The 141813-nt window shown below is 52.2% G+C and overlaps 3 protein-coding genes and 1 long non-coding RNA gene across 11 annotated transcripts; 2 read left to right on the top strand and 2 right to left on the bottom strand.

Moving 5' to 3' along the window:
* Positions 1 to 35389: 35389 nt before the first annotated feature.
* On the bottom strand, positions 35390 to 46801 carry LOC127672794 (uncharacterized). Of its 2 annotated transcripts, XR_007975018.1 has the most exons (6): positions 46728 to 46801; positions 42214 to 42362; positions 39170 to 40133; positions 38655 to 38784; positions 37503 to 38261; positions 35390 to 37418 (listed from the first exon to the last, which is right to left on the bottom strand). It is a non-coding gene; the product is annotated as an uncharacterized LOC127672794 (long non-coding RNA). The 2 variants fall into 2 exon arrangements; XR_007975017.1 differs by having other exon boundaries at positions 35390 to 38261.
* Positions 46802 to 61880: 15079 nt separating this feature from the next.
* On the bottom strand, positions 61881 to 66832 carry Cryba4 (crystallin beta A4). Its single transcript, XM_052168169.1, has 5 exons — positions 66785 to 66832; positions 66015 to 66133; positions 64473 to 64614; positions 63525 to 63667; positions 61881 to 62161 (listed from the first exon to the last, which is right to left on the bottom strand). Exons 1-5 carry the CDS (start codon positions 66821 to 66823, stop codon positions 62014 to 62016), a joined length of 591 nt encoding a protein of 196 aa, XP_052024129.1. The 5' UTR covers positions 66824 to 66832; the 3' UTR covers positions 61881 to 62013.
* Positions 66833 to 71475: 4643 nt separating this feature from the next.
* Crybb1 (crystallin beta B1) lies at positions 71476 to 86082 on the top strand. The gene is made up of 6 exons (XM_052168758.1): positions 71476 to 71659; positions 73082 to 73266; positions 75315 to 75433; positions 79511 to 79643; positions 83440 to 83582; positions 85837 to 86082. The coding sequence occupies exons 2-6, from the start codon at positions 73093 to 73095 to the stop codon at positions 86018 to 86020; spliced, it is 753 nt and encodes a 250-aa protein (XP_052024718.1). The 5' UTR covers positions 71476 to 71659; positions 73082 to 73092; the 3' UTR covers positions 86021 to 86082.
* A 6914-nt stretch (positions 86083 to 92996) lies between these two features.
* Positions 92997 to 134232, top strand: Tpst2 (tyrosylprotein sulfotransferase 2). Of its 7 annotated transcripts, XM_052167528.1 has the most exons (9): positions 92997 to 93091; positions 122076 to 122147; positions 123801 to 123901; positions 125348 to 125428; positions 125833 to 126744; positions 127859 to 128057; positions 130350 to 130400; positions 132120 to 132168; positions 133775 to 134232. In XM_052167528.1, exons 5-8 carry the CDS (start codon positions 125864 to 125866, stop codon positions 132159 to 132161), a joined length of 1173 nt encoding a protein of 390 aa, XP_052023488.1. In that variant the 5' UTR covers positions 92997 to 93091; positions 122076 to 122147; positions 123801 to 123901; positions 125348 to 125428; positions 125833 to 125863; the 3' UTR covers positions 132162 to 132168; positions 133775 to 134232. The 7 variants fall into 7 exon arrangements, with proteins under 7 accessions (XP_052023488.1, XP_052023487.1, XP_052023486.1 ...); XM_052167527.1 differs by lacking the exon at positions 123801 to 123901; XM_052167526.1 differs by lacking the exons at positions 123801 to 123901; positions 125348 to 125428.
* The last annotated feature ends 7581 nt before the right edge of the window (positions 134233 to 141813 follow it).

The following is a 141813-nucleotide window of genomic DNA, read 5'->3' as shown; positions in this document are numbered from 1 at the left end:
ATCTGCAGATGCCAGCAGCTTCCTTTCCCCCTACCCCTGACAACCAAGCTTGTCTCCAGATGATGACAAACGTCCTGGGGGAGGAGGCGGCAACATCGCCCTCCTTTGAAAATCATTGCTCCATGGGGATTTCTATAAAAGCCACAGCCAACATCCACAAAGACCGGCGCTGACAGTGAGGAGAGAAATCTTACATCCCCATGGCGCCTTCTTGGGAGACAACCGTGCTTGCAGCCCTTAGATCATGGGAGAAATACTGTCTATCTCTTCCTGCTGTCAGCATCCCACAGGGGCGGCGGGGTGGGGGAGGGGACGGGGGAACCGGGGAGGAGGGAGAGAAAGAGAGGTGGGGAAAGGGAAGGAGCGGGCATCCATGCGCATCAGATCTAGAAAGCCTGGTGGAAGTGTAAATCCAGTGGCACCAAGTTGGAAGCTGGCGAGAACTGAATGAAGCCAAGCGGCTTCCTCCAGCCACATTGCCCCTTGCCGACCGCGGTGGGCTGCCTTGCCCTCTGCCTTGTGACTGGGTTCTGTCCTGGAAGGAAGTCGGAGGGACGCTGAGAAGCGCCAGACTTGTATAACCCTCGGCCAAGGGCAGGATGGAGATGGCGCTCCCTGGTGCTTGGACCTAGGAACTGCATGCTCTGTGTTGCTTCCGGCACCCATACTTTGTAACAATTTTTTCCTTAACAGTTTTAGTAAGAAATGTCCCCTGTAGACTCCTGGGTTCAACACTTAGTCTGCTGGGGGCGGGGGCGGTTTGGGAGGCTGTGAAAACTGATCAGTGAGATCTAGCCAGGGAGGAAGCTGCTCCCTGGAGGTGCATCCCTGGTGCATATTATCCTTGGCCACTGCCTGACACTCTCTGCTTCTTGATTGGCCAAGAAGTGTGCACCCGTCCTCGGCATCATGCCTCTGTCATGAGTCCCTGGCCAAGTACATACAGCCACGTGAACTGAACTCTTTAAAACCAAGATGAACCCTTCCTTTTAATTTGTTCTCTGGGAGTCAGGGGTGGGGTTGTTGCAGTGGGCAAGAAAGCGAATGGGTACAGAATTCCTTCTGTAAACCATTCCCAAATTACCCCACGTTAGGACCTGAGGTGTATTTCAGTAGAACACATGCCTCACATGCACAAGGCACAGGGCCCTCATCACAGCCACCAGAGCCATCATTCCTGTGTACACATTCTGCATTGCTGTCACTGCAATGTCCTGCAGGTGAAATGGATCAGAGGAAGTTGTCGTGTCCACCCAGTATTTAGTCAATGAATGCCTACACAGAAAGCAGGGCCTGGAGGCTTAGGATAACGGGAAGTGGGAACCATGAAGTCCTTGCTGGTTGGACTTTATCCCCTTCCAGGAGCAAGTTGAGACCAGTGGCCTGAGCTCCTTGGTTCCCAGCACACACAGCCTCTGTGAGCCCCTGGCGGAACAGAGTGCCAGTGCCCATGGGCTGCTTCCCTCATCTCAACCCCATTTTCCAGATGGGGAAGTTGAGGCCAACGGAAAAGAAAAGAGACACACCCAGGCATCTTCCACACTGAGAGCTGCCCTCTTCTGGTGACAGTTCTAGCATCTGCTGCGGGTGCTGTCATGCCAGACCCTGGGCTGCATCTAAGCCGCCATTTAGTCCCAGCGCCCTCCGGGGTGCAATCAACAGTCACCACTGAGTTATACACAAGACCAGGAGAAGCATATGATCCAGCAACAGAAAACCTGAGCCAAGCTAGGTCTGAGGTCGCTGGCCACGTCTCTGGCCCCTCTCCATCTCCTGTCTGTCATAGAGAAGAAAAGAGTCTGGAGAGCAATGCCCCACCAGAAAACGCCCTGAATGTGCCAGTCGCTGTGACAGAACACCTGGCAGAAGCAACCTGAGAGAAGAAAGAGTCTGTTGGTCTCGTGGCTTCAGGGACAGACTTCAGCCCACTCAATGGGGGGTAGATGGGTGGGGATGGGACAGTTCTCTCCAAGGTGGTGGGAACACACAGTGGTGACATCTTACCTGGTGGGGACCAGGAGGCAAAGGGTGTGGTCCAGAGCCAGATGCAAGAATGACCCTCTGAGGTCAACTTAGAGTGGCCTCCTTGTGCCAGCCTGGCCCCACCCCTAAAGGTTACAGGGCCATAAAAATAATGCCCCAAGCTGGGGCTGTGTGTTCAAAGCCCGAGCCCATGGGAAACAGTCCAGAATCAAAGTTTCTCATTCGCCCCTGGCCCCCAACAGGCACATGGCCATAATACAGACTACACTTAGGTCCCAGCCCAGGAGTCCCCACAGTTTTAAAAGTCTCAATGCCATTCAAAAGGCCAAGGCCTCTGCTGAGCCTTCAGTCTATAAACTCTGAGTCTCTGTAAAACAATATATGGCACCTACAAAAGCTTATTTCCAGCATACACCGGCACAGAATGACCAGCCCCACTCCTAAGAGGGAGCGAGGTAATGAGCAGGCAAGCTTGAAATCTTACCCCTCCACATTTGGCATGTTAGGTATTGTGTGAGCTCCAGCAGGCCTGGAAGCTTTGTCCTTCCGGTCTCACTGGCTGCACTACACACGGGCTTTCTCTTGGGCCAGCTGTACTCTCCGGCAGCTTCCCTCAGCAAACACTCCTCATACCTGGCATCTCCAATATCCTGGGGTTTCCCGTAAAACCGAGGCTTCACAATGACTGAGTCACAAGATGGTTCCTTGAAGCCTCCTGGAAGGAAACCCCACTCTGCTGAATATTTTCCAGCGATCCCAGCGATCGGGCTCTTTCCTAGCAAGCCAGGGCAAGCATTCTTGACCCTGTGACCCCCTCCTCCACTCAAGGTGCCTCCTAGACAACACCAAGATCCCGCTTCAGAAGTAGCGAGATCTCTTTCACAGTGACTACAGTTGCCTTTGAAAGCCTAGAGGCTAGAAAACACTCCTCTGCACATCCTCTAGGAAGAGGGAATGGCTCCAACTCTGTGACCTCAAGTACTCTCACTTTTAAAGGAAAATCTTTCTTTTTTGTTTGTTTGTTTGTTTTTGTTTGTTTGCTTGCTTTGTTTTGTTTTCTTCAAGACAGGGTTTCTCTGTGTAGCCCTGGCTGTCCTGGAACTCTCTCTGTAGACCAGGCCAGCCTCCAACTTAGCAATCCGCCTGCCTCTGCCTCCCAAGTGCTGGGATTTTGTATTCGGTATTTGCCTGCTGAGGTCCTGCTGTCCCAGTATGTGGTGTCTTTGTAACTCTGTAACCCCTTCAACAATCACAGCCACTGTGTTGGAACCCTCCTGGTTTGTAGGCGTGGCTCTAGCTGGTGCTGGTTTCCTTACCACCCACAGTGTTTCCCATACCCTCTACTCTTCACCCTAGTCCCCAGCGTAAGTCTGATTAAAGCAATGAGGCGTAACCACACCACAACCAGATTGTCTGCTGTTGTGAACTTTTATCTACCAGAGACTCTGGTCCTTGGTGTCTTATCTGAGCTTTATTAAAATCGTTCAGGACATGGGCAGAATGCAGCCTGGCTTTTCCCGATTAGCGGCCTCTGGGTCTTCCTGACTGAGTCCTGTCCACAGTCTTTACGACTCACACTTCTCCCTGCATTTCTGTGGGCTCCTGGGCTCCAGCAGAATGCCATGACATTCTCCTAATGGCACTGGCTTCTTTAACCCACATCTCCAAATTCTTCACATTCCTCCTACAAACCAGTCTCAAAGGCCCAAGGACCAGGTCAGCTTCATCTCAGGGATGGGAGAGCTTCTTGGTCCGTGGTTTCACAATTTCAATGGAATCCCCGTCCATCATGGCGGGAGGACCTGGCTAATTTCATGGTGGTGGATGTCTATGGCAGAGGCTCCTCACATGCAGTCCAGCCAGGGAGCAAAAGAACCAGAAGCAGGTGCAATCTTCACAGGCTGCCCCTGGTTACCCGCTTGTGTCAAACGATCCCAGCTTCTGAAGGTTTTCCACGGTTCAAAAACAGCGCCACCTGCTGAGAAGAAATGGAATGAGCACCTAGGAAACAGCTCACGCTGACACTGGGGCTCCGGTGGAGTTTCTTGTGGCCAGTCCTGGCGGAAGACAGGCGTGGGTGCTGGGCCTTCTGAACGGCCAGATACTGGCTCTGATTCAGAACTGTCTCAGCTGAGTGAAGTTGGTGTGAGGGGCAGGATCACGCTCATCCCTGTGGTAGACTCTGAAATGGCATGCGTCCCAGCTTTAGACATCTCCTTCAGCATCTTCGGGTCATGCAGAAGCCCTGAAATGTCACTTTCAGTGTCATTTAGACACACACACCTCAGGGGAACACAGAGAATGGTCCTAAAGCACCTGGTGTAGGAGCCATCTGGAATAGCAACAAAACACACATGTACACGGTCAAGAAGGAGTGGATACAAAAATTAGCGCCCACTACTCCCCCCATCTGATGGTGGGTGGGGCACTCAGAGGGCAGGTGTTCCCCTCAAGGTGAACAGGCCAGAACAAGTGGGTAGGGGAATCTGTTGAATCTGTCGACCAAAAGAATTGTCAGCCCAAGGAGACTAGACAATGTCTACTGCGTCCTTCAAAAGTCCCAGTGAAGCCAGGCTGTGGTGGCACATACCTTTAATCCCAGCACTTGGGAGGCAGAGGCAGGCAGAGTTCTGAGTTTGAGGCCAGCCTGGTCTACCAAGTGAGTTCCAGGACAGCCAGGGCTATACAGAGAAACCCTGTCTTGAAAGAAAAAAAAAAAAAAGTCCCAGTTACAAACCAGTTCATCCTGGGGAACTGTTGTTAAGGCTATTTTACAGAGTGTAGGTGACCCAAAATCTGTGCTCACAAAGATCAGCAACCAACACGAATGATAAATCCCCCATGGCTGTGTAGATGGAGTCTTTACACTCCAGCCCCTCCCAAGACCTGGAGTCCACAGGTAGATATGTCAGAAGTGTACACTAAAGGCTGGGATGTGGGGGGGGGGGGCTGCATACTCAGTTGAGGCTCCCATGATCTCCCCTACCGAACATCAAACTTTGACCAGCCCAGCTGTGATGTTCTTTTGCAAACAGCCAGGCTGGTCTTAGGCAATGACAGTTGTCTTGCTAGAGGACTGTGGGTGCCATCCAACAGACCTCCTGAACTGTGGCTGCGGCCAGCGTCGGCTGGTTTCCATGTTGACTCAGCAACTCCAAGTGATTGTCATTGGGTAAAACTGGGTCTCTAAAAAGAAGGGAGTCAACAACAACAACAACAACAAAAAAAAAGAATGGAGTCCTGACCCTCCTATGCTGCCCAGTCCATACTCAGCAGTTCCCTGACCCTTGTCCCATCCCTGACCCTTGTCCCATCCCTGTGTGTGGAGCCAGACAGTCCAAGACCACAAGAAACATCTCCTGTCTGTGAATAGATAGATCAGTGTTCCTGGGCCTCCCGGGTACTCCGTGGATTTACCTCATCATCTCGTGATTCTTAAAGAGACAGGGTGCAATATCTGTTTCAGCCAGATTGCTCTTCTTGACACAGTGCTAGCCCTGGATGTCTGCTTTGCTTCAAGCTGCCTTTGCCCCAACCATGACAGTGTCAGAATCCAAGCATGGCCACTAACAATCAGTTGTCTCCTTTTCAGAGAGGGCATCATCACAACCAGGTTTGTTGAAGATTCTCAAACACACATAGCCTTAGAGAGAAACATGAAGGTGTCAAAAGTAAATTGATATCTGTCTGGACAGGGGCAGAAGAGAGAAAGCTACACAGAGAAGGGCTTTGGTGTGACAGTGAACCAGGGTGGGACAGGCGACAACAAGCAAATGGTAGGTGGTCACTCTAAGGGATCCTTAAATAGTAACACACACACAACAAAAATATGTGCCAGTCCCTTCTAAACCACACCCCACTGAGAAGACAGCCTCCCTCCCACCCCTCGGGATTGGCTGCAACTCTGTAGATTGTACAAGGGGAAAGCTGGTCACACTTGCATTTGGGAGCTGTAAGGAGATCACATGACCATCCAGAGAACCAATTAACCATTGCTTAGATCATTCATGCTAGACTAGAGCTCCCTTAGTTCAAAGCCCGAGTCTTCTTCCTAGCTGTGCGACTGTGGCTGGTTGGCCCTCTCTGAGCCATGGTTTCTCATTACCTAACAGGCAATCAGTGTTTCTTCAGCACACAGTGGGTAGGAGAGTTGAACATATTTAGGATACATCGATGTGCATCGAGGTTTATATGCTTCCTGTTAAATAAATAAGTGAATGAGAGACAGAGACAGAGAGACAGAGAGACAGATAGAGACACAGAAAGAGAGAGAGAGACAAAGACAGTGTCTTAGTCAGGGTTTCTATTCCTGCACAAACATCATGACCAAGAAGCAAGTTGGGGAGGAAAGGGTTTATTGAGCTTACACTTCCACGTTGCAGTTCATCACTAAAGGAAGTCAGGACTGGAACTCAAGCAGGTCAGGAAGCAGGAGCTGATGCAGAGGCCATGGAGGGATGTTCCTTACTGGCTTGCTTCCCTTAGCTTGCTCAGCCTGCTCTCTTAAAGAACCCAAGAGCACCAGCCCAAAGGTGTACCACCCACAAGGGGCCCTCCCCACTTGATCACTAATTGAGAAAATGCCCCACAGCTGGATCTCATGGAGGCATTTCCTCAACTGAAGCTCCTTTCTCTGTGATAACTCCAGCCTGTGTCAAGTTGACACACAAAACCAACCAGTACAGACAGAGACAGAGAGATAGAAAGAGACAGAGACAGACAGAGAGAGAGAGAGAGAGAGAGAGAGAGAGAGAGAGAGAGAGAGAGAGAGAGAGAAGTAACTGAGGTAGGCTTACATCTGAGTCACCCTTCTTGTCCTGACCTCTTAAGTGACAGAGATGGGGAGGACTCCCAGGGAGCACAGGTAGGCAATCACTCAGATGCAAAGACCCCATGGTTCACAGTGATGGTGCCAAACACGGGGCTGAGCTGAGTCGCAGATGACCAAGAGGCCCAGCAGGCCTCCTGTGTGGGAGCCAGAGCCCCCACCCACGCCCCCAGCACCCTCCACCAAGCTGGGGGCAGGGAACATAAAGGACGGCTGGAACCCAGGAAGGCTGCTGGTTAAGAATTACAGCAGCTCCGGGCTTGTGACTGAGGCACAAGAAAAACCACCACAGCAGGGCAGAAAGCTAATGAGAAACCCAACGGGCCCTGCAGAAGCTTAACAAGAAATACGGCCAGGCGCCCCGGAGGAAGAGTTGCTGGGAACTGCCATCTCTCCCCAGTGGGGATCGATCTGACTGGAAAGTGAAGTGCACAGAAAGCAGACACCTGGAAGATCTACAGCGGGGGTGGGGAAGAGGGCTACGCAGGTCCTGTAAATCAAGGACCAAGTGTGTGAGCACAGGTAGATAAGAGGATTTGTGTTTGCGGTAACGATGGGCTGAGGCAGAGAATGGTAAACACTTGGGGAGGAGGGAGAGGTGCCCGAAGGATCAGCATCAGGAAACAGGAAGTACCCCCAGCGTGCCTGGCCCTCCTGATCTGTTTGGCTGTACCCCGGCCCCACCCCTCCCCTTTGAGCCCTGAAGGCCCTTGGTCTTTCTAGCCACCCTGAGCACTGAGATAAGGAATCCCCATACCTGACCCATTCTCCCCCAGGAGACCTCAAAGTGCCCACGGGGAGACAGCAGAGAACTACCTGCCCCGCCCCCGGCCCAATCCTGAGAACTTGCCTGGCAAGTACTGCAGCTTCCCCCAACTAACTCCAACCATACCACTCTGGGACAAAGGCACCTTAGTGCTCCCATCCTACAAGTGAGGAAACTGAGGCTGGGGAAGGTTGAGGAGTCGCCTCTACACCCTAAGCCAGGGATGAAATCCAAGCCTGGGCCACCTGGCTCTGCCTTGTTCCTGTGCTTGACCTGAGAGCAGTCTCTGGTCTTCTGGGTTCTGATGACTGACAGGAGGCTCTGCCTGGAGCACAGCCTCTTGAGCTCCCTCTATCTGTCAGGGTTTCACACACTGGCAGTGTCTCCTTTGAGACAAAGCTAAGAACTGCTGCAGTCAGCCCAAATCGCAGTCCTCAAATCGCAGATCTGGACTCAAAGCTAGGAAAGCAGATGATCTTGCCCACCAAGGTCATCTCTGCAGGGGACAGTGGCATGGGATGAGCAGGCTGACTTCTCCACGTATCCTGGTTTCTTTAATGTCCCCAACCCCCATTGTGTATGACAGACTTTCCTTGACTCCCAGTTCTGGAGGCTGGAAACTCCATGATCAAGAGGACACATGCTCCCGTCAGGAAGAGAGCAGGAAAGATCACAGCCATCAGTCCACTGACTGGGCTGAAGCCCTTGGAAGCAGCTACCTCCCAAGAGCCTTCTTTCCCCAAAGTACTATCACCCTGGAAACTCTATGCTCAATACATGAGCCCTGGGGACACGTTCAAACTACAGCAAAAGCTCGTTCTGCTGAGAACCTCTTAGGACCTTGCAAAGCTTCAAACCTGTTTCCACTCAGGAAAATAGGATGTGTCTGGGAGTCTGAGGCAAGAGGATTTTGAGTTCCAGGCCAGCCTGAGCTTCATAAGGTGACCCTCCTTCAACAATCATGAAAAGAAAAATGATTTCCCCCAGCTCCAGAGAATTCTAAGACAGCAATCTGTCTCCCCTCCCCTGCCCTCCCATCCCATCCCCCCCCCCACCCCCCCCCCGCTCTGCCCATTCCCCTCACTTCCCCCCTCCCCTCCCGACTACCTCCCCTAACTCCTTCCAACTCTGGCTTTGATCATGGGCAGCCTAAACAAAGTTGCATGCACGCGCGCGCGCGTGCGCGCGCACACGCACACACACACACACAAGTATACACATACTCATATACATACATACATTCACACACATATATACACATACACACATTCACATGCATACATACACAGACACACACATACACACGCAAACACACACATACACACACAGGTATACACACACTCACATACATACATACATTCACATATACACACATACACACATTCATACATGCATATACATACACGCACATATACACACATACATACACATGCATACACACACATACATATGCATACACACACACACACATTACATGGTGGTGAATGCCATGCCCTTCTCCCTCTCGACGCTGTGTCTTCCTCCCTCATTCCTGTTCTGTCCTCCAGACCTTACCCAGGACAGTGACCTTGGTCTTACCCTATCAAGCTCTGGTGATGGCACAGAGAGGAGCTCTTGGTGAAACGTGGCAACCACGTGGGCCCAGTTACAGGTTCCCATCTTCTTAGGCTTCCAGCCAATCCACCAAAGGCTTCAGCTTGGCCATCCTCGTCACAGCTCTCCATGTGAACAACCCATAATTACAAAGTCAGTACCGGGAGTGTGGCCATGTGTGGCCATGTGTGGCTGTGTGTGTCTCAAGGGTCCTTACTCTCCAGCTTCCCTGCTTGGGAGACCTCACCATCTGATTCTGGAAGTCTGAGACACTGGCTAGTGATCTGTGTTTCTAACCAGCTTCCAGAAGCCGGAAGTCACAGCCTATGCAACCATAAGCTGTGGACCATTCTCTTGATCACATTAGCAGAGGGGGGAAATTCTACACCTCACCCCCCCTCCCCCCGTGGGCAGCAGCATTCTCTACACCCGTGAACAGCGGCATTCTCTAGACTTCTCCCAGCGTTGAGAACGTGGGCTAAGCAATAGGCATGTGTAATGACAATTTTAGAATTTTGGTTTCTTTAAGAAACACAGAAATATTACAAGACTATCTTTCATTTTAATCCCAGGTGTGGGATACAGGGCTGCTGCAGATTCCAGTTGTGTATTCAGGGGTTTGCGGGTGGGGCACAGTAGACTTTCATCTCAGGTTAGTTGAGTTCTAATTGATAAGTTGGGAGACAATTTGTTGCAATAAGCCCGTGTAAAGAACACATAACTCAGTTATAATATTTATAAGCTGCATGCCTAGATTGGGCAGATATACTCTATTCTCCAGCTATGAGATCCCTTGCTATTTGTGGCTTCTCCAGGCCATGTGGTTTTGCTCCATCTTCCTTCCCCCTTCCTCTTCCGCTCTCCATCTCTAAAACCTCCAGCCCCACCTTTCCCTTCCACTGCCCAATCGCAGGCTTTAGCCTTTATTTGACCAGTTAAACTGGGGAGAAGATTCACATGAAATCACCTGAGTACAAGATCCACTTCTCGTGGGAGTGGGCAGCCCCTCTTGAGGAAGCAGAATTAGCATCAAAATACAAACAGCACCAGGGCAACCCACAACATTCCACAGAGCTATGATTTGCCTCGTGCTCTGGCTGAGGCATGACTTTGCCGGCTGCAGATAGTTTCTGTGATTGTGTGATGTTTGGAAGTTTGGAAACTTTTTAGAGGGTAAAAAGATGGTAGGGCCCAAGAGGTGTGGTGGATTGCAGTTTATTAAGTAGTTGTACACAAAAGAAAGGAAGGAAGGAAGGGAGGGAGGGAGGGAGGAAGGAAAGAAAGAAAGAAAGAAAGAAAGAAAGAAAGAAAGGAAGGAAGGAAGGAAGGAAGGAAGGAAGGAAGGAAGGAAGGAAGGAAGGAAGAAAGAAAGAAAGAAAGAAAGAAAGAAAGAAAGAAAGAAAGAAAGAAAGAAAGAAAGAAAGAAAGAAAGAAAGAAAGAAAGAAAGAAAGATTTACATATACTGATAGAGAAGATCAAATTTGACCCAAGGGACTTTACTCTCCTAGTCATCAGGAAGTAGTCTAACAGTAACATCACCCCCTTTCTAACACCTGACTTTATCTAGGGATCTCTTCCTTTTCCTCTCTATCCTGTTTTCTCTCTTATCTAGTATTAAGGAGTTGAGAAAGGCAGAAGAAAGAAGAACCCACAAAGTAGCAAAACCTAGCAACAGGCTCCTGTGTCTTCCACGGTAATGAAGTTCAAATAAACTTCTCTTCCATTTTGTTACTTTTTAACACAGCAATAGGAACAAAGCACTAGTGTTCCTTTTCTTCGACAGTAGCCCTAACACAATGGCTGTAAATCAAGCAGCTCAGAAACCGAAGCAGTGAAAACCACTCTGGGCCACCATCCAGGCCACACACCTGCAGAGCAGCGGTAGACAAGCTGCCCAGTTTTCTCTGAGCCTCAGTTTCCCTATGGGGTCTGCCAGGTTAACAATGACCTTGTCTGCTTCAAAGGGCACACCATAGACACCCTGCTTGTTTGGACTCAGTGGGGGTGAGATCCACCATAGTAGTGAAGTTGTGGCAGAAATATGAGGCAGGGGAATGAAGGTAGTGCTCAGTTCACTCTCCTTTCCACTCAAGGACCCAGTCATTGCACCGCCCACATCTGGGTGGGACTTCCTATTTCAATTAGCCTCATCTTGAAACACCCCCACAGATAGACCCACAGGTCAATTTCCATGGTGACTTAAATCCCATCAAGTTGACAATCAAGATCAACCACCAGAAAGTCAAGAGAGAAATTTAAAAGACTAATCAGGTAAGGAGGTGACCTTCACCACCACCCACAAAGCCTGCCTCCTCACTCCCACCCCGGCCAGTGACAGCTGGAGTCTGGTGAGGGCTGCCCAGCTTCATGTGACCTTCCAACCATCAGCACAGGCTCAGGATGGCCTGGTCCACTCAAGTGACAAGATTACTCTGCTTGCTTCATTTCCAATGTCACAGCATTTGTTGTTCTGACTGGGGTTTCAACTGGAACCCCAGACCTTCCAACCTTTCCCCTCGAAAAGTCGCCTGATCCTTTTCAAAACATTTCTGAAGCTGAGGCTTCACTGAGAGAGAAAGCAAAACTGTGAATCCTAGATACTGAGGGAGCCGGGCTCATGCAACAATGGCTTGGCCCAAGTGGTAGCCAGAGACAAAAGAAGGGGGAGCTGGAAATGGTGTGTGTGCAGGTGTGTGTGTGTGTGTGTGTGAGAGAGAGAGAGAGAGAGAGAGTGTGCATATGTCTGCACACATGTCTGTGTGTGAGTGTGCCTGTGTGTTTGTGTGTATATGTGTGTACACAGAGTGTGCCTCTGTGTGTGAGTGTGTGTGAAGTGTATATATGTACACCTGTGTGTGCGGGTGTGCATATATGTGAGTGTGCACACGAGTGTGCTTACACGTGTGTAAATGCTCAAAATCTGAGACCAGTTGTTAAAAACTCAGCAGTACAAGCTGGAGGAAGAGCAGCACACAGACCCTGAGGCGGGAGTGGCACACTTAGCGCTCCAGAGCCTGGTGGGACGCAGGAGGGTAGAGCAGGTATGGGGAAGCTGATAGGCCTTTGCTGCCTTGGGGTGTGTGTGTGTGTGTGTGTGTGTGACTCACAGGTGCCTGTGACAAGCTTGCAGCTGGGCATCAGTTTTCCACACACAGACTAACAACGTCCCGCCTTGCTAGCAGAGCAGCATCACACTGGCGTCTACTGGTGACAGCTTTGCATTCTGCAGTTTGCTTGTTTGAGAGTACAAGGCTTTTCACCCATCAGCACAGCCAGATTTGCTTTCAGACTTCCATGAAATCTCCAGCTCTCCCCAAGTAATCTAATTCTCACGGTCTAACAGAAGTGGAAAGAAAAGAGTCTTCCAGGAGAACGCAAAACAAAACGTTACCAGCTTAGGCCTGAGAGACTTCAAAATGGCATTTGGAGTTCTTGGCAGGAGCCTGTGGGTCGGCTGTCTGCTGCCCGTGTGGGCTGGGACTCGGCGGTGGGTGATATGTTCAGAGCTGGTTCTTTGAAATGGAGGCTCCGTGGAACCTTCAGAATCTGCCCGTCACAAGCAGCTGTAACACTGAGAACAGCCTTCCTCTGAGGGTCTATATTTCCCATCCTTCAAATTCAACTCTGTCAGACACACACACACAGACTGCCATGCCAAGTGCTGACCCTGAGGTATCAGTCTCAGAAGACACTGAGGGAACTGGAGTACTCCAGTTGGTGGACAGGGGAAGAAAATAGCTAACCACTTTGAGATCCAGGTAGCCCTTTCTTGACATATGAAGCATGTTCTTGCCAAGGGGCCCAGCAATTGTGCTCCAAGGAATTGACTAATAGAAATGAACACATATAACCTCAAGAAGCCTTGTGTGGAGATGGCGCAGTTGACGAAGCGCTTGCCTGCAAACATGAGCAGCAGGCAATGATGGTGTGAGTTTGTAATCACGGGGCTGGGGAGGCTGAGACGGAAGGAGGCCTGGGGACTCACTGGCCAGCCGTCTTAGTTAGGATTTACTGCTGTGAACAGACACCATGACCAAGGCAACATTGTAAGGACAACATTTAATTGGGGATGGCTTACAGGTTCAGAGGTTCAGTCCATTATCATCAAGGCAGGAGCATGGCAGCATCCAGGCAGGCACAGTGCAGGAGGAGCTGAGAGTTCTATATCTTCATCTGAAGGCAGCTAGGATGAGAGTCTCAAAGCCCACACCCACAGTGACACACCTCCTCCAACAAGGCCACACCCACTCCAACAGGGCCACACCTACTCCAATAGGGCCATACCTACTCCAACAGGGCCACACCCACTCCAATAGTGCCACACCTACTCCAATAGTGCCACATCTACTCTAACAGGGCCACACCTACTCCAAGTTCACACCTTCTCCAACAAGGCCACACCTTCTCCAAAAAGACCACACCCACTCCAACAGGGCCACACCTATTCCAATAAGGCCACACCCACTCCAACAAGGCCACACCTCCTCCAACAAGATCACTCCCACTCCAACAAGGCTACACCTCTTAACAGTGCCACTCCATTGGCTGAGCGTATAGAAACCATCACAGTCTAATTAGGTTTAGCCTGATTAAGATCCTGGCTAGGTCTACCAGTTGGTTCCAAAGGTGGAATGTTTCTATGGAGGGGGCAGGGTGGCTTCCAGAGTGATGGGGCTATCCTTTCTCCCAGTGACAGCATGGGTTCCCCATGCCAGTCTGGTCTGGGTCAGTGGGATACCTCAGTCCAACATTCCACTGATTGTATTCAGTGTCTTCAAATATACAGATGGCCTCTGCTTAGCTACCTTCACCTTCCTGGTGCAGAACACACATCTCGCAGGCAGTGCCCAGAGGAATGGACTTGGGGTGTTTATATACCTCTGGGAGCTCCATCAAAGCAAGAAGAGCTTAGCTGGCTTTCTTATAGAGCCCAGGGAATGGTGCCTCCCAGAGTGGGTATCACTGAACCATCAAGACAATGTTGACAAAGCTAATTGGGATGCTAGCCTGAAATATTCCAGTCTTCCTATTTATGGATTTGGCGTGTAGTGATGTTTAGTTTGTCATAAGCTACATATATGAGGATTTTTAAAATACTTTTTATTTATATGCCACTCTCAAGTCACAGAAAGGCTGCACAGATCTTGCTGAGCTCCTGGTGACCCTTCACCCCAACATGAGCATGCAGGTTCTGCAGTCCAAGCTGTGAGACCGAGAAGGGACCTGCCCCTCTGCCCCCAGAAACATTGTACCTTTGGAACCAACTGGTAGACTGGCCAGGATCTCAGGCTAAACCTGATTAAACTGTATATGCTCAGGCCCTGGAGTGGCACTATTAGGAGGTATGGTCTTGTTGGAGTAGGTGTGGTCCTGTTGGAGTAGGTGTGGTCCTGTTGAAGTAGATGTGGCCATGTTGGGATAGGTGTGGCCTTGTTGGAGTGGGTGTGGCCTTATTGGAGTAGGTATATCACTGTTGGTGTGGGCTTTGATACCCTCATCATAGCTGGGATTCTTGGTTTTTTTTCTTTTTCTTTTCTTCTTTTTTTTTTTTAAGTTTCATCTATTATATGTAAGTACACTGTAGCTGTTCTCAGACACTCCAGAAGAGGGCGTCAGATCTCATTATGGATGGTTGTGAGCCACCATGTGGTTTCTCGGATTTGAACTCGACCTTTGGAAGAGCAGTCAGTGCTCTTAACTGCTGAGCCGTCTCTCCAGCCCCAGGATTCTTTTTTTCAGTTCATCAATTTCCTTTCTCACCTGCTGTCCCCATCTGTGGCGCCTTCCTAGTTTCTGCACTCCTGACCCTTTGATGGGACCCTGAGCAGTTAGGTTTTAGGTAACAGATCCTGGGAATCCCTATCAGCTCTTCCTGCGGGAACTGCTGGGATAAGGAAGCAGGGGAGTGTTTCACTGATGTCACCCCGACAGTGAGGCTGTGCACACAGGTCTCTACCACGCTGGAAGCCTGTTACCTCTCTACCCGGTGACCCACAGGATTGCATTTCTGTGGGGCCCCAGCTTGATGGGTCTTCAGAAAGAAGTGAACTTCCCAGAGAAGACTGATCAGGAGCTCCGGGAAGGAACTATGGTCAGAAGCCTGAATCCAACTTACCATCCAGTGCTGAGGAGTCAACCCAACCACATCTGCCACACAGTGGTGACCTCCCACTCACAGACAGAAGGCTGGCATCATGTGGCTTTGTTTGTGTTTTTGTTTTTGCACAAGCTAAGCACTACCTCTTTGCTTGTGACACACCAACCCCCCACGGAGCACCCAGACAGGACCACATCTGCCCAGAAGTGGAATCTAATATGGGTATCACCAGAGGGGGAAGCAGAGAGAGAGAAGGGGAGCCAGGCAGGCAGTGGGCAACTCTGGGGAGGCTGGCACCATTTACAGAAACACCAGGAGTGGACTCCAGGGAGAAAGCAGAAAGATTTGGATGCAGAAATGAAAGAAACCTCCCTTTGTGGCTGGGAAGTTGGTTAGCGGTTTAGAGCATGAACTGCTCTTGGAGAGGGCCTGAGTTCAGTTCTCAACATCCAAGTCAGGAAAGCTCACAACCTGTAAAACTCCAGTGCATCTGCCCACACACACAGAGACACACACACACATGCACACGCACATACAGACACATACACACATGCACACAGGTATGCACACACACACGCTTATACACACATGCACACACACATACAGACACATACACACGTGCACACACACATACAGACACATACACACATGCACACATGCAATCATAGACATATGCACACACATATGCACACTCACACACACACATGCGCTTATGCACACAGGCATGTTCACGGGCACACACATGTATGCATGCACGCACACATGCATTTATGCACACAAGTATGTGCGCCTGTACACACACACATACACACACACTTCAAAATTATACAAATATGTCTTTTAAAAGAATATAATGTAAGAATATAAATATGATATACTATGGGTCGCTCCTACACACAGAATATATTAACACTGATAGTCACAGACAATCATATTTACTTGGAGTCCCTGCAGAAATGAGAGATTTTTCTCTGTAACCCTTCAAAGACACTCAGACATATCATATGCAAATATATTAAACATTTTTAACTGTGTGTATGAATAATGAATAAATCACTCTCTCAAAAATTACATAAATACCGACTCGGACAATCATTATCCTCCCTTTTGCTCCGGCTCCCCAGTTACATTGTTACAGAAATAAATGATGTGTCTAAGTGGCACCATTCACATGTTTATTTTTGAGGCAGGAGCTCACGCTGTAGCTCTGGCTGGCCTGAACTACCAAGGTCTGCTGCCCTCGGCTTCCTGGGTTCTGGGATAAAAGTGGTACTGTGCCAAGCTTTTGTATTTGTAGTTTTAGAAAGTGTTGGTGAGAGCTGGAGAGATGGCTCAGTGGTTAAGAGCACCGACTGCTTTTCCAGAGGTCCTGAGTTCAAATCCCAGCAACCACACGGTGGCTCACAACCATCTATAATGAGATCCAATGCCCTCTTCTGGTGTGTCTGAAGACAGCTACAGCGTACTCATACACATAAAATAAATAAGTCTTTTTAAAGGAGAGGGATAGGTCTCAGCCATGCAATGTTCATCCGGCATGTGTGAGACACTGGGTTTTATCACAGAATTTTTTTTGTTAATGTCTATAATGTGTAATGGTTAAAATTTTCAGCTTGAAGGATTGAAGTGGAAAAACAGACCACACCTGGGTTGGGGAGCACCAGTCCATAGCTGGGGTCTCTGACTGCACAAAAGGGAGAAAGCCAGCTAAGCCCCAGAAGTCACCTCTCCACTTCCTGACTGTGGGCACGGCATGACAGCTTCCTCAGGCTCCTGCTGCCATGGTGTCCCCACAGTGACAGCACTTTTCGCTGTGAGTCAGAACAAACCATTTCTGCCTTCATCAGATTTTGCCAGGTACTTTTCAGTAATATGCATGTACATCACACACACACACACACACACACACACACACCATACACACTTGAACACCTCTGTGTACACACATCCCTGAAAGCATCTATCCTGGAAAGTCCCCGGGTCTGCTGCTGCTGGTGGCTTTTCTTCTCCAGGGACCGGGAGACAGACACAAGGGACTGTCCACTGAAATGGACACTGTGTGCATATTTCAATTCTTTAATGTATGAAAGGCATCTGAGATCAAGGGTCACTGTAGTAAGATTTTTGAAGCAGAAAATGTAGAAAGAGCTGAAGTGTTTCCCCTGGGGCGTACATGGCTGCAAGGATTTCAGCCACCAACACTGGGACACACTCTTAAGTATTAAAATACTGAAAAAGGAAAGCACATTTCACAGCACTTACCTGACACACACCCTCAGGACATTACCAGCCAAAAGAAAGTTCCAGAACCCCAAAACACTGTGATCATGTGGGGTCCTCTCTGTGCCCTTGGAGTTTGAGGATTCTGTGCTTTTTTTTCCCCCATGGAATGTTAGCGTTTCCATTTGACATGACCGGGATTAGAGGGGAAAGTGGGCCTCTGGACACACCTGTGGGTCCTTTGTGTCAATCGAGGCATTGTGGGTGGTGCTGTTCCCTGCCTGGGATCCTGACCTGGATGAGGGAAGGGAACTGAGTGCTTCCTGCCAGGGGACATCATGTGACCCACTGCTACAAGTGCCTTTACCTGCCATTACTACGCATCAAAATAAGCCTGTTGTCCGTTGTACTGGCTGGTTCTGTGTGTCAATTTGACACAGGCTGGAGTTATCACAGAGAAAGAAGTGTCAGGTGAGGAAATGCCACCAGGAGATCCACCTGTAAAGCATTTTCTCAATTAGGGATCAATGTGGGAGCGCCCCGCTCATTATGGGTGGAGCCAGGCCATTGTGGGTGGAGCCAGTCCTTTGTGGGAGGGGCCAGCCCTGGGCTGGTAGTCCTAGGTTCTATAAGAAAGCAAGCTGCGCAAGCAAGGGGAAGCAAGCCAGTAAGAAACATCCCTTCCTGGCAAGAAACATGCTTCCTGACCTGCTTGACTTCCTTTGGTGATCAATAGCAATCTGGAAAATGTAAGCTGAATAAACCCTTTCCTCCCCAACTTGCTTCTTAATCACAATGTTTGTGCAGGAATAGAAATCCTGACTAAGATATCTGTTAAGTTGCTTCTGTCGGGGTATTTTATGGAATCTATGAAAAAAGAAACTAAGAGTGTGGTGCTGGGGGTGGAGCCTTGGGTCGCGTGTGTGCACGCTGGGTCCCTGGCTTGAGGAGCATTCGGACTCACAGCTTCTTAGCTTATCAGGTGACCTGGGCCATGCTATGGGGAACATGCCAGGCCTCGCAGCCATTCCACCAGCTGGGGATCACTCATCAAATTCTACTAGCAGCCTCAAGCACAGAGCCTGTCCCCAGCATATGCGTCCAGGGGAACATGACTGTTACGGCTGTTGCTATTGTTCGTCACATCGTAGTGACATTTATGGGTCAGGGAAACAGCCCGTGGTCCTCTGGTCACAGTCTACATGGTGCCCTGGGCTGTTGGGTTTGAGCCCAGCGAGAAAAATCATCACTTCTGCTCCACACGCTTCAAATAAATGTCCCCTCTTCTACAACAAGCAAGAGCTCTTTTATAATTAAGAGAGAAGAGACAAAGAGAAAAAGATACATTTGTTTCCATGGGTAGATGCCGCACAAGTTGTGGGGGGAGGTTTGGGCTTTGGGGATCAGCTCTGACTGGCCTCGGATCACACACCTATAAAACAGGGAGACAGGGCCCGATCGGCAGGCACACAGCCCGCAGCTAAATCTGTCCACTTTCCTCAGCCTGAGAGACACAGGTTCTGGGAGGCAAGAATTACACCCGCCCGTTCAGATTTGCAGTTGCTCGCCCCACTCACTCAGGAAAATCAGCTCAGCGGGACTGGTTATCAAATACCACCAATGCAGGGGACAGGAGGGAGGGAACAGGCTGTGAGTCAGGGCCAACTCCTGTGCAAACAGAGGTGAGCCTCCTACGTTAGTTTGACTTTTGGCCTCCGTGGGAATCAAAGCAAAGACACTGACCTATTCACCTACCCACACCCACACTCCCCCACCCCCTTCTCCTTTCGTAGACAGATTCTCCCTAAGTAGCTCTGGCTGTCCTAGAACTACATAGACCCAGCTGGCCCCAAACTCACAGAGATCCTGCCTCCACCTCCAGTGTGCTGGGATTAAAGGCATACGCCTAATCTTTCCACTTTAAAGTGGCTAAAATGGGGGCTGGGAGAAGGCTCAGGCGGCAACACTGGTCATTGCGAAAGCTTGAGGACCTGAGGGAGGTCCCAGGGTCTCTGGAGGAAGAGGTTTTGTTGCTGCTGGAGCTCTGTGCAGGTGCCATTGGGAATGGCTCGTGGATGCTGAATTTAACTCAAGTCTCCAGCACCCAGCCTGCTCTGGACACCTCTTGGGCTACTTTGGGGTGAAAGGAACAGGCTCAGTCTGGTTCGCTGACACGGGCAAGGTACACAGACCTGTCACAGAACAGGGGAAAGGAGGCGAAGGTCCAGGGAGCCTGGATTCACCCAACTCTCAAGGAAGAACCTGAACTAGGGAGCGGAATGTACCAGAAAACACGTTCCTCCTCTGTGGCTCCATCATCCCCTCCCGGGATCACTAGCATGGGATGGTTACGAGAAGTGTGGAAACAAGGCGCTGGAGAGATGGCTTAGCGGTTAAGAGCACTGACTGCTCTCTCCAGTGTTCCTGAGTTCAAATCCCAGCAACCACATGGTTGGGCTCTGATGCCCTGCTGTGTCTGAAGACAGCTACAGTATATATATATATATAATGTGTGTGTGTGTATATATATATATATGTATATACACATTATATATACTGTATATATACTGTATATATACTGTATATATACTGTATATATACTGTATATATACACACATATACACAGTATATACTGTATACTGTATATATACACCCACATATATTTGTTATATATAATAAATTAATAAATAATATAATGTTAATATAAAATTAATTAAGTTAATATTATATTATTTTTAATTATATATAACATTTATATATGTGATTGATTATATTATATAGTATTAATTATATTATAATTATAGTATTAATATAGTATCAATTATATTATAGTTCATACTATATAATGTTATTAATATAATATAATAAATATTATATCATGTTAATAGTAATAATATAGTATTAATTATATTATAATTAATACTATATAATGTTATTAATATTAATATTGATAGTATATAATATTATATAATATTATTAATATTAACACAATAGTATATAATACTAATAACATTAATTAATTTGTTGATTATTAAATTAATATAATAAATAATTTAATTTTTTAAAAAAAGAGCAGGGAGGAACTCACCGAAGCCCCACTGTTCCAGTGGGATCCATCCTTCCTGCTTTGGTTTCATTCCAACTTCCCCATGAAGCCACTGATTGGCCTACTTTGAGTAAATCTTTCTTCATCCAACCAGTGGACCCACAAAGCTTTCATTGGCCCAGCTTGGAATGGCCTTTGCTTCTGTTCCAATCAACAGCACAGTGTCCAGAGCCAACAATATGGCAGCCCCTGCCCTCATGGTGGGGTGCGTCTCCAGGGAGATGTGACATCACACCAGCCCTTCAGGAGCCCAGAGTCCCAAGAATGGCTTACTCGGGCACAGCCAAACCCAGCCACCTCCCAGAAAAGAGCTGGCAGAGAGGCAGACCAGAGAAGGCACCTCTAGAAACCGCTGTGGCCACCCCCACCCCAAAGCTGTCCCAGGTCCTGGCGAGCCAACACATCAGTACCACTATTGATGTCAGTGCCAATCCACCTGCTCCTGTCACAAGACATTACTTACTGCCAGGGATGATAAATCCCAGGATGTAGAACATGCTAAAAATATTAATCTACAAGTGAAAATCATTTTAATTGGATTTCGCCCTTGGGGTCACATCAGGGGCTGGCTTTCAATCAGACTCGTCCAGTCAGCAAAGCAGGCCCCAGCCTTCCAAATTGAAAGCACGATCGGCTCGCAGAGGTTAATAGAAACTCTGGGAAATAAATAGGTTATCGATCGATCATAACCATCAGCTGCCTCGGCTTTCGTCCATGACCTGGCCCGCCCACTCCCACGGCAAACTCCGTTAGCATCTGATTACAGACGACTCTTGCAGCACTGTGTATTAATGAGCAGATAATGCCTGGGGGGGTGGAGGGAGATGTGTCCTGGGAGCACAGAAATACGGTGAGATCTGGTGTCCCGTGTGGGGACCCTCCACGGGGACCTGGAGCTGTCCCATGTCCCTGCCTAAGCTTGTATTTATTCCTTCAATGCACATCTGCTGGGCATGGGTTTCCAACCTAGCAGCCAGGAATACAGAGCTGCTCTCTCTCTCTCTCTCTCTCTCTCTCTCTCTCTCTCTCTCTCTCTCTCTCGCTCTCTCTCTCTCTCTCTCTGTGTGTGTGTGTCTGTGTGTGTCTGTGTGTGTGTGTGTGTCTGTGTTTCTCTGTGTGTCTCTGTCTCTCTCTCTGTCTGTGTGTCCGTGTGTGTGCCTCTCTGTGTTTCTCTCTGTGTCTCTGTCTCTGTGTTTTCTCTGTGTGTGTGTGTCTGTGTGTGTGTCTTTCTGTATGTGTGTGCCTCTCTCTGTGTTTCTCTCTGTGTCTCTGTCTCTCTGTTTGTGTCTGTGTGTGTGTCTCTGTGTCTCTGTGTGTGTGTGTCTGTCTGTGTGTGCCTCTCTCTGTTTCTCTCTGGGTCTCTGTCTCTGTGTCTATCTCTGTCTCTCTCTTTCTCTCTCTCTCTCTCTCTCTCTCTCTCTCTCAATCTCTCAATCTCTCAGAGTACAGTGGCACAGAACACCTGGCCCCAAGTGTTCTTTCTTTAAGGAGGTGGAGCCTTGCCCACTCTCCACACTGTGTGAGTCTGAGTCACAGGGCAAGTTTTTGGAAGCAAGTTAGCGAGCCCTAATATTTCCGACTTTTTTCACTGCTGTGATCAAATACCTCACAGGGATGGACTCAGGGGTAAGCGGATTTCTTTGGACTCTGGGCTTGCCCAGAAGTTCCTTACCGGAGGGAGGCTCAGAATGAGAGACTCCTTGGGACTCAAAGGTAAACAGACCCACAAGGGTCTGGAAGCTCTGGGTCTATCAGCTTCCCAGGGACCCTCCCCAGGGTTAGAGAAGCAGAAAAAATTGCATGGGGGAGGGGCAGGCTCTGCCACACCCTGGAGCAGCCTGGGGGGCTCTGGGAGGTTACTTTCAGCTCTGGGAGCTAGCTTTTCAATTCCTGTGAGTCATCCACCACAGGCTTCTATATGAGATCCCAATAAACTCACTAGTCCCCTAAGTTGGATCTGCACACAGTGGGCTCTTTGGTCTGTCACTGATGCCCTACCCGAGGGGAGTAGATATTTGTTCACAGCTCCATGTAAAAAGTCAGGGGCTATTATGTAGAGACACAAGATCTAACTAGAGGGGAAGTTAGCCAAGACACGTGACCACTCAATGCTCTTATCCAGGCTCTATTGGAAAAGAGATAAGTAGAGTCTACATTATGTCCAAGGTGACCTGAAGTCTGCCTTATCAAAGCTATTTTTAATGGGTGCTGGCAGTACGCCTGCAGTGCTTCGGGTCCACCAGGATGGCACTGAGGGTCTACCTCTGCCCTGCAAGCCTGCTGGAAACAGATGTATAAATCACCTGGAGAACCCTCCTCAATTCAAACAGCCCCTCACAGCACAAGCAGGCATCCTTCACCGGACCCAGCCTTCTTGATCCGTGAACATAGGGAAACTGAGGCTGTTCACCTGAGCGAGAACATAAACCCCGTGTTCACAATCTGTGATGAGGCTGTGACAACCTCAGGGGTGGATGTCACCTGACAGTGAGTCTGCCGAGACACAAAACTGACAGGCGTGGCAGCACAAGCCCCTAAACTCCACACTCAGGAGACTGACAGAGAACATTGTTAGGTCAAGGTCAGCCTGGACTGCATAGCAAAATCCTGTCTCCAAAAACATGGGGGAGATGGCTCAGCAGTTAAGAGCACTGACTGCTCTTCCAGGGGACTTGGGTTCGATTCCCAGCACCCACAGGGCAGCTCACAACTGTCTATAACTTCAAGAACTGACACCCTCACACAGACATACATGCAGGCAAAACAATAATGCACATTAAAAATAAAATTAAAAAAGACGTGGGGGGGAGGAGATGAAGGAGAGGCCGGCAGGTCCAACTCTGTGACGGCGACCTTGTCCTCCACAAAATTCACACCTGAGAAACCTACAAATGAGTTACCAAAATATCCTAGGAATATCCACATTTTATGTAAGTTTTGGGCTTGGTGTTTGGCTGCCTTCGTAGTTGTCCTGGGGGGCGCGTGGCCTGCAGGCCTCAGGCTGGATGAGTCTGAAGGAGAAACAAAGGTGACCAACCGCCACTGTGGAAGAGACAGAGCCTCAGCCCTGTGATGCCTATGGGGGTGTCTGTCATGTTGTTGTCTCCCATGCCTGTTGAGTCCCGTGCAAGCTTCTCCTGAGTTCACTGCTCCACTCCCATCCTGTGGCCCGGGGCTTGGTGCATGCCTAGGCTGTGTTGTCTGCAAATGTCCTATGGCTTCTCCACACACTTAGAGTCAAACAACCCCCATCAAGCCTGAGCAGGGTCTGTCTGACTTATGCCCACTCACAACGTCTCTTCTGCTCTGGCATTATCAGGGCCCCTCTGTCTCACCAGAGCCATGGCGGGGTTGGCCTGGCTGTCCCCTCTCCTACGTCCTCCACCCTCTAAGGCCTGTCTTCATCAGCTCTCCGTTGCTGTAACACAAGGCCTGAGCTAGCCAGCTTAAAGGGAAGGAAGGTTCACCTGGCTCACAGTCTGGAGGGACTCGGTAAGCCATATCTGTCCTTTCTGCTTTGGGACTGTGGTGAGGAGGTGCCTCAGGGCAGGAGCTTAGTGGAACAGGGAAGAGCGAATAACCCAGACTATGTCCCCAAAGACCTAAAGACTTCTCACAAGACCTGAAGGTTCTCCCACCTCCCCGTGGATTCCCCTCAGCTAAGGACTTGAACCCTTGACGCTCAACCCTTACATCTACTTAACAAGGACAGGCTTACATTATTATTATTCATTTGTTGGGTGTTGGGAGGCACCCACAGCACAGAGTACACGTGGATGTCCAAGGACAGCTTGCTCGAGTTAGTTCCCTCCTTCTGCTGGGGACCAAACCCAGTCCCCCAGGCTTGATAGCAAACACCTTAACCCACCGAGCCTTCATGCCCGCCCAACACTAGTTCTCACCAGAGCCAAGCTACAGAATCACATGGCTGACATCCCTCAACAGTCAAGTGCAGCCTTCTCTGAGAGGCCCCAGTCCACCCCCAGTTCACATGTCAAAACAGCATGGCTGGCTGTCCTTCCACTCATGGGTCACACCAACACTGGCCGGAGCTACATGGAGGGTCTAATGTCCAGAACTCATGATTCCCCACTGGCCCAGGAGTCCCTGAATCAGAGAGGCATATTTTAGTCAGGGTTCCTATTGCTGTGATGAAACACCGTGACCAAATCAACTCGGGGAGGAAAGGGTTTATTCAGCTTATACTCCCACAGCACAGTTCATCATCAAAGGAAGTCAGGACAGGAGCTCACACAGGGCAGGAACCTAGAGGCAGGAGCTGATGGAGAGGTCATGGATGGTCTCTGGCTCATGGGTGCTGCTTACTGGCTTGCTCATCAAGGCTTGCTCAGCCTGCTTTCTTGAGGAACCCAGAACCACCAGCCCAGGGATGTGGGCTCCACCCACAATGGACTGGCCACACCCACAATGATCTGGCCCCGCCCACAATGGGCGGGGCTCTCCCATCAATCACTAATTAAGAAAATGCCCTACAGGCTTGCCTTCAGCCTGATCTTGTAGAGACATTTTCTCAATGGAGGCGCCCTCCTCTCAGATGACTTAAAACCATCCAGCACGGGGATCTTTTCCTCACACTTCAGCGTTTGGGAGGTCTCTGTGCAGCTAGCTCTGACTACAAGGAAAGTGGGGCTTTTGTCTCTAGAAAGCAATGCAGAGATTGGCGGGGCCAATCTGCGGGATGTTGGGCACAGGGATGTTGTCCCTTAGGGGACAAAGAGAACCCTCTTCAGGAGAAGCCCTCCTCGTGAAGGATGAAGGGTCAGAGCTCTTACCAATGAAATCCTTTATGTGCCAGGATTCCAGCCAGTAAGGGCCGCACAGCCGCCCAGGCAGAGGGACCCTGGCTAGGATGTGTCAGGGCATGAAGTGCCACACCACAAAGGTGGCACCGGGCTGAGGCAAGACCCAAACCCAGCAGTCAAAGAAGCTTCCTACAGGCCGTGGTGTCATCTGCCAATGTAAGAGCCAGGAGCTTGCAGCAGCTACAGTATGTATTGTTCGTGGACTTGTAGCTTGGGAGGGACTTGGTGGGGTCAGGTTGCTCAGAGCTGAGGACCCACGGCTCACGTGATTGCCGAGTTGGGGCTGGCCACCAGTTGTGAGTTCTGCTGCACTGCTCTCCTGTCCCTCTTCCTGTAGCCTCTTAGCGCCTGCTTCAACTCCCCACAGCCCACACAGCACAGCAGCCATGCTCTCAGCAAGCACTTTCGTTTTATGACCTCAACTTAGAAGGCACAGAAGTGTCACCTCTGCTGGTCACAGATCTAGGATCTAGGTCATGACCTCTGCTGGTCATGATAGGACACACCTGTAATCCCAGGAATCCTAGACAGGAGGGTTGTGTGTTCCAGACCAGCCTGGGCTAATAGAGTTGAGAGCCTTCCTCAAACACACACACACACACACACACACACATGCACACACACACACAGAGAGAGAGAGAGAGAGAGAGAGAGACAGAGAGACAGAGAGACAGAGAGACAGAGACAGAGAGAGACAGACAGACAGACTCACAGAGAGTCAGAGATAGGCAAACACACATACAGTCAGAGACAGACAGACACACAGAGAGAGAAAGGAAGGGGGGACAGAGGGAGAGAGAGAGAGAGAAACAGAGAGACAAAGAGACAGAGACAGAAAGAGAGACGGACAGAGAGAGACAGACACACACATAAAGATAGAGTTAGACAGAGATAGATAGACAGACACACAGAGAGAGACAGAAAGGGAGGGAGGGAGGGAGATACAGAGACAGACAGACAGGCAGGCAGAGAAACAGACAGACACATACACACAGAAAGAAAGGGAGGGAGGGAGAGAAGGAGAAAGGGAAGGAGGGAAGGGAGAGAGAGAGAGAGAGAAGAAAAGAGAAGAGAAGAGAAGAGAAGAGAAGAGAAAGGGCTCATTGGTTAAATCCATCGAATACCACACACACCTAACAACCCAATCACACATGCACACACATACATAAATAAATAGATAAATGTAATTTTAAAATCAAAGAGAATGTCAAAATCCTGTGAAAAGGGGAAAAAAACTGCTTCAGACGTTCTCTGGAAAGCAGTCTACAATATGAAGAGAATTTCTTATGCATCACACCAGGAGCTCCACCCTTGTGCCCTCCAACCGCACGTGAAGAGACACCATTTTACACATGCGACTCGGAGTCTCAGCCAAGTGAAGTGGCTTGTCCAGGGTGGCACAGCACCTGAGCCCAGGCTAGACCCTACATCTTACAAAGCGTCTTGGGCAGTTTTCTGGACACCTTGGCGCCCAGCCCAGAACTGGCCCCAGCCACCCCCTCCCCCAGGGAGCTGATGCGGGGTTGGAGGTTGGAGGATGAAACCAGAGACTAGAGTGTGAGAGACCAAGAGAGACTGAGAACCTGGGAAAGTTTTGAGGCGCTTGAGACCTGACCCCTGAGCTAGAAGGTGACGTCTGGTATGAGTCAAGCAGCCCGTGTTGCTGGGAAAAAGCCCCGGCTCTCCTGCACATCCAAGGCTTGATATCCTGGGCTTGCTGCTGCCAGTACATTCCTCAGATTCCAAGATCTCTGTGGTGGAGGAGCCTTCCCACGGATGGAGCCTCTTATGCAAAGACGAGGAAACTGGGTCTGTGCTCTGGTCCTCAGAAGTGCTTCTGTCCCCAACACACACACACACACACACACACACACACCGGGCAGGTGAGTTTGCTACTAGGTCGAGTCCTTCGCACAGGTGGGTCTGTTCATCTGCTGACATGAACCAATAGGGACTAGGCCACCAACAAGTCAAGTAACCGTGGCTTCACAGATCACAGTCAGAAAGGCACAGAGATAGACAACCTGGGATGTCATGCCAGCTTACTTGAAGATGTAGCCCTGGCGCCTGTCTGATCCTCAGACCCTCACACCATGCTACTTGGTTCTGCTGCCAAGAAAAATCTACGCAGGTCCAAAAGAGACCACAGTGGGGGTGAAGTAGGCCTGGCAGTTCATTGCCTGCCTGTGAGCTGCAGACACCCTATGACCCTCGTCCTCTGAGAGAGACAAGGCTTTGTTCTCGTAAGTGAAAGACTCCGTCCCACAGTCTGAGATGCACCCCTGCCCCATGCCTGGACCTCTCCTATGTGCAGGGCTGTCCAGTTGCCTTCACCGTGGTTGTTCCATTGCCACCTGGGCACAGCCAGGTGAAATGGCTTGTCCAGGGTGACCCAGAGTCTAAGGGCAGGACAAGCCTCCTGCAGGTCTCTGGGGATCTCAGACAGGGCTCTGCAATCCTTTTCTGCTGCAGGGACCTGTGACTATGGGGTGCTGGCACAGGACACAGCACAAGAGACTGAAATCAAAAGCCCCAAAATAACCAACTTTGATTGGTCCCAGGGCAAAGCACCTTCCCCAAAGAAAGAATACAGGGGTGGCAGGGCAGCCAGGATCATCTTCTGTGGCCATGGGTGTGGCTTGGTGGCAGTGGTGGCGGTAGCAGTGTGTGTGTCTGTGTGTGTGTGTGTGTGTGTGTGTGTGTGTGTGTGTGTGTGTGTGTAAAACATCCCCAGCACATCCTCAGGGTCAATGAGAAGATAGACCCTGCACTTGGGGCGCATTCACCCCAGGTATGTGGAAGCCATCTTGAAGCTGCTTCTCAGTCCTCCTGCCCTGTGTCTCTGGGTAAGTTCCTTGCCTTCTCTGAACATCAGCTGCACTACCCCCTCTCGCCACACACCATAGGCGAGAATAGGGCTGGGGAAAATCCGACAGCAGTTTGCTCTTCGGTCAGGATGTTCCTGCCATTCAACCTGAGCCAGGCATCCAGGAAGCACTAGCCAATAGCATAGCAGTGACCACTTGTCTACCCAGTGGGGAGCTGATATCATCCTGGAGGTGAAGAGGAGAGAGGGTCTTGGCTGTAGGCATGGCCCCAGCATCAGTGGGGTCTTGGGAGACTTTGAGCATCAGCAGAGGAGGGTTGGGGGAACCATGTTACTAAAATAAAATGACCCTTACCAAGAGCAGCCTGGTTGCACGGAACCTAGAAACACTGCACTGCTGCAGAGGGAAAACCTGAAGCTGGGGAATGGCGGCCAGTTGAAGGCTTTCGTCTCTCAAACGCTTCCGAAGTTTCCGTCTTCAGCTGCACTTGCTACAGTCCCTTGCCCCTATCTATCCACGCCAGACCCCACTCAATTTCCTGAAGCCCTGGGACCCACAGCTGTCCCGGCGAGAACAGCCCCAGAGGCAGGCAAAGGATCCAGTCCCAGTCCAGTAGAGGATTTGTGTGATGCTGCCATCTGCTGGCCATTTCTATGAACTGCAGCCAGGGCACAGCGACTCCCCAACAGGCCACCCAAGGAACACCCTACAGAAACCTTCGCCATCTCCACACAGTCCCTCTCCCCTTTAGAAACGAGTGATTTTCAAGAGTGTGACATTACTGTGTGTGGGCCCTTTTATTACCCCAATCCCAAGTCAGTTTCTCATCTCTATCTCATTTAAAGCACCCGGTGCCAGACTGCGAACCCCAAGCACCCAGTGCCGGACTGCGAACCCCACACAGGCGTCGCCTCTGTGTGAGTCCATCACACAGACTCAGACTATGTCCTGGTTAACATAGGACAGCGTCAGCCACATTAAGCGGGGTCTATGAGAAGGTGGTCAGTTGAGTCCTGGGCATGAGGCAGTGCTGGAGGGGAACCTGGGATCCGAACATCTGTCTTAGCTTCATTTCGTTGCTCTGACAAAACACCCACATTGTGGGGGTAGGGGAGACCTTGAAAACAACAACAACAAAACTAAAAACGAAAACAAAACACTTGAGGTAGAAAGGCCCTTATTTCTGGGATCATTTCTGATCACATGACCCACAGCCAATGCAAGCTCTACCCTGTCTCTACTCTCAATACTCAGTTCAGGCTCCAAACACAGGGGGTGGTGCCTGTGTTGAGGCTGGACCTTCCCACACAATGAATGGAATCCGACACCTCCCCCAGGCTCGCCCACAGGCCAGCCTGACCTAGACACTCCCTCCCCAGGTGTCTCTCCATGGTGTCTCCTTGACAAATCTTCAAGGGGAGACCCAGAGTGAGGGAGCCCACCTGACTATATTTCAGATCTGTGGTGGCACTGGGTGTGTCTGTGGGGCTCTCATCTGAGCGACCTATGATTCACTAGACTCGGGTGTGAACTCAAGGTGTAAAACTGGGCTCATGGTATGAACTGGACTTGTGGCGTGAACTGGACCCGTAGCGTGAACTAGGCTCATGGTGAGAACTGGGTTCGTGGTGTGAAACTCGACTCGTGGTGTAAACTTGTGGTGTGGACCAGACTTGATGCAAGAACTAGACTCACAATGTGAACTGGACTCATGGTGTGAACTAGAATTGTGCAGTGAATTGGACTCATGGTGTGAAACTGGAATCGTGGCATGAAATTGGACCTGTGGTGGGAACTCATGGTGCGCACCAGACTTGCTGCATGAACTAGACTCATGCGGTATGAGCTGGACTCATGGTATGAAACTGAATTTGTGGTGTGAACTAGACTCGTGGTATGAAACTGGACTCTTTGTGTGAACTCATGGTATGAACTAGACTTGCAGTGTAAACCAGACTCGTGGTGTAAGCTGGACTTGTGGTGTGAACTGGGCTCGTGGTGTGAACACCCTACTAGGGTGCTGAAACTTCCCTGCCTGGTGGGGGAGGTAGGTGACCCGGGGCTGTGCCTGGCCTTGTTCCTTTCTGTTGCCATCCTGCTCTGATTCCTGTCCACTCTGAGGTGAAGGTCTCAAGACACACACCAACCACCATGATGTTCTGTATAAGCCCCCAACTGGTGACAGCCTGAACCATCTGAGTCAAACAAGTTCCTTCCTCCATGTGCTCTACGTTGGGCATTTCGTCACCGTGAGGAAACAAGTCATAACTGGAGGTGGATTGACCAAGCAGGTTGCCGTCAGTGGCGAGCTCAGGGTCTCGTACACCAGATGGAAGTTGGACCTCTGCTGTTGCCCATCTCCCCAGGACTGCAGGATGGATGCTTCCTGGTCCACCCTGCCCCACAGTGCCTGAGCCTCCACGCCACCATCTGGTGGGGCGTGGTAGGAGTTGACCTCACCTCAGTGAGAACCCTAGCAGACCTTCACATCTCCCACACTGACTTACAGTGTGGTCCCCATCACACAGAGCAGGCGGCAGCTTGAAGAGAACCACCTCTCCCTCACACACAGTGGCACGGAAATGGCTGTGCCCAGATTCAAACTGGTTGGTTCCTGGATTGACTCTGCACAAACCCTGATTCCAAACTTCTCAAAATGCCCAAGCAGACCATTCATTCTAGTTGCCTAGAACATTGTTCTGAAAAAGATTTCAAAGACACACCTAAGTTCCCAGAGATAGGTGATCAACTAGTAATGTCTGTCACCAGTGTGTAGAAGCCAGTGGTCAACCTCAGGTGTTTTATGCCTAGGCTGGACTGGCTGGTCAGTGCACTCCAGCAGTCAGGAGGCCACATGCTGGGATGACAAGCACACACCACATCCAACTTTTTATGTGACTGCTGGGATCTGAACTCAGGTCCTCATGCTTGTACGCAAGCACTTTTACCCACTGAGCTGTCCCCACACCATCATCGAACTAGCCATCAGACTTGCTCGCTTGCCATCAGACTTGCTCGCTTGCCATCAGACTTGCTCGATTGCCATCAGACTTGCTCGCTTGCCATCAGACTTTCACAGTGAGCTTTCTCGCCAGCTGAGCCACCTTGCTTGAATGTTTTCACAAAATTAAAGCGAGTTCTCCTTTGGCCCCACTCGCTATCTTGGCTCTCCAGCAGCTCACCCCGACATAGAAGTCCCACTGATTGCTCCCCCCAAGACAATTCTCCGCCTCATAAAGCAGTCACTCTCCAGTGTGTGTCAGTTTTAATATCAAAACGGCATCTTACACAGAGGCAGCTACAAGCATGAGAAAGACCCCATAACTGTGGCTGGGCCCACAGAAAGAGCGACATCTTTTAATCTACACCACGCTCTCGGGCCCGCCCTCAGCATCCCCCAGCAGGAACGACATGGAACAGACATCTTTGCTGAGATGGTCACGAAGCAATGGGTCCCTAGACAGATTCCAGAGTGGCTGTCCCAGACCCCCCAACCTGAGCTGTCCTCACTGCCTCCAGCCCCGCCCTCAGGAAGGGTCCATGGTGGCTCCGCCCTCCAAGCAGGCCATGTCTCCTCAGACAGGAGGCCAGTTCTGCACCCAGTGTCCTGCTTAAGACAAGCCTAAGGTTCAGTGGGACTGGGGCACAGGAGCAGGCAGTCAGAACGAGCCTTGGGGACTCAGCTTTCTAGGGTTATAGTCTCTCTTTTCTCCACCATCTCTCTCATGCACACGCACACACACACCACCACCACCACCACCATCACTGCCAACACCTACCTCCAGATCATCTGGAGGAGGCGAACACCTCCGAGGCCTGTGTTAAGTTTCAAGTCACTAGCTGTCCCCTCCATCCCTTGCCTTCTGGGGATCTCCCACAATCCCCAGGGAGGGTGGAGCTTTGTGAACCCCGCTCCTCTCCATTTGGGACTGAAGTGCCTTCCCAGCTACCAGAAGTTCTGGTGCTTTCTCTAGTGTGGCCAGCACACGGTGCGAGCTCCTCCCTGGGCTGATGCAAGCAAATCAGTCTGAGAACTCCAGCCCTGCTACCCTCTCTCTCAGACCATGCGATGGTCTCTCGGCTGCCAGGTAGGCAGACCCCAGAGATCCATCTCTAATGTCTAGTGCTGGGATTACAGCTGCAGGCTACATCTGGCATCCCAAGAGATGAAGTCCGTGTTTACAGCCAACAGGCCTGGGGTTTGCCACATCCTGAGCTTCTCTCTTACTCCACCTGCTTCCCCAGGAATGTCCTAGACTCTTGTTTGGATGCTCTCTAATCCTAAGAGTGTGGCTGGTAACCAGCCACGCCCTCCCTGCCTAGCTCTCCTGATCCCTGCCCCCTTCAGTGTCCCAGGCCCACCACACATAATTGCAGCCACCGAGGACCAGCTACTGTCCCAAACTCAGACCCTGTCAGGCCTTCTGTGAGAAGGCTTCTGTCTAGACTCAGCATCTGGGAGCAGAGCCCTTGCAGCCTCTCTGGGCATTGTTGGTGAAATGTGGCAGATTGGCCATGAGAGGGCAGCAATGAGTACGTACAAGCCGTACCTGGAGGGTAAACAAGCTCTCTCCTCTTGCCCACTGCAACCTGGTGTCACCCCCAGCTCCACAAGGGTCCCCTGGTCTCATGGCTTTCTGTCCCTGCTTCTGGAGGACTCCCCCTTCCCTTAAGGGTTCCTAACTCTCTGGAGCTACACTCCCTGGAGAATTTACAGCCCTTCTGGATATTTCTAACTGGAGTTTGATGTCGTCAGTGAGCCAAAACTTCGTAAGTGTCCTAAACAAGGACTCCAGGCAGGCCATGACCTTGTGCTCATATTGGGCCCACCAGACAGGTGTCTTAGGCTAAGAACTGCTTATAGAGCTCTCAAGAACTGACACTGTAGTTTATAGGAGCTAATGGCCAACACAGACCATAAGGCTATGGACGGAGCCAGTGGCCACACCTACAGAAGGCTGGCTACACGTCTGGCCCCCATGACGCTCAGTAGACAGTATCCTTTCTCCCAGGCTGAGCCACGCCTCAGCCCCAGTTACCACTTTGATTGACATTTGGAAGCTCTGACCCAGACTGGTCACGCATCTACACCCACTAGCTACATCCTCCCGATAGCAACCAAGCTGAGAACCTCCGCCCGCCCCTCGCCAGCCACACCGCCATCCAAGCCGTTAGTGGTAACAGGGAGAGGAGTGTGAGACCTGTTAGTCAGAAAGAAATCCACAGCCATTCATTTCTGCTGGAAGGAACAGACCAGAAAGGCATACATTAGTCCAGAGGAAACGGAGCTGGCAAAAGCCAGGCCAGGAGCCTGGAGCGCCCCCCCATGATGGGCAGGGCTGGCTGCTAGTGGTCAGCCCCTGGGGCAGGCAGGGAGAGGCAGGGATTAGCTGGGGGAGAGCTAGAGTTAGTGCAAAGGAGCCACAGGTTAGCCCAGAGAGGCCATGAGCCTACTGGAGGTGAGGCATGAATCACCTCCAGGTGTGGCCCTGGCGTAGCAGCTGGCGGGCTCTGGGGGAGGCTGGCTGGGGCAGAGGCATGGATAGAAACGGGACCAGGAGCTGGGGTGACTTTCCATCAGCATGTGGGCCTCTAGGATTCACTTCTCAGCGTCCATTTACCCCTCCCATAAGCCCTAAGGCGCTTCCTCTACAGTGGGTCAGGACAACTGGCAGCCCGTCCTCTCTAAGTGTGGAGAGAGTGTTTCTAAACACTTCCCGAGGAAAAAATATCCTCGCACCTACTTCCTGTGTGAAAATGGTCCCAAATAGACTGCCAGTTTAAGATTTCTACCCCCTCAGTGGGGACGACCTGGTTAGCTGACCGTCTATGTGGAGAACCGTCTTACTGGTCATTGGCCATCTTTTCTCAGGCTGGGAGAAAGGCCCTCTTGCAGATTTCCCGATGCCCTCTTCTCAGGCTTCACATGGGAAATGCCTGGCTCTGCTCTGTGCGTGTTTTGTTTTGTTTTTCAGGCCCCTCGCAGGCTTCCTGCTTAGGAAACTCACTTACAGCTTCCAGGTAGGGCTTGAGGTTCAGACACACACCTTTGGCCTTCCGTGCAAGATGGGCAGCATCTGACATTCCTACCCTTCCCCCTGCCCTACATCACAGAGGACCCCAGCTAGGTAGGGCCCGGAATTGCCAATTCTAGAACCATAGGCACCACAATGGTTCCCACAAGATCCTCTGGTCCCATCCACTCCTGGTGGCAACCAGACTTGTGCACAGAGGATAGAGGTCATGCTCAGAGCCCAGCGTCCCACGACCACAGGACAGCCTTCTCTTCCTCCTCCTTCTGGGGCATCACTAATATGGCTGTCCCCTGCCTCAGACCTGGCCTGGACAGCCTGGGGACATCTGCTTGCCAAAAGGAGGGACCAGCCCCCAGGAGGCCCAGAGCTCGGCAGGGCTGGGTTAGTAAGAAGAGAAACCAGTTAGTAGGGCTGGGTTAGTAGGTCAGAGCACAGCACCAGCAGACACACACAGGAGCCACTAGAGAGAAGGCAGCGGGAGGGCCATTAGTTAAGGGGCGGTGGGGTGTGCGTGGGGTGCCCCGGGGTTAGACAATTAGTAATCAAAAGAGGTGCCTATGGGAGAGAATGGCGGCAAGAGGGGAAGAGACGTTAAGGATTCAAAGCACGTGTTTGCCCCAGGTAGAAGGGTCTGTGTGCAGAACACCCGAGATCAGAGAATGGACGTGCCACCCAGTCCCCCCAGCCCGCCCTCGGCATGTCTTTTTCCATTTTGAAGTCCCTGCCATGTGGCAACACCTCCATCACCTCACCACGGGCACCAGGGAAGTAGAAGGGCCCCGTTCTGCCAGCGGCAAGAGGCAGAGTCGGTGAGTCTCGTAAGCATGCCCTGTCCTGCAGGATGGGTCTGCACATAGATCCCAGCCCCCAGGCAGGGAGGGCCTTCCTGAGCCTCGTCTGCTCCGCGCCTCAGCCTCTGGGAAGGCCCCTGGCCTGCAGAGTTAGTAGGGTTTGGCTGCTGCGGGGTTAGTAGGACATGCTCGGGCCAGGTTAGTGGATTAGTCGGTTGACAGCAGGCCAGACATCTCGACGTGTGCCACAGCATCCTGGCCGAGCCCTGGGTTGGTTAGTAGGTTAATCACACCATGCAGCCTTCCCCTCAACCCCCCACCCCCCACTCCCGCACTCAACCCACCACAGGCCTCCTGTCCCCACCAGCCTGGGCATGGAGTCTGACCATGGCAGGGGGTCTGCCTCTATACCTGTCAGCACCCATGGCAGGAATCAAGCCTGACCTCAATGAGCCACGCTGGAAACCCAGAGCTTCCATTTCTAGGCTGTGGGTCTCTGAGATCCACAAATATTACAGATCTTCTAAAAATGTACCCAACTTGTCCTCAGTGCAAACCCCCTGCCTGGTTGTGACCAGCCTCTTCCCAGAAGGATCTTCACACACACATAGACACACACACACACACACACACACACCACAGCATCTTTCCACAAAACAGCTCACCCAGCCACCCCCCCCCCCCCGAGCTGCTGCCCTTGGAAATGAACATCTCTTCCACCACCGACTCCCACGCCTCTGGCTGCTCCCACCATGTGCCCTCCTCTGCAAAGGAAGAACTGCAAGGACCTGGCCTGAGTCCTAAGGCAAAGCTTGGACTCCCTCACACACACACCACCCCTCCAGCTTCTCTTTCCTCCCGGGCGACAATAGGACGCCTGAGCACGCCTTAAACGTTCTCCCTATCACTCTTGGCACTTCTAAAGCCCAACCTCTGTCTCCCAGCATTCTAGATGTTTGAGAAGAAAAATAATTCTGCAGCCAGCCAAGACAGGAAATGTTTCCTCCTTCTGTCCCACCCTGAGTGTCTGAGACGCTCCTCAGCACTTCGAGGCTCTGCAAAGCACTGCCCTGTATTTGACCTGATGAACTTTGCCTTAATTTCTTCCCAAAAGCATGCAGCCAAGCCACACCTTTCTCATCCCCCAAAGTCCTCGCTGGGTCAGCCTGACTAGGAAGCCTCTCCCCAGTTCCAGAGCTGGGGCCTCTCTCTCTCTCACTCCTACTCTGGCCTCTTTTGACTGCCTATTGTCTAATTCTTCCTGGACACAGCTTCTCTCCGCTGACTATGAAACTGTAACCATCTGAGGTGCAGCTGGACAGCACCTGTATTTCCCAAGATGGCTGACCAACAAAAAGAACCATGGTGGGATCCATGTTTTAGCAGGAAACAAGGTCCCTCTCCTCCTGGAAAACAGCAAGCTACCGCAGAGACCATAGGTGGCTACTGCCCCAGACTGGTCAGCAAGGCAGATCCGAGAGGCCCAGCCAGTACCTAACCCAGATGAACCCTCACCTAAACTCCCTAAACTCCCACTGAACAGAACTGTGTGGCACATCTCCTGAGAGCCCAGCACTGAGCCAGGCACAGGGCCTTCTGAGAGCTGCCTGCGCCACCGGGAAAGCATATGACCCATGTGACAATGTAGACATCAAAGCTGGTAGAGACAAGGGCTGCAGCCTCCAGGTACGTCCCCAAGACACCTGTCCCCATCTCACATTCATCTGCTCCTCCCTACGTGAGGAACTCTGAAGGAGAGATTGACTGCTCAGGTTGGTGAGGCCACCCTGTCAGAGTCACCCTCCCAAGAGGCACAGGCTGATTCTCCAGCCCCTCTGTGAAGGCACAGAGAGACAAGGTCATCAAGGATATGCTCAGATGAGGTCGTAAGCCCTGGTCCTGAAATGGCAAGACCGTCACCCTTATGGACAAATCTCCAGAGCCTCCCTCGCTCACTCTGGACACAGAGGAAGGCCCCATGAAGACAGAAGCTACTGCTGACACTTTGGTCTTCCTTTGCCAGCTTCAAGCCCTGCAGTGTGAGTTTCTGGAGCTGAGCACCACAGCCGGGGATGAAGAATAAATACGCAACTGCCTCGCTCCCACCCCAGTCAACGACTGCCTGTTTCTAGACCGTCCCAAGGAAGACTATACAGTGCTCTGTTGCTAGTTGTAGAGGGTCTGTGGCAAGAGGTGGAGAATGGACAGTTATCCCCGGCACTGCGCCCTGAGGAGAATAAGGGCCAGCCTCTGTCCTTCCACAGCTATGCAATATGGATTGCATAAAGCCTTTGTAACCACAGACTGGGAGCAGCCCATTCTCCAGTGACCGGAAGAAGCTATGAGCCTTCCTACTGGGTCTCCCTATCTTAGAGAGCCCCCCATTCTCCAGTGACCGGAGGAAGCTGGGGGTTGGGCTTCTGCCGTGAACCTCCCTACTGGGTCTCCTTATCTTAGAGCACCCCCATCTCTTCCCAAGCTCCCTTCCTGTGCTGAATAGCACAGGGGCTAGCCAGGTTCCTCCCAGGCCAGGACTGGCTAGCTGTCCTCTCCCCACAGCCAGCAGGGAGCTAAGCATCATCCAGGAAGCACCCAAACAGACGCATCACTCAAGCAGCAAAGAAAGAAAGAAAGAAAGAAAGAAAGAAAGAAAGAAAGAAAGAGAGAGAGAGAGAGAGAGAGAGAGAGAGAGAGAGAAAGAAAGAAAGAAAGAAAGAAAGAAAGAAAACAAAAGAAAACAAAAGAAAACAAAAGAAAACAAAAGGAAAAGGGGGTAAAGGAAAGAGAAAAAAAAAACAGACAAAAGACAGACATTGGGCAGCTCTTACTCCGTGCCCATGGAGTCCCTGCCCTACCCACAGGTCCTTTGAGACACCACCCTGTGGCCCGGAGGGGGCCTAGCTCCACCCCATCTCGAGAGACTGGAGGATTCCAGTCCACATGGGATGAGGAGAGGCCTCAGGTTCTAAACTACAGCCTCCCCGTGACCCCTGGAGCTGTCCATCAAAGGCAAGGTGAATCCTAAGTAGTATATCTTCCAGGAATGGCTCTTCTTTGGGAACTCCGTCTCAGGTACTGGGAAGGAAAGGGTCTTCAGGGAGACAGGTTGCTCCCCAGTTCCAGGAGGTCAGAATCCAAGGGATCCCCAGGGCTCCAAGACAGATCAGGGTCTGTAGATGCGCAAAGCTGTCTGGGGGAGGCACAAGAAAAGAAGGTTAGAGCACCCCAAATACCCTTAGTCTACGTATGAGGGCTCCCAACATACAAACATACACAGCAGCTCTTCCTCCCCGCCCGTGGAGTCCCCGCCCTACCCAGGGGCAGGAGGCAGAGCTTGGAACACAAATCTTACAGAATAAACTTAGACAGGAAATGGTAAAGGAATCAGTAGATGGGGTTCACTCAAAGGATCAGCAGAAAGCCAATGGCAGGTGACTCAGAGTGACCCCAGGAGGCCAGCATCCAAGAAGGGGTGGAGTGGACTCAGGAGGAGACCTCCAGAGTCTCCAATGGCTTCATCTGAGACCCTGTGTACACCCCACCCTGCACACGGACACAGCACCTCACAGGACAGAGAGCTTACCCGCTTGCTGAGCTATGGTGATGTGCTTTTGTACTTGAAGATCTCAGAGGGTGGTACCGTCTCTCTGTCGTTCACCCCTGGACACCTGGCATCATCACCTTAAAGGTCAGGTTCATATCTATGTGAGGGACTGGAGAGATGGCTCAGTGAGTAAGAGCACTGACTGCTCTTCCAAAGGTCCTGAGTTCAAATCCCAGTAACCACATGGTGGCTTACAACCATCCGTAATGAGATTTGATGCCCTCTTCTGCTGTGTCTGAAGACAGCTACAATGTACTTAGATATAATAAATAAAAATAAATCTTTAAAAATAAAAGCTTCTTCTTATCTGTGTGAGGTGATGACACACACACACCCAGAGCCTCCACTGGGAGGGGGTTCAGATCGTTCCTCCCCTACTGAGGTCATGCACAGCCAACCTTCTGTTTGCGGCTCCCAGGCCTCCTGAGAGGCAGGTCATGGGAGAGAATATGAGACAGAGGACCACCCACCCTCCTAAAAGGAAGCATACTTACCTGACACCATTACATCATTGACATCACGGAAGGCCTAGCTCCTAGCTCCTCCCCAACACAGACATCACTGGATGACTCTGGAAGACAGAAGACCCCATCTCCCCCATACCCACATACACCCTGCGCCCCAGGAGATGACCATGCCCAAGCCCTGCCTTGCCTCAGGATCCATCAGCCTTCTCCTCCTCTGTCACCTAGAGCATTGTGGGTTCTTGTTTGGCCCAGGAAAACTCAGAGTAAACTGAGCAGCTAGGGGACAACAGAGGCGGGTATCGGACAGAAGGGGGATCTGGACTTCTGAGCTTAGTACTATCCTGGCTGCTAGAAGCCTGTGCCTCTCTCTAATCCCTGCCCTGTCACACAAGGGTACTATAGTGGCCATTCAAGGCATAGCTGGAAAATGAAAGCCCTCTGCCCACCTCAGTTCCCATTCTTTCCTGTGACTCCCACAAAAAAAAAAAAACAGGTGGTCTGCAGGTGGTGCAGGGCTCGTGTGGACCACTGCATGTCACCAGGGTAGAGGAGAGAAGGGAGCACCCTGAATCCCACCTCAAGACTCAGATTCGCTCTTTCCTGACAGTCATGCTACATCTGTTCTCTAAACCCCGAGCCAAGAAAGGTGAGGCGTCTCGCGGCTGCACTTAGAGCCTCCTGCCACGGGATCCTGGAGCTGAGTGGAGGAATGGCCCCTCGGGGAACCCTGAGGAGGTCCCCATGAGTCTGCAAGACCCAGGAGCCTGTTCAAGCTTACAAATGGTATCTTCAAGAGCCACAGGACATCCATCCACCCTCCCTCCCTTTGGGGCTTCCGGAGCTGACCCTTTCTCAAGTGTACCAGCAGAGAGTGGGCGGGCGGGCGGGCGGGCTGGTGAAGGGCTACTTATCTGCCAGGCTGCTTTGCAGGGTGGCCATGACCTTTCCCAAATCCCTCCACTCCTCCTCCACCTGGGAACCAGCAGGAGCTCTGTGAACAAACCCACAGCGACCCTGTCACAGGGTGCGGAAGCAGAATCCTGGTCACTGTGAGGACAGTGAAGGTTTCCAGGGAACCCTAGTTCCTGGATCAGGCTGATTCAAAGAAAGCTGTGAGTTTGGGAGCCACACAAACCAGGGTGAGGCTGTGGCTCTCCAACCCCACACACAGCACGTGTGACTCTGAATTGTTCTTCTGGAAACTTAGCCAGGATCTTTACCAATTAATCAGTGACTTGAATTCAGAAATACAGACCACGGCCCCTGTTTTAATAGGAGTTTGTGTTCATAACCAAGAACTAAGTTGGGGAGGAAAGGGTTTATTCAGTTTACACTTCCACCTTGTTGTTCATCACCAAAGGAAGTCAGGACTGGAACTCAAGTAGGGCAGAAACCTGGAGGCAGGAGCTGATGCAGAGCCCACGGAGGGGTGCTGCTTACTGGCTTGCTTCCCCTGGCTTGCTCAACTTGCTTTCTTATAGAACCCAGGACCACCAGCCCAGGGCTGGCCCCACCCACAATGGGCCGGCCACCCTTGATCACTAATTGAGAAAATGCCTTACAGCTGGATCTCATGGAGGCGTTTCCTCAAGAGAGGCTCCTTTCTCTGTGATAACTCCAGCATGTGTCAAGCTGGCACACAGAACCAGTCAGCACAGCCCCTCAGCAGAAACACAGGCTGCATTTATACTCAGCCATCATACAACCCTGGTGGGAACACACCCCAGGTAGGAAACATGGGTCCAATTAAAATCCCTAAGGAACAGATGAGATGTACCACCACACGGTGGCATCAACTGGACAGTAAAAATGATTTAGTTATTGATTGACACAGCCTGGACAAGCCACAGGAGTCATGCTAAGAAAAGCCAGACCTAGAACTAGGTGTGGTGGTACCCTCCTGGAATCTCAGCACTGTGGAGACTAAGACAGAAAGATCATGAGTTCAAGGCCAGCCTGGATTAAATATTCTCTCTCCCTCCCTCCCTCCCTCACACACACACACAAGATTTAAAAACAAAAACTAAGATGAGTAGTGGGTGTGGCCAATTTTATACAAAATGTCCATAGGACAATGAGTAGCAGTACAAAGTAGCTTACCACTGACCTTGGCTCAGAGTGGAACAGGAATGGATTCCCAGGTTTGGGCAATCTCAGTGGGGGCAGAAAATAGTCATATGACATTGTCATTAAACAGAAATGCAGGGTGTGGTGACCGTGGTCAAAATGTCTGGATTGTACCCTTGAAACAGGAGTGGGGCGCTGTGCTTAAGGTGTACAAGAAAGGGCTGAGTTCCTGAGAAAGGGCGGGACCAAGGGGCACACCCCTGATCTACAGTGGGGTCCTCAGCAGGCTGAGCCTCGGAGGGCACACAAAAGCAAGAGACACACAGACATTTCTTTTGTTTGGGGTGTTTTTAAGCTTCTAAAAATGTTTATGAGTCTGAGTGTTTTGCCTGTATGTCTGTGTACCATGTGTGTACAGAGTATCTAAGGTCAGAATGGGGGTGGTCAGATCTCCTGAAACTGGAGTTACAGTTGCAAGCAAGCCACCATGTGGGTGCTACATATCAAACCCGGGCCCTCTGCAAAGACTTTCAGTGCTCTGAATCACTGAGTCCATCCCTCCAGCCCCTGGTTTTTGACTCCTTACTGTTTGTCTACTGCTTGCTTGTTTTGAGACAGAGTCTCAAATAGCCTGGGCTGGCTTCAAGCTCACAATGTAACCGCAGTTAACTTTGAACTGGGATTGCAGGCTCGTGGTACCACTTTGGCTCCTGGTGTGCTGGGGCTCAAACCTGGAACTTTCTGAATGCTAGGTAAACACTCTACCTGCCCCAAGCACATTATTTTGTACACGAATTTAAAAAAAAAAAAAAAAAAAAACAAGCTAATCACACATCTGTGGGGTTGTTCTTTACTAAAAGGTATTTATGAAAGAACCAGAGCTAAGAAACTCATGGTCAGGGCTTGTATGAACTATGGACCTGGCTCATGGCTCTTCCAAGACCAGGCCCCTCTGGAAACAGTAGGCAACAGACTAGCACCCATGAGACATAGGTCTCTCCTACCTTGAGGTTCAGGAGACTTGGTCCCTGTGTTGTGACAGAGGCAACTCGGTAAAGCCGTTGGCCTCCACCACCCAGATCCCTGCTTCACCCACAGGTACCACTGAGACAGGTCAGCCATGTCCATGTGATGAGAAGAGACGGGCCTCCAACTATCACAGAGAGAGAGAGAGAGAGACAGGAATGAGAGGTGGGTGTCCAGGGCTGGCCACACCTCAACATCACCACAACAGAGCTCTTCGGAGAGCGCTGGGAAGGGTACAGGCATGGAACCCAGAGAAACCCACCATGACTTTGCATCTTGGCTTTGTCTTTCTTTTTTGAAACTGGGTCCTACCATGTAGCCCAGGCTAGCCTCGAACTCAGACTCCCCTCAAACTTGAAGTCTTCCTTTCTCAGTCTCCCAAGCACTGAGCTGAGCCTGTCCACAGAATGACTGTGACATTTGTTGTCACTGTGATCTGTTACATGAGATGATAGGACAGGCCACCAACCCTCAGGGCATCGTCTTGGTGGTGTAATGGTTGACTATACAGCACACTCATGCTGCCCGAGAAATGTACACGAACATCAAAGAGCTGCCAGGAGGTAAAATGGCCCAGGGCTGCACTGGAGTTTCCTGGTATTGCTGCTCTTTCAGCCTAACCCAGGGATAAAAAATCTCTGCTCTCATTTCGGAGGCAGACAAGAGCGGCTGGCACAAACTACTTTGGAGGCTCTGGTACCCAGAGCACCAGAAGCCCCTGGGAATGCAAGCAGCACCTTCCAGAGATCTGCAGGGAACTTGCACTCGGGCAGGGGACAGAGCACAACTGAGAGCATGCAGAGCCAGAGGGGTGGAAAGAAATGCAAAAGGCAGAAAAAGGGACCCAGCTAAGACCAATTGGGGTGTGGTCCACATTCTACAGAGGAGACAGATGGGTGGTGAGACCCACAGACGCTGTGGACATCCAAATGTTTAATGTGCATCCAAGTCAGCTTACTGCAGCTGCGTTCATGGCCCCCAGGTGACTCATTAGCTCTCCTTTTAAGGGACAGGTGCGGAAGCACCTTGTCACTCACAGGCATACCTTAGATCCAGGCTTGAAACCTGACACCGGTCTAAATTGCTGGGTAGTCACATGACCTTTGTCTCTATTTTCTCACCCCGCTGATATCTAAGTGCAAGGGTTTTTTTCCCTTTTTTCTTTCTTTTTTTCCCTCTTTTTTAGAGAGAAGAAAGGAGAGAGACAGAGAGAGAGACACATGCAGAGAGAGAGAGACAGAGAGAGAGAGACAGAGACAGACAGAGACAGACAGAGACAGAGAGACAGAGAGACAGAGAGACAGGCTGGCCTAGAACTTGCTAAGATGACTGTGAACTGCTCCACCCACCATGTGTTGAGGCCACAGACACAAGCCAACCCCCATCTCTAAGCAGTTTATCTTCCCCACACCGAGACTGCGCCAGGGTAAGCTCGGGCTTGTTTTTATTGTCTCCTATGCCTCAGGGACACAATGGTCAAGACTCTCATTCCCCTTGGCTCCTCCAGAGGGACCACCTGGCACCAAGAGGGGGAGGGGACACCTGCCCCATCAGTGCAGGAAAGAATGAGAGACAGATGTCACCCTCAGCCAGCTGGTGCCTCTGAGAGTCCTGACTATTGTTTCTCAGAATGACAAAGGAGCCAGGCCTCAAAAGCGGGGTGGGGAATGGGGGTGGGTGGGGGGGTGTCCCCTGGGAACAGAGGACTGAGCCGCAAGCTATTCACTGGCCCATTGAACCTGCACAAAAGGCCCGGTGCCCCAGAATCATACTGTCCCAATGGCAGAAGGTCACCCAGAAGGGTAGCCCTGTCCAGAGGCACACAGCCAGACCAAGACAGGTAGCACATGCGTGAGCTGGACCAGCAGGCGTGGTACAGTTGTCTGCCCTCACTAAGGTGGCTGGCCTGGTTCGCAGCCAGCAACCCATCATTCTTATTTCTGTCTTCTCCAAAGCTTTGAAGTCCTTGTTTTTAATTAAATTTAGGAAGGTGGGTTTCAAGGGAAAAAAAGTACCAAAAGTATACGTTTTTAATAATCTGGACAGGGTGTAGTGATGTAGCCCAGGTTGGCCTTCAATCTGTGATCCTTACCCAGGTACAATGGGTAATTTAAAGCATTCTTTTAATCCCAAGTGCTTGGAAGGCAGATGCAGATGGACCCTCTGTGAGCGCCAGGCCATCCTGGTGTACACAGTGAGATCCGATCCTGCCTAAAAAAGTAATCCTCCTGCCTCAGCCTCCCAAGTATTGATGTCATCTCAAGATAACAGGGGTGAGTGGCCATTTGGATTTGCATGGTTTCCCTCCCTCCCTCTATTGATCCCTCCCACACCCTTTCCCCTCTCTTTCTTTCTTTCTTTCTTTCTTTCTTTCTTTCTTTCTTTCTTTCTTTCTTTCTTTCTGTTCTTTTCTTTTCTTTCTTACACAGAGTCTCACTACACAGCCCTGACTGGCTCAAAACTCACTTTGGTAGCCGAGGCTATTCTCAATCTTGCCATCCTCCTGCTTCACACCACTAAGCCCTGAGACTGCAAGTACCATGCCTGGATAACATTCCTTTTTCTTTTTTCTTTTTTCTTTTTCTTTTTTTTCCTTTTTTCTTATTCTTTTCTTTTTTCTTTTTTCTTTCTTTCTTTCTTTCTTTCTTTCTTTCTTTCTTTTTTTTTTTTGATTTGGTTTTTTCGAGACAGGGTTTCTCTGTATAGCCCTGGCTGTCCTGGAACTCACTCGGTAGACCAGGCTGGCCTTGAACTCAGAAATCCACTTGCCTCTGCCTCCCAGAGTGCTGGGATTACAGGTATGCGCCACCACCGCCCGGCTAACATTCCTTTTTCTGTGGTTGTTTAAAAAAGTTGCCTTCAACCAACCGGCTGGAAAAGCTCTTGGGACTCTGAAGATGTCAAATGTTCTCCACCATCCTCCCCACACACACCCCGTTACGGGGTGGGGGGAATAGGTTAAATTTTCTGCAAGGTCAGCGTAGGGCAAACTTCAGATCCATTCTCAACCGCAAAGGATATATAAAAAGACAAAATTTAGGGTGTACAGAGGTTAAAGTTGTTAACCCAGAATTCTTTCAATAGGATATCAACCAAACTCAAACTCGGGGTAGGGTGAGTTCAGTGCCCTTCCCAAAGCAGGGAACAGATGGGGTGGCCCCAGGAAACCGTTTGCCCCGACTGCTGATTGCATCTGAAGCTGGGGTGGTGGGGGGCAGTTCTTGGGCCCAGAGGACCACGCTCCGGCATCCGGAGCGATTCTGAGCACCTCCAGATGTGCAGCCCCGCCCTAGATGTGCTGACGCAGATCGGGGCCACGTGGCGGGACACTGGCTCACTTGAGGGGAGCCCCAGAGTGTGGGGTTACTCATCCCTGCCCGCTGCTCTCCACACACGGAGACGCCTCCTGGGAAGAGCGCTCTGGGGAGGCAGCAAGGCTGCGCCCAGCTCAGCGCGATGCTGGCAGCGAGAAAAACAAAACACCTTCCAGCTTCCAGCAAGTTCTCGCTCAGCTCTCGTTCCCTGAGCCCCTCCCTGCAGCAGGTGGGGGCGTTTTCCTGGCGCGACTCCTCTCCGCAGTGGGGTGTGTGCGCCAGCGATCCCCGACGCCTGGCGTCCTGTGCTCGGGAGTCTTGGACGAAAGTGGGGAGGCAGGGGTCCCCGGAATCCCTCTAAGCACTAACCTCGCTCGCGCTCTGGGTGAAAGAGATCTAGACCTTTCCCTCCCAAACCCCCAGCTTCTGCAGAGAGTGTCTCAGAGCCCAGGAGGGTTGAGGAACCGAGCTAGTGAGTTCTGGGGTCACTCCAGACTGTTTTAGAGATGCCATGTGGGCTTCAGAGTCTGTCTTTTCGGATTCAAAAATCATAGGCTGGGTGACCTTGGACAGACAGCTAACCCTCTCTGGACCTCCTTTTTCTTGTCTTTAAAATGGGTTAATGCCACCTCGCGGGACTGTTGTGCCAAAGCTGTGACTCCCCCGAGGATGTGCAATCACCATCCAGAGCGATGTCGCAATGAAGTGCGGAGATGCACCGGTTTTGAGGCTGCGCTGGACGCCCCAGGTCTGGGATGAGTCCCATAAGTGGAGGAAGGGTAAGGGCTGGGCGTGGGGGGAAGGGAGTCAGAGACACCACCCGCTACCCACCCCACCCCCCCTATGCTAAGACTGCCTGGGCACAGTCCCCAGCCTGAACGGTTACCTGCTAACCTTGTGGGTTGGTGTGTACCGGAGTCCCCACGCCCATGTGCATCTAGCTGTGGGGGAAGGGAAGGGTCTTTGTTCCCCCTCAGACCATAACTACCAGACCCTGAGCATCCTGTGTTCCATTCCCATGGTCCAGCCACTGGATCCTCACATCTGGCCATTACGGGTTGGGAGCCCCGTCACCCACTCAGCGCGGTCCACCATTGCCCTGGGACTGTGGGACCCCCGTCGCCCTCCCGAGGATCAGGTGCGCACGGCAGGGAGTGGGAATGGCGACCCTGGCTTACCTCGGTTCCTCGCTCCTGCGGCTGGAGTGCAAAGGGCTCTTTGTGCCCAGCTCTTAACAGAACTGGGGGAGTCCTGCAAGCACCTCCCCTCGCAAACTCCTCCCCGCACTGGTCCGCAGCCTCCCTCCCTACGGCCCCCCAGCGCAGCCGGCGTCGTCTTCGCGTTTACTGCAGCGCCCATGAAATTTTAATGCAGGAGCGGCTGGCGGGCGGAGGTGCCGCACCCGGCCTCGGGCGTGGGGGTGGGGTGGGGCGCACGGACAAGCACCCATCTTGCGGTCCTAGACATGGGGTGCGCATCTCCCCCCTCCCACGACACTCCTCCCCCCCCCCTCCGCGCCTCACAAAGGGTCTACTGCGAGCCTCAGCCTCAGCATCCCGGCCTGCGGCGCTGCCATAGCAACGCTGGCCAGTGGAGAGGCGCGCGACGGTCGGAGGCGCGACCGCGGACCTGGCGCCTGGGCGAGGAGCACTGCCTAGAATCCCAGAAGAGAACCGAGTATCCGTGCTTGGTTCGCAGTGCCAGGGCGTGGTTCCTCGGGAACTCTGTCAGGAAGACGCCTTCCTAGCCAGGGCAAGATTCGAACCCAAGTCTATGGCAGACGCCCCTAATTTTGGCATCGGCTCTGCCTGCACCCCCTAGCACCATCATGGGCTTTACAGGGGTGCTAAAGAGTCGCTAAAAGCTGTGGTTCTGTAATGCTCCAGGCTAGCACCAACCACACACATGAGACCATGATGTAATTGTCACCTCCTAAGCCCCACTATAGTATCCCTGGGCCAAAACTTGTGAAATGGGACCAAGAGGCAACTCTGATGCCTCTTCCAGTAGAGGAACCTCTGTGCTAGAACATTCCACCTACTTCTAGAACTGGCGCTGGTCCTCAGCTTAAATTTCAGCTCTGTCACGCCCTTGACCCTTGACCAGATGTGACCCCATGAGCATGGGTGTTTCCCCAAACTGGGTTTCTATCCCCTTCCAGTCAGGGGGTTAAGTAGGGGAGAGGCACCCAGCATGAGATGGCCCTTGGGCCCCAAGCTGCCCTCTTGATTAAGCTAGCTCACCTTTCGTTTCTTTTTAAAAAATCTTTAAAACACTTATTTAGGACGATTGGGTGGGCACGCTTCCACGGTGGGCCTCAGAGGACAACAGGATGGACTCTCTTGTTCCCCCCCCCCCATGTAAATCCAGGGAGCGGAACTCAGTTGGGATCAAGCTTGCCAGCACGCGATTTCCCTGGCCCGCCGGCACTGCTCACATCCAGGGGCGAGGAGGAGTATGCAGCCTCGGTGAGGGATTTGAACTCACACTACCAGGTTCTGTTGTCTTCATATCCATCTCTCGCTGGGAGCGAGTCTGCCCTTCACATGTCCAATGTGCCCAGCTGGAGGCCAACAACACAGGATAACTAAGGGCACCAACATTGCCTCAGATCCTTCCCTGTCAGGGATGTGCCTCTCAGGCGGCCGGTTAGAAAGCCAAGTGCTTGGTCCTCATTCCTAGAACAGAGCTGGGCTTCCCCTCCTGACCTGCCCAAGATTCGAGCCACACACACACACACACACACACACAAATCCACAGAGCTCAGCAGTAAACTGGAGGGACACAAGCCATTCAAATCAGCTATTCCTCTCATAGCTACAATCGAAGGCCCCACAAGACCAACTTAAGGAAGGACAGTCCAACATGGCAGAGAAGGCATGGCTACCCTAGTGTGAGGTGGTTGGTCAGCCTGACCCAGCGAGTCAGGAGCTAGCTGCTCAACTCACTCTCCTCTTTTTAGTCAGTCCCAGAACCCAGCCCACAGGATGGAGCTGCCCACATCCAGGACGGGTCTTCCCTCCTCAGTCAAGCCTTAATATCCTCACAGGCTCGTCCTGAGGTGTGACTCCCAGGAGACTCTAAATCCAGACAAGCTGACCATAAAGATGAGCTGTCAACCATCTTTCTCCTACCATGTTCTTGAATCCTCTACCAGTCCAGTTTCCAGAATCCATCTACAGAAAAGACTCAAGGCGGGTGCTTTACTTCTGTGCCCCACCCCCATAAGCGTCTTAGTTCTTTCAAATATCAGCTGTGTCTGTGGGCCTGCTTGTCGGCATGTTTGTATTTGGAGAAGTGAGCAGGGTGGAGAACAAGAGCACACATCATTTAGGGGAGGTCGTGGGCTCCATGTGGCACAGACTGCTCAGCCCTGATAGACTCTAGGTGGGATGGAAACAGAATGATGTAAGAATGATGTAAGAAGGGGGCGGGCCCAATATCCAGATGATGTAAGAAGGGGCGGACCCCATGTCCAGATGATGTAAGAAGGCAGACCCATCCTTCAAACAATACAAGAAAGGGGGCGGGCCCAACGTTCAGCTAATGTAAGAAGGGGGCAGACCCAATATCCAGATGATGAAGGGAAGGAGGAGGCAGATCCAATGCCCAACTGATTAAGGGGGTGGACCCAATGTCCAGAAGTCACCTGAACCAATCTAGGGTTGCTTGGATGACCTCTGTTTCTGATTCTCCATCGTGAGGTCAATCTCCTGCGGACCTTTGACCGCCTTATATTTATCTGCCAAAAACAAAACTGAGAGGGTGGGAATCCCACCCTTCCCACCCTTCCCACCTCCCCACTCCTGTAACTCTGACCCCTGGCTCATCGCCTGACTGGGGATGATAAGCGGACATGACCAGCATCATCTTGGCCGCCCAAGAATCTTGTCTCGTGGGAGATGCTAACAGACACAGCTACCTTGAGCTACCCTCCTCCCTGCCCAAGATACTAAGCCATGTTCCCTCTCTGCCTTTCTTGAAAATGACCCCAAGTCAACATTTGTTGCTGGTTTTCAGGGCAAAAGGAAGAGGCACCCTCAGACTTCCAAAGATGCACTTGAGAATAAAGTGGGCACCCTAATCTGGACCTGGTCCCCCTCCCCCACCCTCCATCCCCACCTCTTCACAGGAGGCACTGAGGGGCACACCTGACCTGACCAGTGAGGTCAAGGGAGCTGGGTATCTATCTATCTACCCACTGCCCTTTGGATAAGATGAAGAAACTTAAGATGAAGAACTCCTTACTGGCTCCAGGCACAGACCAAGCATCTCCTCTTTACCAGAGAAAGCCATGAGGAGGAAGTCACAGGGCTCTTCAGAGAAATGTGACGGGGAACATTCCCCACAGGGACATCGGATTCTCCCCATCGCTGCCCAGCCCCCCTTCCCCCGACTATGAGTCCATCCTGAGCCAAGACCAGGAACCACTGCTTAGAGATGGTGGCTCTACCCACTACTTGCCCTCCCTGGCACATGAGGGCCACAGCAGACAAACCTCTACCTACTGGGACCCGCAGACCAGGAGAGACATGAATTGGCAGTTCACAAATGGAAGTCCCTGTGGTCATTGCTACCGTGAAGGCCATGGGGTCAGAGGAAGACATGGTGAAACCACCAGGCCCTAAAGTTCTTTTTTTTTTTTTTTTTTTTTTTTGCTTTTTAGAGACAGGGTTTCTCTGTGTAGCCCTGGCTTTCCTGGAACTGACTCTGTAGACCAGGATTGCCTCAAACTCAGAAATCCGCCTGCCTCTGCCTTCCAAGTGCTGGGATTAAAGGCGTGCGCCACCACTGCCCGGCCCTAAAGTTCTTATAAAGCTCCAGACAGGACACCTCATGCCGAGACCTCAACATCTCACAAATAACTGCTGTAGTTACTGGTTGGTTGATGGGTTGTTTTCAGGGCTTTTAGTTTCAAAAAGCAAAAGTAAGTCTAAAGTTATGTCACCCCAGAAACAGCCAAATTCAGGTGCTTGTATTGACTCATTTTCTGCGGTCATAGCAAAAAGCCTGAGACTGTGTGTGTGTGTGTGTATGTGTGTGTTTTATGAAGTTTGTGTAGATCCCAACTTCTCATATCTATGTGTGTGAGTGTGGTTTGTGTAGATTCCAGCTTCTTCTTCTGTGTGTGTGTGTGTGTGTGTGTGTGTGAGTGTGGTGTGTGTGTGAGTATGGTGTGTGTGTGTGTGTGTGTGGCTTATGCATTTTGTGTAGATCCTAACTTCTCATGTGTATGTGTGTGAGTGTGTGTGGTGTGTGTGTGGTATGTGTGGTTTGTGTAGATTCCAGCTTCTTCTCCTGTGTGTGTGTGTGTGTGTGTGTGTGTGTGTGAGTGTGGTGTGTGTGAATGTGGTGTGTATAGGTATGTAAGTGGTGTGTGTGTGTGAGTGTGTGAATGTAGTCTGTAGATCCAAGCTTCTTTTTTATGTGTATGTGTGCAAGTGTTCATTATGTGTGTATAAGTGTAAGTATGTGTGCTTTGTGTAGATCAAAGCTTCTCCTGTGTGTGTATAGGTATAAGCTATTTTTAATGTGTGTGTTTAAATATGGTACATTGTGTATCTGTGTGTATAGGTACAAGCTATTTTTAATGTGTATGTGTTCAAATGTGGTACATTGAGTGTCTCTGTGTGTGAATGTGCATGCATGTGTGGTTTATGTAGATCACAGTTTCTTCTCCTGTGTGTGTGTGTGTATGTGTGTGTGTGTGTGTGTGTGTGTGGTTTATGTAGATCACAGTTTCTTCTCCTGTGTGTATGTGTGGTTTGTGTAGATCACAGCTTCTCTGTGTGTATTGTGTAGTTTGTGTAGATCACAGCTTTTTCTCCTGTGTGACTCTCTCTCTCTCTGTGTGTGTGTGTGTGTCTGTGTGTTTTATGCACACAGGTGGACATAGCCCTCTGCCTCCACTGAGGCCAGGTCTCACTGAGCCTGGCACTAGGCTGGCCCCAGCGAGCCCCAGTGATCCTCCTGTGTCTGCCCCCACCCCCACATGGGGGCATGGAGGACACAGGTGCGCATGACTCTGCCTGGTTTTTGACTTGGTGCTGGGATCTGAGTCAGGTCCTCTGTGCAGCTAGCACTGTTACCCACTGAGGCACCCCTCCGGCCCTGATGCCAGCTGCTTCCAGCGAGGGTCACAGCCTCATATTGGGATTCGTAACTGAACATGGGTCACAGAAGAGACTGGCGTCATTAAGAGGTTTCTGAAGCACAAAGACTAAAAACAAACATGAAAGAATCAGAGTTGCTTCTGACAACCCTCGCCCAGTCACATCTCTGGGCTTCCCTGAACATACACCATATACATGCTACTCAGCACCCGAAGGGCCTGGCAGAAGCCTGTGACCTGTCCGTGTTAGGATCGGTAGCCTTCCGACCACGGCACACATGGTTGTTTGCTCTCTTTCCAACACAGTGACTTCATTGTGGACTGCACAGTGACTGCTTCCTGCTGTTGTGCTTCAGTGTGAATCAAATCAGTACACCTTTGGACTGCATTGTGTCAGAACATTTGATTTTTTTTTAATTGCTATTTGAATGGCTGACCTAGGTGTCATTAAAAAATAATACTAATTTAGGCTTGGACAGAATTTCCAGAAGTTTCTGAAACTGTCTAAAGGTTTCTACCATCTGTACTGTAGGTGAACTGGACATTCTCAGACTTGATGCTTAGAAAACCAAACTATTAATCAACTCTGGAAAAACTGAAGATGCCCTGGGCCCTGCATGGTCACACATCTGGTAAACATTCTCCTCTGAAGTGTGTAAGCTGCCTCCAATAAAAGCTGAGCTTTCAGATAAAAGAAATGTTTTAAATTAAAACGTCTGGGAGCTGGAGAGCTCACGCAGTGGTTAAGAACAGAACTGCCCTTGCAGAAGATCTGAGTTCTGATGCCCTGTGGCTCACGATCCTTCCAAATTACAGCTCCAGAGGATCCAGTGACCTCTTCCGGCCTCCTCTAACACCTGCACTCACGTGGACATAGCCCACAACACACACACACACACCTAATTAAAAGTAAAAAGGACTGGAGAGATGGCTCAGCGGTTAAGAGCACTGACTGCCTTTCCAGAGGTCCTGAGTTCAATTCCCAGCAGCCACATGGTGGCTCACAACCATGTATAATGGGATCTGACGCCCTCTTCTGCTGTGTCTGAAGACAGTGACAGTGTACTCACATAAAATAAATAAAGAAAGAAGGAAATCTTTGCCAGGCAGTGATGGCATGTCATTAATCCCAGCACTTGGCAGGCAGAGGCAGGTGGATTTCTGAGTTTGAGGCCAGCCTGGTCTACAGAGTGAGTTCCAGGACAGCCAGGGCTACACAGAGAAACCCTGTCTTGGAAAAAAAAAAGTAAATAAAAATCTTTTACAAATATTTTTCCATTTTCAAGGTGATGTTTTATATATATGTATGTGTGTGTATATATATACATGTATATATATGTGTGTGTGTGTGTGTGTGTGTTTTGCATGAGTGTGAGCTCTCTGTGTAATGCATATTCACATGTGTGTGGCCACACATGTGCATGAGCATGTGTTCACGTGTATGTAGAAGCCCCAACGTTGGTGTTAGGAATCAATCTTCAATTACTCTTCCTACTGACTCACTGAGGCAGGGGCTCCCAATCAAACCCAGAGTGCACCGATATGGCTGCCCTGCTTGCTCTAGGCACCCCTTGTGAGGCTAGAATTACAGACCAAGTGCAATTTCCACCACCCAGCATTTCCTGGCTTCTGGGATCTGAACTTCAGTCCTCACCAGGGCACAGCAAGCTCTAACCACCAGGCTTTCTCCCCAGCCTGGGCATGAATTTATCTGGGATGTCTCTTCAGTGGCATGCCTCCTTTGTATGCCTGCTTTATATATACATACATACATACATACATACATACATACATACATCCAGGACCATGTGCGCATCTCAGGTAAAAGGATCACAAGGGGGAGAAGCTTGAGATATTCTGATGTGGACCACAGTTCTGCAGGTGGCACATCCAAATCTGAGCTGCCTGCATTGGCTGTGCCCTGGAGACCTGCTCAATACATCACATCATGTGTGTGCCATCCTCGTGAGTGGCTGTCACACAGGGAGGCAGGAGGCCTCAGAGGCCTACCTCCATCTCTCTGTCTCTCTCTGTCTCTTTCTCTGTGTCTATGTCTCTTTCTGTGTCTCTCTGTGTGTGTTTCTCTGTGTCTCTCTGCCTCTCTTTCTTTATCTGTCTCTCTCCACATCCCTCTCTGTCTCTCTGTCTCTTTGTGTCTCTTTCTCTGGGTCTCTGTGTGTCTCTTTATGTCACTTTCTCTCTGTGTCTCTGTGTGTATGTCATTCTGTTTCTCTCTGTGTCTCTCTGCCTCTCTGCCTCTATCTGTCTCTATGTCTCTTTCAGTGTCTCTGTGTCTCTTTATGTCACTTTCTCTCTGTGTCTCTCTGCCTCCCTGTCTCTCTCTGTCTCTCTCTGTCTCTGTCTCTGTCTCTCTCTCTCTCTCATTGTGTAACTCCGAATTTTCTCCCCATGATTGTCCCATGCTTAAATCACTCCTTGCACTGCACGGGAAGACCCTACACGCCCATCCCCAGGTTGATATCATTAATGACTTAGACACAAATAAGCCCCTATGCCTCAGAGCACTAAGCGCTGAGCGCTGAGCCTTGCTGGTGCCCACGTGCGTGTGCTGGTGCCTTCCATGCACCATGCTCAAGGTCACACATCGGACCTCTTTCTGTCAGCAGGATTTGAACCACACCTTCTTCGTGGAGTAAAGCCTAGCGCACCCAGGACTCACCCCGCCACTTCATTTGGTAAGCCCACACAAGGCTCGGAAGCCAGAGGCCGGGACACTGCTCCCAAGAACGCCACAGAGCCTCCCGCCCCCAGGCTTAGCTCCTTGTTGAGTCTCTCTCAAAGCTCCCTTGCTTTTGTGTGCCTGGGGCTGCATGCAGGCCTCTGTCCCTCCGTCCTTGTCCCTCTGCCACTGCTCTGTCCTTGTCTCCCCCCTGGCTCACTCAGCCTCTTTGTCCCTTTGTGTCTGGACCACAGAGAAGGGCAGGGCACGCCTGCCGCCTCCAGTCCGCCTCATCATCCATCTGCAAACAGTCCTGCAGATGCCCTGCACCTGCTCCTGGGCTCCCAGCCGCCCAGCAGGTGCTGCCCAGCCAATCGCAAAGCTGCTGCGGAGAGAAAGGCAGAGGCCAGACCTCCAGCTGCTCCCTCTGCCTCCCAGAAGCGGGGACAAAGTCTTTCAGCTTCCCGAAGACGCCGTGCCTGTGGCAGATGCTGAGGGGCCAGAAGATGCTGAGGGGCAGAAGAATCTGAGGTTGGGGGAGGCGAGCCCTGCGGGAGGCCCCACAAACCCCACACTCAGGGTATGCCTTCTCCACTCCCACCCAGACCTATCACTGGATCTCCGCATTTCACTGAGTCACCCCACCCCACCCCACCCCATACTGAATCACCAAACATGTCTGCTCCTGCTGCCCCTGCCAGATGCCTCGGCCTGTGCCCTCTGCCAATCCCAGAAGACTCTGAAGGTGCAGGCTAACCTCATCTGTCCGTCACTCCCCTGCCGCTCCGGCCTCAGGACTGGCAACAAGCTTTGCCGCTGGCCTCATTCAGAGTCCTCCCTGGACTTGGCTGCCTGCTGGCTCAGTGGTCTCCGATCTAGCTCCAACACTGGCCGCTGGACATGCCCAGCCCAGCCTCTTGTTCTCAGGGGTTCTGCCCATTTCCAGATAAAGCCAGTCTTCGTAGGTTTATGACCCCTGGAAGACTCTCATTTGGAACTGACTTTAACATGGAATTTGTAAGCCCATTTGCTTATAAGCCCATGCATGTACCTGTCTGCATGCATTCACATGTACGCACATGCATTGTCTACACACAGTTTCACACACAATGAAGTTGCACACACACACATCTGCAACACACGTGTCTACACACATGGGTATACACATGCTAGCCTGTGAGACTCCTCAGGGAAGACATTTGCCCTCTCTCAGCCTGGCAGAGGGTCTGCCAGGGTGGATACCCTCCATGTCTGCATGTGGACGAACAGCTGAACAGGAAGCCCTCTTGGACCCATTATACAGATGCCCAAGCCCATGGGGAGGAGACTGTGGGCTCTGGTCTGCTCCCAAGTGGACTAAGATAGAGTACTCCAGGTCTCCATCTGTCTCCCAAAGGTCTCCTGTAGAAAGCAGCTCACCCCTCAAGCACACTTCAAGGATGACAAATGCAGACCCTCTCCAGGACACACCCGACTTGTCTGGATTGGTAATAGTGTCTTCCTCCACACGCACAGAGGCAGGGCCCTGTGTTCACAATGCAGACGCCTCAGGAGGCAGGAGGGCAGATCACAAGGAAGGGACCGGCACACTCAGGGCCTGTTGAGTTCCATTTTGGGATCGGCACTGCAGTTGCTATAGACACCATCAGCTGGTATGGTACCAGGGATTGGCACCAGACTCACTTTAATGACAGGGATACTGAGACTAAACAAACAGGTCTGAGCCCCAACATTCTTCACCCAAGAGACCACCACCCTAGTCCCACCACCCTGCCCAGAAGTCCCAGGGAGATTCTCTCAGCTGGCCGTGCCCCACCCCCTCCTGCTATCTCACTGTAGCTGTTCTGCACAGCGGAGTATTCAGTATTTATGAGATGCCCTTGGCTCTCTGTGGACCAGGCGCACTCTGCCTGTGTGCTTGAAGGAGGGAGGCAGGCCTCTGCAGTCAGAGTGCCCCAGCGGGAGGGGGCCGGGCTGGGTGCAGGCTCTAGTCTGGCATCTACTGAGCCCGTGAAGCAGAGTGGGGCTGGGAACACAGGGGTGGGTCTAGAGACCTTTGTTCCCTGGTTTACCCAAGTCCCCAAGGCAGAGAGCCCAGGAGGGGGCTGGGTGGGCGGAAGATTGCTCAAAGTGCTCAGTGGTCCACTCATGGGGAGGAAAGCCAGTCTTGAAGGGTGTGTGTGTGCAGGGTGTGTGTGTGCAGGGTATGGGTGTGCAGGGTGTGGATGTGCAGGGTGTGGATGTACAGGGTGTGAGTGTACAGGATGTGAGTATGCAGGGCGTGCAGGATATAAGCATGTAGGGTGTGTGTGTGCAGGGTGTGTGTGTGCAGGGTGTGTGTGCACTGGGTATGGGTGTGCAGGGTGTGGATGTGCAGGGTGTGGATGTGCAGGGTATGGGTGTGCAGGGTATGGATGTGCAGGGTGAGGGTGTGCATGGTGAGGGTGTGCAGGGTGTGAATGTGTACACTCTGAACCAGTGTTAGACATTTTTCCACTTACTGCATAAAGAGGAGAGGTAAGAAATATCTTGTCAGACCTGGGCGTGGAGCAATAGGAGAATTCTAGGCTAACAGACACCGATCTCTGGATTTGAGTCCTACATGCGCAGGCGCGCACACACACACACACACACACACACACACACACACACACACACGGTGCCGGAAAAGGTCCATTTTAGTATAACCAGGCAACTGAACATAAAATAAGGACTAGGGAGATGTCTCAGTTGGCAGTGTTTGCTGCACAACCACATGGACTGTGTTTGATCTCCCAGCACCCACACTGGTACCAGCCTCATCTAATCACTGAGCCATCAAGAGATCCTGTCACAAAGGAGGTTTCCCCGAGGACACCACTATGGCGTGCCCCACCTCCACACGCCAAAATTATACATGCCCGTAACAAAATATTACACATATTATATTATATAAAATAAGGTGGTAACCCCAGGGTTAGTGGCACATGTCTGTAATCCCAGCACTTTGTAATTTCCCAGGAGAAATCAGCTCAAGTCCAGCCTAGGCTACACAGACAAAATACAACAAGAAAACAAAATAAGAAGAATAAGACTAGGAAAAGGACTCATAGTCAGAGATTTAATTATTCTAGACACAATCACTCTGCACTGAACTAACTGTCCCTGGGAGCAGGCTGATCGGTGATTCTGAGCATCCTGGAAGCCAATGAGAAAAGGGAACGCAGTTTCGCACATGCCCACAGTGGGCCAGAAAAACATGCAGATGCGGAGACTCTGCTACTCTCCGGCCGGTTGGCCCGCCCTACTCTGCTTCAGCACACACACCACACCCCAGAGCAGCAATCTTCAGCAGCTTCTAGGTGGCTGTGTTTCCACAGTTCACCACGAGGGGTCAGTGTCGCTCGGGCTCTGATTCACGGACTTCCCAAGAGGACCAGGGATGGTAAAGAAGCTGAGGGGTGAGGGGTGGGATGAGGCTCAGCCTGTTATTTAGAGAGTCGCTTGAACCCTGGGCCAGCCTAGGCTAAACTCAATCCCTTTCCCCCACCCTCTTCTCTCCCTCCCTTCCTCCCCGCCCCCCCACCCATTTCCTCCCACTTCTTCCCCAGCTCCCCCGCAGGCTTGCAGATAAGGGTACTTGCTGACAAGCCTGATGACGTCAGTCTGAACCCTAGAACCTATGTGGTGGGATGAAAGAATCAATGTCCCCAACGTTGTCCTTTGACCTCCATTTGACAGGTGAGGCACACATGCACACATACGTGCATGTCCACTGATGATGATGATGATGATGTTGATGATGATGATATGTAGTGATAATTTTTTTAATAGTCCTTATCTGACTGGCTCAAGGTGCCTTGGCATACTCATGATAGGGAAGGGGTGCTTGGAGAGAGTCAGGGGCCCAGGATCTGGGCAGCAGCTCTGCCCTGTCCTCTGTATGGGATTGCGCAGTTGGCCTCAGTGTTCCATAGGAACTAGGAACAAGAGGACATAGTGATGAAGGATTGTGATCATTATAACTGAGGTAGCCAAAATTGAAGGCTCTGAGCGTCGCAGCTCTAGGGCAGAAGTAGGAACACCTACCACCCCACAGTGGAAGCTGCAGGGCCTATGTCCCAGGGTAGGTGCTGGGGAAGTAAAGTCAGGCTTGGAAAACGTCAACAAAAATTTCCTCTATAAATGTCACAAGAAATCCAAGTGTTGGGCAGGGGTGGGGGGAGTGACAGCTGGTTATGGTTGTCAACTTGACTATATCTGGAAAAAATATGCCTGGCTGGGCACACCAGTGAGGGACGTTTTGGCTCACTGGATCGTTTGAAGTAGGAAGAGCCACTTCTAATCCAGATTTCTGAGGTGGGAAGGCACACCCCTGATCTGGGCCACACTTCTGCTGGCAGTCTGTATAAAGGGTTTGGAAGAAGGAATCTCTCTCTCTCTCTCTCTCTCTCTCTCTCTCTCTTTCCCCTTCCTCCCACCCTCACCAGCAAGTCTGTTCCATCACTGGCATGAGAACCTCCTTCTTTAGGATTCTGGCATATTCCAAAGACCAGCTAAGACATCCAACCTGATAAACTGAACAACTGCTGGATGCCGGGACCTTCCATACACAGGCAGCTGCTGGATGCCGGGACCTTCCATACACAGGCAGCTGCTGGATGCTGGGACCTTCCATACACAGGCAGCTACTGTTGGACTAGCTGGACCGGGGCTGGGGTTGGGGGGTGGGGGAGAGGCAGGCAGACGCAGAGAGACAGATACAGAAAGACACAGAGAAAGAGAGAGGCAGAGACAGACACAGAAAGAGAGAGAGACAGAGACAGGGAGAGATACAGAGACAGAGAGGGAGAGAGACAGACAGAGATATAGAGAGGAAGAGAGAGACAGAGAGATTCGTTCAACAAGTTCTGTTACCCCAGAGAACCCTGACTAACACAGCATGCAAGGATGGAGCGTCTCCTTCAAGGGGCACAGACCTCTGCAGCCACCCTGCTGCTCCCCTGCTGCCTCTGCCTGATGCATGGGCTAGAGCAGCCTTTTTGTTGGCGAGCTCAGGGAAGACTTGGAGCAGAGCCAAGGGTAGGCAGGAAAGGGAGGTACCTCCCACCTGTTGTTTCCCTGTCCATTAATCTGGTAATTACAGCCCCGGGAGGGGGGTGGGGGGGCAGATTCCCCACCCACAGGGCAAGGAACTGGGTTGCTTGACTCCTTCTTGAGGAAGAGAGGTGATAACAGCTCAGGGGGTGGAAAGGAAGGCGGCTTCCCCCTCCCCCTCCTATTTCTGCTGTGCAACAGTTTCCTCCGAGGTTAGAACTTTCTATCTTGGAGGGCAGCTCTCTAAGACTCAGGGTGTTTACAGGGGGTGTAGAACAGCATATGAGCTAAGGGGGTGAAACCGCATCCTTCAGAGGAGCTCCTTAGGCTCAGGAAGACATCAACTCAAAAGGTTCCAGGAAGTCCCTGAAACCGAGCAGATTCACTAGGCCCCTCCCTAGTGGTAAAGCAAATCACTCAGAGGAGTCCAGCTGCCTGGAAGAAGCAGAGATCATCTGAGACACGAGGAAAGACATTCCCCAACCTGTTGAGCTGCCTGCAGGCTGGGCAGCGTGCTCCAGGTTCCCGGCTTTGTGAGCCGTCACCCGTGCTAGGGTGAGCTTTGGTGACACAGCTGTCTCGGAGTAATTTCTGCTCGTGTAAGTAACCCCAGTAAAACTGCTTCACAGTTCACCAAATCTGGCATTAATGGTATCTGAACTTTGATCTGTCACTGATTCCCTATCTGGGGTGTGTGGGCTTTGTTCACTGTGTCTGGGAACAGCATCAAACAGCGTCCCCCTCACACTCAAGCTGTGGAGCTTCCTTCCTGCACTCTGGTGCACTGGATTTTAGCAGCAGTGGGAGGAGCCACACGGAGGAGCTCAGTAGGCATTGGCTTACAGCAGCAGTGGGAGGAGCCACACAGAGGAGACTTGTGTGCATTGGCTCACAGCAGCAAAGGGAGGAGCCACACGGAGGAGGTCCGTAAGGGAGGGGAGCGGAGCACAAAGGCACACTTGGCTCTTCTTGTATTTTCTTTCCCATGTATGCATCCCTGGTCCTCAACACTGTGCTTTTAGAGGGAAGGAAAGCCAAGGGTTTGGGGGGGGGGGGGGGGCAGAATGACTACCGGAGGTCACCTCATCTAATGAGTACTATGTAGGAATGAACCGGAAGGTGTGAACCGGAAGGAGGCTTCGAAGTGCAGAGACGCAAATGCGTTTCGCTGTGTGGCCTTGGGCCGGTCAATGGCCCTCTCTGGCCCAGAAGCTCACTGGTTTGGGGTTGTCCTCCATCCTTAACCCTGTGGTCAGCCCTGTCTGCTAAGCTGTGTTCGCCCGTGACAGGTATTTCCTGCCTTCTGGTGGCTTTGGCCCAAATAGCAACAACACTTGAATTGTCTTTCTTTTATAACCTTGGGAGACTGACCTCCTGGGAAGATTTGAAAAATAATTTCATGCTCTCTGCTTCCCTCACAAAATTACCCTGCTGGGTCAACGTTTTCTTCTTTATCAGGACAGCACAGCCTCACGTCTGGGACACTCCTTCCCCCTTTCTTTTACAGTTGTCAGCTCCCCTCCTGGCTTTGGCTTGAGCTGGCTCTTAATAGAGGCTCTAGTGAGCAACGTCCCGCCCTTCCTTCTTTCTGTCTGCCAATCTTCTCTGGCTTGCTCTCAGGAACCTAAGGCTTTCCTGTAGTAGACGAGGCTACCCAGTTACTCAATCCTAAAGTGTGAGAACTACGTTCGTAATGTGAACCCATCAAACTTACTGTTTATAACCCTCAGTTTATCTCCTTTATTTTCTCTGTATTATACCCCGACATCTCGCAGCACCCATAGCCGGGTAAATGCTCCTGTGGGCTGGGTAGCCTCAGGCAAATTCCTTGACTTCTTAATCTTCACATCTGCTATATAATCCAGGCTAGCCTCAAACTTAAACAATCCTTTTGCCTCGGTGTCTTGAGTGCTGGGATGACAGGCATATACCACCATGCTTGGTTTATCAAAATTCTTGGGGGAGGGGGATATGGGATAAATAGACAAAACACGGCAGAGACGGGGCTGGTTTCTAGCTCAGTGGTAAGTCATTTGCCTAGCATGCACGGGGACAATCCCTATAAGTCACACACACACACACACACACACACACGGAGCAGAGACAGGGTTTTAAAAAAAAACCAAAATGAAATGAAGCCCCAGGCTGGAGAGATGGCTCAGTGGTTAAGAGTACCGATTGCTTTTCCAGAGGTCCTGAGTTCAAATCCCAGCAACCACATGATGGCTCACAACCATCTGTCATGTGATCCAATGCCCTCTTCCGGTGTGTCTGAAGACAGCTACAGTGCACTCATATACATAAAATAAATTAATTTTTAAAAAAACTAAAAAGCAGACAAATGACAGAGAAATTCTTACAGAGCTACAGATTACTTCATCAGGAAGATGGGGAAAATTGGCGAGCACAGTCCACACTGAGTCTTTTGTTTTTCATTTTATTTCTTTGAGCTCCGTGAGCTGGCGGGGCATGGGCTGGCTGACAGGGGTGTGGGGTTCCCAGAGGACACAGGGGTAGCCAGAATCAAGAGCTGCCACATCCTCCGGCCAGTTACTCCGTCGTCATCACGCAGGCACCCCAGGTCGCCTGTGCCAGCTCACTGCTGGATCCTGCGCACACTCTGCACCTGGAAGGTGTGAGCATGGGAGCCCCACTCCCTGAAGTGCTTGTAGTCACCTGAGTGGTGATCGCTCTCCAGTACGTACTGAAAACCTCGGTAGCCAGGAAACTGGGAGCAAACCCACCTGGAAAATAGAAGAGACAGTCACCACACAGGCTCAGGGGCCCAGAACGAAGACAGGTAGAGATGCAGCCAAAAACCCAACTGGCCAGCACAGGCTCCGTGGTCCCGTGCGGGAGCTCTTCCCCGCACCCAAGGCTTCCCACATCTCTGTTGTTTAGAGCCACAGCATGCAGTCTCAAGACTATCCATCTGTCTCAATCAGGCCCTGGTTGTCCCTTCTTAACACTGACAAAATTGGATCATTTTAAGATTACTTTATGAACTGTCCGCCTCCACTAGAGTAAGTCCTGGCCTAGAATACCCGAAGTTAGTCCCCTCGGTCTCCCCCGCACCTAGCTGACACTGTGCGAGCCAGGGAATGGAAGGAGTGAGGGGCTGGACAGGAAGTCTTCTTTGTCCAGCCCCGCCCCCTCCCTCACAGTTGTTTCAAGACAAGGACCCCTGCACTAGTCACCATGGGCGTTCTTGACTAGTGTTGTCTAACTTGGTCTCTCTGGAACAGGGTAGCGATTAAAGAACATTGTCAGACATAGTTAGACAGATCCTGAACCTGGTTCCTCATTCTTTAAACGAAAGTTCCACTTCCCGCCTTCATCCTTGCCTGCAGGAGCCAAACGCCCTGCAGACCAGGCTCTCAGACCAGGTCTCCCTCCTACTCCCAGTCAGTGGGAAAAACTGGACTGGGGGGGTGGGAGTAGGGGGAAGGCGTAGTAACCCGATCCAACCAATCAGAGCATCTCACTTCCTTTGGTCAGAGTGATTGGTTCAGAGGGGAGCACATGACCCAAGCTCTTTTCCTGGAAACTTAGATGGAGTCAGAGAGCCTCTCTCCCCCTGGAGACAGAGTGTAGGGTGAAAGTCTCCATATTTGCCTTGGGGAAGAACTTAATAGTTTAATGATTTAATACAGTCAGAGCCGGGTAGTGGTGGCGAACACCTTCAGCCCAACACTCAGGAGGCAGAGGCAGTCTGATCTCTGAATTCGAGGCCAGCCAGGTCTACAGAGCGAGTTCCGGGACAGCCAGGGCTACACAGAGAAATCTGTCTTGAAATAAGCAAATACAAAAACAAATAAACAAACAAAAACAAAGAAATAAAGAATACAACCAGATGGAGTAAGATGGAGAGAAAGGCAGATCCCAGCAGTTTCTGGATCCAGCTGTGCCTGTGAAGCTGATCGCGGGACCCACATACATCCGTCATCCCTAAGCCAGTTTACCGCAGGTGTCCATCCATCACTTACAACCCCCTAAATTCTGTCTGGCGCCCTCTGAGCCTTCATCTTCTAGCACGTTAGACACACGTCTCTACAGAACGTGTCCCAGTCCCTCCCACATCTCTGTATCTTGCCAGGGTCCACTTACGCCCCAGATTGAACGTGGAAGGAGCCCACTTCAGTGCCATCCCAGCCCATGGCCTGCAGAGAGGGATAGTCATCGCTCAGCTCGCCTTTCCTGCCCAGGAAGTTCTCCTGCTCAAAGATGGTCAGCCTTGAGTCGCGGTGGTTCTACAGACAACAGAGCGCTGGGTCAGACTGCCAGGTGCCAGACTGGACACCCAGATGCCACTCTCCCTCACACAGCCTTTGCCTCCCAGGGCACCGAGCAGCAGGAGGAGGCTTTACAAGACCCTTCAGCATCTGTCCTTCTAAGGAGCAAGGGCAGGACAATAATTACAAGGATGTCCACCATAACTGTAAAACATAAAGGAACTGATCTAAATATCCAGTGACAGAAACCAGGCAGGAAGGTAGGGTGTCACGCTATAAGAAAATGTGTAACCATATGGGTTAAACTCCCAATTCAGCACTTTGCTAGATGGCTGAGCTCAGGTTTGCCACAGTGTTTCTACAGCTAGACATGGGGGCATCCATATCCCCCTGCAGTGGGAGAATAAAGCCTGTCTCCACCCATGCTTCCTTAAAGGCAGTAATGCACAACAGAGAAGCCATAATGAGCTAGGGACCTGTCTTCCTGACCAGCCCTGCCTTCCCCGGCATCCAGCTTCTCCAAGGTTCTTGAACCATTAAAAGAGGGAAGTACCACCCAAAGTATCTCCCACTGTAACCAAAACTGCTACAGGCTGAGATTTCATGTTGGGGTGTAGTCACAAATGACTGCTGTCACCTCATTACAAATTACAGAGACTGAGAGTCACAGGAGAAAGAGAGAGAGGGAGGGAGGGAGAGAGAGAGAGAGTGAGAGAGAGAGAGCACCCATGTCACTCCCTTGATGAATGAGAACCTGGATTTAGAGATCTGATTCCCAAGTGTCCATTAGCAGTCACCCAGGGGTGCAGGCAATGGGACTCACAGCACAGGCCACAGGCCGGAAGGAGGTGAGCCTCTCGGCGGGGTAGGCTGTGTTGCCACCCCAGGCATCCCAGCCAGGGTAATCGCCTCTCTCCAGCACATATTGCTGTCCTTGGAAGCCAGCATGCTCAAAGCCCACCCACCTGCAGGCAGACATGGTGGAAATGTGAAGAGAGAATTTCCAACTTGACAACCAGGTCAGGGCTCCCGAGGGGTGACTCACTCTAAGGCCACATCACAATACCTGGGTGGTTACAACTTTTATGACTCGGGAAGGGCTGCAGTGATCATTTGGTTATTGGGGACCAACAATGGCACAGCACCCAGGATGATCACCCCACCCAAGAACAGACATGCCTAGACCTTGCTAATGCTAAGTGTGGGAAACCCTACCTAAGCCCAACATAGGAAATTCTACCTAGAGCCAGCATCACGCTGGCTTCCACAGAAAAGGGACTGCCCTAGGTGTGCTCTGAGGTCTTCACAGAGGCACCGCCACAAAGGTTGCGTCCTACGTGTAGACAGGGTTCAGCCTCGGGCTGACCTCAGTTTTGTTGCCTCCTCGTGATTGTGTCAGACCCAGAAGTCGTCAGTCTGAGGGGTGAGATGCTGTCTGTCCTGAGCTGTCTCTCATTCTCCCTCCCCAGAGAGGCCTCTGGGACAGCTTCTCTACCCTCCACATTTCCCATGGTGGAAGGGGCTTCCACATTCCCACCTCGAGCAGAAGCATGGGGGTAAACCCTCCTCAGCATTCCGCCGCCCTTAGGGACAAAGAACCCAGAAGAGTTGTGTGTTGCTATCTGTGTAAGAAACAAGCACTCTGGATCCATGCAGGCTCTTCTCCTGTGCAGTCTCACCTGGCAGCTTTGCCGGACTCTGTCCCTAGACTGTCAACTGTCCTTCCTAGCCCTGTGTCCCAGCCTGAATAGACCAGAAGCTCAAAGAACAATCACCTTGGTGTGAGGTGCACATAGACCAACAAGGTGACCTCGGGAGGCACCCACAGACAACGCTTTGGCTCTGATTTATGCACAGAGGGTACTACTCTATTTTCTAACTTTCTGAGATCTTCTACCTAAGGAGAGAAGCATCAGCTGCCCGTGACTGATTGCATTTTATCTTAAAATTAAATAGAAATAAAAATGCAGCTCGAAAGTCACAGAATATGCCTTCAAAATCCCTCCTCAACGGTCATGTGTGGCCGGCCACTCTCAATTTAAGTAGATTTACAAAGCTTCCTGTCCTTGTAGGAAGGGCAGCTGCAGGATGCTAGTCTCAGGGTTAGTGTGTGAGTGATGCTACCTTTCAGTTCGTGTCTAAGAGGGACACTTTCAGACCCAATGGGACTGTGCGGTGGTGCCCCTTACAACCTGAGTTACCTGAATCAACAGGTGTACCCACTCTTCAGCACTTGGGAGGGGCACACAGGAACAGTTAAAGCCTGGAGAGATGTGTCTGGGACGTGTGTAGGCTCCAGTATCCCCTCTCTAGACACCCCTCTTCCTCCCTGCCACCACCCTGACTCAGTGTCCTCCAGACTCACGCTCCACTCAGGACTTTCAGAGATCGCACAGTCTCAAAGCCAAGCTCCAGCACACTGGGACACTCGGCTGTGAATTCATGCCGTCGGCCCTGGAAACCTTCCTCATCCCACACCACCATCTGTGCAGGAAAGAAGGGGGATCGGTGGACATCAAGGTTCCGTGAGCAGAGAGGATCTTACCCTGGACTGGGGTGGAGCCAAACAGGTAAAGCAGAGGTCACATGCCTCCAGGGCCAGGTGGGTGAGCAATGTGGATTGTGGGGTCCTGGACAGCACAGGCCAAAAGTATGGTCGATTTTGTCATCTCCACCCTTGATGGCTATTACGTACGAATGAAAGCAGAGCCTCCATTTCCCAAAGCCTTCATCAAAGACTTTTATGTGGCTCCGCTATATTATTCATTGTGAGACAAGATCTTGCGAGACTCGGGCTGGCCGTGAGCTTACACGCTTCCTTCTGCCTCTACTTCCCCAGTGCTAGGGCAGGCATAAGCTATCACACCCAGATTTTAGTTTATCTTTCCAAAGCCAAGCACAGAGAAGCACTGCAGAAAGACTGTGTGCGGTGTCTCAAGGGTGGGGACCAGCTCAGGTTTCGACCAGCTCAGGTTTCGAGCTGCAGGCCGGTTGCTCCCTAGTCTGAGCCTTGGGCTCCTGGCAGTCAGTTAGCCCTCCTGCAGGATGACAGGGTTCAATGAAGTTGTTGCAGGGGTCCTTAGGTGTCTTCTTCCCTCCCTCCCTCCCTCCCTCCCCTCCCAGGACACGCCCTACCCTCCAGTGTCCAGCTGACTTGGTGCACTGCAGGGTCATGTTGGCCCGGTCCTATGGAGAGAAGAACACAGTCACCTTCCATCTGGTTGCCAGTAGCATCTCTGACTGGAGGCTGACTTGAGCAGTGTCAGAATCGAGACGGGTCTGGGTGTTCCCGGACTGGGGCGACCCTTCCCCCATCCCACCCATGTGCAAACAGCACCATCTCAGCCACATCTGGGTATCATCCCCTCCAGCCCCAGCTCATGGTGGACTGATGTGCCATGTGAGTGGAGAGAGGTGTGTGTGTCACACACATACACACTCATACACACACTTACACAAACAGGCACACACATACACACATATACATGCATGCACACACACAAGTGCACACACACACAGGCACACACACTCACACAGGCACACACACGTGCACACACATATACAAACACATACATGCACACATACACAAGTGCACATACACACAAGTGTACACACACACTCTTGTACACAGTTACACACGCACAGGCACACACACTCACATACATGAAAGCACACACACACACACGCACACACTCAAACTCACACACATGCATGTGCACACACACATACACACGCATGCACGCACACATGCACACCAAAACAAAGCACAGCACTAGCCTAGTTCGTGGCTCTCATCATGGACACACAGGTCACAACATGATGGGGGAGGGGAGACTCGGCATTTAAGAGTCACAGGCAGCAGTCTGGACACTTGTAAACTTCCTGGGATATGATGGCATTCAGAATTAGCCAGTGACATCCCCAAGATTGGATGATGCCACCAGGGAGCTCAGCTCCAGTCCTGCCTCCCTCTCATACTCACCAAGAAGGGCTCAGAGCACATGTCAGAACCAGAACCAGACAAGGTCAGGCTCTTATAGGCAGGGAAGGGACAGGGGCCCCAAGGCACAAACACAGACTCAGCAAGCCAGTGGTAGAAACAAAAGCCAATCCTGGCCGGGGCCCAGCGTGGACATGTCAGCAGTGCTGGCTTTAGTGGGAGGGATCAGCGACTTGCCCAGGGTCAGCACTAGGGAATATGAGAGGCAGAGAGCCCGCCATTGGCTCCTCAGGACTCCTGACAGGACCAGGGAACTCTAGACTAGGGGCCCAACATCATCCTGATGGCGGGTGCCCTTCTGTCTGTCGGCATGATAGGACAGACATAAGCCAGGTCACAGGGCTCTGTGCCTGCCCTTTTCCTCCACCTCTCGTGCCCCTGCCTCTTCTAGCTAGACATCCTGCTCCCACTTGAGACTACTCCTTAAAGGACGGAAACAACGTATACAGTGGTTTGGAAGCAGCAGTTTCCTAAGCAAAACTCTGGGGGGCTGGGGCAAGGGCTCTGGTTAACAAATACCCAGGAGCACAACTCTTCTCAAGAGGTTAGAGTGGTGGTCAGGGCCAGAACCTGTGCACTCTGCATGGCCAATGGGAGCATCTGGGGCTGTGCCTGCAGAGACAAAGGGCAGAAGGGGCTGCAGCGTGCAGATATGCCTCCCAAGGCAGTGCATGCCTGATAAGTACCCAAGGCATATGGAAACCCCTGAACCCTCCCTTTGAGAGGGCCGTCACGGGAGAGGGCGGCCTGGCAGGAACCGCTAGTGGTAAAGCTCAACCTTGCTACTGGGTGACCCAGATAAAGAGGGAGTCCTTCGATGGCTAGGAAAATAGCAACGTCTCTTCCCTTCCTGCAATGTCAGAAGAGTTGTCACCCATGCAGGGCTTGGCGAAGGGTGGAAGGGCACAGTCTCCACAGGCAGCAGCCTGAGGCTGCATCCCGTGCCTAGGGGCTAAGTACCTTCCAGCAGGTTTCCAATGCCTCTAAGCCTCCGTTATGTTATGTGTTAAATAGAAATAAAAAGACAGTCAGGGCTGATGAGAAGGCTCAGCAGGGTACCTCCAAGCCTGACAGCCTGACTTTAATCCTCAGGACCACACAGTAGAAGGAGAGAACTGACTCCTACAAATTGTCTTCTGACCTCCATGTGAGCACACACACACACACACACACACACACACCATACCACAAACACACACCACACATACCACACACACACATACCACATGCCACACACACATACACACACCACACACACACACACCACAAACATACCACACACACCACACACACACATGCCACACACACACATACCACACACACACACCACACACACACATACACACACACCACAAACACACATCACACATGCCACACACACACACCACAAACACACACCACACATGCCACACACACACACATACCACATGCCACACACACATACACACACCACACACACACACACCACAAACACACTACATACACACACACACACCACACACACATGCCACACACACACACATACCACACACACACACCACAAACACACCACACACACATACACACACACCACACACACACATGCCACACACACACACACCACACACACACACACCACAAACACACCACGCACACACATACCACACGCAAACATGCCACACACACACCACACACACACCACATGCCACACATACACACACCACACACACATACACACACACCACATCACACATGCCTCACACACACACCACATGCCACACACACATACACACACCACACACACACACATACTACATGCCACACACCACACACCACAAACACACCACACACACACACACACATGCACCACACACACACCACACACCACAAACACACCACACACACATACACACAACACACACACACCACATCACACATGCCTCACACACACACCACATGCCACACACACGTACACACACCACACACACACACACACACACACACACTACACACACACACACACACACACACCACACACCACACACACACACACACCACAGCACACGTTAATAGTTAGCCTGAAAGCACAGGATGCTATAAGCATAAATATGATAAATATGTTCCTGATGAACAAAGGGAACTATCTGGGTCTTGGCCACTTTTGCCATCCTGGATAGCCATAGAATACAATATTATTATGAGTGACAGTTCCCCCAAAGCGGGAGCTCACAGAGTCTGGGACCGGGAGATTGGAATCCACAGCCTGGCCTGGTAGTGTACCCTGGTAACCCAGCACCTGGCATGTGGTGGCAGGAAGCCTAGCCTCAGCTACATAAGGCCAGCCTGAGCTACATGAGACCCTGTCTCAATATAATAAAAAGAAATAAACAAAACACGGGGCCAATTCCACGTGACAGATGGGAAACAGGGCCGGAAAGGGACAAAGGAGCCACCCCACTTTCTTGTCTATAAATAGCTGATCTGAAGAGCTGCCCGGGAAGGGAGGCTGCTTCCATCTCCCCGAACCTTTGGCAAGCTGCCCATTGCTAGGAGGGTTGGGGGACAAAACTGCCCCAGATGCCTGCCCTTGAGGCAAGATCTGTGGGTGGCCCCCACCACAGGCATCTTGGCCTGAGTCCCAGTGCCCGGCCTATCCTGTGGCTCCCAGATCTCCCTTCAAGGCCTTGGCCCAGGATGAAAGGCACAAGGAGGCCAGCAGGGAGAGGGACTCATGGGTAGAGGGACAGGGCCAGCGCTGGTCCTAGGCCAGGGAGACCACAAGTTAGAGATAGGCCCCATGGAGGTCCTGGATTCCCCAGAGAGGAAGGGTTTCTCAGAAGATGGCTGCGCCCTTACTGGGGTTGGGGACAGAGAATGCAGGTGGCCTGGCCTGGCCAGATTCCAGTCCCACTCCACTTTGGGCTCACACTGTGGACAAGGCCGAAGCGTCCTGCTCTGTGTGGGTGTGTTTCTCTGGGGACATGGTGGCCATTGGCATTCACTGGTCCTGCTAGGATGCATGGCCGTTCTGCTTTCTCCTTTGCCGCAGGCTCCCTCTGTCTGTTTAGACTCCTCCCTCATCTTCTGAGAAACCCTTCTCTCTGTCCCTTTCTCTCTATCACCCCCTACCTTTGATCTCTGTCCTTACCTCAGATACCCATGATTTCTGTCTCTTCACCCTCTCCAGTGGACCCTGGAGCCCTGGCCCTAACAGGGACATGATAGGGCCCAGGCCCTGCATGAAACGTTGGCCCCTTGCTAGGTCACGGACAGTGGGACTGATGGGGAGTTAGGAAGGACCCAGGCCTTGAATGCTAAGCCCTTGAGCCTGAGACCCAGTCCCACCCCACCACCCTACAACAGGGAATTCAGATAAGTCCCCTGTCAGGGCCAAGGCGGGCTAGCCTGAGCCTTCCTGCTTGCTGTGGTCAGTACTGGCCTCTGCACCCAGACTCCCTCATCCAAGAAATGCATGCAACAAGGACTGGGCAATCCCAAAGCCCAGAGGCTGCAAGCTCACAGAAGCACCCAGGACTGGGACTGTGGACGGAGAGGCTGCTTCTTGTTTTTATGAGACATGCTCATATCCAATGTTGTCTTCAGCTCTAGGCAGCATCCACAGGGAGGCGTGCCGACCATACCATAGACTGAGACCCCTAGAAGTAGACTTGAGAAGCCATTTGGCACGAAGCAGCCTGACTAAGGCAGGATTCTAATACAGGTTGCCTCCTCCCCAGTGCCCCTTCCCTAGCCTAGGCTGGCAGCCAGCAGAGCCCTGGGCCTGTCTCCAGCCAGAGTAATAGAGAAAAACAGTCAGAGCAGGGCTGGGGCCAGGGTTTCTCTGTGTTCCAGGCCGACAATAGAAAGTGCTGGCCTGGGCAGTAATGGGGCAGAGCCGGCCACGGGCCCCGTCCAGGTTTGCTGAGCCGGCTGCCTCTTTGTGCAACACTATAGACCCTGGTGTCTGCCAGGCTATAAAATGGGGGGTTGGCCCTGAGGCACCCACAGCACCCTCCTGTCCACCGACACAGGTAAGAGGGGACTGCCACACCGCCAGAGAGCTGGGGGGAGGTGGAAATATTGGGGTTGGGGTGCCGATGAAGCCAACTCTGCCGAGTTGGGCAGACGCTGGGAAAAAAGCCAAACCCAGAGCTGTTGCTGGTGCATACTTGTCTACCTAGCACTCTGGAGGCTGGGGCAGGAGGGCTGCTGAGAGTTGGAGGCTAGCCTGGGCTGCAGAAGAGAGGCAGGGAGGTAGAGTGGAAAGCAGTGCTACTCACCTAGAGAGAAAGGGAGAGGGCGAGAGGGAGGGAGATGGAACATGAGGCTGGGAAAGGAGCATGTGGGGAGCATTTCCCAGAACTGAAACAGGTCAAGGGTGGCTGAACCCTCCCCCCAAGATGTGGTCCAGATGTGTGGGTAGCCAGCCGAGCAGCCTGTCTTCCTGAGAAAGCCCGGGAGGAGTATGCTCACCCCAGCTGGAGAAGAGGGTATTGGGAACCCACCTGGACCCAGGGAACTTGCTCTGGACCCCAAGCACTACAGTAGCTTGTAAATTATCAGTGCACTCGTTGGCGGATTTCCTCCAGGGGACAGTGCAGTCAGGCGTGGCCATACCAAGAAGTCTGTGCTCCTTGAGGCACCAGGGGAGCTGACCAGATTCCTCTCCACCCCACGCCCACAGGCCGGGTCCTGGCGTGGAGCAATGGAAACACGCTGCTCCCTCTCCTTGTGCCTCCCAATCCCGAGTGCCAGGCTGCTATTCGCACACCCACATCGGCCCTCAGAGGATGCCGGGGCAGAGGGCTGGGAGAGGTTCAGGACACACACACACACACACACACACACACACACACACACACACGTCTGCTCTCGCTCTCTGAACAGATGTTGCCTGAAGAGCTCCCATGCACCTGGCACAGAGACAAGTGCTAAGGAGCGATGGCAGACAGGAGAGCTTCCCAGGTGCCTGTCCATCTGCCGCCTCAGATGGGATCCGACTGCCATGTAGGCTGCAGGGCACCTTCGCTCCAGCCAGACTCTAGAGGGGTCTCCTGATCCCAGCTAGCTCACACTTAAGGTCAAGATGTGAGGCGTTCAGTGTTGTGCCTGATGGTTCCAAGTGTGACCGTCGCTCGTGTGGTGAACAAAGCCGTGCTACAAACACACCTGGTAGTGAATTAACCAAGCACAAGAGCACAGGACAGGGCGGGGGGAGGGGCAGCAGAGTGTGGGGCTAGACGGAAGGAGGCAGCGCAGGGAAGAGGCAGCATCCCAGAAGAGACAGGCTGCCCCAGAACAAGGCGGAGCCCTGAGCTTCAGCGCCATCTCCCAGGGAGAGCCAATGGCTGTGGAGAAGCCCATCGACATGGCTGAGAAGCACATGGGTAGGGGGCGGCTTGAAAGCACCACCCCCCAAATCACCCATCCCAAGGACTTCTTTTTCTTTGCAGCACCAGGAACCATGTCTCAGGCTGTCAAGGCTGCAGCCACCACAGCGGTGAACCCAGGACCTGATGGCAAGGGGAAGGGGGCCCCATCCACAGGGCCAGCCCCAGCCCCTGGCCCCACTCCTGTCCCAGCATCTGTGCCCAGGCCCACTGCCAAAGTAGGGGAGCTGCCTCCTGGAAGCTACAGGGTAAGGACGCGGGGGGGGGGGTGTACTGATCTACTCCTCCTCACCCTGCTCCGCTTTCCTACCCCCTCTTCCTTCCCTTCCTCCTCATCCTCTCCACTTTGCAGGTATTCTCTCCTTCCTATGTTTTGACTCTCTGCCTCCCGTCGGACTCTTTCTGCTCTCCATCTTCCCTAGCCTGCTCTCCATCCTCCCTAGCCTGCTCTCCATCCTCCCTAGCCTGCTCTCCATCTTCCCTAGCCTGCTCTCCATCCTCCCTAGCCTGCTCTCCATCCCCCCTGGCCTGCTCTCCATCCTCCCTAGCCTGCTCTCCATCCCCCCCTGGCCTGCTCTCCATCCTCCCTAGCCTGCTCTCCATCCTCCCTAGCCTGCTCTCCATCCCCCCTGGCCTGCTCTCCATCCTCCCTAGCCTGCTCTCCATCCCCCCTGGCCTGCTCTCCATCCTCCCTGGCCTGCTCTCCATCCTCCCTAGCCTGCTCTCTATCCTCCCTAGTCTGCTCTCCATCCTCCCTAGCCTACTCTCCATCCCCCCCAGCCTGCTCTCCATCCTCCCTAGTCTGCTCTCCATCCTCCCTAGCCTATTCTCCATCCTCCCTAGCCTGTTCTTTATCCTCCCTGACCTGCCAGGCTCTATTCTCCTTAGCCTGCTCTCCATCCTCCTTGGCCTGCTCTCCATCCTCCCTATCCTGTTCTTTATTTTCCCCATCCTGGTCTCCATCCTTCTTGGCCTGCTCTCCATCCTCCCTGGCCAATCCTGTGTGTGGCTGCTTAGAAGGTGGCAAAGCCAGAAATGCAAGAGGAGCATGTTGGGTGGCAGGGACCACTCATCCCTTCCTGGGACTTCTCCTCCAGGCTCCAGGTTGCAGGGGTCCTGGAGAGCCAGACTTCCTGCTCCTGGGGTTTGACTTGCTCTCTTTACCCTCGGGCAGAGACCTGGCAGTGCTTGGTGTATGGCTCACACCTGATCCGGACGAGGCTGGTTTTGATTTGCGTCATTACTTTTAATCATTGACTGAAATTTAACAAGGCTGCAAGCACCTACCTGCAAACCCACAGCCCATATATAAACTAAGAGTTGAAGAAAATCCTACCTGGCCCTAGGGTCCCTCGGGACTCTACCCTCTACAATCTCCCCAACTCAAAGCATCTGCCACTCGCACCTGATGCTGGCTGGATAGTGTCTAGACAGCACCGAATGGAGGAGTTACTGTGTAGGACAGAAAACAGGAAAAAATCCAAATAAGAGGCACAGAGGTGAGGGAGGGGTTGGCTGTGCACTGGGTTGGGGGCTATGAGTCTTTCTTGTATTTGGGTCCACAGATAAGGAAACATCTCAGGCTCTACCCTGAAGGAGCCCTTTAGGGGTGGGGTGGAAAAAGCAAAAGAGAGGGAGGAAGAGGAAGAAGAAGAGGAGAAGAGGAAGAAGAGTGGGAAGAAGAGAAGGAAGAGGCAGACTCAGAAGCAGTGGTGACGTCCCAGGGTTGTATCTGGCTCTAAGGGGTATCACAATGGGAGGCACTCAGCCCTTACCCAGGGCAGAGGAGGAGCAATCTCAGAGGGCTTCCTTGTGCAAGTGGCTTCTGCACCCCAGAACAGTGTCAGGACCACCCACGTAGCCTGGACTATGAGTCAGAAAATGGAAGGCCCAAGATGGAGATTCCTGGTGAAGAGGTCAGGCCAGGGAAACAACACGGAGGAGAATCAGAAAGGACTAGGCCTGTCACAGACATGCTTAGCCCCACCGCTGGGTGGCTGAGGCCAGGCGATCAGGAGATGAAGGGTAGCCAGGTTACAAAATAAATCCTGCTCCAGATGATGGGACTGACTCAATAGTGGGGAGACCTGAGGACAGGTGCACTCACAAACTGAGGCTCGTGGTACCACGATGAGCCAGGCCCAGGCCCCACCTGCTTTGATTGGCACATGCCATGCAGAGCCTGTAGGACTTGAACTTTTCAATTGTCCGCCTTGTTTCATTTTGGAGTCGGTGGCCCTGGAGCAAGGCCACCCCTCAATCCATCTCCCGGGCAATTGTGGGCTTCTCTCTACAGCTGATCGTCTTCGAGCAGGAAAACTTCCAGGGCCGCCGGGTGGAATTCTCGGGGGAGTGCCTGAATCTGGGGGACCGTGGCTTCGACAGGGTGCGCAGTCTGATCGTCGTCTCAGGACCGTGAGTGCTGGAGCGGGAGGGGACACGCCACCACAGAACAGCGACATTTGCCTGGCACCTGCTAGTCGCACCTTAGTCATTCCTTATTCTGTCTGCAAACCCTGGGGAGAGGGATACGGTGCTCCCTCATTGACAGACGAGGCAACCAAGGGTCAGAAAGACCTGAACGGTGGTAAGGCCACCATGCCGTCTCCATTTCCCGAGGAGCCACATATCCCTGGTCGTCTCCTCTCCCAAATACCTGTAGTGCATGAAGTAGGTGCATAGCATGTCATCTGAGACAACACCAAGTTATGAGAGAGAGAGAGAGAGAGAGAGAGAGAGAGAGAGAGAGAGCGCTACCTTCCTCCACAGTCACCAGACAGAGAGGCTCTGAAGGACTCAGTTAATGAGAGAGCTCACCCATGCTGAGTGGCAGGGCTATGTCGCAGGCTATTGGATTTTACCCCCACTTCATGGAAACAACAGGCTATCTCTCCAGGGCTATCTCCAAGAGCTGAGGCCACTATGACCCAACTATTGTTTCCCAACTAGAAAGCCCGCCAAGGGGTGTGGCCGGCCAGCGTGTAAGTCATCTCAGGCTGTCCACAGCAGAAAGCAAAGCACCAGGCTGTTTCAAGGTCAGATTTAGATCAGACCTACGTGCGTTCAAAAGCTCATGCCTTCCTGTGTCTGATTCAGTCTCCAAGCCTCCGTCTCCCTGACATAAGGAGAGTTGGAATGGGAGCAGGGTTGGCAGTGTAGACATCCAAGCATGGTGTATAAAAGTGATGGCTGTCTACTCTGAATTTCGGAGCACCACCACATGTTCTAATTCAGGGGCCACTCATGCCTCTCACACCCACTCCATCCCTGATGCGGTCAACCCCAGCTCAGCCCCGCCCATCCCCCAAGCCCATCTGGGACAGGAAGGGCTGGTTGTAGCCATTTTGAGGTTTCGGGGTGTTTGGGATGCTCCTGACTCAAAGCCAGAGAAATTTCCCCATAAAAAGAGAGACTGCTATGCCCAGGTCCTTTTTTATTTATTCATTTTTTTATTTTTTGGAGTTCTGGGTTGTGCCCAAAAGGAACAGCCATGGGTCTGAGATGCAGTGGCAAGGGCTGAGTCAGGATCATCAGGCATGTGGGAAGAAAGGGTGAAGAGGAGGGGAGCAGAGGAAGGGGGAGACACATGTGCCCAGGCAGTCTTGTGTAGCATGAGACATGTACCATGTACCAAGGAGCCCTCAGCCTGAAACCAGACACCAGGCATGACCTGGGTTGGGTGCCACCTTTCAGGGCTGAGGCTCCTTGTCCTCATTTGATCCCTGCCCTCCTTGCCTCGATTGTGGCTCCAACAAGCCACAGGCAATGAGGATGGACAGCAGGACACACACCAGACGTTTCTCATGACTGACTTTGGCCCTCGTGAGCCACCTAAAGAGGACTGAGGCATGTGGAGGGGAGCTGCAGGTGGCAAGACTACCTCTGTCTCGCCTTTATGTAAGCAATGGCTTCCCGCCTCTCTAGTCCCTGATGTGATTACCGTGTCTGCTCGATGAGCTCTCTCTGGTTCCAGACCTCGTCGTTTGATGATGCAGGTGTATCCACTTCTCCTTCACTGAAGTTTAACTAGCTTCAGGGACTGCTCCATCATGTGGTGGAGAGACAATGGAGACTTGGGATTAGAACCCAGGTCTGTCGTTTCCCCAGAGTCTCTGGTCCTCATACCTGTGTGGCACCACCTTCTGAGGTTCTCTTCCCATGTAGCCATTCTGCCCATCACATGTGTCACCTATCCACATGTGTGTTCGTCTATAGGTCAACCCACCAAATCATCAGGCTGGTATCCATCACTCTCTTTTATCCATCTCTCCATCCCTATACCCATTTATTTGTTCATTCTTCCTGCCAGTCAGCTATCTTCACATCCACTCTCTTGTCATCCCCTATCCATCCATCCAACTTTCTGCCCATACAGCCATCCATTCACCTTCGCATCTGCTTATACATTCACTTATTCACCCATTCCTTACTTGTGCACCTATCCACTGAAACATCCATCTATTCATTAGCCTACACAACCTCATACCCATCAACCCATCCCTCCCTTCTTCCATCCATCCACTTAAACACCCATACATCCATCATCCATTCATTGACCCACCCCATCCATCCACCCACCCATCCATTTACCCACCACCTATTCATCCATCCATTCACCCATCCACCTACCATCCATCCATCCACTCATCCAATCATTCATCTATTCATCTACCCATTCATTCTTCCATTCATCTACCATCCATCCATCTATCCATCCATCCATCCATCTACCCATTCTTCCATCCATCCACCAATCCATCCACCCACCTATCCATCCACTCATCCACCTATCCATTCATCCATCCATCCATCATCCACCCACCCACTGACCCACCCATCCATCCATTCATCCACCTATCCATTCATCCATCCACCCATCCATCCACCATCCATTATCCATCCATCTACCATCCATCCACCCATCCATCCATCTACCCATCCATCTACCTATCCATCCATTCATCTACTTATCCATTCATCCATCCACCCATCCATCTACTCTTTGATCTCTTTCTCCAGTTTACTAAGAATCTCAGTGTCTTCATTGAGGACAAGTCCTATCTCCATTCTGTCACTTCAGTGGCTGACTCATCCCTCAGACAAAGTCCTGAGGCTCCTGTGATTCTCAGGCCACGATGGTCTCTTCTCATTGTCATCTTTCTGGTGAGAAAGTCCCAGCATTCCTCAGGGAGATAACGTTTATGGAGATGTACTGTTGAGTCTCTTGATTCTTCAGAAATCCGAACACAAAGAGCAAGGATTGCCACCCCCAGGATCCCTATTTAATCTCATAGTCAGACCTCACTGAAAAAAGACCCCACTAGATTTGAAACATCCAATTTACTTACTCTTTGTGAAAAGCAGAGCCCTTCATGTGTGCCATTGCAGCAGGAGAATTCAGCAGGTGCCTGGCTATGCTCACACTGCACCATGCACCCCGGCTCCTGGGGTCATGGCTGCCAGGCTAGTTCTCAGCAAACGATAATGAATTCTCTCACATCTGAACTTCTGAGACCACTCACATTTGCTTCCTTTGATTTCGTTTCTTTGTGTAGAGATAGGATCTCTACTGTGTAGCCCAGGCTGGCCACAGACTTCATGGTCTTGCCGCTTTCCCTTGTACTGGGATTTCAGGGTACATGATCATTCTTGGCTCCTATGTTTTACTCGAAATGATCCTTTGAATACAAGTATGTACCACTCTGAACGTTGAAAACCTACTTTTGTTGTAAGTCACGAGTACCTGTGAGAAGCCTTGCTTTGAACACAAAGCAGCACTTCAGACCCCAGCTTGCAGGGCTGAGGCCAGTGCCTGGTCCTCCCATGGTCGGAAAGAAGTGACCAGTAGGTATTAGAATCACTTTAGCAGCAAGCAGAGACTTTGTGCCAGCTGTTAGTGAGCTTAAAAGAAAATCCTTCTTGATAAGTTAGTTGGCACCAGGTCCTTACAGTATTTAAAGCCTTGTGGATCCCATATGTGCTAAAATAATTTGCTTAGATAATTACAAACATTATCTCACTCAATCCTTTGCCAGCTCCAAAAAACGTTAGTGTAAATGAAGTGGTGAGGCCCGGGAGAGGGGAAGCCGCTCGTCCGTGGTCACACAGGGGTAGAGCACAGAGTGATGCCCAGGCCCATTGGGCCCACTCTGGGTTTTTTTGTTTGATTGTTTATTTGGTTGGTTGGTTGGTTGGTTTGGTTTGGTTTTTTGGATTTGGTTTTTTCAAGACAGGGTTTCTCTGTGTAGCCCTGGCTGTCCTGGAACTCACTCTGTAGACCAGGCTGGCCTCGAACTCAGAAATCCACCTGCCTCTGCCTCCCAGAGTGCTGGGATTACAGGCGTGCACCACCACTGCCGAGCCCACTCTGGGTTTTTATTTTGGTGCCTGGGCTGCCGTACAAAAAGAAACAGGAAGACATGCCGGGAAGGAAGACACTTGCTGATACTTTTCTCTTCGGTCTCCATGCCCCTTGGTCCTTCTTGTGTGCAGCTGGGTGGCCTTTGAGCAGTCTGCCTTCCGTGGGGAGATGTTCGTCCTGGAGAAGGGTGAGTACCCACGCTGGGACACCTGGACCAGCAGTTACCGCAGCGACCGGCTCATGTCCTTCCGGCCCGTCAGGATGGTGAGTGCCTGGAACTGGGGCGGAGAAGCCTAGTGACCTCTGGTTGTTCAGAAACAGGCTCTCTTGCTCTCTGCAATTTGGCAAACACCCCTTCTGTGCCCCACCCGGGGTTGTGGGTGATACAGACACTTCTCTGCTTTATGGGTGTGGAGTTAAGCTTTCAGAGAGTGAACAAGGCATATTAGTGTGTTCCTTGATTCCCCGTAGAAGATCAGGTTCCTGGCTACACATCATACACTAGGGCACACAACATGCAGAGGAAAGTTTGCACTATAGTCGGGCATGGGGGCAGGGGTGCACAGGCCCATGATTCAAGTACAGGGGAGGTGGAGGCATGAGAATCATGAGTTCAAATCCAGCCTTGGCTACACAAGAGACCTTGTTGAACAAAGACAAAAAGTAAGCAAGGAAGGAAGAAAGGAAGGAAGGAAAGAAGGAAGGAAGGAAGGAAGGAAGGAAGGAAGGAAGGAAGGAAGGAAGGAAGGAAGGAAGGAAGGAAAATTAGTTGTGAAGTGGCTAATAAACAGACTTTGGGGGAAGATACCTGTGACATCTTGACCATGTGACAACGTATGCTGAGTTAGCTCTGTGGTGTTTAACTAGATCAGCATAAAGGAGATGATTCTAGACTGTGGAGACAGCCTCCCAAAGTGTGTAACCTTTACAGAATTATGAATCAATTATGAATCACGAGCCAACTACTCTTCTTACTCACACAAGTCTGCCTCCGATGGCAGGGACTCTCGCCTCCTGAGGTGGGAACACCCATGAAGAAAGTTCATTAATGAAGGCTCACCAGGGACCGTGAGGCGTCACTAATGCACCACCTCGGGTCAGGCAGCCAGGGTCCTCCCAGAACGTTGAGAATCCCAGGGTGGATTTCAGCATTCACACTGGGCACACTGTAAGAGCTCAGAGCTTAGCTGCAGGCCCTTGAGTGGCCTCGTATGTCCGTCTGTGTCTGTGGCTCTCAACCTTCCTAAGCCCTTTAATACAGTTCTTCATGTTGTGGTGACCCCCAAACACAAAACTATTCCGTTGCTACTTCATAACTGTAATTGTGCTACTGTTATTGTAGTGACTGACCATATAGGATATCTGATATTCGACTCCAGCGAAAGGGTCTCTTAAACCCCCCCCCCCCAAAGAGGTCACGACCCACAGGTTGGGAACGGATATTCGACATTCTGGGTGCAGCTGGGAACCTTGCTCAACCAGGCAGTGCCAATGAAGTGCCCAGTCTAGAAGTTACTAGTCAATAGAGAAAGGGCTATCCATTTGAGGTTGTTGTTGGTGGTGGTGGTGGTAGGGTGCTTTGTGTGTTGCTTCATGCATTGAGACAACGGACCACACTGAAGCCCTAGCTTCATGTTTTCCCCAGGGTTACAGGCATGCACCATGCAATCAGATCCTAAGCGGTTATTGACAATGTGAAATTTGGCAGCTCTAGGTGGAGATACCCCATAAACATGAAGCATGGTCCTGGTTTTAAACACACCACTCCATGTGTTTCTCATAGCTGTAAACTTTTTCATGTGATCATGCTAGCCAGATTAAAATTATGATTGTATTTTAGACATAGTTGTTTAAATAATACATATTAGAAAAATTTAAAGACTACACACATGCACCTCACCCAGATCAATTAGTCAGCCTGGTCTGTGGGAGCAGCTGATTCTGGGGGAGCCCCTTTCCTTCACCACCCCCTCCCTAAGTCATTTCTTACACCTGGAGCCTTGTATCAGTGCTCTGACTCATCCAGTGTCTTCTGAGACTCTTCTGATTCTGGGCCACCATTGTCCTTCTCCTGAGCACCTCCCACGCCACCCTACACACCCTGATCCTGGGGTCCCTGTCTCTCTTTCCTTCCTGCTTTCGTGAAAATTAGAGAGAGTTATTTCCAAATCAGGAGGGCCCGGCACATATCCTTAGTTCAGCACTCAGGAAGCAGAGGCAGGCAGATCTCTGAGAGTTTACATACCTGGTCTGAGTAGTGAACCCAGACCGGTCAGGGCTACATAGTTGAGACTCTGTCTCGGAAAGTAAAAAGTGAAAAACAGAACAAAAACCGACCACCGGAGTGTTTGCTTCTGGCCTGGTTCTGCAGGCTTAGGCCCCGGGTCCTGGGAGCCCTTCTGTAACCACAAGGCTTGGCCCTTGCAGCTTGGTGGGCAAGGGGAGCCGGGATTGGTTGGTAATTGGCAGTGGGCGGGACATCCAGCACCTGAGGGGTGGGAACAGAGTCAGTCCAAGGAGAGCTAGAGGAAAGGCTATACAGGGGCCAGGAGAGCAGAGTCCTGCAGCAGCAATTAAACACTAGCCCCTGGACAGACACGGCTGCGGCACTCGGAGTGGACGGGGAAGGATGGAGTGGGCGGAGTGTCCGAGAGGTGGGGTCCCACAGGGCCTTATGTGGCATGGTGAGGTCTCACCTCTGTTGCAGTGGGGAACAACAGACTGGCTGACTCTCACCCCCAAGGTCCTCAAGATGGCAACAGCTATAGGTCAACAGTTACCGGCATTGATTAAGTCACCTCAAAGTGCTAGCTAATCGCTGCTTCTGTGTCCCCATGCCTACCACAAGCCACACCCTCTTTCAGGGACATTTGCCGCCCAGCGCACCAGCCTTTGCCTATGCCTTCTCTCCTGCTCAGTGTGATCTCTACCCTACTTCCCTTCTCTGGCTCCCAACTCCTACTGGACCTACAGAACCACTCTTAAACTCCATTCTCCTATGGCAGCCCCGTGGTCCCTGCCTCCTGGAAGACTTAACCGGCTCAGTCCATGTACAGTCTTCCAAGGTGTCCACAGTGTGCATGCACAGAAGGGCACACTTGTGTCCTGCCCTCCCCTCGTTTGCTGGTTAATAATGGTGGGTAAAGCACCCCCTTATTGAGCACCTGCTATGTGCTGGGTGCTTTCTCTTCCTTCTGTGAAGTCCGTACAGCAGCCCTGGTAGGCAGAAGCCATTACAACACTTATTGTAGCAATCGCAAAACTGATGTCTGAACATAGAAAATGATGGTCTTCGTGCTGCACAGCTTGTCAGCCATGGGCTGGGCCTCACCCCATACTGTTGTTCATCTCTGTGTCACTTCAGCTATTAAACTAGTGTGGGCTGGAGTCAGGGCTCGGTGGCAGACCCTAGCATGCGGCAGGACCAGGATTCCACCTCCAGCCCCTCAAAACAGAAAATAAAACCAACAACCAACAAAACACCATGTCCACCCAGAGCTCCCTCTATGCTGGCACTCAAGGGTGTACCTCAGCGTCTTCCAGATCTATTGTTCAGCTACGAAACGTCTTAGTCACGGTCCCATGGGTGAGGTGGCTGCAGACCCACTTTATGGGAAGACTCATTGAGGCTTGAAATGTGTGAAAGGCCACAGTCAAGACTCAAACCCAGATCCATGTTCCGCACGGTCTTCCACAACCCATGGTCCATCATAACTCACTCTAATTAGAAGTTCGTATAAAAAGACATTGGTGGGGATCCCCGTTGACACAGACACACTGTTGGGAATTGGACTGTCACTTGTCTGAAAGGCACTGCCTCTGGCTGGCTGTGTGGTGCCCTCTCTGAGGCACTCTGTTTACTGCACGGTGACGCCACACGTCTTTCCTTGGACAGAGCCTGTGCGGATGAGCTCATTTTATCCCTGGGTATCTGGGTGCTTCAATCATTATTGCCTCTTCCCAGATGAGGAGGGTGCTCGATGGACTAGCTCCAGGGGTCCCTCCCCACCTTTCTCCCCCACTCCTTCTGCTTCCATTCTGACTGCCTCCACCTCCCCAGGATCCCCAGGAGCATAAGATCTGCCTGTTCGAAGGGACCAACTTCAAGGGCAACACCATGGAGATCCAAGAGGATGACGTGCCCAGTCTCTGGGTTTACGGCTTCTGTGACCGTGTGGGCAGCATAACCGTCTCCGGCGGCACGTAAGCACCCAGGTTCTGGGGCCAGCGGCAAGTGCAGAGTCAGAAGCTGAGGACATTAGAGATGGAAGGTCACATTAGGCCCCTGGGAAAGGGAATGGCCTTACAACCCCCTCCCCAACACACACACACAGACCTCACACAAAGAAAGACACACAGACCAACTGACCGACAGACAGACGGACACACATATACAGAGATCTCTCTCACATACACCAATCTCACAAACACAAGGAGATACATACACAATCTCCCACACAGAGAGAGACACACACAGAGACACACAGAGCGACAGATCTCTCTCTGACACACAGATCTCTCACACACATAGACATACACAGAGACACAGACACACACAGAGACACATAGACATACACAGAAATCTCACACAATGATACACATACACATAGATCTCTCTCACACACACTAATCTCACACAAAAATAGACACACACATAAATACACAAAGCTCACACATAGACACACACAGGACACACACAGATTTCTCATTCTCTCTCACACAGAGAGATATACAAATCTCACACACAGAGATACACACACAGATCTCACACAGACACCCACATACACACAGAGACATATCTCTCTCTTTCTCAGACACACAGACAGATCTCTTACACACAGACATACAGAGATCTCACATACACAGATACACACAGAGACAAACATGGAGATCTCACACAGAGAGACACACTTTCTCTCTCACACAGATACATACGCCAAGATCTCACAGAGAGAGAGACACACAGAGAGACACACACTGAGAGACAGATCTTGTTCTCTCAGACATACAGATCTCTCACACTCACAGACACATAAACACACACACAGACACACAGACACACACAGAGATATCACACAGATATACACACAGACAAACACAGAGATCTCTCATACACACACACACAGAGATCACACCCTCACACCCCACACACAGAGATCTCTTACACATATACACACAGTCTTCCAGGACTAGGTTATGGGCACATGGCAGGGTCAGTCTAAATACTAGCCCACAGATGGAGAGAATCTCAACTGCTCAGGAGGAGAGAGGGTCTGGCCAGAGCTGATGTGGACAGAGGGTAGGTCCAGCAGAGGTCCCTGGATGAGATGACTCCGTGTCTACACCTCAGCGTTGCTGCCTGTACAATGGTCGGTGAGGTACACTTATCTACTTTGATCCCTAGGATCTGAGGTTCCCAAGCAAAGCCCTCTGTTCTACCTCCAGGAGAGCCTAGGGAGGGCCAGGCACCTTACCTCCTAGTATTGTCCCCTGTAGATGAGTGTCACTTTCTGACTTCCTGTGGTGCTTCTTCTTCCTGTGGTAGCCTTCCTCCCCACACCGACCCCCAGAACCTGTGTCCTTCTGAGTCTTGTCTGAGAGCCTTGCCCATGCTGGGCAGAGAGGGGAGGCTTGGCTTGAAGCCACTCTCTACTTAGAAGGGTTTCTTCTACCAGTACTAGAGATACCAGTGTGTCCTGAACAGTGTGAGCATGGTCCAGCCTGGGCTCCCCTCCTCTACCAGGGTGGACAGACCTGGGTGGGATCCAGCTAGCTCCTCCTGCAGAGAAACCAGCTAATGACAGTCAGGGGGTCAGAGAAGGGCCTGGAAAGCCTGAGGTTTGTGTTGAGGTAAGGACGGGACTTAGTGTGAATCTCCCACTGTGCCTCTCCTTGGTGAGGAAACCTTTGTGCTGAGCTCACCCATCAAATGAAATGAGTCCTCGTCAGAAATGGAAGGAGTAGGTCACCACTGTCCACACCCTGCGGGGGCGGGGGGGGGGGTAAACTGAGGCCCACATGGCTCAGCTTCTGGGTTACCTGACACTGGACAGTGCGTACAGGAGCCACAGAGACTCACTGTATAGGAAGGACATCCAGGAGTTTGAGCCTCATGTGTTGGATTCTGTTCTTAAGGGCACAAGGGGGAAAGAGAGTGTCACCAGGGGGTGGGGGAGGAGACTTTCGTGGGCGTGGACTGGGAGCATTCACTCTATCCGGTGCCCTAAGCGTGCTCAAAACAACAGCCACATGGCTGCCTACTTTACAGAAGAGAATACTGAGGCCTATCAGAAAGAGGAAGGTCATACCCCATTTACAGGGCCAGAAGGGCCCACCCCGGGCAGGTGTGTGGCCCCTGCTGGGACACTCGCTGCAGGATAGGTGGTAAAAAAAAAAAAAAGGTCGGGGAGGGGACACTGGCGGCCCCACCTTTACGCCTTCCCTGCTTGCTTTCCAGATGGGTCGGCTACCAGTACCCAGGTTACCGTGGCTACCAGTATCTGCTGGAGCCTGGCGACTTCCGGCACTGGAATGAATGGGGCGCCTTCCAGCCGCAGATGCAGGCTGTGCGGCGCCTGCGGGACCGACAGTGGCACCAAGAGGGCTGCTTCCCGGTGCTGACCGCCGAGCCCCCCAAGTGAACCAAACTCCCAGGGCCTCCCTTCTACAGCCCGCCCTGCCTCGTGTCCCATCTTCCCCTGCTAATAAAGTTCTTATAGCCGACGAGACGCGCTTGGGTCCATGAACCGAGTGCTCCCACCTGCGACTCCTGTAACTCCTAGTCACAACAGGAACAACCAACCGTAAACTCTGCAATTACCACAAAGATCATTTACTTCCAAGGGGTCGGGGATCAGGTCATATGTCCCAAGCTGGCCTTGAGTTGTGGTGTATAGTCAAGGGTGACACTGGAGCTGCACACTCCCTGTGTAGCGGGAAGATGATCTTAAATTTCTGAACCAAATTCTTGTTAGAGGTGTGAACCACTGAGTTTATTTGGTGCTAGGGACTGAGCCAGGGCTTTGAGCAAGCTAGGTAAGCATCCCACCGACCAAGCTACATCCCCAGCGCATTTGTTCGTTTGACTGCTTTTCTATTAAGACAGTGGCTGCAGGCTGTTGAGATGGCTTAGCACTCACTGGCTGCCCTGCCAGAGGACCTGGGTTCAATGCCCAACTCCTATATGGCAACTCAAAAACAGCTATTGCTTCAGTCCTAGGGGATCTGACATCCTCTTCTGGCTTCCAGAGATGCATTCATTTATGCCTTCATGCAGATAGAATACTCAAGAACACTACACACACACACACACACACACACATAGTCTTGCTATGTAGCCCAGGCTGGCCTTGAACTCAGAACCTTCCACCTCAGCCTGTTGAGTGCTGAGATTACAGGTGTGTGCTCCTGTGCCCAGCTACAGAAATCTTTACACACATTTCACTTTAGCTTTCGGGATACTTTAGCATTACAACCCTTCTGGCTGAACGTGTAAAGAATACCAGCAGGCCCAGAGACAGGAACAGACTAGCCCAACATCACACAGCAAGCACCCATACCCCTAATCCAGGCATTCTGGCTTCAGAGTCACCAGACTCCCAACCTCTCTGCCGTACCCAGATGACTTTCTGCTCCGCTTGCACGTGATCTGGGTGTGCGTTTGCACTTAGCACTTTAAATAGACTCATTGATTTGTGAAGAAAAAAAAAAAACAACTTTTTTATAGCACCCCGGGAAAGCAGAAACTCAGCCTCATGCACCTTTGACAGAAAGTAGTCCCACCAAGAGATCAAATACAGTTTGGAGAAGACTGTCATCTCCCCTGACTCCAGCCTGCTTGCTCCTGGCATGACTCAGTGGGCCATTAGCAAGTGTTGGAGAAAAGCAGAAACCAGCGGAGATTTTTTTTTCATGTTCCTGTTTTGAACAATGAAGATCGAAAAGAATGTTACTTTTGAGTAATTGATTCAGTCCGTGAGTCCACCTAGAACCCTGTGTTCCGGAAATCTCTACCAGGCATTATTGACTCGTGTTATCTGTAGTTAGCGTTGACTGACGTTAGCGGGACTCTGGTGGTAAGAAGGGTGTTGCTATGGATATCTTCCAGAGTGAGGGAGCCCGAGCCTGCTTCGCGAAGCGTGAAGCACGGGGAAGCTATATTCTAGGCAGAACAAACAGCAGAGCCCTGCTAGTCCAGATGGCACCAAGATATCGATGATTAAAAGAAAACAGGCGTATCTTCCCATCACCTGTATAAAACCGCTGGTGGAGGGCTGAGGTGTCTGCATGTGGAAGTAACACCCTGAGCGGTGGCGAGCTCACACAGCTGTGCCTGACAGCTTTGCTGTGCCCGCAGGGAGATTGTGGTAGATGCAGCAAAGCATTCTGGGATGGGGCAGTGGCTTGGCGGTTGTGTGGGCAGAAGTGGGGACAGGTTACAGGCTGAGCAGCAAGAGATAGGAGTGATAAGGAAGGTGGGGTCTCTTAACACCTTTCTGGGGCTCTGAAGCGGAGGCGCCAGGTTGCCTAGCCTTCCTCTCCAGGTTGCCTAGCCTTCCTCGGGTTTAGCGCTTGGCACCTGCATCCTCCCCTCCTCACCTCGGGCAAGAAGATGGGTTTGTTTGTGGATCAGGATTGCGGGGCTGGCCTGGGCTTCTGTTGGGCTCTGAGAGGTGTCCTAAAAATGGCTTCCTTCTGGGTCTTACTCTCCCCTCGGTCAATCAGCAGTCCTACTGTCCCTCCAAACCCAAGTTTCTAAAGCTATGGTTCTTGGCAACACATCACCAATCTCCCAGGACTGATTCTAAAGGCTTCCGAGAGATTCTCCACCCTGAGCTGGTGAATTCCTACCGTCATTTCTGTCTTCTTCCTCCCTTTCCCTCCACTCCGAGCTCCTATGGTGTGCGAGTGTGGATCTTTTCGTCTGTTTCCTTTTTGATTTTTATAGTCCAGGCTGCCTTGGCTGGCTTCTGCATAGCCAAGGATCATTTTAAACTTTTGATCCTCCTTCCTCCACCTCCTGAGTGGAAGGATTGAAGATGTGCTGTCTCAGAGCAGAGCCCTGCAGTCATGAGCCTTAAGAACTTAACTGGCACATTCTCTTAGCTCCAGGGTCTGCTGATAGCAGGATGGCACATACTGTCTGAAAGAGAAAGGAGATTTCCACTGAGTCGACTCAACTGCTTGCTGGTCAGTTGGAGTTTTATTCTGTGCTTATTAAAAGGATGGCTTTGATATTATTTAGATGGTGGTTGCTTTTAACTCATGTCAATCTGAGGAGTCCTAGAAAAAGACAAACAGATTCTTGAGGTACAGCTCAGTTAGTCAATGCTCGCCTAGCCTGCTTGGATCTCTGGGTTTGATCCCCTCACAGAAAATACTAGGTGTGGTACCACATGCCTATAATCAGAACAGTTGGGAGGTGGAGGCAGGAGGATTCAAGGTTATCTGGTGCTATATAAGAAGTTGGAGTCAGCCTGGGCCACATGAGACCCTGGAGAGAGAAAGTGGGGGAGGGGAGGAAGAGGGAGTGAAGGGGGAGAGAGGGAGAGAAAGACAGAGAATTGGTAGTCAGCAACTTGATTAATTTTCAAACTCCTTCCTGGTTGCTCTCAGCTCAGTGACATCTGTACTTTCTCCAGGGCACTGACAGGTGAAAGAACTGGGAAAATTAACATCCTTGAGATTAGATACATATACTTGCCCAAAACAAACACAAAAACCCAGGAGGGATTAACAGTCAGTCCTTTTTTAAATTTATTGTTTGGCTAGCAAATTTACGAGCACATAAGACAATCCTTAAGAAAAACAAAGCACACAAAAGACTCTAAGCAAAATAAACACTGCAGAGGGAAAGAACCGAGGGTGAGCAGACAGGGCAAGCCTACGGGTGAGCGGGTGAGCCCAGCCCTGGGTCCTGACTCCATCCTGCCCAGGAAATGTGAGGTGCTGGCCACCTGGGGAAGAGCTTCAGAGCACCAGCATGAGAAATCACCATGTGTTTTGAAAACGAAACCCGGTTTCAACCACAACTCAAAACATGACTTGGGGGTGACTCTGAAGGAAAGCAGAGGCTGGTCGGTCACAGGCCCACCTTTCTGGAAGCTTCTCCAGAAGCCTGGAGTCCTATGCCTCACTCTGGCCTCACAACTGCAATTCAGCTGAGCCCCCAGCCCCCACTAGATCCAAGATCTTGAATCTTTGATTTGGGAAGACGGTGTCTCTGAGGGAGCACTATGTCCATGGTGACAGGGGTAAGCCCCATCTCTCAGGCTTGAGTACGTCGGTGGCTTGGAGTAGAAACAGCAAGCCCCGGAAGTGCTCCTGGTCACCAACCACAACCCAGCCAGCATCAGACACCGAAGGGCATGAAGTAGCGACTGAGACCAACGGGGAAGACATGGTTCCAGGGGATCCAGGGGGGCTTGGAAGATGTGAGCATCTGAGGCCAGTGGTGATGGTGTGTGTCTGATTCTAGTTCTGGGGAAGCAGAAGCAGAATGACCATGAGTTCAAGGACAACCTATGCTACATAATGAGACTGTTTCAAAACAAACGAAAGGGTTGGGGAGGCAGAGCAGTCACCAAAGCACTTGCATCGAAGCATGCAGACGTGAGTTCAAAGCCCAGAACCCACGTGAAAATGTGGGCGTGGTAGGCTGTGCTGGTAGCTTCTGGCCAATGAGACACCTTGTCTCAAAGGAGGCTACTAGGATTCCAGAACACAACACTTCAGATTGCTCTGGCACACACACACACACACACACACACGACAAAAGCAGAGATGGCCACCTTGTTTGGAGCCACGTTGCCAGGGCAGCCAATCATCTGAGTCAGCGATCAAAGAGTGTTTCCTGAAGCCTGACCATCCAGAAAGAAATGGTAACCCCACAAGCCTCTTGATAGAGAAGGCTCCCATTGCCTGCTGCCTACTGCTGCCAGAGCCCTGGGAGGCTAAGAGAGAGACCTGTAGACCTCAAACCACATTTCCTGATCACGCCTGTTTTCCTCATCTGCAGAATGGATGTGATAGGAAACCTCGGAAGGCTATTGGAAAGAGTGAGCAAGTAATGGAAATTATAAAAAAAACACAAACAAACAAACAAAAAACCAAATAGAGCAAAATTGGTGCTTCTGGAGATGGAGTCTAGCACCCGAAGAATGTCCTTCTGGCTCCTGCCACTCAGCCACATCCCCAGACCCTGAACACTCTTCTCAACAGCTCCAGGTACAGTGAGAGCCTGAAGATATATAGCATCACTATAACCATCACTATAACCTGGGGCGTGGAGAAAGTGGGGGTGGAGTGAGGGGGGCAGAGGGTGGGGGCAGGGATGGACCCGGGAAGCTGGGGTGGAGAGGGGCAGAGATGGAGCCAGGAAGCAGGGGTGGAGGGGGCAAGGGTGGAGCTGGGGAGCAAGAGTGGAGGGGGAACAAGGGTGGAGGGGGAGAGAGGAGTGGAGGGAGCAGGGGTGAAGGGGGACAGGGGTAGAGGGCAGGAGAGGGGTGACAGGGGTGGAGGGGGCAGGGGTGGAGGGAGGCAGAGGTGAAGTAGGAGACGGGTGGAGCGGGGGAGGGTCGGTGCTAGGAAGCGTTTAGAACAGTGTGCTTGGTGTTGCATCTCTATCCAGTACTTTTGGCAAGTATCCCCTGGAGACTCCCTAAGTGCCACGCCTTGTGAACCTGCTTAAGGAAGCAGGTCTGAGGGCCCATGAAGGATATGACCATCCCCCATCCCGGAAGGCCCCAGCCCAGGGGCAGCCACAGCTGGTTCACCCACCAGCCTTCAAAATCCCATCAGATTCCCAAGGAGGACAGGGGGTGTCCTATCACTCCAGGAGGTGACAGATGAAAGCCTGCATGTGTTTGCTAACTGAGAGAATGCTCACTCTAGCCATCCGGTCAGATCTGCCTCTCCTGTCTTCCTAGCGTCTCTGGAAGCACAATCCTTCTTCTGCTTAAATGAATGCTTCTGGAATGAGCCAAAGCCCTTACCCTGCCCAGTCCTCCCTAAGAGCAACCAGAGAGGTCTCTACAGAAACCACAGCTAGCCACGTCCTGCCCTGAAGAACACGTTCACTGTCTCCAGGACCCTGTGGAGATGCCTCTCCTCAGAGCACAGGAGCCAGGCCGCATCTTCCTTCTTCCACCACTTCCTGCCTACCTGTCTTCACGCAAGGCCCCAGGCTGGCCTCCTTCTTACTGGATCCTGCTCCGGCTGCCCTGGTCTCTGCTGTGACTAATGTACTTTTCATGACTAGTTGCACACGCCACCCTGCCTGTGCCTCCTCGGGTCATGAGGTAAGTAAGCATTTTTCATCCCTGGACCAGTTTTGGAACCTACTCCTGCCTGGCCAGTTCTAGACATTGCTGTGAAGTCTGGTTGGGGGAATCCAGCTTACTTCTGAGAGAGCTCTCAGCTCTCAGCTGAGCAGAAGTCCCCTTCAGGCAGACTTTTTTTTTTTTAAAATCTTTCTTCACCCATAAATAGTACAAAACTCCCAGAGCTGTGTCTGTCAGTCACACAAAGTCAAATATGCACTCAGTAAATGCTATGCCCCGTGGTTTCACTCTCAGTAACTGGCTTAACCAAGGCAGGGACTTTGCCAGCCCGGCATCTCCCACAGGGCAGGCACTGTTTTATGGTATGAATGAATGAATGATAAGCACATATCTGTGTTCCTTGCCTTGTCTGGCTTGTATATGCATTAGTGTTAGTTGTAACTAGTATAGAGATGCATTACATTTAGTTTAGTACAGGTTTGGGGGATTCTGTTTCACAGCACTCTGGGAGGTGCGTCCTTGCATGATGTGGGTCTGTCATGGAACTCAGGTCATCAGACTTGGAGGCAAGCGCTGTTACCCATTAAGCCATCTCTCAAACACCAGGATTTTATTTTCAATACTTATTTTTATTACTGTGTGCCAAGGCACTCGTGTGGAGGTCAGGAACACCTTCGTGGAGTACGTTCTACTCTTCCGCCTCTGCACAGGTTTCAGGGATTGCAAGCATCTTGACCAAACGAGCCATCTAATGTATTTCAAACTGGTAACACACACACACACACACACACACACACACACACACACGCACGCACACGCACACGCACACGCACATGCACATGGTGTAAACAGAGGCTATAGACGACGCAGTGAGAGGCTAGCCTGCACCCTCTCCTTTACTCTGCACATCTTGGGCTGGCTCCTCTCTGGGACGCAGTCCTGTGCCTACACTGAGGGACAGCCAGCCCTCTGAGCGTCTGAACGCCAGCCTAGTGACTGCGCCCTTGTGGATGCCGTGCAGAGGAGGAACGCCCTGCGTAGTTAAAGGAGCCAGAGCAGCAAGCTCTAAGCGGCAGGAGCTCCGCCCCCGGGGAGGAGATGGGGCAGGGCAACGAGGGAAGGGGCGGGCTCTCTTGGCCACACCCCTTGCGTCACGGCGCCAGAGGGGCAGCTAGGGGGATGGAGTTTGGCCGAGGCTTGCGTGCAGGCAGGGCTTATCTGGGTCCCGCCCCCAATCCTCCGGGCAAGCCTGGAATCCTCCCGCGCGGCTCAAGCGATAGGTGGTAGGGGGCGTGGTCAAGTGATAGGCGACAGGGGCGTAACCACAAGTGGCTCCGCCCCTTGCGTCACGACACGCGGCCCCGCCCCTCACGGCGCCTCCCTGGCGGCCGGCAGGGAGCCGGAGTCTGCGCGGGCGCCGATTTGGGCACGGTAGGTGGCAGCGGCCTCGGCCAGTACCGGGTCAGAGCTGCGTGGCGCGGTCGGGACGGTGGGCGGTGCGGACAGGCCTGGTCTCCGCGGGAAGACGCGCGTGGCCTGGAGCCCCACCCGCGCGGCGCCGCGGGGAAGTTAACTTGCGGAGGTCGCGGCCCACGGTGGTTCTTAGAATGCCGTAGATCTCTCACTCTGCCCTGTTTGCTTGCTTCCTGCTTCACACGTGGGGAAACTGAGGCCTGGGCGGTCATGTGCCTGGCGGCTAGGACTCGCAGCCAGGACGGAGCAGAAACTCTCCCGTGGGGTTCCGTTCGCGCGCGCGCGCGCATGTGACCCTCATCCCCCACCCCAGAGGTGGCCGCCCCCTGTACCCCGTTCTCCCGGTGTCCACACTGTTCCTCGCCCTCCCCACCTCTTGTTTCTTTCATCCTAGGAGGGTTCCCCGATGTTAGTTAGGCCCAGCTTCTGCATTGGGGCAGATCGGGCTGGGGAGGCTCTGGCTTAGTATTGGGGACATGCCCTTTCTCCAGCCTCTGTTTCCGGGCATGCAGAACTGGGTTTGTTTCGTTACCCTGAAGAAGCTGTTAAGTTATTCGTGAGTACCCACCTCGGCTCGGCTCAGCTCGGGCTTATCCATTTACCATATCTTGTTTTAAAAACTGCATCTGAGGATTTTGTAACAGTTTTTCTTAGGGTCTGATCCACTAACCATCCAACTCACCCTTTGGAAGTAAACTCTAGGTGGTGGGTCTTTAGGATGCTCACATTACGCACTGATCTTCGTTGTCTACTTTTAGAACATTTGTACATCCCCAAAGCAGCAGTCACTATCCCTCTACTCCCAAACCTTTTTCTCCAGGTCCCTGGCCACCTTCCTCTAGACTTACTGTCTATGAATTTCTCTTCTCTGGATAGTTTTGTGTATAGTTCCTCATGTGCATAGTATTTCCTAGTGTGGATATACCGTGTGTGTGTGTGTGTGTGTGTGTGTGTGTTGTCCATTGGCTTGCAGATGGACAGTAGGTTGATGTTTCTTTATGGCCCTGATTAGTACTGCTCCTGGGAATGCCACACACCTGTATTTCTTGACGTATGCATGTTTTCAGTTCTGCCTAAATATTTAACCTAGGACTGGGGTCCTTGGGCTTTTAAAGTCTAACCAATGGAGGAGCTGCCAAACATCCAGTGTGCCTTACCATGTATGTGATGGTTGTGATGACATTTGTGACCAGGTCTCGTGTAGCCCAAGCTGACCTTGAACCCCAGGCTCTCCGGTTTCAGCCCTGGAGTACTGGAGTTAGAGAGGCTTGTGCCACTTGCCTGTCTTGAGGGTTCCCATAATCCTGAATATGTTTAGTTTTTTCTGAAGCAGTCAGAATCTGCCTGGCTTCAGTGCATTTGTTATAAATGATTTCCTAGTTCATTAGTACCCTGAGGGGCCCTGCATGTCATCCTGGCTACCCGGGACCTGCGGATAAGAAGCAGTGGTGAGCAGATTTGTGGTTGACAGCTTCAGTACCTGCTGGAGTTGGGGCCTGGACCTGCCCACCCTCCTTTTCCTGTGCTGGGTGAGGTGAGGTTACAAAAGAGACAGTCTGCGTGCTTCCCACAGAAAGGGAGGTAGAGGGTGTGTGCGCGCGTGTGTTCATGCGTGTGCGCCTCTGTGTGTGTGTTCGTGTGGGTGTGTGTTTGTGTGCGTGTGCGTGCTCAGTCAAGTGTGTGTGTATTGAGACAGGGTCTCCTGTGACTCGAGGTAGCCTTCATCTCACTATGGAACCAAAGATGACCTTTAACTTCTGATCCTCCTCCCTCCACTTCCTGAATGCTATTTAGGTGTGCATTGTGATACCTTCTGTATTCTGGGCTGGGGTGAACCCCAGGACTTCTGGCATGCTAAGATAGCATGCTGCCAATAGAGCTGACTGCATTCCTTTTATAATTGTTTTGGGTGGTGTGCGTGTCTACGCACATGTAGGGTCTGGGGAGGCCAACGGTTGATGTGGGTTGATGTGCGGTGTCTTTCTCTGACAAGCCCCATCTTGTTTTTTGAGACACAGTCTCTCACTTAACTCAGAACTTGTCATTTTGCCTAGACTGGCCAGCCAGGGAGCCTCTGGGACTCTCCTGATTGTAACTCCAACTCTGGGATTGCAATACATGCTGCTGAGCCCTGACTGACTGACTGACTTTCTTTTTCTTTTCTTTTCTTTTCTTTTCTTTTCTTTTCTTTTCTTTTCTTTTCTTTTCTTTTCTTTTCTTTTCTTTTCTTTTCTTTTCTTTTCTTTTCTTTTCTTTTCTTTTCTTTTCTTTTCTTTCTTTGAAACAAGGCCATGCTGTGTAGCCTTAGCTGGCCTGGATCTCACAGATATCTGCCTGCCTCCTAACCGCCGGAATCAAAGCCTCAAAGCTGTGTACCACCACACCCAGCCTTTTCCAGGTATGCTGGAGACCCAGTCTCTGGTCCGCAGGCTAGCCTAGCATGATCTCTTACCCAGTGAACTATTTCCATAGCCTTGAGCTACATTCTTGAAGGGAGTCTGATTTCTGAACGTCAGTCCAGGTTTCTGGTAGTTACCTGTTGCAGGGTTTAAAACAGCATTGCCCTGCAGGTCCTGGTCCCCAGTTCCAGCATGGCGTCACCTAGCTATGACTGGTGACAGAACTGGGGTGCGGGTGGAGCAGAGCCCCAGGCATTAGGTGTAGTTCCGCCATTCTCCACAAGTTCTTTGGTGAGGAGAGCAGTCTAGAAAGTGAGCTCTCTGGGCCTTGTGGGGACGGTGGATGGAAGCACATCCTCAGAGCTCAACATGATGGTATCTTGAGTACCAGAAAGCCGCCAGGGCATTGTGAGTGTATTTGTAGCCAGAGTGTGGGTTGTATGGCTTCATAGTGTATCTTCTCCAGCTCAGGTATGATTTGGGTGACTTTGATTTGCCAAGTGACCTTGCAGAAGTTCCCCTGAGCAGAAGTCTGTACTTGCTCGTACCATCCAAGTCTCGCTGCCTGTGAGGCGCGTGCGCCACGGTGGACCGTAAGCAGCCAGAGCCAGACATACCACAGAGGTCTGGGATGCCCCTCTCCCCCATCCCAAGCTGCGGGCTGAGGAGGAATTGTGGGCATGAGTCATTTGAAATTGCTGGAGGGCTGGGCCAAGGCCCCAAAATTGCAGTGGAGGACAAAGGGGGGACAGACATTACCGCTGAGAAGATGGCAGCTGGTGACCCGGCTGCCAAATGGATGCTTATATATGCCAGGCTGGTTTGTGGCAGAAAGACGGCAAGGTCAGAGAACTGGCACTGCCTGTTAGTATCGCCGCTCCACTCAGAAGCCAGGCCTGGAGCTGCTGCTCTCTCCCTCTGGGCTGAGTTTGCAGAGCAGAGTCCAAGTGGCTGCTCCCTCCTGGGGATGGGGGGAATGATGTCATAACAGTCCAGAGTCTGCCCTTTGCAAACCCCAGTGATGACAAACCTGGCTGAATCTACAAGGCCCGCCGAGTGCCAGCCATTGGCCTCGATGCTTACGGCCCGTAACTCCGTCCTCCTGACAGCAGAGGCACAGAGCACAGAGGCCCCAGCGGTTGCTGCTGCAGGGTCTACGGGGTCATCCAGCTGCCAGGCTGGAGACAGATTTGAGGCCAAGGCTGTCCTCACTGTTTACCAACCTTCCTCTCTCGTTTCCTTTTGTAAGGCCTGGCACGTGAGCCCCTGGGCTCAGCGGTTACGAGTATTAGCCACTCGTGTGCACATTCGTATCTGTCTGTCTCACTTCCCCAGTGAGAAGGCAGGCCTTGAAAAGTCCTGGAGGCTCACAAGCCCCAGCTCCCTCCGATGGATGGCTGTGATATTGGGCAAGGCGCTTCCCCCTCTGGGCCTGTTCTTCCTACTAAAGGAGGGGCTCACTGCCTGCCTGCAGGTTTTGTGTAGCTCCCTGGTGATGTGGCTTTCGTAGGTTGGAGAGTTGGCTTTGTAGTTACACGGGAATTGAACCTAGGATCCTATGCATGCTGGGTGGGTTCTCTCCCATTGAACTGCAACGGAAGTCTACTCTGTTCATTTTGAGATGAGGTCTTTTTTTTTTCTCGAGACAGGCTATGTGTAGCCCTGACTGTCCTAGAACTCACTCTGTAGACCAGGCTGGCCTCGAACTCAGAAATCCACCTGCCTTTGCCTCCCAAGTGCTGGGATTAAAGGCATGCACCACCACTGCCTGGCAACTTGAGATGAGGTCTTACTAAGTTGCCTAAGCTGGCCTAGAACTCTCCTTGTAGTCCAGACTGACTTTGAACTTTCAATCTTCCTGCTTCAGCCTCCTAGGAGTTAGGACAACAGGCCTGTGTCACTGAGGCTGCTGTTCTGGTTTTAACTGAACTGGCATTCAGACATTTGTAGAGGAAACTTACAGGCCCAAACTGAGTTCCCGAGGCTCTGTCAGGTGTCTTGGGCTGTCCTGATCTGGCCCCAATGTTACATTCAGGACTGGCCCCAGGAGTCTGACCTGGTATAGAAAAGGCTTCAGGGTTTTGAGGGTGGCTACGGGCCTTCCTTGTGTTTTAAAACCATCCCTATCGCTTAGCACTTTTAAAATCTATTTTATATCTTCCTTGATGTTCTTCAAATGCATCCTGGCTCTGCTGCCCTCAGATGTTCCTCAGATGTCTGTGGAGCATCTCACAATCCCCAAGTCACAGAGAACCTTCTTGACGGGTTCAGCTCTGGCCTAAGCCGGTATGAAACAGCAGAGGCCAGCCGAGGGAGGCCCAGCTGTGTCTCAGCACTTGTACTGCTGGCTCTGGGATGCGTGAGTCTGAAACGCGGGGACAGCATCCTCTCCCCCTGCTCTGTCCTCAATAGCGACATACCTCCTGTTTCCCAAACTCCAGGCTGGCAGCCTGTCAGTCGCCAGAAACCACAGGAGCTTGATGTAGGCTGTTGGTGGAGGCAGCCGGCATACGTGGGGCCTGGAGAGAGGCAGCTCTGTACCGCTGTACAGGCCCCGCCCTGCTGGGCCAGAAGACACTGAACGCTCGGGAGCCGTGTCTGCCATGAGGGCACATTGCAGCTCCCTGGGGAGGGGCTGCTACCAGATCCAAAAGCAACGAGGAAAAGTAACAAGGGCCCCTCATTCTAGGGACCCGAGAAGTTGGTTGCTTGACATCAGTGTGCCCCACCCCTGTGCTGCTTTCTAAAGAGCACATTTGAAACAGTGACGTCCTAGACCCTAGACTCAAGGTCCTACCCCACACCTTGTTCTGGGAGCAGAGTCATACTGGGCCAGGGACACCCTGTGCTCGCTGCCCTCCACTTGTCTCTGGCTGCCAAATCACAACTGAGCACAAGCGTTCCCTTATCTTTTCTCTCTTTCTTTCTTTCTTTTAAAAGATTTTATTTATTTTATGTATATGAGAATACTGCAGCTGTCTCCAGACACACCAGAAGAGGGCATCTGATCTCATTACAGATGGCTGTGAGTCACCATGTGGTTGCTGGGATTTGAACTCAGGACCTCTGGAAGAGCAGTTGGTGCTCTTAACCACTGAGCTATCTCTCTAGCCCCTCCCCTATCTTTTCTTCTCTGGTTTTCAGTTACTCAGTGGGCTGGAAATATTAAGTGGAAATTCCCAGAAACAGGCCGTTGTAAGTGGTGTGATGGAAACTTGAGGACCTGGACTTGGCTGGTCTCCTGTATCCGCAGTGTATACGCTGCCTGCCCACTAGATACTCCCTATCTGCTGTGATGGACGTGGTCAGTATTTCAGAAGGCTTAAGTAACCTGACTTTACTCAGTCATATCCCCAAAGCACAAATGTGTTACTCTCCTGCTGGCCCTATTTTATTGATCAAACCCTATCACAGATGGGTGCATAGGAAAAAAAGCATGGTATGTATGAGGAAACCGTGCCTAGTCCGGCTTCTGCCGGGGTCTCTTGGAACATCAGGGGGTCTGTAGTAGTGAGGAGAATGAGATGGGACCCCGGCGCTCCAGTCTTTGGAAAGTTGGCCAGCCCTTGTTCTGTAAATACTAGTGATGGTGATATTGTCTACGCACCTTCTAGACTTAGCTCTTAATGTAGATTCTTCTTAGGTCAGCTCCGTCGTGCGTAGTGCTGTGGGTTCCTTCCTTATACTGGGTGCTGGCTGGAGTCCCTGGGGAGGAACCAGGTTGAAGCAGGTTGTGTGGTTTGAGGTGGATTGGGTGGTCAGCCTGACATGCTGTCACAGAGCCCAGAGCTGCTTCTGAGTTGCTTTCTGTCTGCCTGAGGCAGGTAGAAGGCCTTTATCCCTTCTCCCACAACAGTTCACAAATGTGTGCAGGTCACAGTGGAAGTTGGGGGCTGTGATGGAGGGATGTGGGGTTGAGGTGGGGGTGCAGTGGGGAGTGGCAAGGCCACCCCAAAGCCGTCAGAGAGCCAGGCTCTTTGGGGGTGTGGAACAGATGGCATAGTCAGGCATCCTGGAGGAGGAGCTGGAGGAGGAGCTGGAGGGCAGAAGAGGGGCAGGCTTTGCAGGGGAGAGAGCTGCACCTGTGAGAGCTGGCAGGCGAGGCCTGTGGCCTGGTGTGTCTGCTCAGTGCAGAATCCACTGTGTTTGTGGAGCATCGAGTGGGTGGGGTGGAGTCAGGGGTCAGGGACATGTGCTTTAAAATTGGAGGCAGTTTGAGTTCAGTCACAGGTGAGCCTCAAGTACCAGGCTGGACTGTGCCTGGTCTCAGAGTATCAGGAACTGACCACAGGAGGAAGGAAATCATTTTTAAAAGACTTGCATTGCTTCATAAGTGAAGAACCAAGAATAGAAGGATCTAGTGTCGCAATAACCCTCCTTAGCATGGAACTTGAGGACCACCACAGGCGCTGGGGGCTCTGTGCCTGGGAAGTTCTGTCTGTGACAGCTCCTTTTCTCCAGTCCCTTCGACTCTCTTAGATAACTCTGGGCAGAGGCTGCCTACCCAGAGCCTTTCTCAGAACGAGTGTCTTCACTCCGTCCTGTGTCCTCCATGTGTGTCTGTCTGACATCAGAAATTGACCTCTTGCTATCTCTCTACCCATGTTTATCTCTGCCCCTGCTCCTCCCCCCTCCTGTGTGTGTGTGTGTATACAAATGAGGAGGCCTCAGAGGGACATTGGGTGTCTGCCTGTGTTCTGTCTGCATCTTAGTTTATGAGAAAGTGTCTCTCACTCACCACTCTCAGTAGACTGGGAAGGCAGCAACTCCCAGGAGACATTTCTCATCACTCATCACCGCAGTGCTACGTTTTTAGATGTCACCAGCTTACCTTGGTTTTTATGTGGGACTTGGGGATTTAAACTCAGGTCCTCTTGCTTGTACAACAAGCACCGACCTTATCTATGGAGCCATCTCCCCGGCCCTCCCCCGTCTCTACCTGTGCCTGCCGCCCACCAGTCTCTCCTGGTCGCCATCTTGCCCATCTGTCTCCACTCCCTCATCTCAGTGCCTGCTCCCACTGCTGTCGCTAGTTGTCTTCTTCATCTGTCTCCCCAACTCTCATCCCTCTGCCCTGCCTCTCTTGCTCACACACACACACACACACACACACACACACACACAGCCCTTTCCCTCTCTCACTTCCTTCGACCCAGAGTAACATCTGCCACCAGTTCCGTTCAGATCCTTCTCTTGGAGCTGTGCAGGGTGTTGATGTGGCCTTCTCCAGGCCTCCCCTCCTTCCTGCCCAGGGCTGTGGAAGGAAGAGGAAACCCCAGCTGGCCTCGATAGGGACACGGTGAGGGAGGGCAAGGCTACTCTAGTCTGACAGACTCCTGTACTCAGTGCATGGGTTACTAATCCTCAGGACCCCTGACACCCACACACAGTAGGTGCTTTTTAAAAAAAAACTCTTCTATGGTGCCACAGTGTTGCCTTTACCTCTCTGCTCAAGCATATAGTAGGCCCACTGCGCGGTGACAGCAGCAGCTCCTGGTCTTCCTCCTCCTCCTCTTTGGTGGGGGCAGGGTTTCCTCTGTTTAGTCCTGGCTGTCCTGTAGATCTGACCTCTGACCAGCCTGAACTCACAGAGACCCGCCTGCTTTTGTCTCCTAAAGCACGTGCCTCCACACCCAGCTCATATCTGGATGAAGAGTTTGGAGTCTGAGGAGAAAAAAAGTGTTAAAAGCTAGGGCCAAACCCTTTCTTTCCTGCAGGGGGAAACTGAGGCCTGAGACTAAATAAACAACGTGCCTAGTGTTGGAGTGAAGAGTGGGGAATGGGAATGGAAAGTGGAGCTTTCTCATGGGTGGGAGAGAGGCCAGCCAGGCTGTCCAGGGGAAAGGCCTCCTGGGAGGGGAGACCCACGACCCCACCCACCCCACCCCACCCCACCCCAGCGGATCTGGGCCACATGCTCTATGCTGGGCTCTGGTAAGGATGCTGGGGTGGGCCACTGCTTCCCTGTGCCTGCTCCATGCGGCCAGAGACATGGTTCAGCAGGGAGTCAGCTCCCGGTCTTCACTCCCAGCAAGTGTCCAAGAGCTGCACTGGTGCCACTGGGGACAGGGGCCACTGCGGGCACTGGGGCGCCCATGGAAGAAGACCCCAACCCCTCTGCCTCTTCCTGCTAAATCTTTTCCCCATGGGTTGGTCCTCTCTGAGATGGTCCTGGAGGTTCCCTCAGAGCCCAGCTGTGCCTCACTGTCCCCACTGCATCCTCTACAGAGACCGCTGCTCACAAGGTCGCAGGCTGTCTTGTCCCTGACTCCTTGGTCTCAGCTGTCTCTCCTGTCTTGGCACCGACCCCGACTTGCCAGGTGTTTCCTGTTCCAGCTCTCCTTTCTGCTGCTGCCTCTTTATCTGACCCTTGAGTTCCCCAGCATCCGACTCATCCGGCCTTCACTGACCCTGTGAAGGTTGCTGGGGACATCACCCTTAGCTTAGTTCCTTGCTGTGATGACAGAGAAGGAACCCCTCTTCCTCATTCCGCTGTGTGGGAGCTCTCAGGCCAGGTCCAGGGCCCATCTCTAAATTCAGGTTTTGCAGTTTGGCATGGTGAGGCCTTTGGTTGTGAAAGGTATCGCCTTATTCCCTCTTGTTGCCATGAGAGGACACCTTCCCCCCTTCCCCCATACAGCCTAAGGAAGTGTTTGTTTTCGCTACAGGTTGAAGGACCAGCTGGTAGTGTGGAGATGTCCTAGTGGAGCAGTGTGAAGTGGCTGGTCACACTGTGTGTGGTGTGAAGTGGTGTGCTTACACTGCTTTCTCCATTTCACTCACTCCAGGACCCCAGCCTGTGGGATGGTGCCCCCACACTCAGGTCTTAACTGCTCAGTTGACCCAGTCCAGAAACTTCATCACAGATGTGCCCAGCGGCCTGTCTTCCTGGGGGTTCTCAATCCTGGCAAGTTGATATATCCGCCCTCAGAAAAGAAGAATGTTACTCCTGGCCCTCTGGGCTTTGTGGAGGACTTTGTAATGCAGCTGAGCCCTGCCTCAGACACCCCACAATGCAGCTGAGCCCTGCCTCAGACACCCCACAATGCAGCTAACTCCACCTCAGGTATCCCACAATGCAGCTGAGCCCTGCCTCAGGCACCCCGCAATGCAGCTAACTCCACTTCAGGTATCCCACAATGCAGCTGAGCCCTGCCTCCAACACCCTGCAATGCAGCTGAGTCCACCCCGGGCACCCCACAATGCAGTTGACCCTGTCTCAGGCACCCCACAATGCAGCTGGCCACACCTAGGGCACCCCACAATGCAGTTGACCCCGCCTTCGGGTACCCCATAATGCAGCTGATCCCCTCAGGCACCCTACAATGCAGCTGAGCCTGCCTCAGGCACCCCACAATGCAGTTGACCCCTCCTCAGGCACCCTACAATGCAGCCTTGAGTACCCCACAATGCAACTGAGCCCACCTAGGGCACCCCATAATGCAGCTGAGCCCGCCTGGTACCAGACACCCAACAGCACATGGTGCAGACCTTGTCCCCCTCCCCTTGGAGAACTGACGTGCTTTGGAGAAGGGTAGCCACCAAGGGGCTAGTGAAGGCGCTGGTGTCCTAAGAAGGAGGAGGAGGTATCGGGAGCAGGCTGGGGTGGCCACGCTTGGGTGCACAAGGGTCACTAGGCTGTCGTCACTTGGGAGAGGAGGCAGCAGGGGAAGGCCTGGAAAACCAGTATCACTGCTCGGGCAGAATGGCTCATACGCCAAGTCACAGTGCACACAAAATGCACACAGGCGCTTGATGTGACCAGCCCTCTGTTGAGGACTATCTGGGAGCCCGTGTCCCCTCTGCCTCCTGGTGGTGCTTTTACTGTCCCAGCTGCAGGTGGTAGAAGGGTGCCTGGCCTTAGGCCACTTGTCTGGGAAGGAAGAAGGCACAGGATTCAAACCTGGATTCTCGCTCTGCCTGAGTGTGGGCTCAGGCTGCAGCCCTGCCCTGCTGTGCAACCACAGGAACCAGGACTCACAGGATGCACGGCTGCCTGCCTGAGGGAGGCTGAGGTGGCTGCTGTCCCACATGCAGGGTGGGTGTGGGGTACCACACATTCCAGAGCGTGGGACACCCCACTCTTACCCACTGTTTTCTTGTTTTCTCTTGGATCGGAGCTTCCTCCTCTCTGTGAGGACAAGGACCATCCAGGAGAAAGGCTATGGAGGACTCAGTTGCTGGGTCTGTCTCTAGCCAACTCTTGAGTCCTCTGTGCTCAGAGTCCTGCAGAGCTCTGACCGAGGGCACCCTGGACAGCAGTCTTGCCTTTTCTGGGTGTTCAGTGGCATTGGGACCTCTTGAGGACCCACAGGCAGCTGGGTGGAGGAGCGCTGAGTGGGACTGCTTGACACTCACAGAGTGTGTTCTCACGGTTCCCGAGGATTGGGTTCTCCCATTCACAGACAAGGAGACTGAGGCTTAGCAATGCTAAGGAACCCTGCCTGGTGGCATTTGACTGTCTGGAAATGGCCAGAGCTTTCCATAGACCCCCTAGCCCTTAGGAAAAGACCTCCACCCACTTCAGATCTACCCTGTGCCTCCTGGGACTTAGCTAAGTGTTCTTGTTCTGAATGGTTTGGGAATGTAAGAGACCCTCTAACTTGTCTCTTTTGTTGTCTAGGAACAGGGGAGGAGGAGGGGCCCACAGTTTGTCTGAGAAGGAGCTGGAGCTAGAAGGGCAGGAAATGGCCCCAGTAGGTGCTGTCTCAGAACTGAATCTACTGTGTGTGTGTGTGTGTGTGTGTGTGTTGTGGCCCAGGTTAGCCTCATATTTGCTATGTGACCTCATATTTGCTGGTCTTGAACTCCTGAATCTCTTACCTCAGCCTTCACATATTGGGATTTTAGATATAGATCATCACGCCCAGTCTTATCTGATAGTTGTGACTCCCCTGCCCACCTGCCCTACTCGCCACCCCTACCCTGTAATAACAAGTCCGAGATCCTCTCGAGATTAAAGCCCAGTGCCACTTGGCTGAACCACAGAGGAGACAGAGCCCATCCTGTTGGGACCATTACACCCAACAGAAGTGTCGCTCACTCTGCATTTGTTCTTGTCTGGCCTGTCCACTTCTTGGCCACAGGCGACTGCAAAGCCTTACAACAGTGAAGTGCTGGACTTGAAGCCACACCCCTTGAGGCGTGAGGAAGGGGAAGTTAGCCGGAGACATTCTAGGTAAAATGTGCCTTGTAACCCCAGAGCTTCCTGTAAATGCACTCTAGAGTGCGCTTCCTGTGTGGAGCACAGGTGCACCTCCTGAGGAGGGAGGGAGAAGGAGAAGGGGGGGGAGAAAGGGAGAGAGAGAGAGAGAGAGAGAGAGAGAGAGAGAGAGAGGAGCCGACCGACCCCAGCCCTCACCTGGAGCCTCCTTGGAGAGCAGGAAATAGAGTTGGCTTAGTCATGTGAGAGCCTAAAGTCTGAAGATCACGTGGGGCTTTAAGTAGGCACTTGTGTGGATGCTGAGGTCCGGAAGGTCTGTTGTGTGCCTGTCGCTTGAGTCAGGCTGTGATTAGAGACATCCTGATGTGTGGTAGTGAGGTTTAAACAAAAAAAAGCAATGTATTGGCTGTGGGAAAAGGGAAATACAACTACCTTCCGTGTCTTGGCCCTCTGGTCTCTGTCTCTGTCTATCTCTGTCTCTTTCTGTCTCTCTATCTCTGTGTCTCTGTCTCTCTGTGTCTCTGTCTCTATCTCTCTCTCTCTCTCTCTCTCTCTCTCAGATATCTCCATGGAGTTCCCTTTAGGGCAATACTCTCCCCAGTCACAGCTCTCTGTAGCTCTGCTGCCAGCTTACCTGTCTCAGCCAGAACACAGCCACATCCCCAGAAGTTCCCGAAAGCCCCCAAGGAGTCATGTCCACCCACAGTGAAACCGCTAGGCTGTGCCACTGGCCAGGCCTTGTCTGCCTTCCTGGGCTTGGGGTCCGCAGATGTCCATACTGAGGAGGAGCTGGGGCAACTGCTGTGTGTGAGGCCTTTGCTCTCCTGTTTCACAGATGAGAAGACTGAGGCCCAGAGACAAGAAAGCAAACAGGACACGTTCTCCAAGGCCTCTTTCTCACGGATCTCCTTCCTTCCCTAACTCCCTGGTGTGTAAGGACAGTCAATGAAGTGCCCTCAAACACACGGATGGGCCTCTAAGGGTATCCCGTGTAGAAAGAGAGAGGGAGGGGCTGGAACCTTGTCCAGCCCTCAGCCCACGAGACTGAGGAACAGCAGGGCCAGGGTAGTTGTCATGGAAAATGAGACAGTGTTGGGGTCTGCTTAACCTGCGCTGAGTGTCTGGGCTGCTTGAGGAAGGTGAAGCTTCCGGGGAGATAACCGGGGTGCATGTGGACAGCTGGGACTCGGCGAGACAGCGTCAGCTCAGACAGCCCAGGAAACAGCAGTAGGTTATGGTTCCTGCAACACAAGTGCCACCGTGCTTGGCTTCAGGTGCTGCTGATCTGGGAACCTGACCTCCAGGCTCCCTGTTGTTACCTTGTTCCCCTGTCTCCTGGGTTGTCCTGGGTTGGCTCCCCCTACCAGCTCTGTGGCTGCTGCCTCTAGGAGGCCTGCATGTCTAGCCCTTACCTTCATCCTCTAGAAGATCCTGTGGAAATACCCAGTCTGTTTCCATTGACCTGGGCAGGTCATATGTCCAGCCTGGGCCACCTCTGTGGAGCATGCTTAGGAGGGTACATGGTGCCCTCAGGCTGGCAGAGGAACCCCCACTCGGGCTGGAGGTCTGGTCCTTGGTAATGCTTGGATCTGAGGCGGGAACTTCAGAGTCAGTGTATACCAGTGCCTGTAGGGACTGGGTCTCCGAGGGACCGTGGTAGTGGAGGGAAGTGGGTGGAACCTGAGGAACAGGGTGGAAACACAGGAAGGAGGCACGTGGGTGGGGCTCACAGAGCGCTGGTGTGTCTGGATTCCAGTGTTCTCCCACAAGGAAGCTAGGACAGGAGATTGGAGCCCAGGCACTTGAGGGGGTAAGGGGCTGTGGATTGGCCCTCATGGAGGGACTTTGGTGTTTTCTGGCTTTGGAGGATCATGGGGCTCTGACAGAGTGTGGGGTGAGACCTTTGCTTGGCGTTATCTAGGAAGGCTCAGAGTCCCAGACAGGGAACATGGAGTTCCCCACCGATTGCAGATATAGGTGAATGATCAGAAAACTCCCAGAGAGGCCAGCGAGTGGCTCAGTGGGTAAAGGGGCTTGCTGCCAACCCTGACGACCCAAGTTTGATCCCTAGGACCCACGTGGTGAAAGGAAAAAAAACTTTTGCAAGTTGTCCTTCGACCTCTACAAGCATACCGTGGCATGCATGCCCTACTACACAAATAAGTATATATAATAAAAATTAAGTTAAAATTAATTAATTAATTAATTAATTAATTAAATTAATAAATATATATATAATAAAAATTAAGTAAGCCTAAGAGAAGGGGAGAGGGGAGAAGTTACAGGAAAGGTCACTGGGTCAACCAGGTGATGGCTTGAAGACATGTAGGCCCTGGTCCCAGGCCCTGAGGGGGTCGGCATGTTTGTGTGTACACACACACACTCTCCTGGGTGTGTAAATAACAGCAAGGAGCCAGGCAGCTGGGGGGGGGACTGAGCCAAGGGGAGGCCTCTGGGGGGGGACCTGGGTGGAGGCCAGAGTCATGGTGTGGTAGCACAGGCCAAATGTTGACCGCCGGCATCTTCCTGAGCCGCCCTCTCTACCTTACCTGCTGCAGTGAGCCAGGATGACAGCAGGAGCGTGCAGGGATCCTGTGCGCTCTCTCAATCTCGGGGTTACAGAGGCAGACCGCCGTGCCCGGCATTTCACACGCGGGTGCTGGGATCTGAGCCCAGGTCCCCATGCTTGGACACTGAGCCGTCCTGCCCGGTGTCTGCCCCTCTCACTGTCTCTCTCTCCTTTTATCCGGCTGACTGCTTCTTGTTCTCGGGACCCTAGCTGCTCCTGAGAAAGCAGCTGAGCAGACTGGGCAGAATTGGAGGCTGAGGGCAAGGGGTCCTGGAGGTTGAGGTCACCAGGGAACACCTGTGCCTTGTCCCTTCGTCCTGGGGTAGCAGTGAGGATAGGCAGGCAGCGGGCCCACAGGCTGCTGGCCCATAGCTGTTTTATGGAGTGAGTCTGGAGTCAGTGCCAGGCTTTGGTTTGGGTGACATGACCAGGAGCCTCAGCGTGTGTAGCCTCCGTTCCTGGCATGGAATGAAAGAGAAGAGAGCCTGTGTGTCCCTCCATGACGACCAGGAAAAAAGGCTGCCAGTGCCACGTGTGCCCAGCAGTACCACACCTCAGCCCCTGTGACCCCCAGGCACTGAGGGTACCTTGCATTTCATGGTCTGATCCTATCATGTGACTGTCTGGTGTCTTCCTCTTGGCCAACTAGGCCATGTTTATTGATCTGTGTTTGTTCATCCCGTTGGTGACAGGCACCCAGGTTGTTCCCAGCAGAGCTTGCTGGGAGCACTCAGTACGTACACCTTGGGGAGCACTCAGTACGTACACCTTGGGGAGCACTCAGTGCATGCACCTTAAGGGGACACTCAGTATGTGCACTTTGGGGAGCACTCAGTGCATGCACCTTGGGGGGGACACTTAGTGCGTGAACCTGGGAGGGACACTCGGTGTGTGCACCTTGGGGGGACTGGGTTGATACAATTCTGATGGATGCATCCTTTACCAGGGACAGCTCTGGGTGGCTGAGGAGTGTCACATCAGTATGCGGGTCTGTGATCCTGCAGACTTCCCACAGGCCGTTGGCCTACAGCTGGTTTATGAGGTGTGGATCTGGGGTCAGTGCCAGGCCCATGGGCAGCATAGCCAGATGAGCAGGCGTCGTTCACCCGCACACCATGGAGCCAGAGAGTTCTGTTAGTGCCATGTCCACACTTGCTGTAGCCGTTGTTATCTTCAGGCACAGAGATCCCATGGTACCCTTAGCCCGTTTCCCTGATGGGAAATACTGAGTCCTGGGTGTCTTGCTCAGCTGCCAGTTTGGACAACCATTGTCTCTTTAACCCATTTGTCTGCTAGGTTACCTCTGCCTGGCCAGTTTCCTCGAGCTCTCTATAGATCCTGGACATGCATCGCTTGCATGATGTGACACGAATCTCTCTCTCTCTCTCTCTCTCTCTCTCTCTCTCTCTCTCTCTCTCTCTCTCTCTCTCCTACCCGGCATCATCTGATCAGCAAGAAGCAGAAATGGGAGTTTTGAGCTTTTGAGTCATTGATGTGCCAAGCCTAGAGGTGTGAGGCAGTAATTCCGGATGCTCCAGAGACTGAGGCAGGAGGATCAGGTCTAGGAGAGCTCAGTGTATGTGGAACCTTTGAGGCACCAGATGCTCAGCAGTAAGTCTTATGGTGTCTGAGCACTAACCGGCGTTTTGCCTGATGTCGGTCTCATTGTTGAGATGTGCCGGAGGCATGAGGTGGACACCAGGTGCAAAGATCTTTGTAATTAAATTGGAAGAGTAGACCCCAGCCTGGCATGGTGCGTGCACCTGTGACGCTGGCACTCGGGAGGCCAGGGAGGGAGGTGCTGAGTCGCAGGCCAGCCGGGGCTATGGTAACCTTGTCCTAGTGAAAGGAAGAAAGAGGCAAAGAACCAGCTCAGGAGTGACTGTTGGCTGTTAGCGAGAGTGTTTTGTACACCTTGAACTGGGAGTTGAGTATGTGGCTTACATGTTTCTGCACAGTGCTATTGGGAGTTACAGAGAGATGGTGGAATGCTCTGGAAAGGTGCAGGGCAGGCAGCGTGGCTGGGTGGGGTTTGGCACCCCCACCTTCATCCCCCCCCCCCTCGCTAACCATGCTTTCCAGGATCCACCTGTAGCGTCACCTCACCCAGGTGGCTTCCTCCCAGGCTGGAGAGCTTGGCATGCCGTCACCTCATTAGATGTACTCTTCAGGAGCATTCAGATCCTCCGCGGTGCAAGGTGTTCCGGGGTGTATGGAGCCCCGTAGGGTGTGTGTGTGGAGTGTTCTGTCTTCCTCTCTGACCTCTGGTTATATCCCACGTCACTTCTAGGGATGCTGCAGCACAGAGAGGTTCGGCAGCTTGCCCAGGGTCACACAGCTACATGGACAGAATTCTGAGCTGGAATGCTGGCTTTATGGGCTGAAGCCCTATCCTATCCATCCCTAAAATTTCTCTGTATTCATCAGGGAGTGTACCTCTGAGAGTCTCAGTGTCCCCATCTGTTGAGCTGGGGTGCAGCAGTGTTCACTTAATGTTGTACAGCTGTTTTAAGTAGTGAGGTAGTGCCATACTGGCCCAAAGGCCCTCGTGTTTACTGACTGACTCCGAGTGCTCATCCTCTACAAGAGAAACTGAGGCTGTACCATGCTGCAAAGCATAGCTGAGGTCCCAAGGGTGCCACCTATTTCCTCGTCCCCCCCCCCATCCTGTGTCACCCACACACCACCCTGTGTCAATTATAAAGCATGGGAGGCAGACTTGCTCTGTGCCCAGCTGGTTCTCAGTCCCGCATGACTGGGCATCAACAGACACAGGGCAACCCGACTGCTGGCACCCAGATGCCCAGCCCAGAGGCTGTCTCCTCCCTCGGGAACTCTCTGTCATTTGCTGAGTTTCCATGATTTCCTGTTCTTAGAAACTCTGAAAGCCAGAGTGACCAGGCCACTAGGCCACCTCGGGGACCTTCTGGGGCCTAGATCCAGAAGCCATAGGCAGCAGGGGACTTGGAGGTAACTGGCTCCCGGCAGCTCGTCCAGACACCTCCTTCAGCCTAAATCGCCACACCTGGCAAATGGGGGGACTCTCCAGCTTGATGAAGATGTCACAGCCAGGCAGTCCAAGGTTGGTGCTGACAGAGCCGGGCTGTGGTGGGAGGGCCGGGTGCCTTCGTCATCTGTGCGGTAGGGGGCGAGCCCGCTGCAGCCTTGGGTCCTTCTGCATGGAGCCAGCAGGGCTTCTGGTGTGCAGATGTGTGGGGCTGATGAGGCGCAGACCCAAGTCCTCGGAGTGGGAATCACATGAGATTCCCGACATCCCAGCCTTTGCTTCTGTCCAGCAACTCCCTGAGGCGCCTGCCACACAGGGGGCACAAGAACAAAGTACTTTTAATAGGTGGGTTGAACATCAAAGACAGAAGGAGCCTAAATGCCCTCCAGGATGGCTTTGGCCAGCTGAGTGGTGTGTTGGCTGGGAGGGTGTGGGAACACTTGAGAAGCACTTGTGGCTCTGTGTGTCCTGTCCCTCGAGTGCGGATCTGTGTGTCCTGTCCCTCCGAGTGTAGATCTGTGTGTCCTGTCCCTCTGAGTGTGGATCTGTGAGTCCTGTTTTTCCGAGTGTGAATCTGTGAGTTCTGTCCCTCCGAGTGTAGATCTGTGTGTCCTGTCCCTCCGAGTGTGGATCTGTGAGTTCTGTCCCTCCGAGTGTAGATCTGTGTGTCCTGTCCCTCTGAGTGTGGATCTGTGAGTTCTGTCCCTCTGAGTGTGGATCTGTGAGTCCTGTCCCTCTGAGTGTGGATCTGTGTGTCCTGTCCCTCCGAGTGTGGATCTGTGAGTTCTGTCCCTCCGAGTGTAGATCTGTGTGTCCTGTCCCTCCGAGTGTGGATCTGTGAGTCCTGTCCCCTCTGAGTGTAGATCTGTGTGTCCTGTCCCTCTGAGTGTGGATCTGTGAGTCCTGTTTTTCCGAGTGTAGATCTGTGTGTCCTGTCCCTCTGAGTGTGGATCTGTGAGTTCTGTCCCTCCGAGTGTGGATCTGTGAGTTCTGTCCCTCCGAGTGTGGATCTGTGAGTCCTGTCCCCTCTGAGTGTGGATCTGTGAGTTCTGTCCCTCTGAGTGTGGATCTGTGAGTTCTGTCCCTCCGAGTGTGGATCTGTGAGTTCTGTCCCTCCGAGTGTGGATCTGTGAGTTCTGTCCCTCTGAGTGTAGATCTGTGTGTCCTGTCCCTCTGAGTGTGGATCTGTGTGTCCTGTCCCTCTGAGTGTGGATCTGTGAGTCCTGTCCCTCCGAGTGTGGATCTGTGTGTCCTGTCCCCTCTGAGTGTGGATCTGTGAGTCCTGTCCCCTCTGAGTGCACTGCTTCTCATAGTCACTTTACTACTGGGCTCTGGGCTGGAGTGGGGCCTGGCATGCAGCAAGTGTCCAAGCAGTGTGTACCCAACCGTGGGTTGACAAGCAGTGTAGACAACCTTGCTTTTCTGTTGCCTGTAAACAACTTGTTTTAGTGCTGAGAGCCGTCTACCAGCCTCCAAGGGTTGAAGCGTTGAAGATCCTTTTGTGTAGACCAGAGCTCAGAGGGAAAACAATTCCCCCAAGGGTGTCCAGACTACCCCTGCAGGATCCTGGGCCTCCCGGGCCTGCCCCCGAGGCCCTGTGGCCTGCCTCCAGCCTCTTAGGTTTCACTGTTTAGTGTTCACGGGCCCACTGGCACTCAGGAAGGAGGCAGGCTGCAGGTGGTGGGGTGTTGCCCGTGGGAGCTATGCTGTACTTTTTACCCAGGGTTCTGGGAGGATCCAAGGATGGAGAGCCTGCGCAGGATCTTGGCAGACAGGTGCCCCATGTTCCTTCACTCCACCTGACTCTTACTGTGTCTCCACAGTCTAAATTTCCCTTCTTGTGTCTGCTGGGTTGTCATTGTGTATCCTGCAAAAGGGGCCTTCTGCAGAGAGTAGAAGAATTCCAAAGTGCTTGGGCATTTTGTGTTTTAGGTTTTGACCATTAATTTTCATTGAACAACCTTAACTCTGAAGTTTCAGCTGCTCCAAAATTGGAAACTTTGTAACAGAGTTTTGTTGGCACTCAATAGCTCTTAGATTTTGTGGAATATGGTAACAGACACCTGTCAACCCTAACAGTCATAAGGCTGGGACTGAGTTTAACTAACAAGGCCAGCTTGGGTTACTCAGAAGATCTTGTCTCAAATAAACAATCAGAGGGTTTCAAAGTTCTGGACTTTGATATTAGGAATGTTTGTCCCACATGAATAATAGTAGTGATAACATTAGTGAGGAGGGTAGTGATAGCATCCAGAGTCCCTACTATGTGCCCAGCATGGAGGGTGGGAGGAAAGGGATAGCATCCAGAGTCCCTACTATGTGCCAGCATGGAGGGTGGGAGGAAAGTGATAGCATCCAGAGTACCTACTATGTGCCTACCATGGATGGTGGGAGGCCAGTAATAGCATCCAGAGTACCTACTGCATGCCCAGCGTAGATGGTGGGGCTGCACTTGGTTGGCACCGTGACCCTGCTGCTCTCCTGAACACCCTCCCTAGTCACTACTTGTGTATTTCAGGATCCAAGGTCATAAAGCCTGGAAGCAAATCCAGAAGTCACGGGTTTGACTTTCCCACTCATCCATCTGTTTACATAAATGGTACAAGATCTCAGGTGACACAGGCTGGACTCCAGCTCAGCATAGCTGAGAGTAATGCCAGACTAAGGCCCCTCCTGCTTCTATCTCCTGAGACAGCCGCAGTTCATACCTGTGCACCGTTGCACCTGCCTGCTTGGCAAACACTCTACCAGCCACAGCACATCCCCAACCCTGTGTCCTTTAAGGTAGTGGGTGGGTTAGGATGGCAGACACAGGCCCTGTGTAGAGCAGGCTTCCTGTAGAGAACACCATGCTCTCCGGTGGCAGCGGGCGGCAGCCGCAGCCACAGCAGCAGCAGGTCCTGAGGTCTCTGTGATAAGAACTTCCCTCCCACACACTAGCTGTGTATGTTACTTAACTCATCCCTAATTGAACGTGATAGCAGGTTGATGGTCCTGCCACATGTTAATCATCAGATCAAGCCTCCAAGACAGGCTAGCCTCAGGGTGCAGACAGGGAAACTGAGGCTGCTTCTACTGACTGCCCTCCCCTCTTCCGGCTGGACCTTGGCAGAGCTACATGTGATCCCAGCCTGTCCAGACCCTTTCCCTGTGCCCTGAACCCTAAGCCTCATGAACCACAGCCCCCGGGGTCCTTGTAATTACCATGTGGCATTGTGGGAAAGAAACAAGCTGAGAGTGCTGGCCAACACAGACAAGCCCCGTGGGCGAGCTAGGGTGGGCATGCTGATGGGAGCAGCCCCTCCCAAGAGGAGAGCCTACCTCAAGGAAAAGCCCAGCCCAGATTCCTGGCAGATGTAGACCCCCTGACCTGGTGCTCCACAGTCAGAGGGTGACCTGAATCTGCTGCTGGTATGCCAGGGGATGCTCGCAGGGTGAAGGGCACTGTCCCTTGGGGTATTCAGGGTGCAGCCTACAGCCACTGTACCCCCTCCAATGATATGGCTCTGTTATCTGGGGGAGGACAATACGTCTCAGGCAATCTCACCCACTCCGCTCTGAGTCACAGAGAGGAAGGAGACGGGGATCTGCCTGACCCTCCCTGGGGTACCGAGTGACTCAGGCTCCAGCAAGTGAGAGGTGTGTTTCACTTCCCAGCCTCTGGTCTGAGGAGGACTCAACTCTACAGACATGGGTCCAGCCCCTCTGTGCTTGTCAAATGTGGATCATAGACGGGGTGGACTCAGTGATGACCATCTTCTCAGCAGGCATGGGCTGGTTCAGGCCCACCTCTGCAGAAACAGCAAATGTTATACAAGGTACCAGTTCAGGCACCAGGTTACAGGAGGTGCAGACTGGGGAACTCGGGCTTCAGCCTTCTTTTAGAAGCCTCATAGGGAAACGGGGTTCCAGGAGTATGGGTTCCAAAGAGTCCCCCGGGGTTTGAGCCCACTATTTCTCACTGTGGGCTGCAAAATGTTGTTCTGCTCATCCCCAGACTGAAGTCCACAGACTCAGAACTTTCACCGGTAGCTGGACTGAGGCCACTGCCCTCAGGACACCTCGGGGCAAGCCTGTGTGTTCCTTAGGGTGCTGTTCTCTCCTGTGCCCCCAGGTGCCCCGCAGTGAGTTTGGAGGCAGCAGTCTCCAAGCCTGGCCCAGGTCAGGCCTTGCTTTAGTCCTGACTCTAGTGGAGGTATTCACCCTCTCTGAGCCTCCTGGCCCTCATCTGTGATTGGGTATCAAACACCATCCTCACAGAGCTTGAGGGAACTCACTGAGTGAACCAGGCTGCCTGGAGCTCAGACCTGCCTGCCTCTGTCTCCCGAGTGCTGGAGTTAAAGCACTTGAACCTTCGAGAGTAGCCTATGAGTATCTTAAACTGGGTTGTACTAAAGTCGTGATGCTGTGCCCTTGAAACCATCTTGCACATGTGTGTCCCACTCTGTGTGTGGAGATAGCCGGTGGTGGTGGTGACTCAGATGCCTTGCCCCAGTATCTTCCACTCAGCCCTATGGGTGAGAGATGCAACACCTCTTTCACATGGGGTAGAAACTGAGGCCCAGAGAGGCCAAGTGATGCTCCCAGGATCTGCAACAGAGCAGCTCTCCTATTGCTACCCCTCCCCATCCCTGCCTGGGACTGTCAGTCTGTCCTCTGCCTCTGTCACCCTTCTTTGTTGATGGTGGACTAACATGTGTCTCGTCACCCCTCCCTGTAGCTGCTCGTGCAGAGCCTGTGGTCAGACTCGACCCTGAGGTCATTTCACTCTTGAAGGTGCAGGCTGACCCGGGTTGCCAGTAAGTAGAGGAGACACAGAGGGGAAAAGAACTCCATCTTATCTAATGGCTCCATGTTGGTGACACATGTGTGGCACAAGGTGCGTGTGTGCCACCAAGAGAAGCCTGGTGTGTCTTCCTGGCACATTCCCCTGACCTTAGATCTGCTCACCTGGCTGATGCATTTCAGTCTTACTTGGTTTTTCTCAGTGGATACACTGTTGCTCCCTGAGTCTTCTTAAAGCCTCTGTTACATTTCTGTTACATTTATACCACTCTGTTACAGGTGTCTGTCTCCGTAAAGCCTCTGTTACATTTTTGTTACATTTACCACTCTGTGACAGGCGTCTGCAGATTGCAGAGGTGGGGGGGGGTGTCCTGTGGATTGGACAGTTTTAGTGCTGGGCTGCCCCACCCCTGCCTGGGTGCCAGCCTCTGATCTCTTGTCCCCTTACAGAGGCTGCCTGTGCATAGGGCTGTCTAGGAGGCCTGTGTGCTGCTGGCTGCTGCTTTGCTGTGAGGTGCGTCTGTCCTTATATCAGGTGTTGCTTCTAGGCTGCCCTGTGTGTGGTGTCCTCTCCTGGCTGACCCATGTACTATCTTGCCCCATGTCTACCTGGGCTTCTGCTCTGCTGGCTGGATCTCACCTGTGGGCAGGCTCCTGTCTGTGCTCCAGTATAATGCTCACAGTGGCCGTCACTGCCATAGCCTGACCTCTGCATCGTCCTCAGAACAGCTGCCACCTTCAGATGCACTCCCCAAATGTGACCTGCTGGCTCAGAGTCCCACAGCTAGTATGAGCCAGTCACGAAAAACTGTCTGCCTAACTTGGGACACAAACTGCCACCATTGTAAGACATGACGTCACGTTCCCCATGACCAGCCCGCAGGAAGCACACACTGAATGCTGGGTGTGTGACCTAAGTGGCATTTCAGAGAGAGTGGGCCGGGAGGCAGCACTTGCTGAAAGGCAAACCCTGGGTCACGCTGTGTCTTCTGAGTCAGCCATAGATGCATGGCTTCACACAGGATGTGTCGTGACACGCACAGAAGAGCCTCACGCTGACTGCATGGTATATGGCAGCAATGTCAGTGTTTTCTTTCCTCTTTTAGGCAGGGTTGTATATAGTCTAGGCTAGACTTAAAAGTACTGTGTAGCACAGACTGACCTCCCATTTTTGATCATCAACCCTGGGAGTGCTGGGATCACAGGCTTGTGCCATGACACCTCACACTTGACACCTCTTGATGGAGGCAGGCAGAGGCTGCCTGTCACGATTCTGCACGCTTTACTGTTGACTTCAGTAAGCCACCGTTAAATGTCTTGGGTACTATGGTGCATACCCGTCATCCCATATTGGAAAACTGAGGCAGGGGAAACATCATGAGTTCTAGGCCAGCCAGGGTTACTGACTGAGACCTTATCCCAATTCCCTCAGCAACAGTGACGGTAGTTTTAGTGCAGTGCCCTGCACAGTGTGTGTGCACACGTTTATACACAGCCACAGTCAGATTGTACTGTGTACAGCAGCCTTACCACAGGCACAGGGGGGATGTGAGGAGCTATCGGGGGGGGGGGGCAGGCGCTATCTGGGGGCAGACGCTCTCTAGGGGCAGACGCTATTGGGGGGCAGGCTGACCACCACTGCCTTTGTGCTGCTGTTTGAGGGCAGGACTCTGGGGAAGCACATTGAATTTTGAGTTCACTTTCCAGAGATGAAATAAGATATGCTAGGAGTCACACATAGTCACACATTGTAATGTCAGCACTTGTGAAGCTGAGGCAGGAGGACTGCTATAAGTAGAGGCCAGTCTGGGTTCAGAGAGAAACCTTGTGAGTGCTTGCTCTGTCAGCATGTTCTAAAACCGGGTGAAGGTTAGCACAAGGGTGACCTCGAGGAAGCTGTTCTGGGTGGGGTGTTCCAGAGAGGAAGTGTGTGTGTGTGTGTGTGTGTGTGTGTGTGTGTGAGAGAGAGAGAGAGACAGAGAGAGACAGAGAGAGAGATGAGTGTGTACACACATGCAGGAGCATGTCTATGTGCACACGTGATGTGCGAGTATGTTCTCACACAAGTGTGCATGTGTCCCACATTGCTTGCAGTCAGCAGAGATGGACCACAGCTAGGTGTGCAGGACTCCACAGCAGTGCCCAGCCTCCACCCCCAGCTTCCTGCTGAGTGGACACAGGATCCTGTGTAGGAGGCCATGTGGCTGCAGGAAGCTGGGTTCCTGCAAGGTCGTCCTGGCCCTTTCCTGTTTGTACTGCCCTGGACAGAGGCCTTGGGGCCTCTCAGCACAGAGGCCCAGAGTGAGGCCTTGCCACAGGCCCAGGCTGAGCTGACGGGAGCTAATCCGGGCGCCGGGCAGACTGTCCCTGATGGCCTGCATTGAACAGTGCAGGGGGTTTAAGAGCCTATAGCTTCAGACACACCTGGGACCCACTGGTGCCTTAGTAAAAAGTGGTAATAGTTCTGTCTGTGAGGCCCAAGTTAGCTCCAAAATGTATGTAAAAATTATATACCCATTGGACAAAGCAGTACACGCCGGGGATCCTTGTGACGGGAATCTGGAGCTCAAGGCTGCAAGTCCCCATCTCAGACAACAGAGTAACCCGCAGCTAACCTCCAAGCGCTCGTGGGTCTCTTGGACTTTGCTGGGTTATCAGCAGGAGGCAGGGCTCCATGTATGTCCATGAGTTTTATGAATGATCAAACATCACGTCCTAGAATTCAGCATGTTTCTCTTTCTGTCCAAAGCTGGCTACTCAAGTCCTCCTGTTGGGCTTTCTGAGACCCAGACACACTTTGGTCTCACCCTGTGGACTTGCCCCATAGTGCATTGTCCGGCAGGCATTCAGTCCTGGGTTGCCTGCACACCGAGCCATAAGCCCCGGCCAGCTTGCCGCATGGCACTGTGAAGTATCCAAGGCGAACACAGCTACCTTCAGTCACATGTAGCACCTACATTAAGCTTTGTGCTGAGACAGAGATGGTGGGTTTTCAGCGCACATCTGACTTCAGAAGTCTTCAGTGAAGCACCTTGTAAACCCTCAAGGCTGCACCCAGAAGCTGGGGGCGGGGTATGCAGGACAGGAAGCCACTGTTGACCTACATAGCAGGACTGTTCTTGCCATGATTCCCAAGTCCATAAGGTCTTGATGCACAGGGTGCCGTGGCAGTGGTCCTAATTTAAATGCTATTATGCATTGAGTGAAGACTGCATGCCAGCCTTGTCAGAAGCCTCGTGGTCCAGGTGACTTGCTTCATCCCAGACACCTGTGTTCATCACAGAGCTGGCCCAGACCAACCCAGGACACCAAGCCTTGGAGTGGGAGGCCCTGTTCCCCGCTCCCAGTGAGGGCCTCGGAAGGGCAGGAAGGGATGCCACTGAGGTCCTTTCTCCATCACTCTAGGTGAAAACTGCAGATCACGTCAGGACAAGACTGTGGGCCCTGAAGAGACGGCTAGGGGTGTTCCTCCTAGCTTCCAGTTGTGTGATGTGTATTCCTCGTTCCTATAGGCAGTTGATTTGTGTGTCTTACCCCTATAGGCAGTTGATTTGTATGCCTTGCCCCTGTAGGCAATTGATTTGTATGCCTCACCCCTGTAGGCAGTTGATTCATAAAGGAGAGTTAGACAGAGACAAAAGAGTGACAGTAGAGAGGGACAATAGCTCTGAAGCCCTTGGTGCTGCTTGCTCCCCTCCTTGCCCCTTTCCTGCCCGCCCCAATCCCCCTGCCTGCCCTCCCCCTGCCCCCCTGCCTGCCCTCCCCCATGTCCCTGCATGTTGCCCAAGTTTAGCAGCAGCCATGCCCTAACCTGTTTTGCGTCCCTGTCCTGCCAGCCCTTCTGCACACAGCTCCTTTTCCTTGGGAGCCTCTTGATCTCTTGAGCGCAGGGAAACGCCAGCCTGGAAAGCGCAGCTAGATGGGTTTGAGCCAACACGTCACTTGCTTCTGTCCACCGTGGCTGTCTGTTCCTCAAACTGGCCGTTTCTGTGTGTACTTGGCACCAGCACTGCATCCCTTATGTAGCCCAGGCTGGCCTTGAGCTCACTGCGTAGCTGAGGATAGCCTGATGCTCCTTCCCTTTGCCTTCTGCTCTCACCGAATCCTCCTAGTGTGAGTGGTGCAGGCGCACAGTAGGTGCCCAGTAAACGCTGTCTTCCTGGGGCAGGTGCTCTGAAGTAAGTGGCTCCCTCAGATCTGTCTGCCTTTGCTGCCCTCTTCCTTCCTCATGGTTCCTGAGCAGCTAGGGGAGGAGCTGAGAGCTGCCATGAGGCCCCCATCCCCTGACAGGCCCCCATCCCCTGACGGGTCCCCCCTCCCCTGACGGGTCCCCCCTCCCCTGACGGGTCCCCCCTCCCCTGACGGGTCATTCTGAGAGCTGCGTGACATGGGGGAGAGCGGGGAGGGAACACTGGTCTTGCGGGGGGGGGGGGGGGCGGGCAGCAGCACTGAAGGACAAGTGAGTTTGGAAACTGACTTTTCTCTGTGTGGTCACCGCTCATTATGTCACTTGCAGAGCCCCGACCTCTTCCACTAAATGGGATGAACCTACCTCGTGGCACCCGCCAGGCAGCACCTGCTTTGGGCAGATACCCCTGCACAGCTTCACTGACAGTCCCTTCCCAGGCCCAGGAGTCCACTGCCATTTTAAGTTGGATGTGATGATGCCCCAGTTCTCAGAGAGGCTCAGGGAGATCGGGCAGTGGTAGGCCAAAGCCACGCCTCTGGGTCTGGATGCAGGCGGTCTGCACCATTTCTGTGCCTGGTGCACACATGGAAAACCTGATAATCACTTGGTGCCTTATCACAGGGAAATGGTGTGAGCCACGGGGTCAGAAGCTGTTTTAGGAGAAAAACGTCCCAGACCACCAGGGCTCTGTGGGGAGCATCCGAATGTTTCTTAATCGTTTTCTCCTGCCTGTTTGTGGGCGCCAGTCGGCTAAACGCCTTAGTGATTCTGCCCTCGGGCACAGTTATCCCTGCATCCTCACAGACAGACCCGACTGGCCCTTAGGAGGCGGAACCAGATGTGTAAGCACAGGGCTGATGGGAGGATGTAGATAGCTCCTAGCTGAGTGCTGACTTGTGATCCTCCCTAAGAAAGAAGAGCTGTGGACCACACCTCTGAGTAGAAGGTTCCAGAATAGAGACTGACAGCCTATGACTGCTTTTGTGGCTGCTGCTTTGGGGTTTGTGGTATACTGACAGTTTCTGAGGCTGGTGCTCCTGCAGAGTTCTCCCCCTCCTCCACAGACGTGAAAGGTCTTAGTGTCTGTGCACATCTTCCGCACACTGTTACTGTACCACTGCATATGTGAAGGGCCAAACGGGGCCGTGTCTGAGTAGAGGTCAGAGAACCATTCTGTGGGGTCAGTTCTCTCCATATCGCTTTGGGTCCGGGGATTTGAACTCAAGTCAGGCTTGTGCAGCAAGCGCCCTTATCTGCTGAGCCTTCTTGCTGGCACACCTCTGTGTACTGTAAACACCTCAAATTGATTTGCACCACAGCACACTGTAAATGCAGTGGAAATAGTTGTTCCATGCTACTGTCCAGGTAAAACAAACATGAAGTTCACACAAGTCAACACAGGCAGTTTTCCCTCCTAGCTCAGGTGAGACTGTGTACACAGAACCTTCAGGAGCTGAGTACACACAGCACCCCGCACTCCAGGGCACAGAGACCTGTGTAGGTCAGGGTGTGCACACAGCACCCCGCACTCCAGGGCACAGAGGCCTGTGTAGGTCAGGGCTATCCAGTATGGTATGCCCCACTCACTCCAGTGGTTTCCGAGCCGTTGGCATATGACCAAGGCAAAGCAAAGCGAATTTTTCACTTTATTCAGTTGGCTGAATTTAAACCTCTTCCCAATCCCTGTGCCTGCTCTGAGGTGGAAGGCCCATCGGTTGGTTCGTGGGTCTCCGTGAGCCTGTGCTCTTCGGAGAGTGAGTGGTGCCAGCTATGGGGTTGGCAGACCTGGGAACACTTAGCCTTTCAAGGGCCTCCGGGGCAGGCAGGTTGCCTCCAGCTTCTCTGGAAGCTTCCATTGCCCTCTCTGGATTGCTTGGTTTCTTCCTAGGGGGAGTCAGCCACCATGCCCAGGAGTCCTGGGCCTGAGTCTTGTGGGGTAGGAGCAAGGTGAGACCCCCCCTCTCCAGCTGAGCCTTACTGTATTAACAGGGCTGGATTTACAGAAAGAAAAAAAAAAACTCCAACAAACAAACTAAATGATAAAGGTGAGGAGTGAGAGAATTCTCTGGAGACGTTAGACTGAGATACGGGCAGCTACTCCTTGCTCCTCCCTGCTGTGACACAAACGGGTGGTCACTGCTGGTGTTCCAGGTTCGTCTGTCTGGCTGAAGCCTCCCAGCAGCCCCTGTGTAGAGACCAGGGCAGCTGAGACTCTGGTCTCAAAGGACAGGGACTCTCCCATCTCTAGAGCCATGTTCTGTACCATCCATACCCCAGCATCTGAGACAGACAGGACCAAGAAGAGACAGAGTGTGAGATGATCACGTGTGTCTGTGAAGCCTGCCTTCCCCGGGCCCCTCCCAGGCTGTGAGTGCCCTCTTGGCATGTTAGGTCCGGGGAGATACAGCCTGAACCTGAAGCATGGTGCTAGAGCTGAGTTATGAATACTCACAGACGGAGATGGGAAACAGACTGTTAGTTCTTGAGTTAGCTGGTCAGGAAGGTCCTCTCTACTCCATGGGACATCAAGACACAGGCACTGGTTGGGTGACGGAAGCCAGGCATTGTCTGACTACAGGGAATGCCATACCTGGATACATAGTACCCTTTGGGAGCTCACAGTGCCCATCCTGGGTGATCATGCCTGGCATTCTCTGGGTAGTGACAGGACTCTGTTGTATTGTTTGCTTTTCCTGATGCCAGGACTGAAAAGAGGGGGGAGGCTGACAGAGATTCCCCATGGCAGCAAAGGTCTCTCCCCTGAAGGCCATTGTCTGGTGCCTTGGGGAGCCCCAGCCTGCCCTGACACAGCATCTCCATTACTCTGCAGGACTGCCGGGGCAGGAAGCCGGGGTGACCAGGCTCGAGGACTGGTGCTTGGAAATGAGGGCGCCCAAGGGAGGTGAGTCTACACAGAGACCCCGCTGTTCCGACACAGCCCCTTAATGCTGCATGTTCCCTGTCTCCAGCACTGGGTGGGCGGGCAAACTTTCTGCACAGGGCCAGGTACACACTGGGAATACCAGCACACCGGACACTGCAGGTGGATTGTGGGTTCTAGGGCAGCCTGGGCAGTGCTTGCTGAGTGCCTCCCGAGGACACCATCCAATCTTCATGATGTTGGAAATGATTATCATTATCCCTGCTCTCCTTGGCTGGAGAGAAACGCCTTGTGTCTACATCGTGAGCCAGCAAGCTGCAGAGGTGGGATTTGAACCCAATTCTGCAGAACGTTTGCCTGCTGCCTTCACTGCTAGGACAGCAGTAGTTCCTCAAGCTGCCCTCGGGCTCATCCCACCTGCCTAAGACAAGCCGATTTCTTCTGGAAAAACGTGGTTTTGACCCTGGTTGTGCAGCTCTGAGCATTCTAGAATTATAAAAGCACAAAATGCAGGCAGGATGTCTGCCAGACTTTAGATTCTGAATGACTTAATAGGAGTCAAACTGGCCACTCCATAACCTTTTCCTTCTGGGGTCACTATGGCAGTCTCCGGCCACAGGCACACATACGCATGCACACACACATGCATGTGCACTGTACAGCCCCATTCTGTAAGCAGCATACAGTTAAAGCATCCCCCCCCCCAACACAGGACCTTTTCACCCCTAAGGGCAATGGTTCTAATTCCATCAAGAGTGTGATTGGTGGCTCCTAGGGTGTCTTGGCAGAACAGTAGTTGTAAGTGGCAGAGTTTGGATCTCAGGCCCACAGGGCGAGCTTTGTGAGGCACTAGAAGGTATTCTTCAGTACCTGACTGGCTGTGGCCTTGGCAGTCTGCTCTGTCCCCTGAACGTGCCTTGGAATCAGTTTTGCCCGTCACAGACCCAAAATTGGAGCAGAAAGCAGCAGCACAGCATTAGCAGAAGGAGGCAAGCAGTTTCTCTTCTGGAAGAGGCCCCACTGTGGTATAGTGCTCAACTTGCTGGCCCTGGGCAAGAGTTACCCGCCTTGGTGGGCACTTCCCAACCATGCAGCCCGTTAAGCCCAGGGGACTGTCCCAGATTGTCTGAGGCAGAGATGGAAACTTGACTTGCCCAGAGATGGGTGTCCCCCAGAAGTCCCGACCATGGCCACCGTGGCCTCGACATATCGGCCTCCAGGCTTGAGTCTACTTCCTCAAGGGTTGCCCGTTTTTCTCTTGCCATGCCCCTATGGTGGCAAGCTCTGAACCCGGCCCCATGATGATTTCTATCAAGCCTCCGATGTCATGTCTCCCCTCGTGTGGTGCTGAGACACTCGCAACTCCGGTCACACAGGGTTCTCACCTGCTTTCAGGAACCCTGACCCCGCCTGCCACCTGTGAGTGCCGTCGTCCGCTGTTTAGACCTCAGCTTGAGCTCAGTTGCAGCAGGACTTTGCTACCCTTCTCAGGGGACTGTCACCTCCCAGTGTGAACCCCTAATGCTGACAGAGTTAGAAGGGATATCTGTGGGTAAATCTGAACCTACGCAGCTGATTCCAGCAAGAGGCCAGGGGAAGGCTGGGGACTCAGGCTCAGAGTCCTTGTGGGCAAGGCCGAGAACACACAGCACTCCCCTTTGTCCTGGCTTCCAGCGATCCAGGCAGAGGCTGGCTCTGCTCTTTATAGGAAGCCCCTGTCTGAAAAAGTACTGCCGAGTTCCTAACCTCTGGTCAGCAAGGCCTTGGGAGAGGAGGTGTGTTAACTTTCCTCCCAGCTATCACCAGTATCTGGCTGTCAGGCTCCAGTACAGAGCCCAGCAGGTGCCCTGGAGCAGCTGGGGGCCTGCTGGGAGCCCACTGGGGGCCCGCTGGGGGCCTGCTGGGGGCTTTGCTCGTCCTCAGTCCTCACTCCCTTCCCTTCCCTTCCCTGCAGCCCAGGAGCCCGCTCTCCACTCCTCTCCTGGGCTGGGAGCCTCCTTCCCAGCACCCCACTGTGGTCCAGTCCTGCTACACCAGCTCCCAGCTGGGACAGCACTTCCTCCCTCTGGGTGCTTCCAGCAGCAGCCAGCTCATTGTCACACTAAGCATGTCCCCATGAGTCCCCACTTCTTCACGAGGACCTGCGCTGTGGAGGCCGCTGTCCTCGCTGCCTGGTCCTGGGCTTGGCCCCTGGACTTAAGTGCCAACTTGATGAACAGGTCCCAAGTGCAGGTGGGGGGAAGACAGAGCCCCCTGTCATGGGGGAAAAGTGCTACAGGAGACCACCCCTGCCGTGGGGCACGGGGGGGGGGGGGGGCGCCCAGTCTGGATCCTGGCTTGACTGCTTTCTTGTTGGGTAAGAGTGGGCGTCTCTCCGAGCCTCATTCCCTCCTCCGTGCCAGGTCCTGGTCATTCACACTCATTTCATTGTTATGAGCAAAACTGAGCGAGCTGTGCAGGGAGCTGAGAACACAGCCCATGCTGCAGGAGTCAGGCAGACCTGCGGGCTCTTCCCATGTTGTGTTGTTGCCCGTGCTACAGGTGTCAGGCAGGCCTGCGGGCTCTTCCCACGTCGTGTTGTTGCCTGTGCTGCAGGAGTCAGGCAGACCTGCGGGCTCTTCCCATGTTGTGTTGTTGCCCGTGCTACAGGAGTCAGGCAGGCCTGCAGGCTCTTCCCATGTCGTGTTGTTGCTTGCTTGCTTTTTCCAAGGCAGGACCTCCTGTGTTTCGGGCTGGTCTCAAACACCTGGTCTCTTTGCCTTCACCTCCCACACTCTGGATGTATGACAACCATTAGCTACCACGTGGCTACTTAGTCTATGTGGCCCTGGGGGTCAAGCCCAGGGCTTTGCGAATGCTGCGGAGGGGGCACTCTACCCACCAGGCTGCATCCTCTGGCTGTAAGCGCCTGCACTTGCATACTGCACCATGGTTACCTGATATGGCTGCTGAGAAATTAAACCAGGCTTGGGTGGGAGGGGCCACACACAGCCAGCCTCAGGCTGTGACAATTTTACTGAGAGCTATCAGACTTTGTATATCCCTATCAGGAACAGAATATAGTGGAAATTGCCGGGATCAATACAGTTGTAGTTGCCGGGATACAATGATGTAAGCTGTACGAAGCACATAAGATTAATGTCTGAGACCAATAGTCCTGTCAGAGAGACTCGGAATGGCCTGAATGCTACACAGCCTGTGGGAGTGTCTCCATCTTTCAGGACCTAGAAGGCACATTGTGCCCCAGGAGCCTTGGACTCGAACCTGAAGAACCTATGGCCCATACCTCTCAAGGCAACAAGGTCCGGCTCATTCTGCGGTTCCCTGCACCCACCCCTACTTTTTTTTTTTAAATACTCTAAGGCTTGAACTGAATCGTCCTGCCTCAGCTACCCAAGTAGCTTGTTTATAGGCCTGTGCTGGTGTTTTCTCACATTTTAATAATAACCACCACTGCCCTCTGTTAACTGATAGCCAGCTCAATCGCTGATACGGAACTCCAGCTCACCTAGGGAGGCCCCACAGCCACGGTAGTGAGAGGGTTGAGTCTTGCTGTCTACCTGAGACTCTGAGGCCACCGTGGTGTCCCCTGGGGGGAGGGGGGAAGCACCAAGTAGGTACTTTTACCTACATGACAATGAGCTTGCCGTCCCAGGATCCTGCCTGTGTCCCGATGGGCCTGCTGACACCGACCCTCTCTCCACAGATGCATACCAGGTGGGCCTGCTGACCCGTCCATGAGGCGGGCCCCCTGGCTGGGCCTGCGACCCTGGCTGGGCATGCGCCTGTCGGTGCGTAAGGTGCTGCTGGCCGCCGGCTGTGCTCTGGCCCTGGTGCTCGCCGTGCAGCTTGGGCAGCAGGTACTGGAGTGCCGGGCAGTGCTCGGGGGCGCGCGGAGCCCACGGAGGATGCGGCCAGAGCAGGAGGAACTGGTGATGCTCGGCGCCGACCACGTGGAGTACCGCTACGGCAAAGCCATGCCGCTCATCTTCGTGGGCGGCGTCCCGCGCAGTGGCACCACCCTCATGCGCGCCATGTTGGACGCGCACCCTGAGGTGCGCTGTGGGGAGGAGACACGCATCATCCCTCGCGTGCTGGCCATGCGGCAGGCCTGGACCAAGTCTGGCCGCGAGAAGCTGCGGCTGGACGAGGCAGGTGTGACGGATGAGGTGCTGGACGCGGCCATGCAGGCCTTCATCCTGGAGGTGATCGCCAAGCACGGCGAGCCGGCGCGCGTGCTGTGTAACAAGGACCCCTTCACACTCAAGTCGTCCGTCTACCTGGCACGCCTGTTCCCCAACTCCAAATTCCTGCTAATGGTGCGTGATGGCCGGGCATCCGTGCACTCCATGATCACGCGCAAGGTCACCATCGCGGGCTTTGACCTCAGCAGCTACCGAGACTGCCTCACCAAGTGGAACAAGGCCATCGAGGTGATGTACGCACAGTGCATGGAGGTGGGCAGGGACAAGTGTCTGCCCGTGTACTATGAGCAGTTGGTGCTGCACCCCCGGCGCTCACTCAAACGCATCCTGGACTTCCTGGGCATCGCCTGGAGTGACACAGTCCTGCACCATGAGGACCTCATTGGCAAGCCTGGGGGCGTCTCCTTGTCCAAGTGAGTGGGGCCCCACAGCTCCTCCCAGGCCCCAGGCGGCAGGTCGAGTCTGCCCTTCCTGAACTGTGCTACCTTAGGCAAGTGTCTGTGCCTCTCTGAGCTTCAGCATCCTTCTGTGTGATGGGGAAAGAGTTGGGAATTGGGTCTCTCCTCCCCTGTAGCCATCTCACGCTGTTGAAAAGCACAGACAATTCATGGGCATCCCGCTGCAGACAGAAGGCCAGGCACCTACAAGAAGCTGGCATCCACAGGACCTTCAGCCTCCACACTAGTATTTGATGGTTTCTTTTTTCGAGGCCAAGCCGCCCATGTTAGCTGTAGATACGATGAGTTATTTTTTAAGGAAGCACAGGCAGGGCTGGCAATATGGCTCAGTAAGTAAAGGGGTCTGTAGTGCAAGCCCAGAAACTGAGTTTGTTACCCAGAACCTACATAAAAGCAGAAGGAGAGAAGGTTGACCTCTGACCTCCATACATGCACTGTGGACATACCCAGCCCTTACACATCATGTGCAAACACACACATCATAAAAATAAATAAACAAGTTGAAAAATAATCGTGAATAAAAGAAGAGCTGGGGGATGGCTCCGTGACTGTAACGTGCTCGCCGTGCAAGCATGGTGGCTGCGTTCAGCATCTCCAGCACCCACATAAAAAGCCACACGTGGTTGCCAGGGCCTGTCTCCTGAGTCCGAAGGAGCAGAAGGCAGATCCTGGAGGGTCACTGGCCAGCCTAACCAGACACAGTAAAGTTAGGGAGAGTCGGCCAAAAAGCAACGTGGAAAAGTGATGGAGGATACCCACACCTGGAGGCTTACGAATGCTCATGACGGACATGTGCACACATACACACACAAGCACACATGTGCACACATGCATACAGCACATATATGTACACATGTGTGTATACAAGTGAAGGAAGCTGGACTGCCTCACTAGAGCATATGGCTCCTGACCAGAGCTCTGCTTCTTCATACGTGCAGCTTACATGAGGCACAGTTCCCTGGCTGTGCCCTCACAGATGATGGGGAAGGGCTGCCCATCCATCCCCCTGCCCCATAGCCTCCGAGCAAGGAGTGTCCCCCAACCTGACAAGGCTGTCTTCTCTCCGCAGGATTGAGCGGTCCACGGACCAGGTCATCAAACCTGTGAACTTGGAAGCTCTCTCCAAGTGGTCTGGCCACATCCCCAGGGACGTGGTGAGGGACATGGCTCAGATTGCCCCCATGCTGGCCCGGCTTGGCTATGACCCGTATGCGAATCCGCCCAACTATGGGAACCCCGACCCCATTGTCATCAACAACACACACCGGGTGAGTGTGTGCACACGGGAGTGTGAACATAGGCTCAGGCAGGATGGGGACTCCAGCCTCGGGCTCCTGACCATTGCGTTTCTGCCTGAGGGAAATAATGGACAGATGCAGGCCTTTCTCCTTTGCCTCAGGCCAAAAGGCCCATGGGTGTCCTCTCACCCTGTCCCTCTCAGAGCAGATCTGTTTGTGTCTTGGGTCTTACTTCACTGCATTTCCTGTTTGCCAGGCTGCTTGTGTTCATGTGTAGTCCTATTTATCCTTTCCTTTCTGTCTCCCTGGCTCTGTGTGTGTGTGTGTGTGTGTGTGTGTGTGTGTGTGTGTGTGTGTGTCCCTTCGAGACTTGAGAGCAAACATACATAAAGAAAGAATGGACCACACTTCTGTCCCCTAAGTTATCATGTGGATTTCTCAGACTGGGAACTGTTGAAATCACTGTCCTCTGTGGTGGAGACGGTTCAGGGAAGTGAGTGACTTTGACATTTCATAAGAGCCACTCACTAGCTCACAGTCCAGCGAGTTTGGCGTCATCCAGCATCTTGAGTGGTGGATTGTGTCAGTTAAAAATAAAAAGAGTCTAGGTGTGGTGTGGTGGCGGAGTCCTCACCCAGCATGCATGAGGCCCTGGGTTCCATCGCAAGTAACAATAGTCTATACTCAAAAGCAGAGCCCTCACAGTAACACAGTTACAGAACTCCAGCCCTGGGCATCCAGAAGCTGTCATGGCAGCAGGAGGACACACTGAGGTTCCCTCCTTTTTCTTTGTGTTTGTGCATATGTGTGTGCGTGTATGTGTGCATGTGTGTGTGTGCATTGTGGGTGCATGTGTGTGTATGTGTCAGTGTGTGTGCGTGTGTGTATATATGCAGTTGTGTGTGCCAGGGGGACATGCCTAAAGCTCCTAGGAAAAGCCAGATTCTGTTGCTGTATAGAACAGGAATCCTAGTGGACGCTGCTGTCGTAGAACAGGAATCCTAGTGGACGCTGCTGTCATAGAACAGGAATCCTAGTGGACGCTGCTGTCGTAGAACAGGAATCCTAGTGGACGCTGCTGTCATAGAACAGGAGTCCTAGTGGATGCTGCTGTCGTAGAACAGGAATCCTAGTGGACGCTGCTGTCGTAGAACAGGAGTCCCAGTGGACGTTGCTGTCGTAGAACAGGAGTCCCAGTGGACGCTGCTGTCGTAGAACAGGAATCCCAGTGGACGCTGCTGTCGTAGAACAGGAATCCTAGTGGACACTGCTGTCGTAGAACAGGAATCCTAGTGGACGCTGCTGTCGTAGAACAGGAATCCTAGTGGACGCTGCTGTCGTAGAACAGGAATCCTAGTGGACGCTGCTGTCGGATCAATCAGATCAATTGTTTGAATCTTTCTTATTTAAAATGAAACAGTGCCTAATTTTCTCCCAGAGAGCCAGAAACATTTCCTCCTTGGGGTTTTGGCCTTGGCAAGGGCCCTGTCTTGATCTCCATGGTGTTCAGTCCCTGTTGCAAAAGGACACCTCTGAGGAAATGCCACGTGGGAGCCAGTGGGCAGGCATGGGAGCTTGGGTACTTCAGGCCGTCTGTCTCCCCGTCGCAGGCCCTGGTCCTCGGTAGCTCTGTGATGAGAGTCGCTCTCATGAGATTGTTCCCGTATAGTTGACTGTTGTGGCTGCAAGCATTTGGTGGCTGTGGCACAGGAGCTAGGCCACAGACAGGGCTGTCCACACCCTGAAGGCGTCAGTCCTACTCTCGGCCTGAGTACTTTCTCTTCTCTGATTAAGCTGGCTGGTTTTACTTGTCCTTTGGGTCTCACTCCTTATGTGGGTGCAGAAACCCAGGGTCACTCCCAACCACACCCCGTTGCCTCACTGCCTTCCTGCCACATCCCGTGGCTTCTCAAGCCTGTGGTGGTTCGTGAGCACTGTTACCTGCAAATCATCTGTGCCCCTGGTGGGAACAGATGCTGTGGGGGAACAAGCACTCCAGTCACCTGATTCACACTGTCTCATGTATGTAGAATAAGAGGCACTCAATAAATGTTGCTGGATGGATAGATGGATGGGTGGATGGATGGACAAACTGGTGATAGGTAAATGGACAGACTGATGGATTTGTGAGAGATAGCTAGAATAATGGGTAGATGGGTGGGTTAATAGGATACATAAATGAAAGGAGGGGTGTGGTCAAGAAATGTGTACCTGACAGGTGGATGGAAGGACAGATCGATGGGTGGTTGGATAGATGTGTCAGTGATGACCTGGATTTCACTCTGCCATTTCTCCCACAGTGACACTTATGTTCTTTCCTAGGTCTTGAAAGGAGACTATAAAACACCAGCCAATCTGAAAGGATATTTTCAGGTTAGAAAGTCAGAGTGGGGTTCTGCTTATTGTTTCCCTGGCTGGGCCCCAGCTCAGAGCTGGTTCATAGCTGATCCATGTTGCTCTGGGTAGATGGGTGGGTGAGTGGGTGGGTGGGTGGGTGGATTGATGGGTGAATAGATGCAGGGATGGATGGGTGGATGGGTGGATAGGTGGGTAGGTGGATGGATGCATGGATAGATGGATGGATGCATGGATGGATTCATGCATAGATGGATGCATGGGTGGGTAGACGGATGGATGGATGGATGGATGGATGGATGGATGGATGGATGGATGGATGGATGGATGGGTGAGTGGGTGGATAGATGCATGGATGGGTGGGTGGATGGATGCATGGGTGGGTAGGTGGATGGGTGGGTGGGTGGGTGGATAGGCAGGGCAGGGCAGTGGATGACACTTCCCTGTCATGAGCCTGGGTAGTACTGGGTCAGGGGTGTCCCTAAGTGACTCATCTAGCTATGGTCAATCTCAGCAATCTTTTTCTTGAGCCCCTTGTCCTCTGACTGGAAGATGTTCAGAGTCTATGAAGACTTTATGTTTCTAACTTAAACCCCATCCACTTAAGGTGACAGTTGGCCAAGCACATCCCCAGATACACTTTTCTTCTGTATCAGGGAATGAGAGCTGCAGGGTCACAGGGTGTGTGACTAAGTGGCCACAAGCCAGGCTTCCCTACACCTCCCACAGCTGGGCCCACCATCCTGACATACCCCTGAGGGGCCTTCTGTGCAATGTCAGGATCAGCAGAGCCTTCACCATCTGACAGCGTGGGCTTCGCTCTGCTAACATGATGCTCCTTTGGGGCTGAGATGCTGTCCTTCAATTGGCAGGATGGTCCTGAGATGGGTCACCTGGCATGCCTGTTTGTTGCTGCATGTTCTTACATGATTACATGTTCACAAGGAGTCCAGATGCAAACATCAGGCATCTCCCTTGATCTCCACACATATCTTTTCCACCTTGTATTGTGAGACAGAGTCTCTCATTGAATCTAGGGTCCACTAATTGGGCTGCACCAGCTGGTCAGTGAACCCCAGGCATCCTCCTGCCTCCACCTTCCCAGCTGTGTGCCTCCTTAACCCCTTGTCTGGGTGGTGCCAGTATCTGAACTGAACTCAGGTCCTCAGGCTTGCATGCCAAACACTCCAGCTGAGCCTCCCCAGCCTGCGTTTCATTCATTTTAGAAAAATAAAGTGTGGGACCAGCCCGTGGAAGCTGCCGTTTTAATGGTCAGGTTATCAGTGTCTGAGTTCAGGGACAGCAGCTTTTTGCTGTTGCCTGTTTTGGCCTGCTGTGTATACTTTTACGCTGATTGTGCTTCTGTGGCATGGCCTGCTGTCCTGGGATTTCCCGTCTGCCAGATGAGGTGCTGACCCTTGTGGACACTGTGGTTACTGATGTGCCTAGCCAACCTGGCTCACATGCTTCCTTTGCATGAGTTCTAGATGTCCTGTGTGGAGACCAAAAAACCCAGCAAAACCAAAAAACACCAAAGTGTTCTTTTAGATCACAGCTTTAAGGACTGGGCCGGCACTGCGGGGAGGGGAGGTGGAGGCCAGGGAGTGAAGAACCGATGGATACAAGCAAACCAGTCACCTAGGCCCTGTCACCTGGGAGCTCCTAGGGACACAGTGTGTCCTAGAAGGGAAAAGAAAACCCCCTCACGCACCACTTGGTTTTCCTGTCTCCCTGCAGGTGAACCAGAACAGCACCTCCCCACACCTGGGAAGTTCGTGATTTCCAGGTGAGCTTTCCCGCCTTGCCACCGAGGCTGAAGTACCAGTCGGTCCTTTTTTTGTTTGTTTTTTGGATTTTGTTTTTTCGAGACAGGGTTTCTCCATATAGCTCTGGCTGTCCTGGAACTTAGTCTGTAGACCAGGCTGGCCTCGAACTCAGAAGTCCACCTGCCTCTGCCTCCCAGAGTGCTGCGCCACCACTGCCCGGAAGTTCCGGTCCTTTAAACCTTCTCTCGGACTTGTCCACTAAGGTGGACAGCCCTGGCCCCATCTCGTTTCCATGGTGACTGGCTAGGGAACTATTTATAGAATGGAGGCTTACTCTGGGCTCTGGATTAGGGTGGGGGAGGGGGCTAGTAAGGATTAATGCTAGACCAAAGCAAAAGGAGGCCTTTCACACTGGGACGGAGCTGGAGGACCATGGAGATGGAGATCCTAAGCCGCACAGGGCCTGTCATGCCCACCCAGATAAACAGCCTCAGCCTTGGCTGGCTCAGGGCAGCCCGTGTTCCCACAGACCTCACTGCTGGGCTCCTCTAAGAGTATATGAGGTGTCAGGCTTGCAGATAAGAGACAAGAGACACGCAGCTCCATCCCTACAAAGAGCCCCGTAGCCTTCCATGTCACACAGCGGGAGGCTGGCTTCCTCCAGTCCTGTGTGCAGCCTTGGCTCTGTCAGAGTGACTTTAAGTGCCTGGTTCACTAAGAGGTAGGGATTTGGAGGTGGGATGTCCAGTTTGACTGTCAGGACTCCCTCAGTGGCTGTGCTGATGGTTTTGTTCCAGAGAAAAGTGTGTAAGAGAACCCCACCCCCTGACTGCTTCCCTCGCCTCCCTCCCTTCCATTAGGATTCAGACCAGCCTATAGCCAGTGCTAACCTGATTGGCCTTTTAAATGAGATGCCACATACAGGGTTTACCAGCCAGCCTGGTGTGGATTGGCCTGGAACAGGTGTTGTCAATACCTCTTGTCTCTGAAACTCGTTGTATCAAGCACATCAAATTTTGGAGGGTTGGGGCCATCAAAGCCAAGACTTCAAGCAGTGACCCTCAGGCCTGGCTCATGCAGGCTGGAGATCCACTGAGGAGCTGTATTCCCGCCCTCTGAGATGGGAAGATCGGGCCTCACTGAGCTGTCCAATGTGACCTTCAATTCACTCTGTAGCCTCAGCAGCCCGCAGAGAAGAGGTTGGTTGAGGCCAGGTTAAAATGTAGGTAAGAACCCAGGAGCCAGTTTTAAATATAGAGTCTCCCCAGCCATCTGGAGAGAGAGAGAGAGAGAGAGAGAGAGAGAGAGAGAGAGAGTACTGTACACTCCTAGGAACAGAGACCTGTATCTTTTGGCCTTGGTGGGCACCTGCACAGACACACTAAAAATAAACTAGGTCCCATGTGGCTATGCATACCTTTAATCCCATCACTCAGGAGGCAGAGTGGGCTGGACCTCTATGAGTTCTAGGCCAGCCTGGTCTATATATGGAGTTCTAGTACAGCCAACGTTATGCTCAGACATGACTGCTCCTGTCTCAAACATGACAATAAAATAAACAAGCAGAAGCGCTCTGTTCCAGCGTCGCGCCCGCTGACACCACCTCCCCGTTCTCTGTCTCTGCAGGGCTCAGACGCTTGAGTGCTCGACCTGCACTTGGAAGCTGGAGTAGCGCGGGCACGCAGCCTGCTCTCCGTCATGCTGGGACCTGCCGGGTGGAGCATTCATGGCCTGCGTCTCCCCGAAACGGGCTTGGAACCTCTGCTCCAGGGCAGCACCGAGGAGGAAGAGACTACTTCGGCTTCAGGAACTCTTGGGGATTTTCTATTTTTTTTTCTCCTTGGGGACTTTTTTTTAAAGAACTGAATTTGCTATCTTCCCTTAATGGACAGGGTCCTGGTGACCTCATCTCCTAGGACAAGACCTGTGACCCGTGCCTCTCCTTGACTGGACGCTGAACTCAAAGGATCTATTTAAGAGTTTAATATATGGGCTCTCCTCTCTTTAGTCCTACTCAGTTTCACAGAGAAAAGAAATTAATTATTTGAATAAAGTAGACAGGCTGCTGTCTGTGCCTTACTTCACATGAGTGAATAGGTTTCTTCTCTTCCTCACAAGTGGGAACTGGTGACAGATGCTGGAGGACATGCCGCTGCTGCTGTGGGCATCGCTGGGCTCCCGTCATCCCCACAGTAAGGGAAAAGGCAAGGCTCACAGGCAGAGGCCAGAGGATCAATGTGGGATAAAAGTTTGTGTGCACGTGGGTAAGTCTCTCCACAAGGATGACAACCAGCGGTCAGACACCCAGTTTTCCTTGGAGATGAAGCAAGCCGACTTGACGGATCATATCCACTTGTCCCTCTGAAGTACTTGGCCTGAGGCTGGCTCCGCCCTCTGAAGGTGTGGCTCGAGGCTAGACCCGCCCTCTGTGTGTGTGGCCTGATGATGGCTCCGCCCTCTGGAGGGTGTGGCCTGGGGCTCTCCTTTTTTTCAGACCTTCTAGACTTATCTGAGGGAAAATGTACCAGTGCCTCGGTGGCAATCTCTCTGGAACCGCTAAAGATCCATTTTCTTTTAGCCCTGGGCCTGCTGAGTGGTCCCTAGATGCTTTGTAGCCAGCTGGGCCAAGAGCAACTTCCTAAGGGCTGAGAAGAGCCCACACCTTACCTGACTTCTTGGGAGCCCTTGTGAGGCTTAGGGAGGCCCTGGGTTGCAGCGTCCTGGGGGTATGGATTTTGGATGCCGCCTGACTTTTTATGTTGCTCCCATTCCTGACATAAGCAATGGCAGATTTACATTAGCCCATAGTTCCCATCATGGCAGAACACGTGTGACAGACTTCAGGTCACAGTGGGCGGTGAAGCTGAGAAGGGAGTCCCAGGGCCCAACTGGTCGTTCCTTTCCTGTCCTCTTGAGTCTGGCCCCCAGCTGTGGGACACTGCTGTCCACATGCCGGGCTAGGCTTTTACTTCCAGCTCACCCACCCGGGTCTGGAAAAGCCCTGCAGACATCCAGAGTTCTGCTCAATCGATCTCCCAGGTGCCTCTACACCCAGCCTCATGCGATTACTAAGAACGACTAAGGGTGACAGGGCTTCCAACAGGGTGTGGCAGCGTCTGACTCTTCTTCCAGCTAGTGAGAGGGAGCCAGGCCTCTGAGGTGCGCTGGTGCACAAATGCTGCAGAATATGCGTCGAGGTCGAAAGACGACTTGTGGGAGTCCCTTCTGTTTTACTACGTGTAGGTCCAGAGACTGAACTCAGGTAGTCAGACTTGGCAACGAACATCTTTGCCTGTGGCTTCTGAGGTTTTTCTGTCCATTCAGCAACATCCTCAGTTTGCCTGGTGTGCCTCCTTCCCCATGGTGCCAGGCATTCCTGGCCGGCGTGTGTATTTGCATACACATCCATGAATCTGCCTCCTATAGCTTCTGCTCAGCATTTGCTGAACCAGCCAAGTGTGACTAATACCCAAGAATGCTGATGACTGCTTGGCCTGCTTCTGGCCAGTGGAGCCAAGCGTGGTACACCACAGTGAGCTGGAAGCCAGGCTAGACAAATGTGAGACACCCCCCCCCCCCCCCGTCTTGAATTTTGTTTTTAGTGATCTATTTATTTACTATATGTAAGTACACTGTACCTGTAGTCAGATACCTGGAAGAGGGTGTCAGATCTTATTACGGATGGTTGTGAGCCACCATGTGGTTACTGGGATTTGAACTCAGGACCTTTGGAAGAGTAGTCACTGCTCTTAACCACTGAGCCATCTCTCAATCTTTTTAATATTTAATTCTGTGTATGTGTGTGTGGGCTCGGGTATGTATGAGATACACACACCACCACACATGGCTTTACACTTTACATAGGTGCGGAGGTTCCAAACGCACGTCCTTTGTACAGGAGGGTATGGTTTCCACAGTGTTCTATCACATGGGGTATTGTAAGTCATGGAGAGGAAATTCAAAAGCACACAGGTGGGCGTGAGTTCAATCCCTGGGTTCCATGCAAAGCTGGAAGAAGAGCGCCAACTCCACCCTGCTGTGCGTCCTCCTCAAGGTGCACATCTGTACACTGATATCCAGTCACAGGAGGCGTCACGGCTGTGACTGCACCTGCCTGTGGAACCAAAACACCAGTTACAGAGTTTTTATCAACGGCTACTGGCCTGCCTGTGCTGTCAGCTCCTTCAGAGAGCTTAAGTAATTTCCTTTTTTAAAAGGCTGGTGAGAGGGGTCTGTGGGTAAGATTCCTTCCTGAAGGAATCTTCAGGGGAGGTGTGAACATTGTAGCTAGATCCTGACAAACAACATAGTAGCTAGATCCTGGGAACCAAAGCGGAAGACCTTACAGAGCATGAGTGGGGGGGGGGGGCTGCCCCCAGCAGTGAGAGTGCCTCAGAGCAGACACAGTGGGAAGGAAGGCCTCACATGTGAGGCGAGTGGCTCCCTTGGTTTCCCTGCCTTTATCCAGCCCCTCCTTGGGACTCCAGGCCAAGTAGTTAGGACAAAAATCTCAGGCAATGCTTGGGAGGGGGCTGGTAATTTCCCTCTCTGTGGGAACACCCATGGTCAACAAATCTGGGTGTGGTGATCATCTGTGAGCAGACGCAGCTGGTCTCTTGCAGATGGCTGCATGTTGGCCTGGAGAACATCACCTCACAATAGTCATAGGCACTTGCCACAGAGTGTGGTGATGTTCATCCCAGGAACCCACATGATGGAAGAGGAGAACCAACTGACTTCTTCAAGTTGATTTCTGACATCTGCAGGGGTGCTGGGGCATGCACTGGTCCGTCTGTCTGTCTGTCTGCTGTCTGTCTCTCTCTCTCTCACACACACACACACACACTAGTGCATGCATGCACATAAACATACAAAGCACAGAGGGTAGAGGTGGGGGAAGGAGGAAGAGAGGGAGAGACTAAATCTAAAAAATAAACAAAACTCTCAAAGCTGGGTGCGACGCACATGTGAAATCCTAATACTCAGAGGGTATTAGGAAGGAAGATTACAAGTTCAAGGCCAGCCTTGGCTACATGGTGAGACTGTCCCAAAAGGCAAGACAAACCTGGACTATTGGTTCATGATTTTAATCCCAACACTCAGGGGGCAGAGACAGATGGATCTCTGAATTTGAGACCAGCCTGGACTACATAGTGGGACTCCAATCTCAAGTTAAAAAATAAAATTATATATATATATATATATATATATATATATATATATATATATATATTCATATTCTTGGGGCTCAGTGATAGAGTACTTACCTAGGATGTATCAGGTCCTGCCCCCAGCACACACACCAAACCTTCCTGGGCTACTGCAAAGATGACTAGAGAGATCCAATGGTTAATTTTAACTTGCCACAAACTGGAGTATCGAGCTTCCCCTGTAGACACACACCATATAACACACAATACTAACCCCTCTGTCTTAGTTAGCATTTTACGCTGTGAACAGACACCATGACCAAGGTAACTTTTAGAAGGACAACATTTAATTGGGGCTGGCTTACAGATTCAGAGGTTCAGTCCATTGTCATCAAGGTGGAGAACATGGCAGCATCCAGGCAGGCATGGTGCAGGAGGAGCTGAGAGTTTGAGATCTTCAGTCTGAAGGCTGTTGGCAGAATACTGGCTTCCAGGCAACTAGGATGAGGATCTTAATAAAGGCCAGTTCCCACAGCGATACACCTACTCTAACAGGGCCACACCCACTCCAACAAGGACACACCTTCTAATAGTGCCACTCCTTGGACTGAGCACCCTCTTCCACCTCTTGGCAGGCTCACATCTCTGATCCCAGCATTCAAGGAGGCAGAGGCAGGGATCTCTGTGAGTTGATGCCAACCTTGTGTACACAGCAAACTCTAGTCCAGCCAGTGAACAACAAAAACCCCTTCCTATATGTATCCAAAGAGGAGCCGCTGCCTCTAAGGATGGCCACTCTTAGGAGCGCAGGCTGGGCTGGGCAGCAGAGAACAGTCAGACCTTGCCCACGGCCCTGCTGAGCTGGGGCGAGCGCGGCCTGCCACTGTGGCACCTTCGGTTTTGAGAGCGACTGAGTGAAGCTCTGTGGCACTCCAGCAGACACCAACAGTCCTGTCTTCCGGAGGCTTTCTGAACATCCAGTAGGCGTTCTCTCCACTCAGAGCGGAGCTTCACCAGGCCGTCTAAGCAGGCTGGCGATACTGTCCAGGCGTCCCTGAACAAATGTCTCAGAAGTGATAATAGACTGTGTCTCAGACTGGTAATTTTTCCTTTTCTTTTCTTTTTAAGGATTTATTTATTTCATTTATATGAGCACACTGTGGCTGTCTTCAGACACACCAGAAGAGGGCATAGGATCCCATTACAGTTGGTTGTGAGCCACCATATGGTCACTGGGAATTGAACTCGGGACCTCTGGAAGAGCAGCCAGTGCTCTTAGCCCGTGAGCCATCTCTCCAGCCCTGGTAATTATTTCAAAATGAGCCTTCAGTCTTCTGCTTCAGTTTGTTTGGAGCCATCCCTCTGTGAGGAGATGGAAGAACACACAGGGCGGCGAGAGGCGAGGGGTGAGGGGTGAGAGACAAGTCACTTATAGAGAAGCACGCAGACAGACATGGGACATCCCCACAGACACGCTTGTCATGCGAAGTGCACTGTGGAGGCAGAGACCGCAGGTTTTTCCTCTGGCAGTGCCCACTAGTGTGTTGTGCTATGTTCTCTCCCTGGAGCTGGCCAAGGACGCTAGGCCGGCTGCTGAGCAAGCCTCAGGGATTCAGCTGTCTCTGCCTACCCAGGGCTGGGATTCAATGTGCCTGCCTTCAGCCCTCTCTGTAGACCAGGCTGGCCTCTGTCTAACTCAGAGGTCTGTCTGCCTCTGTCCCCCAATGGCTGGGACTAAAGGTGTGTGCCACCACACCTGGCTTAGGTCCTCAGACTCTGAGGCAAGCTTTACCCACCAAGCCATTTCCCCAGCACACCTGTGTACTATACATTTTTCTCTAAATATTTTTATTTTTATACGCATGGCTGTTTGCCCACATGTGTGTCTGCGGACCATATGCGTCCCTGGTACTCAGGGAGGCAGAAGAGGGCATCGGAGCTGCCTCTGGAATTGGAGTTGCAGACAGTTGTAAGCCACTATGTGGGTGCTGGGAACTGAACTCAGGTCCTCTGTGAGAGAAAGAAGAGCTTCTAACCGCTAAGCCTCGTCTCCAGCCCCTCCCCCACACCATCTGTGCCTCTGAGGGTCCAGGCTTTGCAGATCTCATCAGGCAGCCCAGTTCTATCTGCAGTGCAGGGCCCACTGAGAGGCAAACCGTGTGCAGAGCATTTTAAGGGAAACCAGGTTTGCTGATCTCAGCCCATCTGGGTTTCCAATCCTGCCAAGTTCAGTACATCGCGTCTATTTTTATAACAGACTTCAGAATAGGAATGGGACATGTGCCACGGCATAATGTCACCGTCCTAAGAAAAAGTACATGTGCCAGACTTTAAATATATCAGCTTTAAAATTGCCACCTAAGGATTGTTTCTATGGTACCAGCCTATTTAAAGTTGTAACTGAGCCAGGCTCCCCACACCCCATGTGATTTTGGATGCAGAAACTGCACAGGGGAGCATGGGCAGTGGGGTGGCAATGGAAGCGCTCTCTGTTGTCTTAGAAAAGAAAGTGGATATCTTGAGGCTGATCTCCTGCATTGCAGGGGCTGGGGTAGGTGTGTCAAGCCTGGTTCTGTTCTTCAGCTTGCTGCACGGTGCAAGCATTTGCCGTCTTCTATGGATGGGGGTTGGGGAGATGAACCATGAGTGTCTGAGGGCCCTGCCCTTCTCCTGATGAGCCTTGTTGTTTACAATCCCCATCTGAGACAGCCACAAGTTTGAGTACCTCCCTGGGAATCTACACATGGGCCTGGATATCCCTAAGTCCTAAGGCAAGCATTTGAACTGAGAAGTTTTGGGGTGGGGTTGGTTCGAGATAGAGTTTTAGGCAACAGGCTGTGGCTGTCCTGGAACTCACTCTGTAAACCAGGCTGGCCTCAAACTCAGAGATCCTCCTGCCTTTGTCTGCCAAGTGCTGGGATTAAAGATGTATGACACCTCTATCCAGCCTTTAACTTAGAAAACTTGGTGAGCTGGGCGGTGGTGGTGCACGCCTGTAATCCCAGCACTTTGGGAGGCAGAGGCAGGCAGATTTCTGAGTTCGAGGCCAGCCTGGTCTACAGAGTGAGTTCAAGTACAGCCAGGGCTATACAGAGAAATCCTGTGTCGAAAAAAAAAAAAACAAATCCAAAAAACCAAAATAAATAAATAAACAAACAAACAAATAAAATTAAAAAAAGAAAAAAGAATTCTTGATAAAAAAGGACTTAGCAGCAACCTTTGAGGTTGGGGAGCTTACCATGTAGAGTTGGCTTAAGTTCCAGGGTCTCACACCCATCCTACCTCCTGTCATTTCTCAGAAAGAAAGGAAGGAAGAAAGAAGGAAGGAAGAAGGGAGGAAGGAAGGAAGAAAGGAAGGGAAAGAACAAGGGAGGAAGGGAGGAAGGAAAGAAGGAAGAAAGGAAGGAAGGAACAAAGAAAGAACTAGCTGTGATGGCTATGGCTTTTCTAGGGTGTCAACTTGACTGTATCTAGAATGAACTACAATGCAGAAACGGGGCGGGGGTGGGGCACACCTGTTATCCCCATCTTCAGTCATGAAGACAGCATGCCTTCGATCTGGATCTTGAGGTTAGAAGACATGCTTTTGATCCAAGTCTTGAGGTGGGATGACACACACTCTTAATCTGGGTCAACACACACCTTCAATCTGGGTCAACACACACTCTTAATCTGGGTCAACACACACCTTCAATCTGGGCCATACCTTCTGCTGGAGGCCTACAGAAGGACAAGGGAAGAAGGAAGTATTCGTCTTCTTTGTCTGCTGGCACTCACTTTGCCGGCATATCCACTGGACCCTATTTCTTCAGGATTCCAGCTTACACAGCAGAGCAGCTGAGACACCCAGCCTCGTGGTACTGAGCAGCCACCAATCTCTTTCCATCCACAGCTGTCCAACATCGTTGGGTTAGTTGGAGGGTTCTGAGCCCTCTACAGGAAGCCCCTGCCATATTGTCTACCTCTGGTGCTGGAACCCTGAACTCTCCTCAGAGCCTCTACCTTGCTATTCTCTGTCTGTCTGTCCATGATGTTAATAGTGTTTCTAATGAACTTGTCATTCCCCAGTGATCTGTTTTGGTGTCCCTCTTAATACTCCCTGCAAACCCTCCATCCATTTTGTTTATTATACAGTTTAGATCCAGCTCCTAGGAACTCAGTACATTTTTAAAGGACTAGTGAATGAATGAATGAATGAATGAATGAATTTACTAGCCAGTTCTAAATGTCCTAGTTGGCTTTAGTTGTAAACTTGATACAGTCATCTGAAAGGAAAGTTTTGATGAATTATCCAGATCAGACTGGTCTTAGGCATATCTATTCAGAATGGTCTTGATAGTTACTGTTGGGGTCTAAAAATCCACAACAACCCAAGAAGTCACAAGAGTCCAGCAAAGCAAGATCTTCATTTTAAGTAGGGAGCAAAAATTGACCTGTCAGGGACAACTGCACAGACTCGGGAGCTGGCTGCGTCTTTAGACATTCATCTAAGTAAATATTGTACTCAGGCTGCTA

Source organism: Apodemus sylvaticus, chromosome 22, assembly GCF_947179515.1.
Source record: "Apodemus sylvaticus chromosome 22, mApoSyl1.1, whole genome shotgun sequence".
In the NCBI taxonomy this organism is placed as follows: Eukaryota; Metazoa; Chordata; class Mammalia; order Rodentia; family Muridae; genus Apodemus; species Apodemus sylvaticus.
This window is presented reverse-complemented; position numbering and strand designations above follow the sequence as displayed.

What these genes read in the sequence shown, in the direction of transcription:
- Cryba4 (XM_052168169.1), bottom strand. Translation starts at nt 66,823, where the DNA reads ATGACCCTGCAGTGCACCAAGTCAGCTGGACACTGGAGG. An exon ending in TCCGGCCTGTGGCCTGTGCT is followed by an intron (nt 63,668 to 64,472) that starts GTGAGTCCCATT and finishes TGTTGTCTGTAG; the next exon opens with AACCACCGCGACTCAAGGCT. An exon ending in TTCCACGTTCAATCTGGGGC is followed by an intron (nt 62,162 to 63,524) that starts GTAAGTGGACCC and finishes TCTATTTTCCAG; the next exon opens with GTGGGTTTGCTCCCAGTTTC.
- Crybb1 (XM_052168758.1), top strand. Translation starts at nt 73,093, where the DNA reads ATGTCTCAGGCTGTCAAGGCTGCAGCCACCACAGCGGTGAACCCAGGA. An exon ending in TGCCTCCTGGAAGCTACAGG is followed by an intron (nt 73,267 to 75,314) that starts GTAAGGACGCGG and finishes TTCTCTCTACAG; the next exon opens with CTGATCGTCTTCGAGCAGGA. An exon ending in CTGATCGTCGTCTCAGGACC is followed by an intron (nt 75,434 to 79,510) that starts GTGAGTGCTGGA and finishes TCTTGTGTGCAG; the next exon opens with CTGGGTGGCCTTTGAGCAGT.
- Tpst2 (XM_052167525.1), top strand. Translation starts at nt 110,297, where the DNA reads ATGGGGGGACTCTCCAGCTTGATGAAGATGTCACAGCCAGGCAGTCCA. An exon ending in TCATCAACAACACACACCGG is followed by an intron (nt 128,058 to 130,349) that starts GTGAGTGTGTGC and finishes GTTCTTTCCTAG; the next exon opens with GTCTTGAAAGGAGACTATAA. An exon ending in ATCTGAAAGGATATTTTCAG is followed by an intron (nt 130,401 to 132,119) that starts GTTAGAAAGTCA and finishes GTCTCCCTGCAG; the next exon opens with GTGAACCAGAACAGCACCTC.